At 44.0% G+C, this 130,000-nt stretch overlaps 2 protein-coding genes across 4 annotated transcripts in view; one reads left to right on the plus strand and one right to left on the minus strand.

Moving 5' to 3' along the window:
* Positions 1-6,901: 6,901 nt before the first annotated feature.
* LOC127009397 (cytochrome P450 2L1-like) lies at positions 6,902-59,715 on the minus strand. 2 transcript variants are annotated; one of them, XM_050882465.1, is made up of 11 exons: positions 59,558-59,715; positions 58,115-58,236; positions 26,446-26,536; positions 26,161-26,294; positions 25,834-26,052; positions 24,364-24,563; positions 24,131-24,242; positions 23,433-23,613; positions 14,484-14,601; positions 14,005-14,149; positions 6,902-7,947 (listed from the first exon to the last, which is right to left on the minus strand). In XM_050882465.1, exons 2-11 carry the CDS (start codon positions 58,194-58,196, stop codon positions 7,763-7,765), a joined length of 1,467 nt encoding a protein of 488 aa, XP_050738422.1. In that variant the 5' UTR covers positions 58,197-58,236; positions 59,558-59,715; the 3' UTR covers positions 6,902-7,762. The 2 variants fall into 2 exon arrangements, with proteins under 2 accessions (XP_050738422.1, XP_050738423.1); XM_050882466.1 differs by having other exon boundaries at positions 58,115-58,264; positions 59,558-59,635.
* A 22,637-nt stretch (positions 59,716-82,352) lies between these two features.
* LOC127009399 (tetratricopeptide repeat protein 7B-like) overlaps positions 82,353-130,000 on the plus strand; it is a 60,080-nt gene continuing 12,432 nt past the window's right edge. Inside the window, exons 1-5 of one of the 2 annotated variants that reach the window (XM_050882468.1) lie at positions 82,353-82,636; positions 92,043-92,194; positions 108,591-108,759; positions 109,198-109,227; positions 124,731-124,919. In XM_050882468.1, the coding sequence (XP_050738425.1) occupies positions 82,510-82,636; positions 92,043-92,194; positions 108,591-108,759; positions 109,198-109,227; positions 124,731-124,919 (667 nt within the window). In that variant the 5' untranslated portion in view covers positions 82,353-82,509. The remainder of the gene's footprint in view (positions 82,637-92,042; positions 92,195-108,590; positions 108,760-109,197; positions 109,228-124,730; positions 124,920-130,000) is intronic. The other variant, XM_050882469.1, reaches the window with a different exon arrangement.

The raw sequence follows: 130,000 nt of genomic DNA on the forward strand, positions 1-130,000 counted from the left end.
CCTGGTGGGGCCTGATGGTCGGCCCAAGGCTTCTTCCAGGTGGGGCCTGATGGTCGGCCCAGCCCGTTCTGGCGCAGGCGAGTGTTTATAGTGGCGCTATCTTGCATTGGCTCATGCTGCCCCCCGGAACTCGTTCTTGATTCGCTTGGACGGCTTCCTCTAGAGTCCGGGTTGATGGGTGGTCTTCAGGACAGCATGTGGGTAATTTTAAGCCACTCGGCGGTGACTGAAAAATCCGAGTGGTGGCGTGGGGATTCGAACCCGCGTCGTCCATCACGCGGTGAATGTGAGCCCAATACGCTACCAGTAAAAGTATATGTATATATATATATATATATATATATATATATATATATATATATATATATATATATATATATATATATATATATATATATACCAGTGAAGGGGATGAAAGAATGGAGATGCTGGTTAACTCTTGCATAATGGGTTTGGACAGTATAGGGATGACCTAGAGTAGAGAGTCGAGTGCAGTGGGGCAGCGGGAGGGCGGGAGGTATGCAGTTAGCAAGTTCAGAAGAGCAGTCAGCATGAAAATATCGATAGAAGATAGAAAGAGATGCAACATGGCGGCGGAATTTCAGAGGTAGAAGACTGTCAGTAAACGGAGGTGAGCTGATGAGACGAAGAGCCTTAGACTCCAGTCTGTCCAAGAGAAATGTGTGAGTGGAGCCCCCAATAAGTGAGATGCATACTCCATATGAGGGTGGACAAGGCTGCGGATGCTTCGCTGGATGCTGACGGTGCTGCTACTTTGGTTCACTGAGCTGATGAAGAGACGTATGGTGCCAAAGGTGTGGCTACCTCAACTGGAGCAATACAGAAGACTAGTGCTACTGGTGCCTTACTGAAGACAGTGAAGGGATGACAGGGGCCAAACCAGCCACTGAAAAGGGAAGAGCATCGTCTGGTAGCACGGGAGGATTGCTGGTGGCCAGAGGACAGCCCGCCGGGAAGAGGACAATGCGATCAACAAAGAGGTAAACGTTGTCCAGGGTAATTGTAGTGACCTTACTTAGTTCAATTAATGAGTATTAATAATGCATCACCATTTATTAACTCAAATAACGCTCCGATTGTAGAAAACTCTGAACATAAATTTCCATTACATTTTATAAATAACCTAACACTTAACTTAAACACATTAAAAAGTGACAGACACGCAGTCAAAAATAATCTAGATATGATTATACATGATCCTACTTGTGAATATTATTTTCTTAATGACCGTAACTTTAATGACTCTTTATCTTCCACTAACCTTAAACTCCAACGATTTAACATAGGCAGTGTTCCGCTCCACCTGGATACGTTTACTACACAAATACTAGACGCACTTAACTTTCAATTTGATATAATTGGTATGTGTGAAACCACTTAATGATAATATAAGTTCCTTACACTGCTCACTTCAAAAATAAAGCTACAGCTGGAGGAGGATTAGTTATCTATACTCTTAAAAATTTTCAGTGTATAAAATTACAAAACTTATCTCACCAATCACCAAATATTGAATCACTTTTTCTTAATATAACCCAACCGTACCGACTCACGGTTGTAACGGGCTTGTCGGGGGGCGTTTAAAGGGTGTTGATTAAGACTTCAGCTTCCTTAAGGCGAATTATATTCGTAGCCTTTATGTACAAGAAGCGACGGAGCGAGAGCGACTGTCGTTGTGTGTCAGTCGGACTCTCGTGAAGGAGTGGCGAGTTACAGGTTGGAAAATAATGGTTACAATTGGTCACGTATGTCAAGGTGACCTCCACGCACCATCGGAGTGCTAAGTATACAAAACTGAGACGGTAAACACTGACGGACGACATTCCTATAAGGTGGCGTGATCTATCTGTCGTGGGGTTTTTCCATTGACAATTGTATGCCTAATTCGTGGTGATATTAAATAATAATAATACATTGATATCCTACTATAACACGGTGGGTATGATATATAGACCACCCAATGCCAGCATTACAGACTTTTTATCATCACTTGAAAACATTTTACAAACAACTACTCAAAATTCAAAACTACCATCTTTGGAGATTTTAGTATTAATTTATTAGAAATAAGTACTGACAACCATGTTAAAGAATTAGTCAATCTATTTTACTCCCATTATATGTTTCCTGTCATTACAGAGCCCACATGAGTAACAAATACAACAGCTTCCCTAATAGACCACATATGGACAAACGACATTTCGCCTTACAATGTCAGTGATATTCTACACACTTCCATCAGTGATCATTTTCCTGTATTTGCAATATTCCCGGTGTCCCACTACAATAATGACGATACACACAAAACTATTACAAAGAATATTATTACTAACGAGAGTATAACTATGTTCAGAGATGAACTTTCTAGCTTTCAGAGGGAAAATCTAATGAACTATACGGATTGTCATGATTTCATTATGGAGTGGCCTGTAGAAAAATACCGCGGGAGTCCCCGCCATTTTGATTGAGAGAGCGGAAGTAGTCACAAGTCAGGCGGGAAAAACTAGAAGGCGGGAACGTGCGCTATTTCAAATCAGATTCGTTATTACTGCCAACGCTGAGCTATGTGTGGGATGCATGACCCACTATGACCAATTGCATGTGTTAGGTTATTAATAAATAACAATCCATAGCCGTTAGGGCGTTTTAGCGTAAGTGTTGCACAGAAAACGAGATGCCGTATGGCGAGAGCTGGCATCTTGACCGCGGAACCCGGCCTGAGCATTGTGGGACCGCCGCCATCTTTCCATCCATCTTCCGCCCATACTCGGCCGCGAGTAGACGTCCCTCCCCAGCCTCCCGCGCCACGCTGTCCATCGTGGGGTTTTCCTGCCTGTAGTATCCACAATTCCAGAGTGATTATGTACTCAGGCGAGGGGAGCCGTTGGGAGGTAAGGAGGGCACGGCGCGTTGCAGTGAGGAACGAGAAGAGGACAGAAGGACTCCAGGCCTAACGGACCACGAGGCAAATCAGGGTGTGGCTTCCCTCTTCTCCCCCTACAGCTAAGTAACCATTTGCTAGGATGTGTTAACGTAGATAGCTAGGTTGCTGTGTGCTTGGTTTAATTAATTATTCTTAATTTCCAGCGAGTTTCTTTGTTGTTTTCAATAAACTTAAGAGCAGGTTTATCTGGCTTTTGCTTACCCTATGAGAGATGTGATTGGTCAGATATTTAAATAAATAAGGACTAGAGGGGCTGTGAGTCTGATAACTCAATTTTCAGTTATTTTATTTTATACTTTTTTATTGCTGAGAATTTACGGGATTTTCGGAAATCCAGACCTTTCAAGAACCCCACACGGATGTAGACACAGATTATAGTGCGTACACAAATAAATTTGCTGAAATATATAAAAAAACATTTCGTCACAAAACATTACCAAATAAAAAAGAGATACGCTGAAAAGCCGTATATTACTCCAGCCATCAAAAGTTCAATTAAACATCGCCATAAGTTACAAAAGTTGTATGCTAAATGGCCACAAACTTACGGTGCTGAGTTCAAAAGCTATAGGAATTAGACAAGCTAAAGAAAATTATTATACATCCAAATTAATAGAGTCATCAGGTAATGCTAATAAAATATGGGAATTAATAAATAGTATTTTAGACTGGAGAACGAACCAATTATCAACATACTTTACTTATAAAAATATATGTATTACTAACGATCATGAAATTTCTGACTGCTTTATTGAATATTTTAGTAGTGTTAGAAATGACCTTGCTGAAACCACAGAAGATACTCACGTGTCACTTAGACATTTTCTCCCACCACTTGTTCCCTATTCCTTTTACCTAAGACCAACAACCGAAACAGAAATAAAATCATTAATAAGTAATCTTATAGGTACATCTTCTGGCCACGACAACATAAATGTTAAGGTAATCAAAGAGTGTGTAGACATAATTTCTCCTTTTCTAAAATATATCATAAATTTATCTTCTCAACACGGATCCGTCCCTAAACAACTTCAAATAACAAAAGTAACACTAGTTTATAAAAGAGGGAACAACACTGACCCAGAAAACTACCGACCAACATCCTTGTTATCTACATTTAGTAAAATATTCGAAGAGTTAATGGCGAGCCGTTTGCTGGATTATCTAACCAAATACTCATGGTTAACTAATTGCCAATTTGGGTTCAGGCCAGTCCATCTATCACTCCCTTGATAACAAACTCTATCAAATTACACCATTTTGTGACCTAACTAAAGTGTCATGATTTCCTTATTCCAAAAATAGCCCGTAGAAAATACCGTGAAAGTCCCCGCCATTTTATTTAGAGAGCGGGAAATAAGTCCCTAGAAGGCGGGAAACTTCTACCTACACAGGCCCAGACCCAGGCCAGGCGGGAGCAGGAGCTTATTCAAATACTTATCGTTTATTGCTGCCAATGCTGATTATTCGTGGGATGCATAACCCACTATTACTTAGTGCATGGTGTTAAGGTATTAATAAATAATAACCCATGGCCGTTAGGGCGATAGTTTAAGTGTTATGCAGATCAAGAGATGTCAGTTGTGGCGAGTGCTGGCATCTTGACTGCGGACCGGGGCGGCAGGAGTGACCTTGGGTCAGGGCGCACCCTTCTCTTCCTCCAAGTGACCCAACCGTGACCAGACGTCGCTTCGGTGCTTCCCGCGCCATGTGTATCGTGGTGGTTTTCCTGTCCTGAAGTATCCACAAGTCAGGTGACTGTGTACTGCAGGCGAGGGAAGCCCTTGGGAGGTACGAGAAGGCGGCGTGTTGCTGAGAGGTTACACGAGGACTGAAGGAGGACCAACTTGGGCGAGTACCACGTGGCAAATCGAGGCGGCTACAGGAGCGCCCATCTACAGCTAAGTACACTTCTTGACTACGATAGTTTAACCCAGTTAGCTAGGTTGCTGTGTGCCTGGAATTAATTAATTATTCCTTATTTTCAGCGTGTTTTCTTTGTTGTTTTAAATAAACTCAAAAGGAGGTTCATCTGGCCTCTGCTTATCCTATGAGGGTGTGACTGGTCATAATAAGAGACGAGAAAGGGACTGTGAGTCTGAGAACTCAATTTTCAGATACTTTATTTTATATTTTTTATTCCTGAGAATTTTACGAGATGTTCAGAAGTCCAGACTTTTTCAAGAACCCCACATAAAGCGTTTGATACAATTTCACACTATCCTACTGGATAAAATACGTACATTTGGAATTCGTGGACCACCACACCAGTGGTTAGAGAGTTAAACACAGAAAACAGTTTACTAATTCTAATAACAGTTCATCACATAAAAGTATAAATTGTGGAATCCCCCAAGGCTCAGTCTAAGGCCCGATACTGTTCCTAATATATATTATAGATATAGTGCGTTCTAGTAAAAAGTTACATTTCCTTTTATTTGCAGATGGCACGACTATTTACCTTCAAGGTCTTGACCTCAAACAAGTAGAGAACACACTAAACAGCGAACTATAAATGTTTCAAACTGGATAAGTAGCAATAAGTTAACTCTCAATCTAACAAAAAACAAATTACATTGTAACCCACACATTGCTAAGTCATCCACCTGTTTTTAACGTAAGAATAAGTAACTGTTTGATATATAGGGTAAATGAAGTTAAATCTTCAGGTATTTTAATCGATAATGATCTTAAATGCAAAGCTCATAAAGACGAAGTAAAAACGAGAGTATCTAAATTAGTAGGGGTAATTTATAGGATAAAGGGTTGCTCAAATCAGGATAATATCAAGCAAATATATTTGTTTAATATATCCATATTTCATTTACTGTGCAGCAATATGGGGGGAACTTACCAAACTCAACTACAAAGTTTATTTATTACAAAAAAAAAAATATTACGGATCATGTTCAACCTGAACTACCTTGATCACACAAATCAACACTTTTTACACCATAATCTTGTAAATTAACTGATATTATAACACTACAAACTGGTTTATTTGTATACAACAGTTGAGGCCTCCCTACGACGGACTATAGAATCATTTCTCACACTCCGGCTGCCGTTGTGCCGCACCTTGCACGGCCAGCAGTGTGTGGCGGTGCGGGGCTCTGGAACTACCTGCCAGATAATATTAAACTCGCCGCCTCTAAACACGTTTAAATTTAAACTAAAGGAACATTTATTAGCAAGCTATCATGATGATATTTAATGTACGATTGTCAATGTAAGAAGCTGTGTGTGTGCGTGTGTGTGTGTGTGTGAGAGAGAGAGAGAGAGAGAGAGAGAGAGAGAGAGAGAGAGAGAGAGAGAGAGAGACCAATACTTCTAGAATCAGGGTTGTCCCACAGTGCCCCATGTCCCATGTCCCCTACATATTACTAAATATCTATTGACCAATGACATTCCTAAATTTTCTAAGAAATATTAATACAATACTACAATATTTTGTGTATTTACATTTTATATTTACACTTATTTGGTGAAAAAAGAGAAAGATTCTCTCTCTCTCTCTCTCTCTCTCTCTCTCTCTCTCTCTCTATAACTATATATATATATATAGATATATATATATATATATATATATATATATATATATATATATATATATATATATATATATATATATATATATCATCTAAGTAGAACAAGTAACTTTGCATCATGAGATGTTTCTCTTCCCAAGTGCGTTCCTGGTTGTGAATGTAACTGACTTTATTTTGGATAATATCAAATGGGGCACTGCGGGACACTTAAATCTGGGCACAGCGGGACACTGTCCCACTGGTTGAATTTGATGCTGCAATCAAGAAGTATTATAACAAATGCCTCATAGCAAAGGAAAAAGGTGATGAAGGCGACTACGAAGTGTCATATCTTCGGAGAAAATAGAAATCATTGGTATTTTTCTTTCCACAAGGGCAGGATATAGCGTCCATCAAGCTGACGTCAAGGTCATCCTCCCCAAGCCTAGCACATGCGGCACAACAAAGAGACAAAATTCGTACCTTAAATTTGATTTGAAATTTGGTTTCAGAAATGTGTACTATTCATGTTCTAGTGTGGCCCACTTCTTGTCCCACTGTGCCCCCCCCCACCCACCTTGGGGCACAGTAGGACAAATTTGAAAATGTTCTTTTGTGAGGATCACAGCTTTTCCAAAGAAGGTGATTGTTTCTTATGCACATGTCTATTATTGCTAAATGGTGCTATTTGCTTTCCATTATTTTAGTTTTGTAATAGCTGTTCAAAAAAAGGAGATATTTTGTTTCAAAGATCTTATTGTCCCGCTGTGCCCCACCTTCCCCTAACCTTGGAGATAACCCAACCATCCTGTGATAGAATTCTAAAATCATATGTTTTCTTTAGGCTCGTATTAGAGCATAAGCTCAACGAGCCAATATAACTTTGTAAAGAAAAATGTATATATTATAATACCTATCGAGTTAAATAAAGAATCAATCATTCAGTCTTATATATGGAAAGCATATGTGCTGGGAAGAAAAACTGGCGGAGACGATACAGAACGCCCAACTTCGAGGAAGCTTATTTAGTAAGAGAGATGTGAAGAACCCAGTTAAAATTCTGAGCTAAGGATAGACCGAGGATGTTTTTTCTTGTAGAAGAAGGTGACAGATGAGTGTTGTCGAAGAATAAGGGATAGTGGAAAAGTTTGGGAAAAAAAAGCCATTGTCCTGCAGTGGACTACATAATAATGTCTCAAGACGATGATTTCAAGTTTGATACGTTTCTAGGAAATTAACTGGATAGTAATGAAGTGAAGTATGCAGCAGACTATTTCCTCGTAGTGATGAGAATATTTTGGTCCTTGGTCATTTGACCGGATGGCTGCTTCGAGCTGGGTTCCAAGTCCACCTCACAGCCTTCAGGAGGTGAGAAGGTGAAGTTCTGCAGCAACGCAGCCATGAAGATGTACAGCTCCATTCTCGCGAGTGCCTCTCCCAGACAATTTCTGCGTCCTTGATAAATTAATTACATTAGTTTTATTTCCCTAATTTTAAAGCCTGAAATATCAAATTTCACAAACAGTAGATGTCATCAAGCTAGCCCTAATACCTGCCCCTTTAGAACTTGTGACACCTTCTCCCCCTTTGCAGAGAGCCCCGAGGTGACGGGCGAGTACGCTAGAGAGAGAGAGAGAGAGAGAGAGAGAGAGAGAGAGAGAGAGAGAGAGAGAGAGAGAGAGAGAGAGAGAGTGACTATGGCTCACCCCTTGTGGGGCCTCCGAGGCGAGAGCCGGGCAGTGAGGAGAGAGACGGCGCACTCTCTACGCGCCTGGCAGTGCGCACGCCCACTGTGTCCTACAGCTTTCAATGTTCAATTTTCGTCGTGGTCTAAACACTTTCGATGCCTTGAGAACTTATTCAGAAGAAATCTATAACACTTTAGATAATAAACAGTCATTATTAAGCATCTTTGTTGACTTCACCAAAGCTTTTGATAGTCAGACATGATATATTATTACGTAAGTTGTATTACTATGGAATTAGAGGTATTATTCATGACTGGTTTCAGGATTACTTATCCCACAGAACTCAATCAACCAAATTCCACACTTGTCTATCTGCATCTCTACCTATCCAATACGGTGTTCCACAGGGCAATGTCTTAGGTCCAATCCTGTTTCTTTTATATATAAATGATATTATTTACATATTTACAAACCTTAAAACAATCTTTTTCACAGATGACTCAACCTTAAATATTACTGGTGAAAATCCTACTGACATGATACATACAGGAAACACTGACCTACAAATCTTTCATAAATGGTGTCTGAGTAATAGATTAACAGTAAACTTAAACAAAGCATTTTATATGCTATTTGCTAATAAGTCACCATCAATGCTTCCGTCCCTATTTTTTTCTTCCCATGACATTATAAGCAGAACTAATAAACATACATTATTAGGAATAACGTATGATGATACCATGACCTTTAAGCATCACGTAACAAACCAAATCCTTAAATTATCCGGGCTAGTATCTCTGTTATATCAAATTAAAGAATTAATGCCATTGATGTTTTGAAAATGTTATATAACGCACATGTCTTACCACACCTGTATTACTGTACACCTATCTGGTGCAACACCTACCCCACACACCTGTTACCTCTGTTTAGACTTCAAAAGAAAATAATAAGAATTATTACAAACAGTGACTACTTTGTCCACACACAACCTCTCTTTTAAAGAAACAAATTCCTTAAAACTTTTTGACATGAATAAGCTACAAATTGGTATTTACATGTATAAAAAGGCACCCGGTACCGGTACCTGGTGCCGAGAAGAATCTATTCAGCCGGCACCCGGTACCGGTACCTGGTGCCGCGAAGCCTCATGATCACTCGGCACTGAGCATTGCCGCTAGTACCGGTACCGTTTGGATCTTAGTGACGCTCGGCGGAGCGCGGCCTCGCCAGTCGCCATGCGGTATGGGCCCTGTGGAGACGATAAGCCTTGAATGTTGTGCTCGGTGCTGAGTCACTGCCTCGCTGACCTCCCAAGTTCCCACCATTTTGTCCTGCTTTTCGTTTCCATCACAGCTCCCGTTTCCATTATTTTATTATTTTATTTATTTATTGGATTTATTGGATAATTCTTGATGTCCGATTCTTTTTCTTTTTTAGGTTGCTAATAAATATTGTTATTGTTATTAGACTATGATCGAGTACCCATATCACCGAGATATCCACTCACTGAGTGGTGATCTCTCTCTCTCTCTCTCTCTCTCTCTCTCTCTCTCTCTCTCTCTGAATGAAGTGAATATTTATTTTTTCGATAAAAAATAGCATGTATAGCTATTATGGATGTACTCGATCATAGTCTAATAACAATAACTATTTATTAGCAACCTAAAAAAAAAAAAAAAAACCGGACATGAAGAATTATCAATAAATCCAATAAATAAATCCGAGCAATCTGGTACCGGTACCGTACCGTTTAGCTGGTACCGTTAGTACCGGTACTGGTACCGGTACCTGCCCACCCCTAATGACTGAGTGTCTCAAGAGCGGCGTAGGGAGGACGTTATTAGACTCCAAATATCGTGAAGAACGAGTGCGATTGTAAGTCCCACTCGTGACCAGAGGAACTGCTAATGGCTTTGTCAGCTTTACGATGGGAGGAGAATGGACCCTCTCAGAGAGCCTGGACATAGGCGTTTGGCACCACCGGTACTGTGGTGGTGTCTGTTGCGGGGTTGGAGTCGGCAGACAGAGAATGTAGCTGTTTCTGTGCTGGTTCCATCTCACATTTTGTAACAAAATCACAACTATGTTTTATACAGGTACAGCGGGCAACATTTGGATGATTCCTCAAATAGGCCACAATGTTGGCCACCCCTTAAGTGCCCCGTATAGCCATTTCATCTTATCACAGTGGTAGGCCTCTGCTGAGTTTTCCTCCATCATTAATGTAGATTATGGCAACCCAAAGTTGAAAATGGCGTAGAGGAGATAGATTACTATCTGTGTTAGCCTCTTTTGGTAACACTGCTGCTTCATAAGTGCAAGTTACCCTCCCTAAGTAGTGCCACCAATGAGAAAGGATCCACCTTAATAAAGGCCTCTTTTACTTACCATGGTCCATTTTACATCATTGGTCTGGCTGTAAAGCTTGTGTTTTATTTACCATTAAGATCTGGATTATCGTGATCTGGGTGATCTAGAATCTAGATCATGATCTGCCTGATCCAGCTCCGGAGGTGGAATGTAGCAGACGACACGCACAGTCTAGCTCCTGCTCGGTTAAAACACAGCAGATTACCATATTTATAAGAAGTATACATCCCAAGACCACCTCCCGTAATGAGGAGCAGATAAGTTAGGATAATGCTGCAGCAATGCGTTTGTAAGCACTAAAGATGCAGAATAGAGGAAATGAACAACAGAAATGATGGAGAAACACGATTAGTCGCGGTATCCAAGAGTCCAGTCCTGCCATTGTCATTGTTTTGATCTGCTGATCTGCCTCGAGGCAATCTATTTCCGCAGAGCGAGTTTCGGTCAGATTCAGATCCCGATCAATAATCTAGAGCTGATCAGTGTTCTAAAAAGAAGAGGTCTTAACGTAGTCGATGATCACAGTCAAAGTTAGGTAGGCTACTTCTATAATGCGCTCTATCTCCTCCAACAGATGAGATCGCCTGCTTTATCATGTCAGAGTTTAAAGTGTATGTGCAGTACCTCCGCATTGCATTTTGCGCCGAGTCGCGGCGTACTTAAATAACAGGATGAGATATTGATAAAAAAAAAAAAACATTTTTTGAGCGTACCGAAGATTTAGAAGTCAATAGGTCCACCTTTCCTCTTGATGCACTCCTGTATGCGTGAGGGTACTGACTCTGCAAGTTTGTGGATCATTTCCAGGCCTAAATTGTTCCATTCCTCCCGACAGGCTGCCTCCAGCTCGGCGATGGTGCTTGTGTCCCTCCCTTGCAGACGCCGTTTAATAATGCTCCACAAATTTTTAACTGGGTGAAAATCCGGTGAATTGCTCGGCCAATCACCTATGAAATCTACCCGACAGTCTTCAAGCCACTCAATAACAGATTTTGCACGGTGACATGAAGCACCACCATGCAAACATGAACACGTCTGTGCGGCATTTTTCAACACACGGCTGGACAATCGCAGAGAAGCTCCATATAATTAAACTGGTTCATCATTTCATTTCTGGGTAGCACAACAAGGTCACCAGTGCCGATATACGAGAAGCAGCTCCACACCTTTAATATTTCAGGGTGCCTAACAGCGATGCAAGTGTACTTAGGATTGAGGGGATCACTTCCGGGGCGCCTTCACACACTAAATCCACGCTCACGCTGTCCACTGATAGATAAGCAGGCCTCATCAGTCCACAGCACATGCTGCCACTTCGTCATATCCCACTGAACGTGAGTCCTGACAAAGTCAACTCTGCTTCATATGGGTAAGGGTGAGCAGCGGCTTCTTCCTTGCGCGGCAACTGCAGAATTTTAAATCGTCATGGATGCGTCGATGCACAGTACTAACTGATACATTGCTAAAAATTATAGGGTTTTGTTCTTTTAATTCCCGTGCTGTTAGACGAGGATTGACCTCAAATTGTTTCTTGATAATAGTTAATGTCCGATGAATGTCCGATGGGATGTCTTCCGAACCTTCCCTGGCCGGCCTCTGTGCTGACGTGTTGCTAGCCCGCCGTCATCCCTAAACCGCTTGATCCAAAGTTGAACTGTTCGTTCACTCACACCAACAAAACTTGATATTTCTTCTACGGAGGCTTGGTCTTATGGAGGTCAAAAATTGTCGCTATTTGCTCTTTTATCAAATCTCTTCTCTTGCCCATTGTGACAAAAAAGCAAAGAAACACCAGGCGTCGGGGCCAAACCTGCAGCGATGTCAGGAGAGCGCTTTTTTTTTTTTTTTTTAATCCTCGCTCACTGATTATGCAGAGGCTACTGGTGACAGTTTTGACAATTGACACATTCATCGTGAGTCACTCTTCACTGTCCGATGTAAGATGACTTCCTTAGGGTCAGATGACTGGCGTGGAGGAACGATAATTCATTATCGACAAATTTCACGCCGTTGCCCCCGTCGTGCATAATGCAAGGCAGAGCAGTAAAGTTGAGAGTGTCAGATTCACCTCAAGTTTAAGAGCACACGAGCCGCTCTCAGGAGTCACTCCCAGTCCAACATATAGCATTAAGACGCGTCACTCGACAATGACTTCTTCTCCTCACAGGTATTCATTTTCTTTTTCTTCGTCGGAGTTATTCATTTTCTTTATCTTCTTCAACAGTGAGTCTTCTCACCTTTACCTTTCGTACCATCCATCTCGGAGTAGATGTAAATTACCTGTCATTGTTACAGAAGCCATAGATTTGTAGCAGAATGTAAAATACTTCATTGATACTATATACTTCAGCTTTTAGCTACATTCAAAAGTAGAAGAAGGGAATATTGCATTGGATGAGTATTACAATGAGCCAGAGGCACACCAGAACGATCCAGAATTCTTGTGACTGTACTTACACTTTCCTCCTGTGACCCGCCAGACCCCTCTGTCTTACTCTTACTCAAACAAAGGAGGCACTGACACGAACCGACACTTTCTCATTATGTTATTCATCAAGGGCAACACGCGTTAATTTGATCTGAATTACGAGGTCTGCGTTTCATAGGGAACATTTCCCTAGATATTTAGCGTCATGCTTAGGGAGAAATTCTTAATTAGAACATCCTTGTCTCTACAAAATATTTACATATGGCATCGTTTCACTTTCTTGTTTAATGATGACGAAGGTGTGAGTTTTCCTACCGGAAAGACCTTACTTACCTGACAAGGATGCTGTAGACTGATCTATCGTGCCGCACTAACACAACAGGAACCTCGTGAACTCATTATCGGCCCAACCTTCCAGTGCTACCCACTGGAAGCTCAAGAAATGGTCATCCTCATCAGCCTAAGGAGCTGGAGTGTCAGCCATGCTTCTATGTTTTTCACTGTAACATCACTGCTAAGACTTCTAAGCCATATCTTGCGCAGAAGCATGAATTCTTGGCAAGAATTAGAGGGACGTCTTGGAAATCGGACGCGCCAGAACAAAGACGGCATGATTTGCAAGAACTTTGCAAAATCATGCAAAATCTGGGTCATTCTTGCTCACTAAACAAATCATTCAAATAGTCCGTTGAGGCGTTGCCTTCCGCGGGTCCTTTCCTCCCCTCTGCTCTGCCACACAGTTCCAACACTTTTTTTTTTCTCTCTTATGTTACCTAAAGGTAACCTATGAGAGGAAGAGATAGGTGTTGGGACGGTGTCGCAGAGCAGAGGAGGAAAGGACCAGCCGAAGTCAAAGCCTCAACGGATTATTTGAAATGGTTTGACTTATAGATGACGGCACAAGTGACCATCAGAAGGTGCTCACATTAGCGTTCCACAACCCAGCGATGCTGATAAAAATTTCTTGCTCCGGCTACATGACATGTTGGAATAAAGTAATGGAAGTCGTTATATCACATTTACCTGTATTGAACGGCAAGAAACCCTCCTTCTGGGATACAAAGTTACCCTCCTCGTCAAGGAAGTGCTCCAGTCTGAACTGGTCTGGCTGCTCCCAGTACTGTGGGTCCTCATGACAGCAGATGATAGCCCCCGTCACCATGGCACCCTGCAGGGTAGAGAAACTCGGTTCATACTTGGTTTTGCACAAACAGACAGGCACAGATATATACGATCATGAGTGGAAATCCCCAAATAGAGAAATGGGTGAGCATTTAGGATGAAAACTGTATGGCATTCATAACATGTCTGCAATATAGTAGCTTTTGTTACTGGCAAGTGCCTAATATTACCTCCTGGCAAAAATAGTAATATACATCTTTCACATAATGCCTTTCACACATGCAACCTAACCAGATGGTCTGAATGTATAGGCTACGTGACTTGCTAGATGAGGTTGCGATAACAGGTGATGGTGGTGGCAGTGGGGTCCAGCACGTTACCTTGGGGATCAGGTAGCCGCCAAGGTGGACGTCGTTCTGGGTCGCATGGTGGACGCCCAAGGATATGAGGGAGGACTTTCGCAGCACCTCATGTACCGTCGCCTCCACCAGCGGGAGCCTGTGAACCCGGCCACAAGTTATCATTGTCCTGATCCAGTGTGTGTGGGAGGAGGGGAGGTAGTAGTAGGGTAGAAGTAGTAATAATGTAAAAGTAATAGTAGTAGTAGTTGTAGTAGTAATAGTGCGTAGTAATGATGGTACTTAGTATACTTCATATTCTGGAATAATACTGATGGGGTTCGCCCCCCTCGACCCCCCTGGACTCCCTTCTATTCTTCGGAAGTAACTTGTTGCTGCACTGCATTCAGGGACTAAAAAGAAATCCATGTTGTAAATATTAACTTCGCCAGAGGAGGCTACCTTTTCGTGAATATTATCCGTAGTGGTAGTAGTAGTAGTAGCAGTAGTAGTAGTAGTAGTAGTAGTAGTAGTAGTAGTAAAGAACAACTTCTCAATTTTTTCATAAATCGACATACACCTAAGGTGGGCTAAAATGAATCAGATTAGGTCACTGACCTCAGCGTCCAATCAACATGCACCTGGGGTGAACTGCCACTACTACTACTTCCTTTTTTTTTACGGCAGAGAAAACAGCTCAAGGGAAAAAAAAAAAAAAAAAGGAAACAGTAATGAAAAAAAAAGCCCACTACTCGCTGCTCCCATAAAAGATTTCAGAGGAGTGGCCGAAAGATAAGTCAATATTATTTCGGGAGGAGAGGTGTCCTGATGCCCTCCTCTTGAAAGACTTCAAGTCGTAGGCAGGAGGAAATACAGATGAAGAAAGATTGTTCCAGAGTTTACCAGCGTGAGGGATGAAAGAGTGAAGATGCTGGTTAACTAGTGCGTAAGGGATTTGGACAGTATTCACACAGGCGGTTTTTGACGCTCCGGCGAGCGGCAGCCGCATGGCACTTGGACATCTACGGTCAAGTGCGGTGTCTGCCGCATCCGCTTGTCAGTCATATTTTAGTGCACCTCTGTCTGTCAAGGATGGAGGACATAAAATAGAGAGTGGTGTCTGTTCACTTGATGAACAAAGTCCCCCCCCAAAAAAAGAAGAAAGAGAAAATTCTGGAGTCACCCCTTGAATAGCAGTCGCCTCCTCCAGGGTGCATTTTTTTGTTAGTGATGTTTCTTTTTTTACATCAGAGGAGGGAGTCAAGGCAAGCAAAAAAAAAAAAAAAAAAAAAAAAAAAATGGAGAAACGCGAAAAAAGTCCGTCAAACCAACTGCTCAAAGAAATAAGATAACATTGATCGGATGACTGTAAATAGTCTACTTAGATTAGTTAAACGTAGACACTCGCAATCAAAGGCAAACAATCAAAGAAAACAAGCAAATAAATAAAAATGAATAACACGAAAAACATTGAACACTGAACGGATGACTGTATATAGCCCCCTTTGATTAGTTAAATATTGAAAGTCGTTATTAAATACATAAATGAGTTTTTCTAAATACGCCTGTGCTCCTTCCTTCCTTCTTCCGCGTCACCTGGCAATTCCTTAGGCCGTAACTTTGAATCTCACTCGTCTATTTCAATTTCCAAAGCAACCTTGTGTATGCTTTTTGTTTTGGTTTCTTCTGGTGTGTCACTTTTTCCTTGTGTTTAAGCCTCTTTTTAATAGTTTACAGTACTTTTTTTTTAACCGAAATATCACCACTCAGCTTGATTACACTTCCTCGAACAGCTCATTCCTTTCTCTTTTCTCCTTCTCTCATTCCTCTTCGTTCTAGTTTTCTTCTTCCTCCTCTAACTCCTCTCTCCCGGCCTCCATTTATTCTTCCTCTTCCTCCTCTCATTTATCTTTACCTCATCCTCTTCCTCCTATTACTTCTCTACTTCCTCGTTTCCTCTTCATTCCTTTTTTGTCCCTTTCCCTCTTATTCCTCTTGCTCTTCGTTTCTCTTTTACTTCCTCCTCTTTCTCCTCTTCTCCTCTCATTTCCCTTTTCTTCTCCCTCTTCCTCCTTTCATTTATTTTCCTCTTATTATTCCTTTTATCCTTCCTCCTCCTCCTCTCATTCCTTCATTCTTCTTCTTAATTCCTGTTCTATTCCTTTTTCTTCTCCATTTTTTTCCTGGTCATTTTAAACTAACTTTCCATCTCCGAGATCAGCAGCTTCGTGTCGTAGTAATCTAAATTAGCCATAACCCTGAAATTTAAATGCAGATGTTTGTTGTACAGAGGTATACAGAATTAATATGTAAGACACCTACATTTCAATGTACATTAATTGAAAGTTCATAAGATGGAAATATAGTGCATACCAGCTTTTCCAATGATGCAAAGTGGTCGCGTGCCTTTCCTCCCAGTGTTAACAGAAAAACTATCCCTCGCCGCACCGCATGTGTGAATGCGCCCATAGCAACACATGACCACCGAAACCGCTGTGAGGCATTTTTTGCCGCTGCGGTCTTGCTGGCAGTACGGCAGGATGCGGCTGCCGGCTGGTCAGCATGTTGCGGCGGCGCCGCGCGGCAGCTCTGCCTCGCGGCGCCGGATATGATGACAAAACACACAAGAGTTCTATGCACGTGGTCACACCGTCCGGCCATGCCGCGCGGCGCTCCCCCCGCTCCCCCTTGAAACCATGTTTGACGTGGATTAATTTATTCATTGTGTATTATCTTTTTACTAACCTTAGTGTAATGGTTAATCTTTCTTCTGGAGTTATTGCCCTCCTCAACTCTGTGTTTTGTTTGGAGATGTGAGGCTTTAGAACTTGCAACAGTTCATCAAAAGAGGCCTTGGACATTCGGTAATAGTCAAAGAACTTTTCATCATATTTCCTTATATTCTCATAGAACTTATGAAACCTTTTACAAGTTTCCCTTTCAGCATGAAAAGGATGAACCCAATGTCTCCGACGTGTGGGTTCTTTGAGTAATCCTTCTGCCTCAAGAGCACAAACAATCTTAAGCTTGGACAACATTACTATCCACAGTGACTGATGGGGGTAAACTGCTCGCCGTGTGCAGCTTTGCCGGACAGTGTGACATGGTACTGGTCATGCGGCGGCGTCGCCCCACAGTGTGACACCGGCCTAAGAGTCAATGTAAAGCTAAACCGTCCGGCACGTGCCGGAGCGGCAGAAACCGTTCGTGTGAAATGGGCCCAAAGGGATGAGCTTGAGTAGAAAGTTGTGTGCGGCGAGGCCGCGGGAGGGGGGAAGGCATGCAGTTAGCAAGTTCAGAGGAGCAGTCAGCGTGAGAATATCGATAGAAGATAGAGAGAGAGGCAACATGGCGGCGGAATTTAATTAAGAGTAAGAAGACTATCGGTAAGAGAAGGAGAGCTGATGAGACGAAGAACCTTAGACTCCACTCTGTCCAGAAGAGCTGTGTGAGAGGAGCCCCCCCACACGTGAGATGCATACTCCATACGAGGGCGGAGAAGGCCCCAGTATATGGATACCAACTGTGCGGGAGAGAAGAACTGACGGACACGATACAGAACGCCCAACCTCGAGGAAGCTGATTTGATGAAAGATGTAAAGTTTCCAGTTAAGATTATGAGTTAAGGATAGACCGAGGATGTCTAATGTTGAAGAAGATGACGACTGAGTGTTGATGAAGAATAGGGGATAGGTGATTGATAGATTGTGTCGAGTTGATAGGTGGAGAAATTGAGTTTTTGAGGCATTGAAGGACACAAGGTTCCTTTTACCCGTCGGAAATAACAGTAAGGTCTGAGGTTAAGTGTTCTGTAGCCTCCAGTCTGGAGTCTTGTAATTCCTGTTGAGAGGGTCTTCTGTTGAAAAAAGTTGAATTATGCAGAGTGGAGTCGTCAGCATATGAGTGGATAGGACAGTTTGTTATGGAAAGAAGATCATTGAAGAATAACAGGAAGAGAGTGGGTGATAGGACAGAGCCCTATAGAACACCACTGTTAATAGATTTAGGGGAAGAACCGTGACCGTCTACCACAGCAGAGATAGAACGGCCGGAAAGGAAACTGGAAATAAAGGAGCAGAGACTAGCGCAACTGAGAAAGTTTCACCGAAACGGCTAAGAGAGGATGACCAAGAGTCAGTTAAGAGAGCTAGAGGATCGCCAGTAGAACACCCCTTGCGGAACCCATTCTGGCAATCAGGTAGAAGATCAGAAATGGAAAGGTGCTTTTGAATTTTCCGGTTAAGGATTGATTCAAAAGCTTTAGATAGACATGAACGTAAAGCTATAGGGCGGTAGTTTGAAGGATTGGAACGGTCAACCATCTTAGGCACAGGCTGTATGTAGGCGTACTTCCAGCAGGAAGGAAAGGTAGATGTTGACAGGCAGAGGCGAAAGAGTCTGACCAGGTAGGGCGTCAGCACGGAAGCACATTTTTTTTAAGGACAATAGGAGGCACTGCATCAGGTCCGTAAGCCTTCTGAGAGTCGAGGCTACATAGGGCATAGAAAACATCATTCTTAACAATCTTAATAACAGGCATAAAGGAGTCAGAGGGGTGATGTGTAGAAGAAATATGCCCAGAATCGTCCAGAGTGGAGTTTTTCCTTTTTTCCTTTTTTTTTTCCTTACAACAAAGGAAACAGCTCAAGGGCACAAAAAAAAGGAAACAATAATAAAAAAAAACCCACTACTTGCTGCTCCTAAAAAAAAGACTCAAAAGAGGTGGCCGAAAGAGAGATCAATTTCGGGAGGAGAGGTGTCCTGATACCCTCCTCTTGAAAGAGTTCAAGTCGTAGGCAGGAGGAAATACAAATGAAGGAAGATTGTTCCAGAGTTTACCAGCGTGAGGGATGAAAGAGTGAAGATGCTGGTTAACTCTTGCATAAGGGGTTTGGACAGTATAGGGATGAGCATTAGTAGAAAGTCGTGTGCAGCGGGGCCGCGGGAGAGGGGGAGGCATGCAGTTAGCAAGTTCAGAAGAGCAGTCAGCGTGAAAATAGCGATAGAAGATAGAAAGAGAGGCAACATCGCGACGGAATTTAAGAGGTAGAAGACTATCAGTAGGAGGAGGAGAGCTGATGAGACGAAAAGCCGAAGACTCCACTCTGTCCAGAAGAGCTGTGTGAATGGAGCCCCCCCACACGTGAGATGCATGCTCCATACAAGGGCGGACAAAGGCCCCTGTATATGGATAGCAACTGTGCGGGGGAGAAGAACTGGCGGAGACGATACAGAACGCCCAACCTTGAGGAAGCTGATTTAGCGAGAGAGGAGATATGAAGTTTCCAGTTGAGATTTTGAGTTAAGGATAGACCGAGGATATCTAGTGTTGAAAAAGGGGACAGCTGAGTGCTGTCGATGAATAGGGGATAGGGGTTTGGAAGATTGTGTCGAGTTGCTAGGTGGAGAAATTGAGTTTTTTAAGGCATTGAAGGACGCAAGGTTCCTTCTACCCCAATCGGAAATGATAGCAAGGTCTGAGGTTAAGAGTTCTGCAGCTTCCAGTCTGGAGTCGTGTACTTCCTATTGGGATGGTCTTCTATTGAAAGAAGTTGAATAATGCAAAGTGGAGTTGTCGGCGTATGAGTGGACAGGACAGTTTGTTACGGAAAGAAGATCATTGATGAATAACAGAGAGTGGGTGATAGGACAGAGCCCTGTGGAACACCACTGTTGATAGGTTTAGGGGAAGAACAGTGACCGTCTACCACCGCAGAGACAGAACGGCCGGAAAGGAAACTGGAGATAAAGGAACAGAATGAGGGATAGCATCCGAAAGAGGGCAGTTTGGAAAGCAAAGACTTGTGCAAGACTCAATCGAAGGCTTTCAATATGTCTAGCGCAACTGAGAAACGGCTAAGAGAGGATCACCAAGAGTCAGTTAAAAGAGCAAGAAGATCGCCAGTAGAACGCCCCTTGCGGAACCCATACTGGCGAATAGATAAAAGGTTAGAAGTGGAAAGGTGCTTTTAAATCTTCCGGTTAAGGATTGATTCAAAAGCTTTAAATAGACAGGAAAGTAAAGCTATCGGGCGGTAGTTTGAGGGATTGGAACGGACACCTTTCTTAGGCACAGGCTGTGCAAAGGCATACTTCCAGCATGAAGGAAAAGTAGATGTTGATAGGCAGAGACGAAAGAGTTTGACCAGGCAGGGTGTCAGCACGGAAGCACAGTTTTTAAGGATAATAGGAGGCACTCCATCAGGTCCATAAGCCTTCTGAGAGTTGAGGCCAGAGAGGGCATATAAAACATCATTATGAAGAATCTTAATAACAGGCATGAAGGAGTCAGAGGGGGTATGAGTAGGAGGAATATGCCCAGAATCGTCCAGGGTGGAGTTCTTACAGCAAGTTTGAGAGAAGAGTTCAGCCTTTGTGATAGATGAGACGGCGGTGCTTCCGTCAGGCTTAAGGAGAGGAGGGAAAGATGAAGAAGTGAAATTGGAGGAAATATGTTTGGCTAGGTGCCAGAAGTCTCTGGAAGAATGAGAAAAAAGCAAGGTTTTGACATTTAATATAGATGAAAGCGATTTTGGTAAGTCGAAGAATAGATTTGGCACGATTCCGGGCAGAAATGTGAAGATCATGGGCCGGTCTCCAAGACGGTCGGGAATAGGTGTAGGGTGCTGAACCAACTGCTCTAGGTCAATGAGAAGAGCAAAGCTGTAGGTTTGTTCACCAGGCTGGTCAGTGAAAGAGGATGAAAGCCAAAGCTGGTGGTGAACATTGAAATCTAGAATGGAGATTTCAGCGAAGGGAGAGTGGGTCAAGATGTGCTCCACTTTAGAGTTGAAATAGTGAAAGAATTTTACAAAGTTAGTAAAGTTAGGTGAGAGATAAACAGCACAGATGTATTTAGTAATAGAATGACAATGAAGTCTTAGACAGATGGTGGAAAATTCTGAAGAGTCAAGGTCGTGGGCAGGAGAACAAGTGATGTCGTTGTGCACGTAGGCGCAACATCCAGCTTTGGATTGAAATTTAGGATAGAGATAGTAGGAGGGAACAGAGTAGAGATTGTTGTCAGTAGCCTCAGAAACCTGTGTTTCGGTGAGGAAGAGGAGGTGAGGTTTAGAGGAAGAGAGATGGTGTTCTACAGAATAAAAAATAGAACGAAGACCGCGAATGTTGCAGAAATTGAAAAGAAAGAGGTTCGAAGAGTTATCAAGACACCTCTCAGGTCGGTAGCCAGAAGGGGAGTCCTCCCTGGGGGAATATGTGGTCCCCCCCCCAGGCGGGGACTCCGTGGTAGAGTGAAGGTGCGCCATTTTGAATTTTGGGAAAAGGTGTGTATGTTGAGTGAATGTATTTTTTATATTTTTTTATAGCGTGGTGTGGATAGAGAAAGGATATTTCTTTACAGAGCATGCTGAACTACCCTCCGGTTTTAATGAGACAATAGGGAAACGGTTAGTGAGGACATGGGAAGGGTCTTTAGAGGGCTTCAGCACCCTCCTCACGTCCTATATATACCTCACCGAGAGTAGCTTGCGCACGTTTCGGTAGGTGTCAATTTCGGGTGGAGAGGTGTCTTGATACACTCCTCTTCCTTACACCCAAACCCCAAAATAATCACTTCCCCGACCATCTAACCCAGCACCATCAACACGTTGAGCACCCACCCTCACACACATTCCCAATCACCACTCCTTGGATCACCCCCACCATTACCACCAGAACCATCAACACGGCCAGCAACTCCTCCCTCGACACATTCCTAACCAATACCTCTGGGACCACCCTGACCACCACGCCTAGCACCGTCAACACTGCCAGTAACCCCGCCCCTCCGACACATACCCAACCCCAACCCTTGGGACCAACCTGACCACCTCCCCTAGCATTTACTTCAGCATTGATAAGTTTCTATTTAGAGGTGGTGGCCGCTGTTGGGGCCACCCGGTTACCCGGGGTGTCCCGCACACCCTCGCATCCCCCTTACGACGACACTGGCGGGATTGTCAGGAGGGCTTGGAAGATACGGATGGGCGCTGGGCTCGGTGTAGCCCTAAGTGCATATGAAATGTGTGCCTAACTTCTTGCTGGCTATCAACGCATGCGCACAACCGCGTCTCCAGGCATTCTAGCGTCTCCAATATTCTAATACGCCTCCACTCCTCCTGCGGCCTGGATGCCGTATTCTTTCTCAGCCATATAGAGGTCAAATTCCTTATGCAAGAGTTAACCAGTATTGTCGACATCTATACAGGCGGACAAAGATTCGAATCTTGAGTCGCTTGTGCTCCCTGTCTTATTGTATGGCGTGAGACATGAACACAGAATAGTGACTTGGAGAGGTGGGTTGATGCCTTTGGTACCAAGTGCTTTCATGGGGTATCGCAGGAATGACTTCGTGTCGAATCGGCGACTGCTCTGTAAAACTGAATCCAGGCCTGTTACCAGCTAGTCCGTGAACGCCAACTCTGGCTATATGGACACGTGCCACGCCTCCCTGACGTCGATCCTTCTCACAGGGTTGTTTCTGAAAGAGACAACCCTGAGTGGAGGAGACCAAGGGGCCGCCCACGTAACTCATGACTGGGGCAAGTCAATCGATCCTGCCGGGATGGACTTAGGATGGATTGGGCAGCTGCGAGGGAGCTTGCGAGGTGGAACCGCCGCGGGAGTATGGACGACGAGTGAATGAACCGACGCGACCTCGGGCGTATGCTCTCCATTAGTTAGTTGGTTACGATTCAAACACCTTCAGAATGGAGTCATCAGGACAACTCTCCAACCCTAATTGTATTTAGAATTTAGATATCCTTATAATTTTCGTTTTAGGAGAGCAAAGTTATGGCATTTTTTTCAGTATTCCTTTTTCTTTCCCTTGAGCTGATTCCTTAGCTGTAAGAATAGGAGATTTTTTGCTTAGAGAATATTAGTGGGTACGTTTACCTATGGCTTCCTGAGTTGAGAGTATGACGAGAGCCTGAATTCTTACCTCGGCTACAACAGTCCAATATATAATTATTCAAAAAGCCAACATACTTGTGTTTATGTTCATAGGAAGGCAGCGTGTCGCGCGGGACTACCTCGTCGATCTGCTGCTGTACGCGACGCTGCTCATCGGGGTATTTGGCCATGTAGAGAATAAACCACCGAAGGGTGCTTGAGACTGTGTCAAACCCAGCGTTAAACAGGTCAAAAACAATTCTTGTTAGATCCAATTCTGGAAAAAAATTTGGCAATGTAAGCCGCGGTGGACTGTCTTGGCGGTGGTTTTCAAACTCAATTAGCCGACGTACCTCTGGGATATTTCAGCGCTGTCCACGTACCGTGTTGACCCAGAATATTTGTTAAAGAAGGATAAAACAATGATATGATTCATTAAATAGGTTTAATTTGTCTTCTTCAATGTCATCCCAGAGACTTCAGATGATCAACTTAAAGAATTTACTTGATAACACTTCCTCCTCGTTCCATAGCACCATTATGTTTCTAAGGTACCCTCCTGCATCAAACAGGCGTTCAGGGACACACATTGCTTCCCTGAATATTCAAGTCATGTAACCCTTGAGGGTACGTGTACATCCATTTGAGAGCCCGTGGTAGCCCGTGGTAACCAACATTCCTCTCTTCATTACGTTGTTTTTTTTTTTCACGGTGTTATTACAATCTCTCTGATGAATTCCTCAAAGACTTCAATCATTGACGTAAGTAAAATAGGAAGATTTGGAAATACATACCGCTGAAGTAGGTCGCGATATCACTCTTTCTATCCATCGCCAAGAGGTATTCATCAATGATGTCGCGAGGATGGTCCGGGTCTAGGGAGACTCGGTGGGATTCCATCAACTCCTGTAAAAGAAGTTCTGGTCTGGTACTTAGTTCAATTTATTCATTGCCATGTATTATGCCACTGTTATTGTTTTATTTCTGTCTGAAGCCATGGTGCTATGGAATGAAGTAAATAACCCACCTTGCACAGCTTGTAGTTTTCGTTCTTCATCCCTTCCAAGGCATCCTCTAACATCCACTTACTCCTTATGTACTTGGGAAATAACTTAGATAGTTTCGGGAATAAAAACCTAAACATAACAGCGACAGCATTGCCCTCCACCCCCTTGATGATCTTGACTATCCGAAGAATGTCCTCATCATCTAACTCGTAGCGTTTGCCTGGAAAATTTCATGTCACGTTGTATATTATGAATTAGCATGACTAACACAAGATTTCCATAATACCTATAATGTTTAGAAATTACTAGATGAAAGTTCATATATCTTTTTTAGAAAAATTCGAGCACTCTATAGACACGGAAAGACTAAACAAATTCAGATTTCACATTTTGCACCGCTTAAATTAAGTCCCTTTAACTGCTATTAGAACACAATCAAGGTTGCATGAATGTCAATATTCAAAACTAATAAAGCTATAACAGAACAGGAGAATGATAGGTTCATTAGAAAATTGAGAAATGCCTGCGAATCTTTTTCAGGGAATACTAACAAAATTTTATGAAATCAATTCCATACTTAAGTTCTTGTCTTTCATCACATATCAAATTTTGCTACTCGTTTCTATTTTATTTTTTTATAGATCAACAGAGGTTGGGGTCAAGTCCCTCGTTAATGCAAAAAGATAAGCTAAAAGTGAGTGCATACGTTATAGCTGCTCGTGGCTTCGGTGCTCATCTCCGATCCTTTGAGCCTGTGGTAGGTAAGAACCAATTTTCCCAGGACGGGCCAATGTGAAATCCGGGCTTGCCACAGTTTACATTCTCCAGGTTTCCCCAGGTACCCATATATCGACCAGCCCGAAAGGGAGGATGAACTGCTGGGTAAGCTGCAGCCGACTGCCCGGCCACATTATTCGGAACTCTATACTGGCTCTATACTGCGGTGACTAATTATATACAGCAGTAGAGAGCAAGAATGATAATTGTATCGTCTTTGGTAGAGTAGCGGCACGCATTGCATACCTCACAGCAAAAGCGGTACATGGCAACTTTGCAGCCTTCATCATCATTTTAATTAACAAAGATGTCTATGGCTTCAAGCTTAAGAAAATTATTTAAAAAGTATTTTTCAACTATTCCTCTTTGGACTATTGCTACTCACACTGTTGTTAATAATAAGGCAGCAATATATTGATTTCATATATTTGTTACATAGAAACTGCTTATGACGTCATTCTCCATGCCCTTCCTTGCGTCGTGACTGGCTTGGTCTGGCTGACACATCTGACTGTTGATTGGCTGGTTGTGGGTATGGGACCGCGCAAATATACAGTTCCGAATAATGCGCCCGGGAGGAGATTCGAACTTGGGCCCCCGGAATCGTAGCCAGGCGCTTTAACCACTACTCCACGGATATGCATGAAGTTTAATCTATATTTGTGACTTGGAGCTGAAGTAATAGCTTGCAGTATCAACAAAGCATGACTCACTAGCGACCATCTGCCACACCACGTTTAGCACGGCGACGTTAATCGACTTTGGGAAGAGCGTGGGACTCCCTGAGACGCTCCTGAAGTTATCAACCAAGCACGTCGCTTCTTTCTGTATCGCCCTCTCCAGGTAGGTCTTGCCCATGCCTAAGTCACGCAAATTACGCAACAGGAACCTTCGTGCATTCTGCCAGTGTTTGCCGTTACTCATAATCACACCTGAAATATATAATTTACTGATAAAAGTGGAGGCAATATGCAGTTATCTATATAATGTGATACCACAATACAATGATGGCTAATAGCCTATTTTTTGTCTGGACTTACCTGCTTCAACGCCATCTGTTATGAAGTGCATTCCTTCACCACTAGGTCGGTCGGTTATGTCCGAACGGGAAAACGCTTCTTTGATTAGCTTGTAGTTGCACAAATATACAGTCTTCACGCCAAGCATATCCGTTCTGAAGGCAAAATATATAATTTGGATCATTCAGAATGCTCAGCATAATAGGGGTCAAGGACACTCTTTCGGTATTATTGTGAGGGTTCCTGTAACCGGTTAAAAAAAAAATAATAGACCAAATGTACAAATAACATCACAGTAAAACTTACATGAAGATGTCTCCGTATTTCTTCCTGCATTCTTTTACTTGTTGCACCGTGACCACTGGAATACCGCCCAGGTAAGGGACTGCAAATGGACCTGTGAAGAAATAGCAGTGAAAGCCAACTTCATATACATAACTGTTGGGGAAAGAGAATAAATACAGCACTTTGCAGAGGGAAAATCAGAAGAAAACAATATTCCAACTTGCAATGGTGCACTAACTAAAAGAGTCTCTCTCTCTCTCTCTCTCTCTCTCTCTCTCTCTCTCTCTCTCTCTCTCTCTCTCTCTCTCTTTATTCAAACACATGTTTAGTACATTAGAACATGGAAATATTTTTTTCTTAAGTTAAAGTTCCCCCGTCCGGTGGGGAGCTAATCGAAAGCCTCTGCCGAGATTACATTTGTATTCAATACATTTATTTACAAGTGCTTACAATTATTTACAAGCGTTTACATTTACGCTTTTACGGTGGGCGTAGGTGTAGCCACCTGTGGGAAGCAAGCTTCCTCTGCTGAGTGGACAGTTGTGTCACGTCGACATCAGCAGTGAGGTTGTTCCACCACACCACCGCTGCAATGGAGAAGGCACGTTGGTGGGTGCTGGAGCGGGCCCTTGGCACTTCCAGGATGGAGGCGTTGCTCGTGCTGCGCTCAGGCCTCCTTCAGGTAGCCCTCAGGTCCGTCAGGTGGTGCAACTGGCCCACTTGTGCCTTGTGTAGCAACGTCAGGGCAGCGACTCTGCGGCGGTGCTCCAGGTTATCCAGCTGGTTTATGGCTGCTCCTGCCCGTCGCTCGTGTGGTTGTTGTTGTTGTTGTTGTTGTTGTTGTCTCTCCCACTAGCTCGGTCGGTGTTGCTGGATGCCGCTGATGAGGGTTCTGCCCTCCTCTGCACCTTGTCCAGCAGGTTGAGGTGGCAGCGGGCACTGGACGGATTTGTGCCTTGTAGAGGGTGTTCAGGCCTTCAGCGTCAAGGAGATTCTTTATGCGGTTTAGGAGGGTCACCTTCTGGGAGGCTTTATGCGCCACCCTTTCAAGGTGACGGTCGAAACGCAGCTGAGAGTCCACCTCCACGCCTATGATGTCGACGCTGGACTGCAGAGGGATGGTGTCGTTTCCGAATCTCAGTCTGCCGTGGAGTTGCCTCGCGTCCTCCCGAGAGCGTGATATTACCATGGCCTGGGTTTTGTCAGGGGCAAACCTGACTTGCCACCTCTTTCCCCAGGCCATTATGTCTGCCAACTTTCTATTGACGGACTATCACGTCCTGGGCTTCCCCCCCTCTTGTATGTTTTGGAGAGGGTGCAGTCGTCGGCGTAGGCGTTTGCTGCCAGAATGGTTTGCAGGAGGTCGTTAAAGTATATGTTCCACATGATAGGTCCAAGGACGGACCCTGTGGAACGGAGGCCTCCACCGGGAAGCTGGTCTAGGTGCTTCCGTTGACTGCTACGCGGAGGCAAGGTAAAGAGAATGGAAGGTTGGTTCACCAGGGAGGGACGAGGTAACCTAAATATGTCTCTTCTGCGCATGACGTCACGTGTAAGAAGGACTGAGGGGTCCGGGCATAGAAGAGAGGTCAGTCTCGCGGCTTGCGCGCACCAGCCTCCTGACCTGAGCTCTTCACTCACTCAATGGGAAACTTAGCTGAAATGTATTTTCTTTCAATATGCCAACGTTTTGCATTGTGCGCGGTTGTCGATCAGTTTCGGTGAAAGGAAACGGTAATATACAGTTTCATCGGCTGCCAAAAGATCAAGGACTTAGAAAGAAATGAATAGAAATGTGTAGCATACCTAAATTCTTCCCCCGGGGTCTATGGGCCTCTGGAAGGCTCCGGGAGGAGCGAGTAGAGGGGCAGGGAGAAAGGCCCCGCCCGCGCCCAGCGGGGCTCGCGGCCAGGCGCCAGGCGGGAAGTGTTGCCAACTCGCACATATTTTTGCTACATGTTCTTGTATAATTTAACATATACTGTAACATTCTAGACTATACTGTTCGGTATATATAGGAGAAGAGGGCGAGAGGAGTTAATCCCAGTCATAGTAAGTACTACTAAGGAAGAATATTAAACTACAGAAGCTGTGCAAGGTGTTTACATATCTCCCTCCCACAGAGTCTCCTAGGCTGACGGCGACACAGAACCCAAGTAACACGTCCGGCATAACATTAGCGTCAGGAGTGCAGGCATTTGTTTTTTCGCCATGGAGACTCGTTCCCAAGCTCCCCAGAGGGACGACATGTTGACTGAACTCTTGGAAGCTTTGAGACTACAGGGGGAGAAACAAGAAAGAGCACAGCAACAACAAGAAATAACACTCCAAGAACTCAAAGAACAACAAGAAAGAGCACAGCAACAACAAGAAGGAACACTCCAAGAACTCAAAGAACAACAAGAAAGAGCACAGCAACAACAAGAAGGAACACTCCAAGATCTCAGAGCAACAAAAAAGAGCACAGCAACAACAAGAAGGAACACTCCAAGAACTCAAAGAACAACAAGAAAGAGCACAGCAGCAACAAGAAGGAACACTCCAAGAACTCAAAGAAGAGCTAGAAGATCGCTTCACGGGATTACAGCAACAGCTACAAGCAGTACAAGATGGAAGTGAGTCAGTGCGAAGAGAAATGACTGATGTGACCACGAAGTTAGGACAACGCCTGATAGAAGTGGAGAAAGAACACACAAATCTTCAACAAGAGATGGAGGTGGTACGGAAGACGACACACAAAGAAATATTAGAAGTGCAAGGAAAGGTGAACCGTACTGAACAGGCAGTTTGTGACGTAAGTGACAGAGTGAAGGCTCTTGAAGACTGTTTGGCTGGAAACGGACAGCCAGTGCCTGCAAGGGCTCCTAGTATCCAAGATGCTTCTCCTACGCAAGTCCGGGGTAGTTTGAGCCCTGTTTCGCCTGAGTTTATCCCCGCAAGAAGTTCCGCCAGCCCCATGAGTCTGCTGGGGTCGCCTGTTAGAAAGAAGCCTCAGGAGTTTGATGGCAAGGTCTCCTGGGAGGCTTACCGCGATCAGTTTGAGTTGTTGGCAGCTCGGAATGGATGGGATGACCAAGAGTGCTGGCCACTAGCCTGAAAGGGGCGGCGCTGGAGGTCCTTGCTCAGCTCGACAATGCGACAAAGGGCAGCTACAGCGGGCTGGCACAGCCGCTGGAGCAACGATATGGGACCAAGCACCAGAACGAGCTCTTAAGGGTTAGGTTCAGAACCCGCAACAGGAGGCGCGGCGAGTCTCTTCAGGAACTCGCTCAGGACCTTGAGAGCATGGCGCACAAGGCATACCCAGGTGCCACCCCTGACCTGCTGACGGTTTTGCTGCGTGATCAATTCATCGATGCCCTGGACAGCCCTCACCTAAAGATACAAGTGAAGCAAGCTAAGCCAACATCAATGCAGGAAGCTCTGGCACGTGCCATGGAGTTTGAGTTCCTTGTTAGGTCTAGCTTGTCAAGCTTCAAGGACGACTCGACTTCTGGCTTTAGGGCACGAAAGGGCGCTGTCAGCGACACAGACAGGTTTCAAGGAACGTGCTGATACTGCGAGAAGGTTGGGCACAAGGAGAACGAATGCTATAAGAGGAAGAAGGAATATGAAGGTGGCGCTAGGAAGAAGCCCAGGGAAGGACCCAAGTGCTGGACCTGTGGAGAAAAGGGGCACTGGAGGAATGAGTGTCGGAAAAATGTGCCCCCAACGAGGGACCACCACTTGGGAAACTAAGGAGGACTGGTTCACGGGGGCAACGACCAGTCTGTCCTGTACATGCGCCGAAGATATCAGTGTGCAGGAGAACCACCATGACAAGCTGCCAAGTGGAGGGCAAGGTTGACGGAGTGCTGTGGCCTGTGGTCGTCGACACAGGCTCGGAACGCACACTGGTTCGGCCTGACGTGGTGAGTCATCGTCGGCTTCCTACGACGCCGCATCGACTGTGCGGAGTCACAGGACACTACGCAGAGCTCAGAGGCCCAGTGGACGTGAAGTTTGAGCTCGGAGGAAAGGAAGAGTTCCTCTCTGTCTACGTGGCTGAAATGGACGACCCCTGCATCCTAGGTATGGATTATCTTGTCTCCCACAGGTGCGAGCTGGCCTTCCGCGCTAAGCAGCTGACTGTAGGAGGAAGGAGGGTACCAATGACGACTGTGAACAAGGAGGGCCTGCCAGTGACGGTCAAGCGCACCACCATTATTCCTCCGAGGTCAGAGATGCTGTTACCCTGTCAAATTACGGGTGCCCCCCCGGCTAGCCTGTGTGTGGTAGAGAGTGGAAGTCGATGCCCGGTAGAAAACGGGGTGATTGTAGGCAGTACTTTGGTAGACCCTACTGCAGCGGAAGTGCCTGTCGTCGTGGCCAATGTCTCCTTCAGCCCAAAGAAAAGAAAACAAAGGACCATAGTGGGGTTGTGCCAAGAGATCGACCAGGAACCGAGAACCTGTGTCTACAAGAGAACCCTGGCGAAGCCCCAGGAGCTGCCCGACTACCTGCGCGACCTGTTTGACAGGAGCTCCAAGTGTCTAGAGGAGCCCCAAGTAAAACAGACAGGAGAGGTGCCATGGGAAGACTTGGGAAAACTGCAACGGGAGGACCGAGATCTGAGACCAGTTATAGAGTGGCTGAGTCAGTCGTCAACACGACCTGGGTGGAAAGTAATCTCAAGAGAAAGCCCTACCACCAAGAATTACTGGACTCAGTGGGACACTCTTTGGATGGACAACGGGGTGTTGCAGCGACGCTGGGTCTTTCATGATGGTCTTGACCACTACTGGTCCACGGTGCTACCTATAAAGTCCCGGGAAGGCGTCTTGAAAGAAATGCACGACAGCATCACCAGCGGACACCCTGGCGTAAAGAAGACACTGAGTCGCCTGCGCCAAAGGTTCTACTGGGTTGGCATGAGGAAGGACGTGTAAGAATGGTGTCACGCGTGTGAGGTGTGCTGTGCAAAGAAGGGCCCCAAGAAGCGTCACCGTGCCCCATTGCAACTATACCAGGTTGGAGCCCCCATGGAACGGGTGGCAGTGGATATAGCAGGACCCTTGCCTCTGACGACGAACGGAAATAGGTACATCTGCGTCACAATGGATTACTTCACCAAGTGGCCGGAAGCCTACGCCATCCCTGACCAGGAAGCCACTTCCATCGCCAAGGTTTTGGTGGAGGAGTTTTTCTGTCGCTTCGGTGTGCCTAACGAGCTCCATTCCGACCAGGGAAGGAATTTTGAGTCAACAGTCCTTGCTGAGTGCTGCAAGCTTCTGGGTATCAAGAAGACCCGGACCACCTCTCTGCACCCAGAGTCAGATGGAATGGTGGAGAGGTTTAATTGGACGTTGGGCCAGGAGTTGGCGAAGCAGTGCAACAATGATCAGTCTTCATGGCATCAGAAGCTGCCTGCGCTTCTCATGGCCTACAGGTCTGCCGCCCACGAGACTACGGGGTATTCACCACCAAAGCTGATGTTTGGACGTGAGCTGCGATTGCCGGTGGACCTACTGACAGGAAGGCCTCCTGGGGAAAGCCTTCCAAGGGACGCCTCCAATTTTGCCCGTCAACTAGAGGAACGGCTGGAAGAGGTGCACCATCAAGTCCGTGGTGCCTTGAAGTTCTCCGGGGAGGCCATGAAGCGCGGTTACAATATGAGGGCAAGCCACGTTGACTTCAAGGAAGGAGACCAAGTCTGGCTTTACAACCCGCAGAGGAAGAAAGGACAGTCTCCGAAGTTACAGAGCCCCTGGGAAGGCCCTTATACTGTGCTAGAACGCCTCTCCGACGTGACTTAACGAATCCGGAGAACGGAAAGGACCAAGCCGAAAGATGTCCACGTCAACCGGCTATGGAGGTACCACGGTCCGGGAAACTACACCTGGAACAACTACAGACACCCAGCAGCCGACGAAAACGCAAGGGACGTCCAGGACCGAGAGGAGGTCGACGACGACATAGGCCTTCTGGACCTTTCAGCCGAGGGAGATAACCTTCCGGCTTCGGCAGATGTTCCAGGGACAGCCCAAGAAGCGGACGACGACGAGGCGCACCAGGAGACAGACGAGCAGGAGGCAGCGAACAGAAGACAAGAGACAATGCAGGCGTCCACGGCGATACGACGATTATTATGTTTTTGATTAATTCTCTTATGTTTGTATATGGTTAGGTGTGTGATCGGGACGATCACAATTAAGAGGGGGGGGGGTAGTGTTGTGCTGGAAGCTTCCCCCGGGGTCTATGGGCCTCTGGAAGGCTCCGGGAGGAGCGAGTAGAGGGGCGGGGAGAAAGGCCCCGCCCGCGCCCAGCGGGGCTCGCGGCTAGGCGCCAGGCGGGAAGTGTTACCAACTCGCACATATTTTTGCTACATGTTCTTGTATAATCTAATATATACTGTAGCATTCTAGACTGTACTGTTCGGTATATATAGGAGAAGAGGGCGAGAGGAGTTAATCCCAGTCATAGTAAGCTAGTGGTCAGTGAAGAGTCAGAGTGAATTGTACTACTAAGGAAGAATATTAAACTACAGAAGCTGTGCAAGGTGCTTACACATCTCCCTTCCACGGAGTCTCCTAGGCTGACGGCGACACGGAACCCAAGTAACACGTCCGGCATAACAGTATGTTGAACTAGAAAGATCGGTGAATAAGAACACCCGGCTAGCAAAAAGAAACTGAGATTAGGGTAGCCAACGAGGCCAAAAGCGATCCCAAGGGCTTCTTTAAATTGTACAGAACAAGCTCGTCGAGAATGGAGAAGATATGAGGAAATTATTGAATGACTACTTCCTCTCAGTTTTCGCACAGGAAAATCTAACAACCATCCTGGAGAGAGTTCAGGTATATGAGGGCTAAGACAACGACAAGTTGAAGGATGTGATCATCACTAGGCAGGTAGTCCAGGATGAGATTGGTAAGTTGAAGTAAAACAAATCGTCGGGCCCAGACGAAGTATTCCCACGGGTTCTGAAAGAGTGCAAGGAGGTCCTCAGTTGCTCACTTACCGATATATTTAAGATGTCGGTAAATTCTGGGTAAGTGCCCAACCAATGGAAAGTAGCTAAAAAGCTAATGTGGCGCTAATTTTCAAAAAGGGAGACAAGTCAGCCACCTCAAATTATCGCCCAATTAGCTTAACATCAGTTGTCGGCAAGATGTTGGAGTCAATTATAGCCAGGAGCATTCGGGACCATCTAGAGAAACAGTTTAATTCATGACTCATAGCATGGGTTCACAACTGGTAGGTCTTGCCTTACTGTTGTCCTTCTACAATAAAGTCATCGAGGCGGTTGATGGAGATGAAAATTATGACATACTATATCTAGATTTCAGTAAAGGCCCAATCACACTGATTTTACGACCAACTGACGACCTCCCGCGACCTGCACTCATTTGGTCGTGCGTGCGATCGTCATGTGTCTCCGTCCGCCGTGCGACCGAAAAGGTCGGCTGGAGGTTTTGGGTGCTGCACCAAAACCTCCAGCCGACCTCTCAGGTCGCTGCCGGTCGTAAAAAGGTTGCCGTCCGGTGGCCGAATGGACTGCGTCTGGACGGCAAGCGGACTGCAACCGGTGGCCGACAGATGACAGTTAACTGGTGAACAGCGACCGGATGGCGGACCGGTGGTAGGTCAAACCACCTCTGACCGGAAATGAAGTACATTCTTGAGGAGTGACGTCCCACGCCCTTCAACCCGTCCAAGCTCCGTCCCGACTCAACCTGCTCCACAGGCCAAGCACACGGCCAAATGTGTGTGGATCACCTCTGCCTAACGAAAATAAAATACTGCAGGACAGGATGTATACAGCAAAACAATGAGAGTCTGTGGAGCTAATGGCTTTTATTCACTGAATGAAGGATTGTTAATTTCATCTTTTGCTCTGCCCAAGTTGATGGAAATGCTTAAGAACGAATATAATGCACATACAGGTTGAACTAAGATTGCGTGGAGGCTTTTTTTTAAACTCTGTGGCACATGAGGGTTGTCACAAACATCCGTCTATTGCTGCAGTGAAGCACAGAATATTTTCATTACCTTTCACAAATAATTTACAGAAATAAGAATGAGAAATGTGTAATATAGCTGGATGATAATATTACTGTAACAACTGAATATAACGTAAGAACGGAAAATTCTCCTAGTGTATGACAGTGCAGAGCACGTCAGCAGCAGGTCGTTAAGGGAGATCGCCGTCCTCATTGCGACAGGACGCGTCCAGCGTGTTGGCCTGTCGGTCACCGGTCGGGGTATGGGGGGCGTCTTGGCCTGACTTCAGGTGTGAGGTCAAGGTGTGAATCTTAGTATGGTCGCCGTCCACCCACCCACTGGAAGGACACTGGACGGACACTAAACGACCCCCGGTAGCCGTTCGGTCGCACGACTACTCTGCCACCTATGTGGTTGGAAAGCGGTGAGTGTGAATCGCAGCATTTAGGGATCGTGGGTGATCATTAGCAGATCGTAAAGTCAGTGTGACTTTATCTTAAAGCGTTCGACAAAGTCCCTCATCACCGGCTATTACTAAAATTACAGGCTCACGGCGTAGATGGGAGAGTTTTGAACTGAATCAGGGCGTGGCTCAGTGGTAAAAACCAGAGAGTGCAAATCAATGGTAAAAAATCTGAATGGAGCAGTGTTACGAGTGGAGTCCCTCAGGGGTCGGTGCTGGGTCCACTGCTTTTAATCATTTACATCAATTATTTGGACACTGGAATTAGCGGTGATGTCAGTAAGTTCGCAGATGATACCAAGATCGGTAGAGTAATCCAATCAGACCAGGACGCTAGCTCTCTCCAGGATGAGCTTGACAGACTATATGATTGGGCGGGGAAGTGGAAGATGGAATTTAATATTGGGAAGTGTAGTATTCTGAGTGTAGGTAGGAATAACCCCTCACACAATTACTCCTTAAATGACACTCCTCTAAGCAGGTTTGGGTGTGAAAGAGACTTTGGAGTCTGAGTGAGCACTGACCTCCGTCCTAGAGCTCAATGCATTCAGGCTAAAAATCGAGCGAACGATTACTGCGTTTCATCTCAAGAAGCGTAAGCAATAGGAGCGCTGAAGTCATCCTCAAACTTTACTTAGCACTAGTTAGACCTTATCTCCATTAAGCGGTTCAGTTCTGGTCACCCAACTATAGAATGGATATCAAGATGTTGGAATCTGTACAGAGAAGGATGACAAAAATATTCAAGGGGTGAGAAACTTGCCTTATGAGGTAGACTGAAGCATTTAAATCTACACTTTCTAGAAAGGCGAAGGTTGCGAGGAGACCTGATCGAAGTTTATAAGTGGATGAAGGGCTTTAATAAGGGGGATGTCAATAGGTGTGAGGGCTAAACTAACACACACACACACACACACACACACACACACACACACACACACACACACACACACTGGTATTTACACTCGGGAATAATTATATGGTTCGTGCTTTTATTGATTGTTCGCTGCTCAGCCGCCAGTGTGGCGTTGCTGCTTCGTTAATTAACCCTGCCTTGCTTCACTCGCCGTTCCGAGGCTTCCTCCGATGGCGATACCGTCTCGTTCGGGCTTCACTCCCTGGCGTCACTAATTCCACGTGACGTCGAGGCTGGTCCATGTCGGCTGGTTACCAGGCAGGAGAACCAGAGCGGAGCTGACCCCTGAGCTGTCCAGGACCTCTGAGCGTCCGACGCCTGCCTCTCAACTAGTGGGAGCCTTGCAGCCAAGTGGACTCTGTCTGCATGAGCCTCCGTCCATCCTACCCGGTCCAGTCTTCACGCCGAGCTGACACAGCTTGTCCGTCTCGCTGGCTGACCCGTCTACCCTCACGTCACCATCTTCGGGTTCATGCAGCTGCCATTCTGCTGAGCCCGTCCCCCTCCATTGAGTGACGTCTACAAGATAGCGAGAGGGCACGCGAGCAGGCTCAGAGGACAGAAGAGAGGGCACGCGAGCAGGCTCAGAGGGCAGAAGAGAGGGCACGCGAGCAGGCTCAGAGGGCAGAAGAGAGGACACACGAGCAGGCACGCCATCTTGCCGAGGTCCTCCAGAGCAGTCTCTCGTCCCTGAAGGCATCACTTGCTCTCGTGCCCACGACCTTGACTCTTCTGAATTTTCCACCATCTGGTTAAGACTTCACTGTCATTCTATTACTAAATACATCTGTGCTGCTTATCTCTCACCTAACTCTACCAGCTATGTAAAATTCTTTGACTATTTGAATTCTAAAGTGGAGCACATCTTGACCCACTCTCCCTTCGCTGAAATCTCCATCCTAGGAGATTTCAATGTTCACCACCAGCTTTGGCTTTCATCCTCTTTCACTGACCATCCTGGTGAACAAGCCTACAACTTTGCTATCCTCAACGACCTAGAGCAGTTGGTCCAGCACCCTACACGTATTCCCGACCGTCTTGGAGATCGGCCCAACATTCTAGACCTCTTCCTTACCTCAAACCCTTCTGCTTATTCTGTCAAACTGTTCTCTCCGTTGGGCTCCTCCGATCACAATCTTATTTCTACATCCTGTCCTATCGCTCCTGTACACCCTCTGGACCCACCGAAGAGGCGATGCTTCTGGCATTTTGCTTCAGCTCGGTGGGACGACCTGAGGATGTACTTTTCCGATTTCCAGTGGAATGATTATTGCTTCCAGGATAGAGACCCCTCTGTGTGCTCAGCGCATCACAGAGGTGATTGTCTCTGGAATGGAGGCATACATTCCTCGTTCTTTCTCTACTCCTCACGCTAAAAAGCCTTGGTTTAATCACGCTTGTTCTCGTGCTGTCAATGATAGAGAGGTAGCTCACAAAAGGTACCAGAGCCTGCAAACTAATGCTAATTATGAACTTTACATTTCTGCCCGAAATCGTGCCAAATCTATTCTCCGACTAACCAAAAATTCTTTCATTAATAGAAAATGTCAAAACCTTGCTTTCTCTAACTCTTCCCGTGACTTCTGGCATCTAGCCAAAAACATCTCCTCCAACTTCACTTCTTCATCTTTCCTTCCACTCCTCAGTCCTTACGGCAACACTGCCGTCTCATCTATCTCTAAGTCTGAACTCTTCTCTCAAACTTTTTCTAAAAACTCCACTCTGGACGATTCTGGGCATATTCCTCCTACTCATCCCCCTTCTGACTCCTTTATGCCTGTTATAAAGATTCTTCAAAATGATGTTTTCTATGCCCTCTCTGGCCTCAATCCTCAGAAGGCTTATGGACCTGATGGAGTGCCTCCTATTGTCCTTAAAAACTGTGCCTCCGTGCTGTCACCCTGCCTGGTCAAACTCTTTCGCCTCTGCCTGTCAACATCTACCTTTCCTTCTTGCTGGAAGTATGCCTTCATACAGCCTGTACCTAAGAAGGGTGACCGCTCCAATCCCTCAAGCTACCGTCCTATTGCGTTACTTTCTTGTCTATCTAAAGCTTTTGAATCAATCCTTAACCGGAAGATTCAAAAGCACCTTTCCACTTCTGACCTTCTATCTGATCGCCAGTATGGGTTCCGCAAGGCGTTCTACTGGTGATCTCCTACCCTTCTTAACTGACTCTTGGTCATCCTCTCTTAGCCGTTTCGGTGAAACTTTTGCTATTGCGCTGGACATATCAAAAGCTTTTGATAGGGTCTGGCACAAATCTTTGCTTTCTAAACTACCCTCCTACGGTTTCTATCCTTCTCTCTGTACCTTTATCTCCAGTTTCCTTTCTGACCGTTCTATTTCTGCCGTGGTAGACGGTCACTGTTCTTCCCCTAAATCTATTAACAGTGGTGTCCCACAGGGTTCTGTCCTATCTCCCACTCTTTTTCTGTTGTTCATTGATGATCTTCTTTCCAAAACGAACTGTCCTATCCATTCCTACGCCGATGATTCCACTCTGCATTATTCAACTTCTTTTAATAGAAGACCCACCCTTCAGGAACTTAACGACTCAAGGCTGGAGGCTGCAGAACGCTTAGCCTCAGACCTTACTATTATTTCCGATTGGGGCAAGAAGAACCTGGTGTCCTTCAACGCCTCAAAAACAGTTTCTCCACCTATCCACTCGACACAATCTTCCAAACAACTATCCCCTATTCTTTGACAACACCCAGCTATCACCTTCCTCAACACTAAACATCCTCGGTCTATCCTTAACTCAAAATCTCAACTGGAAACTTCATATCTCTTACTAAATCAGCTTCCTCGAGGCTGGGCGTTCTGTCTCCGCCAGTTCTTCTCCCCTGCACAGTTGCTGTCCATATACAGGCCTTGTCCGCCCTCGTATGGAGTATGCATCTCATGTGTGGGGGGGCTCCACTCACACAGCTCTTCTGGACAGAGTGGAGGCTAAGGCTCTTCGTCTCATCAGCTCTCCTCCTCATACTGATAGTCTTCTACCTCTTAAATTCCGCCGCAATGTTGCCTCTCTTTCTATCTTCTATCGATATTTCCACGCTGACTGCTCTTCTGAACTTGCTAACTGCATGCCTCCCCCCCTCCCGCGGCCCCGCTGCACTCGACTTTCTACTCATGCTCATCCCTATACTGTCCAAACCCCTTATGCAAGAGTTAACCAGCATCTTCACTCTTTCATCCCTCACGCTGGTAAACTCTGGAACAATCTTCCTTCATCTGTATTTCCTCCTGCCTACGACTTGAACTCTTTCAAGAGGAGGGTATCAGGACACCTCTCCTCCCGAAACTGACCTATCTTTCGGCCACCTCTTTGGATTCTTTTTAGGAGCAGCAAGTAGCGGGCTTTTTTTTTTTATTAATGTTTACTTTTTTTGTGCCCTTGAACTGTCTCCTTTGCTGTAAAAAAAAAAAAAAAAAAAAAAAAAAAAAAAAGTACACCGACAAGGCCTGCGACAGCGTTAAGAGTGAACTGCTGGAGGTGCGGACCCAGGAAGGCGAGGTCCAAGGCCTGAGGGAGGCGGAGAGGCAGCTGCGAGAGGTGGCACCGTCGCACGCGGAGGAAGAAGGCTCAGTTCTGGCAGGAAGCGCCGGGGCGGCGGTCCTGCAGGGGCGTATCTGGGGCCCCTGGCATGGACTCCTGGAGCCTGGTAGCGTCGTGGCGGAACCAGTAGCTGCCGCAGGAGGTTGGGGAGCCCCCGCCTCGTTGCCTCCCTCACCCCCTCCCTCTCCTCCATGCCAGCCGGCTCGCAGGTCACGTAGTCCACTCTCTCTCCCATGGCAGCAGCGAGAGGTGGCAACGTGGTGCGGGGAGGAACAAGAAGCGTCACGTGTGCTGGCGGCGGGTGCACGGGTGGCGGACTGGCTGGGCTCCGCGTGGGGCCCCTGGCAAGGGCCCCTGAAGCCTGGTGGCGTTGTGGCGGAGCCGGTGGAGGCTGCAGGAGGCTGGGGAGCAGTCGGAGCCGCTCCCTTGGGTCCAGCTGGTGCTGGAGTCGGACCCATTAACCCTGCCTCGTTGCCTCTCTCACTGCCTCCCTCTCCGCCATGCCGGCCGGCTTGCAGCCCACGTGGTCCGCCCGCTCTTCTCTGCGGCCCCCCAGCCTCCCGGCGCTCAGGGAGGCTTAAACCAGCGGGGCACGACGGGAAGTTGGCATGGGAGGCCCATTTCAAGATCCCAGCTGCTGCCCAGGGCTGGGGCGAGGATGAGAAGGCGCTGCAGCTGACAACAGCGCTACGGGGCTCAGTGGACGGGCCCGGCCGCTTGGTGGGGAGCACCGAGAGGACCTTGGGGCGGTCTGACATGCTGGCCGCTACGCGACTCCAGCAGGATGCGCCACAGAGGCTGTGTGGCGTCACGGGGCACTGAGTGCAGTCCAAGGGCCCAGTGGAGGCTCGTATCGGCATAGGCAGCGCTGTGGAGCGCCGGCCGATGGACGTCGCCGATCGAGACGAGCCGTGCGTGCTGGGCCTCGACTACCTGCCGCAGGGCGAGGCCTGTGCCGACCTTGGACGGGAGCTGGAGGCTGCGCGGACAGGCGCCTTTGCTCCCGAAGGTCGGCTGTGCAGAGGTAGTCGCGGTGGAGCGACTGCACCTTGCCCCGGGGACGGAGGCCAGGGTCCTGTGTTGCCGGTCGGACGCGATGCCAGCGGAAGGCACGGAGGGCCTGCAGCTGCCTGGTGGTGTGGCAGCCGGACGGAGTCTCGAAGGAGCGGGGGAGGAGTCCGTCACGGTGCTGGTGGCTAACTCCTCCGACGAGGCTCGGAAAGTACCCGCTGGTGCCAAGCTGGGCACCTGTGAAGAGGTGGAACAACAAGAGGAGGCGTCGGGGAGCGAGGAGTCGGCCGCTGTGAGGCCGCTGCCCGACTTCCTGGAGGATTCGGCGCACCGGAGCGCCGCTCACCTGACGGAGGCGCAGACGAAGGTGCGCCACACCCTGGCTCGGTGCGCGGATGTGTTCAGCGGGGGTGGATTGGACCTACTGGGCTGCATGGGGTTGGTGAAGCATAGCATCAACACGGGAAATAGTGTGCCCATCAAGAGCCTGCCCCGACGTGTCGTGCCGGCCAGACGGGAGGAATTGCAGCGCGCCGTTAACGAGCTGGCGGCGCAGGGGGTGATGGAGCGGACAGGCAGTCCGTGGCCCTCAGCAGTCGTCCTGGATATGAAGAAGGACGGCACGCAGCGCTTCTGTTCGGACTGCCGGGCGCTGAGGGACGAGACTGACGAGGACTCTCACCCCCTGCCGTGGACCGACGACGCGCTGACGAAGGCCTTGGAGTTGGGGGCACTGACGACGACCAGCGGCCTAGCGGCGGCCGCCCCGCCCTGCCATGACTTCCGGGGCCGGATGGCGAAGGTGAAGATGAAGGCAGCGTCGATGAAGGCGAGCCAGGAGGGTCTCCGTGGCTCGTGCGGGGGCTGTGGCAAGAGGGGGCATAGGTGCAGTCGGTGCCTGGGGGAGCGAAGGACGCGTTCCCTCGACCGGCTGAGCCCCGACGGCCTCCAGCCGCGCTGTAAGGACTGTGGCCAGTCAGGCCACCGCTTGAGTGCCTATCCCAAGCCCAAGGACGCGGCGCGGGAGGGAAGCGCGGACGGGCTGGAGAAGGGAGCCGACTTCCAGCCGTCTCCCGCCCTCGGGCCCCGCCTTGTGTAAGCTGCCGCCCCCCGACCAGCGTGTTGCCGGTGGGTGGCTTAGCGGTTGTAGCCACGACGCGTGACAGTGGACACCGGGGGCTGAGGAGTGCTCGGCATGGCCTGACCCGAGGTAGTGTGTGCTGCTGGAGGGGCCAGTGGAGGCTCGTATCGGCGTAGGCAGCGCTGTGGAGCGCCGGCCGATGGACGTCGCCGATCGAAACGAGCCGTGCTTGCTGGGCCTCGACTACCTGACGCAGGCCAGTAAGACTCGTGGTGGCCTCGGACGGGAGCTGGAGAGGGTGACCGGAGAGGTGCCCTTTGCTCCTAGGAGGTTTTCGAGCAGGGCTGCGTGGGGAGGTAGTCACAGCCGGGCGAGGGCACCTTGCCCCGAGGGTGGAGGCCAGGAGCTGGTGTCGACTGTCCCGAGCGTCACGTGGAGCGGATGGCGTGGTAGAGCCCACTGAGGACTGGCGGCTGGTCAACGGCATGGTTGACAGGCGGAGCCCCTTGGGGGCGCGAGAAGAGACTGTGGAGGACGTGGTGGAAGACAGACTGATTTATGTGATTTGCATGTATTTTTCTGTGTTCAATGTTCGGCCGAGAGCTCAGGCTTCCGGTGGATTTGGCCACGGGGCGGCCTCCCGACGTGAGCTTGCCCACCGTCACCTCTGGCTTCGCAGCGGCATTGCAGGAAAGCCTGGCTGAGGTGCACCGACGCGTACGGGGCAAGCTCAAGGTGGCAGGCCAGGCCATGAAATGAAGGAGACATACGACCGGCGCAAGAGGGACGTGAGCCCCAGCTGCAGCGAAGGGGACGTGTCAGAGGTCGACCAAGGGGCGAACGAGAACATGGGCGGTGCGAGCGAAGCGGCAGACGTAAGTGAAGACCCTGGGCAAGGACTTGGGGCCGACGACGCCGCTCTGGGTGCCACCGCCTGCCTGCCGCCGCCCGCATCTCCCCAGCGGCGCCCTCGGCGAGAGAGGATTGGCCGGGATGGTTAAGAGACTTTAGTGATGTCCCAGGGGACTGATTAGTTTGATTTATTTCATGTGTTTTGTTTGTTGAATGTTGGGGCAGCCGGGTCGACTGCCTTTGAAGGAGGGGATAGTGTTACGAATGTGCTGTATGTGAATGATTGTATGTGTAATGTGATGAAATTGTAGCATGATGCAATGTTAGCTCAGCGTGGTGCAATTCTACTTGTTGGGACAAGAAAGACAGAGGGGAGCCCGGGGCCACCGGCCGCCGGGCAGGAAGTGCTGAGTCGGCTGTTGCGAGCAAGAGTGGCTGAGGGGCAGTTGAGAAGACGCGTGTCTGGGCTTGGAGAGTGTTGAGCTGTGTGCTTCCGGTGTGCGTGTCTGCCATGCCCCTGTACTGTGCCTGATTAACTAACTGTTCTGTGCCCTTGAAAGTTGCTGTACTGTGTGAGGAACCTGTCATTAAACTAGAACTTAGTGTTGAACGTGTATCCTTTGTGCCTGCCTCGTTCCCTCCTCCCCTCGGTGTTCTGTGTGGGCCGCTCTGAGTGACTGGTGCCCATGTGGTTGTTCTGGGGATCACGCCACCTGCCTGCCCGTGGATGGTGGGTGTGGGGGGGTGGCGTAATAATACTATAACTGAGACGGGGATTCTCACGAGCGACATCGCCCTTTCAGGTTCGCCAAAGGCAAGCCTGACTGATGGGAAGCTGGGCGTCGCCCAGACCAAGGCCAACATGCAGCAGTAAACACTTTTGAAGCTGCGTTGTGGGGAATTGCCTGTGGCAGGGTGTGTGAAGAGAGGAAGGAAGGAGGGGCCGATAACGGGCAGCCATCTTGGAACAAGGTCCCTTGTTCCCAGTCTGCCGCTTTACCACTCTCACCTCGGGCCCCGGCCCACAGTGCTTCCCCAAACAACCCTTAGCTCTGCGCGACACCCCTGACTACCCCTGGATGTCGTCAGATCCGGGAGGAGACCGCGAGGCCGCCTCCGCCCACCAACCTCCCCTGCTTGAGGCCTCCCACGACGTCTCCAGGCCACCACCTCCGCCCGCCGCGGAACAGATGGACTCCGCCACCTCCTCCTTCAAACGGCCTCGCTCTCCACTTGGTGATGTACCCTCCAGCGAACCCAAACACCATCATGGTTCTCCTCCCTCTCCTGACCCCATTCTCACGCTCACCACCCCGCCCGCCACCCTGCCCTCCACACTGGGCCCCGCGGACCCCCTCACTCATCCACCCCCCGGGGAACCCCTAGAGTACCCTGGCCACACTCCTACCCTTCCCTTCCCAACAAGCGTGACCCCACCGGCAAGGCACCATTAGTGGTATGCCTCTCTTCCTACAACCACACCCGCTGCTTCATCCACCCGTCCAAGGTGGCCAGTGCTCTGCACGGCTCCATCTTAAAGAATAAAGTGATCGAGGAGACCCTGCAGATCACACACGGGGGGTACGGGTTACGCTTCGAGGTTGCGAACCTTGACAACTTAACCCAGTCCCCAGAGTCTGTGACCTCCCTGGGGGACTGGCCCGTCCGCTGCCGGGTGATTGACCCTGACCCAGCCAACAAACATACATACGGCCGAATCTACCCGGTCGACACTGCCCTGCCTGACAGTGCCATCCTAGAAAAACTGACTGTTCTGGGGGGCTCCCGATCCCTCCCAAGTGCCATATGCCGACTTCCTGGCAAGTTCCTTGACGGTGCCAGAGCCCGGGGCCTGGCAATCCGCATTAAATTCCAAGGCCCTCTTCCAACACATGTGGCCATCGACAGTATGGCCTATACAGTGCGGCCCCATACCATTCCAGTCCTCTGTGTTACCACTGCCTGGCATACGGGCATGGGACAGGGACCTGCAGGGGCCAGGTCAGGTGCCGCACCTGCAGCGGTTTCCACGCTGCAAAGGACTGCACAAAGGACCCTCGCTGCCTCTACTGCCAGGGCGCACACACGTCCACCTCCAAACTCTGCCCAGCTCATGCAGCGGCAGAAGACATACAAAGCAGCCTTAATAAAGGAGACCTGACGGTGCTTGAGTCCCGGCAGCGGATGCGGGAGATCAAACCTGGATCCTTTCGCCCGGGACAACCACCCCAGCGCCCCCCCTCAGCCCCATTGCTACCTGCCTCCGGAGCGTTGGAGCCAACCCCTTCCACCCACCATCCTGGCGCCATTGTCCGTCCCACCCCCGTCTCCTCACCCTCGCGCCCACTCCACAACGCTCCGCCACCCCGCCCCCACAGCCCCTCGGCAACACTGATTCCCTCCCGCGCTTCCCCTTGCAAACATCTCACCCTGCCCACCCCCACCCAACTCCAGGTCCACAACCCACCCCCCGCAGCCACAGATTACTCCCCGCCGTCGCCCGGCCAGCAATGTCCTCACCCTCCTCCCCAACGCCATCTACGCCCCTGCTCCCGATCCCCCTGCTGATAGCTCCCCCGGTCCCGCTCCCCTTGAAGGGCACACCCATACCGCCAACCCCTTACCCCTCCACCCCCTCGACCCTCCCCAGGCCCTCCCTGACAGCCCATCACCACTCCTCCTCTTACCGGCACACCACGCCCAACCTCCATTCCAGCCCATCTCCCACCTACCAGCTGCCCCACTCCCCGCCTCCTCCCCAACCCCTCACTCAGCCGACACTGCTGCCCAGCACACCGCGCCCCTTTCACTCACCTCCATCATCTGTAACCTCGCCCCGGTCATCCTGACCTTCTGCTCTCTCCTTTCCGCCGGCCACTCCCTCTCAGATTGCTTCTCAAAAACCCTTCCTTCCCTCATCTCCTTCTTTGGTTCCCTTTCACCGTGAATCCTCCACCAACATCTCCCTTTCTTTTCTGGAATGCCAGGTCCCTTTACTACAAGCTCCCACAATTCAAAACTTACCTTTCCTCCATCTCTCCTTTCCTCATTGGCGTCTGTGAGACCTGGCTCACTGAACCCTACTCCCCGTCATTCTCTGGCTACTTTCCCTATCGGCAGGACCGCCGAACTGGAGCGGTGGGCGGAGGCCTCCTGCTGCTGGTCCGGCGGCCCCTTCCTTCCTGTCAGCTGTCCCTCACCCCTTACCCGGGAGGCCACTTAGAGTTCATGGGAGTTCGTGTCACCTTCAGCTCGGGTCCCCTTGACGTCCTTATCCTTTACAACCCGTGTCAGGACATCTCAACACTAGAATACCGCCACCTCTTCAATCAGCTCTCCTCCCCTGCACTTATCATGGGTGACTTTAATGTCAACCACACTCATTGGGAGCCGTCCCTCTTCACGGCTCAGCAGAACCGTCCCGGACACTTCCTAGTGGATTTCTTCGCCGGCAGTGCCTCCTTCTCTCTCCTCACCCCCCCAGATCTTCCCACCCGAATTGACCCCGCCACAGCCAGGGCCTCCACCCTTGACCTGTGTCTTGGTAGTGGTCCATTGCACCTCACCACCGTCACCACCGGGCCGTACATCGGCAGCGACCATCTTCCTGTCATCCTTACCTTCCCGTCACTAATCCCGCCCCCCCCGGCCCCAGGCCGCCCTAGTTGGTCCCTTAGGGCTGACAACAGGCACTCCTTCCTAGACCACCTCTCTTCCACACCTCTCCCCCCCAGCCCTCCTCCTGACACAGCCATAGGGGCCCTAGCTGACACCTTGGTGGAAGAGGGGTCCCATTGCTTCACCTTTCGTTCCTCCCCACAGGCCTTCCGCGCTCACCCGCCATTCATCACTGGAGCCCTCTCTATCTACACCGCTCTCTCTGTCACCCCTCCACCATTCTCCCCCCTTGCACACCTCTCTCCCCTAGGTCCATGGTTCCCCCTTCCTTCATTCATCTCCCTGGACCTTCAGACACCTGGGACCAAAGCAGATTGTCCACACCAGGGGAAGGCCCTCTTCCTGTCTCTCCTCTCCACTAAATACAGGGACACCTTTTTCATATTCACAGACGGCTCCCATATTCCCTCCCCTCCCTCCACTAGTGCGGCCATATACCTCCCAACCCTACACACCTCCACCAACTGGAAACTCCAACCCCATACCACCATCCTTGAGGCAGAGCTTTTCGCCATCAGGGAAGGCCTCACAGCAGCGACAACGCTTCCCCCACACCAATCTGTCTCCCTCTTTACTGACTCCCTCACTTCCTTCCAACTCCTCTCAACTCACAGACCTCACACACACCACACACTATGCTTTGCCATCCACTCCCTCCTGGCACGGGTAACCTCCGGGGGCAGACGGGTCCACCTTCAGTGGGTCCCCTCCCACATAGGCATCGTGGGCAACACAGACTAACGACTGACCTCAGACAGCTCACCCTCGGACACTACAGACACTCCCCCGCCCGGCACTGGCGCCCCTTCTCCCCCAGTCGCCCCCTGGACACAGCCATCACCCGTCTGAGGATTGGACACACCCGCCTCAACGCCCACCTGCACAGACTGAACATAGTCCAAGACCCACACTGCCCATGGTGCCCCACACAACCTGACACACCAGAACACCTCCTCCTCCACTGCCCAAGATTCCACTCCTTTCGCACCACCCTCACAACATCCTTAACCAGTCTCCGTATTCACAGGCCAACCCTAGAGGACCTGCTGGGCAGCGACGCCCTCAGCCCCAACACTGCCTTCCACGCCCTCAAGTGCACGCAAACCTTCCTGCAGAAGTCTGGGCAACTCGACAGGATCTAACTCCCACCCTGGTGACAGGACGGCCAACACAATAAACAACTCCTGATAACAACTACCACTGACGGGGCTCTTGAGGCTGTGGGCCCACAGCCTAACAAGCCCCATAAAACACCCACGAAGAAGAAGAAGAAGGAAGGAGAGGCCAAAAGGGTGGTATGTGTGTCGTTCTCAGGGGTAACAATGGATAAGCGCAAACACTCACTAGTTTTAGTTAGGAATTAATTAAGGTGTGGAATGGTGGAGTCTGTGTTTCCCCGTGTGGGTGGAAACAATTATTATGTCGGTGCTACTTATTGCCATGTGCGCATGTTAGTTTACGGTGTTAATGTTAACCCGTATTCAGTGGTATTATAACGTCTTTTTTTCAAGGCAACGCTACATTCCTTCTGACGGCCACTGGTTAGATGGTAATGTGGTAGCGGGGTCGTCTGGCTATTTCCGAGCGGTTGTCAATGATGTTGAGACAAGCCTCAGGACAAGTGAACACTCGTTCTGGGTTGTGATGGTTACCTTTAGTGCGGTAATTATGGAAGGTGAGTGGATTCCCGTGTGAACCACTCTGAGACAATGTTTAGTTAAGGGGGGAGTGGTGATAATTCACTAACGTGTGTGTGTGTGTGTGTGTGGGTGTGTGTTCAGTAATGCCCAAATGGTAGGTTGACAGGCTTTAAATTATAGCACTTACAGTAACTTAATAACTTTTCTTGTGTATGAATAAATTTACAGACCTTGGGAGGTTAGTGGAGTGACATTTAAATGGCTACATACATAAATGAATATTATTTAACCTAACTAACTAGGTATCTATTAGGGAGATTGGGGAACATTTGAATGCTTATGTGTTGAAGACCCTTGAAGTGATGACTGGTGCAGGAAGGAGGAAGAGTAAGGCCGGAGACGACGAGTGTAGACTGCGCGGCTGGTGAGTGTAGCAGCGTTGTTGACGAGGCCGGGGTTGTGTTGGTTAAGAGGCTGGGGCGTGGTTGAAGAGGCCGTGGAGGTGGTTATGAGCTGAGGCGTGATTGAAGAGGCCGTGGAGGTGGTTGTGAGCTGAGGCGTGATTGAAGAGGCCGTGGAGGTGGTTGTGAGCTGAGGCGTGATTGAAGAGGCCGTGGAGGTGGTTGTGAGCTGAGGCGTGTGGTGGTGCTGCTCCTGTCCTTCTTGTTTCGCCAAATCGTGCTTTGTTTCGCCTCGCCTTGCTGTGTTTTGCTCCGCCTCGCCTTGCTGTGCTCTGCTGTGCCTTGCCTCGCCTTTGCCGTGCTTGTGGTGGTTGGTGGTGTTCACAGGGCTGTGATGGACGGTCAAGCCACCCCTCAGAAAAACGTGCGTCCTATTCACGGCTCTTCGGCTCACTCTCTGCCTGTTCGCCCTGCCTTGCCGTCTTGTCTTCTCCCAGCTAAGCTCCTCCCCCTTCCTCACGTGACTTCCTTATATGGTTCTCCACTTCCCCGTTGTACTCCCTGACCTCTGCATTACAACTAGATAATCTATCGCTAGCTAACTACTAATCACTCTAGGGTTCGAGACTGGGGATGAGGATTTCAGAAAAGTCTTTCATCCATTCACACCCTCATTCACGCCAATAATCTCTGCTTATCACACACACTCGTTCACCCGTTCACACGTCCGCTCACTTGCTTGTTTGTTGTAATATATAGTCATTCACTCACTTGCATTCCATACTCACTTACTCATTACACATTTGGACCGTTACAATATGAGGAAATGATGGTGATGAAGATAAAAGAAAACAATGGTGATGATGGTGATGATATGAGAAGAATACACATTTGGACCGTTACAGTATTTACAAGTGTAATTAGTGATGTAAGATACGTAAGCTAACCTCTAATAAGTGGACCCTGTCCTATGACCCTTAGTTCACCAGAGCGATGCCTTGCTGAGCGACGCGGCCATTGGTTTACCAGGCACTGTATTGACCCCTGAAACCCCTGCCACTCCTTCCTCGTGACCTGCGGGCGGGGACACATACTGCTGGTGACTGTGTGTCCTTGGACCGCCCATGAGACTGTTCATGCCGCTTCCCTTGTGCGCGTTGTGGTGCCCCGCGGGACGCGACATCACACAATACGATTGCTGCAGTATCACCATCATCCACCTCAACATCCACCGAGGGCGACAGCGGTATAGAACGCTAAATATCTCCCTCCCACAAGAACATTCAAGAACACTCAAGAACAACTGAACACAGCCAGGCCTCCGGAGGATAAACAAACGAGACGCCAGAGCGTCCCCAGACCAGCCTCTTATCTACCAGCTGTCAACACGCGACCGACGAGTCACTAAAAGGTTCACGTAAGCCGAGCCGCTCGGTGATTCACTCCTCGCGTGGAAGCTACCCTCCTCACTATAAGGATTAGAATCCCTTAATTGTAAGCTACATACCCTAAGGATGTCCCTAGCATACTCACCCCTACGTCCCTTATACATAAAATCAATCGGTGCTCCTCCTAGCTCATTAACTTGTAAATTCAGTGAGCGAGGAATTTATAGTCAAATGTGTAAATATGGACAAAAGACAGGAATTGCTTAAGAAAGCCAGTTTGCTGAGGACCAACGAACAGTGTCAGCATATCTATTTCAACAGAGATTTAACATATATGCAAAGGCAAGAGCTATATGCTAGGCGCCAGCGTTCTGTGGTTGCTGCCAGCGGCCAGCTGGGGGCTGGGGCTGGCTCTGCTGGCTCTGCCTCTCGTGACGCTGGTGGCGGTGCCCAGCATGGCCAGCCGTCCGGTGGTGTTGTGTCCCGTTCTGTCCCTTTACCACAGTAAATTTATCTCAGATCAATGTAAATAGTATTAGTAATAAGTTAACTTTAGTTTCATACTTTCTGTCTCAAAACAAGATTGATATCTTAGCTGTTACTGAAACGTGGCTTCTTCCTTCTGTTCCTGATTCTTTCGTTGCCATTCCCAACTATAACATAGTGCGTAAAGATACATCAGCATCCACTGCCAAACATGGTACCTGCCTTTATATACGCAACACTTTTGCATATTTAGCGCTGGACCTACCAGTCAGAAACTTAGTAGGAGTTCACCTGCCTTCCTATGGTGTATATATTCTAGCAGCTTATCGCCCTCCCTCAAACTCTCAACTACATGATGTTGAACTTAAATCATTCCTGGAGGACTTTGCTCCTGGTAAGGAATTAATCCTTGAGGGAGATTTCAATCTACCAGGTATTAACTGGTGTGACGTGCCCACTGCCTCTACTGCCCATGACACCTCCTTCCTTGACTGCTTTATGTCTCTTGGTCTTCATCAGTGGGTGACAGAGCCTACTAACACAAGAGCGGACAACACTCTTGACTTGGTATTTACCACGGAACATGACAGGGTCGCTCAGGTGCAGCTCCATCCTCCCTTGCCCAACTGTGATCACCTCCCTATATCCTTTATCTATACTTTTCATGGTCTCACTCCAGCCCAGACTCCAAAGTCAACTATACTATGGCACATGGGTAATTATCGAGCCATGAATAATGCTCTCTTGGAATTCGACTTTGCTGACGAGTTCTCAAACATGTCTGTGGAAGCTGCTTACAATCGACGTCTAGAAATACTGCAAGCAATGATTTCACTGTATGTTCCTAGCAGAGTGGCCCGTGACCGCCCCTTAGTCCCTTGGAAATCCAAGCCACCGGCTGAACTGGTCAGGAGGCGTCACAATGCATGGGTTCATTATAAAGCAGTGTACAACAGTCATGGGGTAGGAATTCAGATGTCGCCCAGATACCCTTGTATTCCTTTCTAGATGCTAATTATGAGTATAGGAGCTACTCCTATCAGTCACAGAAAGACTATGAGTCCCACCTGATCTCTAACCTAAAGACTAAGCCTAAGCTGTTTCATGCTTACATCCGTAACAAGAAAGTGGGACGACCCACTATAGGACCCCTTAAACAACCCTCTGGTGAAATTAGTTATTTTGCCCCAGAAATGGCAGATTTGTTTACTAAGGCCTTCTCTTCTGTATATTCTACCAGTGCCCCTGACAATCCAGTAGAGCACCAGCACTTTGAAGGTAACTTGAATAACTTGGTTATAAATCTGTCTGATGTCGCCAATACTCTGCGTGATCTAAATCCTTCCAGCAGTATGGGGCCTGATGGTATCCACCCTTGTTTGCTCAAACACTGCTTCTCATCCCTTTCATACCCCCTTCTCTGGCTCTTCCATCAGTCAGTCCAGACTGGTGAACTTCCATCAGTCTGGAAGTCTTCCCAAGTACTCCCCATCTTTAAGAAAGGCATGCGTTCTTCCCCTCTTAATTACAGACCAATAAGTCTCACTTCAGTATTCTGCAAGTGTCTCGAGCGTATTATCGTGAGCAATCTGACATCTTTTCTCGTGAATAATAACTTATTAGATTCTAATCAGTTTGGCTTCCGTAAGGCTCACTCAGTTGATGATCAGCTCCTTCTAACATATGATGACGCCACCTGCTGGCTTGATCAGGGGCATATGGTCGACTTTATACTATTTGACTTTAGTAAAGCGTTTGACCTTGTTAATCATAACATTATGATCAGTAAGCTCTCCCACATCGTTATAGGCCCTATAGGGGATCCCTTACTCTCTTGGATACACGGATTTCTGAACGGTAGAGTAATGAGGGTTGTGGTTGGGGGTTCTGAGAGTGATTCTACGCATGTAACTAGTGGAGTTCCCCAATGGTCTGCCCTTGGACCAACCCTTTTTCTCATTTATATTAACTTTGTGGCTCACGTTCTAACCTGTAAATACAAAACTTTCGCTGATGATCTGAAAATATACCAAAAGATAAATAAGACTACGCCTTCTCTTACATTGTTAGATATTGCTTCTGTGCAGAGAGATGTAGACCTACTGGTGTCACGTGGGGGCTCAGGCTCAACTCGGACAAGACCCGTGTTCTTAGGTTCTGCCGAGGATCTGCTCCAAATCTTGGCCCGTACTCTGACTGATTAGAGGAAATCCTTTACAGTTTGTGCAGTCTGCATCAGATCTAGGGGTTCAAGTTGATACTTCATTGAAGTTTCATCTCCACATACGCTCTCTTGCAAATAAAGCTGCAGGAATTTCGTCGAATTTACTTAAGAGCACAGTTAACCGTGAGCCTGAGTTTATGAAATCTCTTCTCACCTCTCATATCCATCCTATGCTGGAATTTTGTTCAGTTGTATGGCACAAAGGGTATGTAGATGATGCCGACATGCGTGAGAGAGTCCAACGACTATGGACCAAGGAGATTGTTGGACTTTCGCATCTTGACTATGCCTCCCGACTGGATGCCTTGGGTCTCTTTCCTGTGATGGCAGACTGCTTAGAGCTGACATAGTCAAGGTCTGGAAGATTCTCAATGGCCTCTCTCCTGTGCAACCCTCTGAGTTATTTTCCCTCCAGACATCATCTAGAACCCGTGGAAATTCACACAGAATAATTCTGCCCCACAGCAACACAGAAATACGTAGGCGATACTTCTCAGTCCGAATGATTGCTTTGTGGAATAGCCTGCCAGACACAGTTATCCTGTCAACATCCTTAACTGTATTTAAGAGAAAACTAGCAGAGTACCTTGGTCAAAGGCTATACGAATTTTAACCCCTACATACTAATACCAATGTATTCTCATATATAATTTCATATGATCTCATTTTAACTATAGTTCCTAAACACTCTGGTCAAAGAACATATTAACTCTAAATTACTTTATTCTACTTACAGCAATATAAATATAAATACTTATTTCACTTATATACATATAAGTCATTATATTTTATAACTAGTCTCTACTTAGTGCAATCAACACACATTCCAGCAGCGGCTTAATAGTTTTAGTGTTAAGAGTAATTACACAAATATGTATTCTGCTGGCGTGCTGACACTTGTGGGGTTCCCTTCTCGTGGAACCCGTCTAGGTAAGATGTCTAGGTAAGATCAGAATCTCTAAACAATAATTACCTCAAGTAACATTCTTAAAGTCGCTTTACCTATATTACTTGGGCAGGTGATGATCCTGTGTGCGATAATGGTGCCTTATAAGACTGGGTGAATAAACTACTAATTTTACTCTGTGGTTTAAATGATCAACAATTAATTCTACTTTGAGGTTTAATGAACCTACATAATTAATTAAAAGAGTGACCATGAACGGCACGACAAAATGGTGGCAGCGGTGGGATGATTTACTTTGATAGTGTGAACAGCAGGCTCGGGACTGGCTTCACTTGTTGAGAGTTAGTGTCAGTAGAAGTGAAATTAAATTGTCAACATGCCTGGAGACAACGTAAAACTTTAGTCCCCAGGGGCAACAGGAGGACCCCAAGAGCCAGAAGTGAGGATTGTAGAATTTGAGAACAAATTGAAAGAGCTGGGGGATATTATTATTGCACAGGGGGAAATTCTTAGCCAACTAGGTAATGAGACCCTTCTCAAGACAGAAGTAGGAAGCTCACCCCCCACCCAAAACTATTTCTACTAAGCCCAGGGACATACCCATCCTGCAGTTACATGAACTGGATGATTTAGAGGCTGCAGGGAAACTCAGACTCTTCTTTGACCTTGTCGAACAATGTACCACCGAAGATGGGGATAGAATGAAGGTTGCTAAAACAAGAGTTAGTTCAGAGCTTGCCATGCTCATTCATAATCAGCAGGGGAAAAGTAGTTGCCAGTCTTGGGAGGATCTGAAACAGTTCCTAAAAACCCAGTTTGCTGCTGAGGTGACTCTAGATAGGGCCTGGCAGCATTTTGAGAGCCATCAGTATGACTGGGCTCTCAACCCACAAAGGTTTGTGAATACTCTAATGTACAAATATGCTGTTATCGAAAGTAAGTTCCCCAGTGACACCCTCCCTAACAAAGAAAAGGCCATAAAAAGGAAATTGTGAAGTGGATTGCCAGCAGAGGCAAAAGGAAGGGTAGAAGGCTTTTTGGATGAGAGTTACCCTCTCAATAAGTTTGCTGACGCATGTGTCTTGATTATAGAGAAGTGAACAGCCACCTCACCACTGACATTTATCCTCTCCCCAGACTGGAAGAGTTGGTGGAAACTGCATCAGGAAACAAGTACTTTGCCACATTAGACCTGAAAGATGCTTACTTCCAGGTGATGCTGGACGAGGAGAGCAGAGACGTTACCACCTTCAGTTACGGTGTGTCTTTGTACAGGTTCAAAAGGTTGCCTTTCGGCTTAAATTGCAGTCCAGCTATATTTTCCCGTCAGATGGCCACAATATTGTCTCCCCTTATTAAACAAGGCTGGATAAGGAACTATTTGGATGATGTTATTCTATGGGCTTCTGATTTTGACACTCTAGGTAAGAGGCTGGACACCCTTTTCAAGTGTTTCACCCAGAGTGGAGTCAAACTGAATCTTAGTAAATGTGCCTCTGGTCTGAGGCAAGTGAAATTCTTAGGTCACATTGGAGCTATCGCGAGTCACCACGAGTGGTGCATCTTATCATGCATAAGATCTTTGGTGTGACTGTCTCCGTCGCCCTACACACTAGCTTAGATTCAGGAAATATTCACTTTTCTTTACAAAGCTCATTTGTTGCACAAAACAGGTAAATTTTGTTGACATCACTGGATTAAGCAATAATTGTACAAATATAAAACGATAAGGGAAAAAAAAATATTTACGGTGAGTAGAAGTCAGAGAAAATCATTTAATGTTTATACTAGTTTTAATTTTATATCGAAATTTGCAGCAATTATCAATTATGGAATCGATTTTTGAATAAAACATTTATCTTACATAAAATCCTCCTGAATACGACGGTACTTTCAGATATCATATAAAGTGCGATATAAGAGGAGACAATATTGTAGAGTGGTATAAACAAATGTTATTCTCTGATTTCTACTCACCATATCTACTTAATTTGTTTACCTTATCGAGTTTTGAAAGTTGCGTTAAAGTTTTACAATCATTGCTTGTCAAATATTGTCAGCAAAATTAATCTATCTTATGTAGCAGATGTGCCAAGTAAAGAAATATGTTTCCCGAAACAACCCACACTATCCATTTCCTTGCCTGCTGCTCATGGGGGTGAGGTGCGTTCAACACAAAACTTCATACAGATCTGCATGAAGCATAATGTAGACGAGGCTTAACACACGACATCTAGCAAAATCTCAGTGTCACGAAACAAATGAGAAATAGATCTATTCGAGAAAAAAAAATTCCTAACATTCCTCCCGGGATTTGAATCCGGCCCTCGACATGGGAGGCAGACACGTCACCGTCGTGTGATCACTGAGCCCTGCCTCACAGCCTTGAAAGTCTTTGTTTTTTCACGGGTCAACACAATTATATATTTATTCTTATCATTCTTATCACCAAGAGATATGCTAACTCACCACAGCACTCTTATCTTCATCTTTGCCCAGATTTCTTTGAATATTTCCTTCGAACATTTCCATGAAAATTTTAAAGAATGGACAAAATATCTTCAAATAAAGAAATTTCCAGGTTTGCCAATGATTGGGATAGGGAAACACCCAAGATTACGACCAAGACCAATGTAACCAGCCCGATACACTAGAGCAGGGGTTCTTAACTGGGAGCATTCATACCCCTTGGGGGTATGGGAACCAAATAATGGGGGTATTGAACTCTATCTCTGAATGATACTATATATTTGATCTATTAATTTATGGTTAGATAGAATGATACATTATAACTAGAACTCCTATTCAGTATTTATAATCAGTGTTATTTCATGAATCTAAGAGTGATTAGCACTCAGTTGTATTACTTTTTCTTCTTTAAAATAGATATTATAATATTTGGAAAACATTTATGTGTGGTTGTAAATATGAGGAAAAACATCAAACCATCCAAAATATTTGGCTTGGCAACCCAGTGAAGATCTTGCTATTTTTCACTGTGTTTTGAACTGAATGACAGTTGAGCTCAGTGAGTTGTAGTTAGCCCAATACCTCCGTCCATCCCTTCTTCACATTGTCATTGTGATCGTCTTCATAATTATTTCCTCTGTATGCATTTTCTCTTCTCTGCCCAAGATTGAATAATAGATGTTTAAATATTATAAGGATAAAAACATTGTAATCTACATTTGCATCATCAAATGCATAGGATAGTCCTTTAGCCTTTATTTTTTTGTTCAAATACTTAATTTTATAAGTTACTTTTACAGTATTTAATCTACTATTCATGTATTTATTTTTTAATACATAATTATTGCAGTTTACAGCACGTGTTTGGATGCATATTTAGCCGTTTTAAGTATGAGCCATATCTATCATAATCCTAATTATTACAAGATGTGATAGGTATAATATAGCTTTGGGTTGGTAGGCTTAATTAATGATGGCAAGGGGATGTAAAGCTTAGTTTTCGTTGGGGTCATAATACCACTTCGTATTTTTCTCATGGAAGCTCATTTTATTTATGGATGCCGTTAGCACAGGTTTTCCTAAGGTAGCATGGACCGGTTCTGGTACCAATTAAGTGATTTAGGAATGACACAAATGTATTTGTCATTATTATTATTATTATTATTATTATTATTATTATCATTATTATTATTCAGATACTGTTCCATAAAAATCATGTATATGCGTACCAGTATGGGTTTTTTTATAGTTTTTGTATTTTTCTTTCACAGGCTGTTGCAAAATGTCTGTCGAAAAAACAGTGGAATGATTCATATTGTTGTGCTGGAAGCTTCCCCCGGCGTCCATGGGCTTCTAGAAGGCTCCGGGAGGAGCGAGCAGGAGGGCGGGGAGCAAGGCCCCGTTCGCGCCCGCGGGGCTAGCTGTTGTTGTTGTTTTATTTTCTCATGCACGCTGGCATGATGGGCTATGGGGGAGCCATGCAGAGTGGCTGGGCGACAGCCCATGAGGCCCTGCCCAGCAGTCGGGGGGCACGGGTGCATCTTGCACCCGTAGCCGGAGCCGAGCGAGCAACTCCACAGTCTATAAGCTGGCTCAGAGGCCAGGAGAGTTTCTCGCTCGACGAGTGCTGGCGCTCCACTGGCGGGGCTAGCGGCCGCCAGGCGGGAAGTGTTGCCAACTCGCACATATTTTTGCTACATGTTCTTGTATGATCTAAAATATACTGTAACATTCTAGACTGTACTGTTCTGGATATATATAAGAGAAGAGGGCGAGAGGGGACAGTCCGAGTCATAGTAAGCTAGTGGCCAGTGAAGAGTCAAGAGTTAAGTGTACTACTAAGGAAGAATATTAAACTACAGAAGTTGTGCAAAGTGTTTACATATCTCCCTCCCACGGAGTCTTGTGACGGCGACACGGAACCCAAGTAATACGTCCGGCATAACAATATGTTGCTTTTGGCTTCACCTGTACAACATGATGGAACTGAAAGACGCAAACGCATGATTTGAAAAATGGTAATGAGCAATGGAAATTTGAGGCCATCATATTCATATTGTTAACTATTAGGAGTAAATAGGACTGGTGATGATGATTTCGGGAGTCGAGTGAAGTCATCATACTGAGCTATATAGTTGGGGTCTACGATCATTAATCATTAAAGGTCAAGTCGCTCCAACCCGGCGAGCAAACATAATATCACGGGATTGAATTATTGTGAAGTACCAGTAAGTAACTAGGCGTTTACCAGGTGCACGCGCTATACCCACCCTCTCCTCGGATTTATGGCGATGTTTTAGAATGATGAAAGTGAAACCTTGGAAGGGCACAAGCATGACAAATAAGCACATAAGAAGAACAATGATGAGGAAAGAAATATCTCCGTAATTACAGGAAAGGATGTTGTAGTGGTAAGGACATGTTACGAGGTGGAGCGACGTATTCATGAAAAGAAGGTAATAAAAAAAAATTGAGAGGCAAAAGGAAGAAGAGGATGACCGAAAAGAAAATGAGGATGCACCGACTGTTGAGGGAAAGGAGAAAACTTAGATCGCAATGGATACCTTACATACGTGAGGGAGAAGTCAAAGGCAAAGAGGAAGAAATCTCGGACGAGAACACTTACCAGGCGGCAAGTCCTTGGGTGTGGTGAGGTAGTGCCTCAGCAGTAGCACCACCAGGCCAAACAACAACACCGCCAGCCACATACCGCACGTTCCTCCTACCGGGGATGCACTGATACTGGTGCTGTAACAGTTAATTCAGCTGCAATAATCTGAAATGCAATTTACTGATAATCTGCTCTTCTACTTCTCTGACTATATAACTGGCCAATATACAGAGAAGTTGTTAGATACAAGCGATATTTGAAAAACCTCAACGGCTCCGTTGTCTATAAGGGGTTCACAATAGTCTGAGTGTGAAAGGGATTTGGGAGTATTTGTGAACTCTGACCTAAAACTAAGGAAGCAATGTATTAGTGCGAGGAATAGGGCTAACAGGGTATTAGGCTTTATTAACAGGACGGTAACCAACAGGAGTGCAGAGGTCATCCTCAGACTCTATTTAGCGTTAGTTAGGCCACACTTAGATTATGCTGTCCAGTTTTGGTGCCCACACTACAGAATGGACATCAACTTGCTAGAATCAGTTCAGAGGAGGATGACCAAGATGATTCAGGGGCTGAGGAACCTCCCATATCAAAATAGGCTGAAACATCTAAACTTACATTCACTAGAGAGACGAAGAGTGCGGGGAGATCTGATAGAAGTATTCAAATGGGTCAAGGGTTACAACAAAGGCGATATAAGTAAAGTACTGAGAATTAGCCAACAGGATAGGACTCGCAGTAATGGATTTAAATTAGAAAAGTATAGATTTAGGAGAGATAGAGGCAAGCATTGGTTTAGTAATAGGGTGGTGGGGGAATGGAATAGACTCAGCAATCACATAGTTAGTGCAGGGACGATAGCTTGTTTTAAGAGTAGACTGGATAGCTACATGGACGAGGACGACAGGTGGCAGTGAGGTGTGGGTGCAGTAAGGTGACGGGGTACTGGATGCATGCCTAGTACCGCCGGTATAACGAGGATCAAGCCTCTACCTGTAACTCCTGTAACTACACCTCACCCACCGTGAGTAGTGGGGGGGATTCTGGAGCTGCCCTGTGTAGGCCACCCGGCCTCTTGCAGTTTCCCTATGTTCTTATGTTCTTATGTTCTTATTTATGCCTCTTTCAAATTATGAATTTCTTGATGTTTCCAGATAATCATTATGCAAATTAAGGAGGTAGTATATTACTTGCCCCCAAAACAATCCCACTTAGGGCCCTATGTATCTTAATATATATATATATATATATATATATATATATATATATATATATATATATATATATATATATATATATATATATATATATATATATATATATATATATATATATTAACCTGCTGATGCTCATCCCATGCACGTAGTAGTTTCAGTAAAACCTCAACAACTCTAAAACTAAACCTGTCACGATAAGTCTTACTGATATGTATAAAACTTGCTGCATATTTGGACTCACCCAACGTAATATCCTCACTCCTCACTCAAGACTGGTAGATCTTCCCTGCTGGTATGTTGTGGGACGACTATACGGCTCATATTCTAAAACATTTCGGAGCTTTTGATATGATAAGGCTTTCGTTGAGGTTGCAGGTACTTCCACATGCTAAAGTTTCACCACCTATATAGTGATAGTTTGACAAGGCTTCTGCACTATGAATGTGAAAAACACTCATGAGAACCAGTCTAATCTACTTTGTGGCCACTGGAAATATTTGTTTAGACAGTCCAAAGGGTCGAAGAATACGGATCTGCATGTACAGCAACAGTCTCTCACGGTAACCTTGAGGGTGACGTCACCAAAGTCCTATGAGAGAGAGAGAGAGTACCAACATTCTAAGATTTGGACGCCATTTTTGGCCCATATATTTCTGATTCACAGCCATACGAGGCGTCCACTGAAACTGAATATACTTATGTCAGGCAGGCACACCTTCTCCTATCAACCAGTTGGGAGCCAGCAACCAGTGAGCGCTGGGAAGACACAAACAAGTGTCGCCAACACAAGAGTTATATGCCTAGAGCGCGCGCTCCCGTGTTGTGGGGTTGGCGGCGGGTGAGACCTTGAAGGAAGGATGGAAGGAAAGGGCATATGACGTCACAGAAGTGAAGCAGTCTTGCGCTCCGGCGCCAATCTCAAGTCCACCCATAACATTGCTCGGCTGGTCGGACGCGCGACACCCACACACCTCAACATTTTGCCTTCATGACGGCTTGCTCTTCCTTTGGTTGCGCCCACAGAGGCGGGGATGGCAGCATAAGGTTTTATCGGTAAGACAAAATTATATTTGTGGTGAAACATTATGTAGAAGGCGAGAAAAATAAGCTTGAAAAAGAGCGTCACAAAAGAATGCTAATGATTCCTTGGGGGAAATTTCAAGGAAATCATCTGTAATTCATCTCCCATGGCTTTTACACACAATTAGGTCACATTACTGGAATGTAGAGGTCCTTAGGTATTATCAGAAGTACGATGAACACATAGTTATTTTGCAAAACATGTAAAATAAGAGTGTAAACCTGGGCAAGTTACCGAGCCGATTCAACTCACAGGCACTCATTTGCCTGACACCGTTAATTCTCATTCCCTCTCATTATTATTCTCTAATTCTCACTCTCATTCTCTCTCATTCTCATTCCCTTTTTCATTATCGTTCTCATTACCTCTCTCATTCTCATTATCATTCCCCCTCATTTTCAATCTCTCTCTCTCTCTCTCTCTCTCTCTCTCTCTCTCTCTCTCTCTCTCTCTCTCTCTCTCTCTCTCTCTCTCTCTCTCTCTCTCTCTCTCTCTCTCTCTCTCTCTCTCACACACACACACACACACGTTCTTTCTCATGCACATTCTCTCATTCTCATTAACTCTCTCATAACGAGTCCCCTCAATCTCATTTTATTCTCTAATTCTCATTCTCGTTGTCATTCTCATTATCTCTCTCTCATTCTCATTTTCAATCTCTCTCTCTCTCTCTCTCTCTCTCTCTCTCTCTCTCTCTCTCTCTCTCTCTCTCTCTCTCTCTCTCTCTCTCTCTCTCTCTCACATCAATGCATCGATGCAGCAAATAAAGCGAACAGAAAGTTGGGCTTCATTAAAAGAAACTTTTTATTCAAGAATAAAGATGTAATACTTCCGCTCTACAATAGTTTAGTCAGACCCCACTTGGAATATGCGGTACAGTTTTGGTCTCCCCACCATGCAAAAGACATTGCTAAACTAGAAGGTGTTCAGCGTCGAGCAACAAAAATGATCCCTTCCTTGCGCAACAAATCCTACGAAGAAAGGCTTTCCACCCTTAATAACATGTTCTCTCTTGAGAAACGTCGCCTCCGAGGAAAACTGATCGAATGTTTTAAAATACTTAATGGTTTCACGAATGTAGACAGAACAAAATTGTTTATGATCGATGACACTTTGCGAACGAGGAACAATGGCACAAAACTCAAATGTAGACAAGTAAATTCAGACTGCACCAAATTTTTCTTCACCAACGTTGTAGTGCGAGAATGGAATAAGCTCCCACCATCAGTCCAGTGTAACACGATTGACTCCTTTTAAAAACAAGCTCGACCGTCACTTCCTTGAACTTAATATTAACTAGCGTAGAAAAGCAACGTTTTGGAGCCATCTGATTAATGTAAAATCACTTAGGTTTAAGGACAGACCACCTAGTCTGGACCATGGGGTCTGTGTGGTCTGACCTGACTGCACCTGACCCTCTCTCGAGCCGCCGGGCCGGGAACGGCAGGGGACACTTTTCTGTTTTACTTATAAATAATTGAAGCTGGTCATTATGGCAAGTGTCGCCGCTAACGCCGACCTTCGCTCAGACAGTGAACGTGAAGGAAATTAACCTAATAAGGAAAACATTAGTAAAAGTACTGTCGACATGCCACCTCCGTCTGAACCCAGTGCTAAGCCTAAACATGTGTCGGGTTCAGAGGCCACTATCTCACCACCACTGTCAAAGGAAAATCATACTCCCCTGAATCAGTGCAACATGGCACAAATGAGCAACAACATCACCGGCGCTGTCAGCGTAGTGAACAGTTCAGGTGAAAAAGAAAATAGTGGTAAAATGCAGGAAGTGGCGGCAAGCAGTGACCCCAGTGCAGCAAAGCGCGGAGGGCAAACAGTGACCTTAACGAAGGAGTACCTTAACGAAAGGTTCACGAAACTAAATCTCCAAAAACAATGTCGTGATATTGGAATAAGTAAAGTGTGGGTGACAAAAGATGAGCTAATTAAAAAAACTTTAAAATTCACAGAAAACTCACAATACTGTAACTCTCGCAGTGAGGCCAACATGCACGAGCACACTAACCGCCATATTCTCAGTGAAGATCTTCCCTCTTCGTCGAAACGTCGCTTAGAGAGTGTGTTTCCGTTGAAGGGTATGCCCATTCCCTAGATCTTTTCCCCCTTCGACACAATGTTTCCGTGTAGTGTTAATTTGTACTACTGCAAATCAAACAAACGTTGAAAACCGAAACCTTAATGCAATTTATAGGTACATTTTTATAATGGATTATATAGTGTGACTAATATTTATGTAAACAGTGCTTGATGCAGTGACATACATTATATATAGCAGAAATTGTACATTGATGCATTTAATTGGTTGGTACCCGTGGCTATGTTTGCTTCGCTTTCATCTCGTCCCGTTACCTGTGGGCGGAGCTTAGGAGGCCTCGTTAGAATAAACTGCTTTTATTTTCTTTATTTTCCTCCTGTTCCATGAGACATCTCTTTCTCCTTTCGTTATTTCTCCTTTGTAAATATATTTTAACTAGCCTTCGAGCTCCTATCAGTGGGTGGAAAATGGTATCTATATTGCTGAGCTTAGCTAAGCTCCGTCCACAGGTGACGTCACGAGTTTGGAGATTGGCTGTGGGAAACCAGCACGGAGTACCACATAAAACCACATATTCATACACACTTGTGAAACAAGCGCCCGGAGGCCAAAGCCTGTTAGTCCGTCACTTTAAAATTCATCCCAGCAATCTTAATTCATGCTGATGGTTCGAAGTGCCCGCCCTACCAACGCTCAAAAAAGAGAACTGTTGTGTATAGTTGAGACGAAAGGGCGGGGCGTCCTGGTTGAGAGGAGTGTGCCAGTGTTGGCTAAAATTATCATAGGAACCGTGAAGTCTTGAATAAACAGAAAAATATTGCTTCTTGCATTGTATGACTTTTTACATAAGGCCTAGAAAACTTAAATTGTTCTTATACACAATTAATAATACAGCAACATGGAAAAATGTTGTAATAAAGCATTGAATGTGCGAAGATATTAGCGAAGAGCGGGCCTTCACCTCCTCTTCGTCAAGAGAGAAAATTAGTTCATTTTTTTCCCGCTCGCCGCTTCGCGCGCTGCATCAAAGACACTCCTCGTCACTGAGAATACCGTTTGGTCCACGAAGCCTTGTTTCCTCGCGTGAAGGGGGAAAAGATTGTTTGAGAAATCCACCGTAACCCTCTTCCAAAGCCACCAGTCGATGTGACACCAACCGAAGGAGTAGCAAATAAACTGGTAAATGCTCAAGAAAACCTGGAGGAGAAAGACACGGAAATATCACGCTTAAATAATGAAATCATAAAATCAATTCAGTGTTGGTAAAAGTAGCTCATCGTCTGGCACCCCTGGAAACAAGAACAGAACGATTGGCAGAGCTGGAGACAAGCCCCTCAAATCCTCCCCCGCCACCGCTGACACACGCTGACTCAGCAACAATATGCAGCCTTACCAACCGCATCGAAAAAATGGAGGAGGCTATAGAAAACATTTTAACGATATGATGAAGTATGATGAAAAGTATGATGATGATTAGTCCATTACCAAGGTAAGATGCACAAATAATACACCTCTAAAAATTGTCCTAGTGTAGAGAGCAGAGTCCAAACTTTAGAACATAGGGAAACTGCAAGAGGCCGGGTGGCCTACACAGGGCAGCTTCAGAATCCCCCCCACTACTCACGATGGGTGAGGTGTAGTTATAGGGGTTACAGGTAGAGGCTTGATCCTCGTTATACCGGCGGTACTAGGCACGCACCTGTACCCTGCCACCTTACTGCACCCACACCTCACTGCCACCTGTCGTCCTCGTCCATGTAGCTATCCAGTCTACTCTTGAAACAAGCTATCGTCCCTGCACTAACTATGTGAGTGCTGAGTCTATTCCATTCCCCCACCACCCTATTACTAAACCAATGCTTGCCTATATCTCTCCTAAATCTATACTTTTCTAATTTAAATCCATTACTGCGAGTTCTATCCTGCCGGCTAATTCTCAGTACTTTACTTATATCGCCTTTGTTGTAACCCTTGACCCATTTGAATACTTCTATCAGATCTCCCCGCACTCTTCGTCTCTCTAGTGAATGTAAGTTTAGATGTTTCAGCCTATTTTGATATAGGAGGTTCCTCAGCCCCTGAATCATCTTTGTCATCCTCCTCTGAACTGATTCTAGCAAGTTGATGTCCATTCTGTAGTGAGGGCACCAAAACTGGACAGCATAATCTAAGTGTGGCCTAACTAACGCTAAATAGAGTCTGAGGATGACCTCTGCACTCCTGTTGGTTACCGTCCTGTTAATAAAGCCTAATACCCTGTTAGCCCTATTCCTCGCACTAATACATTGCTTCCTTAGTTTTAGGTCAGAGTTCACAAATACTCCCAAATCCCTTTCACACTCTGATCTGCCAATCGCTGTGGAGTCTAAACTATACCCGTGTAATGGGTTGCGTGTTCCTACACTAAGTACGCTACACTTGATGTTAAAATTCATCTGCCATTTCTCAGACCAAGCTGACAGTTTGTTGAGATCCTCCTGCAGTGCTCTAGCATCCTCCCTTGTCCTAATAGTGCGTCCTATTTTGGTATCATCTGCAAATTTACCTATGTCACTAGTTATCCCATTGTCTATGTCATTGATGTAGATAATGAATAAAAGCGGGCCTAAAACTGAACCTTGAGGAACCCCACTGGTAACATTACCCCATTCGGATTTTTTACCGTTAATGGTAACCCTCTGTTTGCTGTCGCTAATCCACGCTTTAATCCAATCAAATACCTTCCCTCTTATCCCATGAGCCCTGACTTTATATAACGGTCTCTGGTGAGGTACCTTATCGAAGGCCTTACTAAAATCAAGATAAACCACATCATAGCTCTCATCATTGTCAGCTGCCTCGTATACTCTATTGTAAAAGGATATAAGATTAGTGAGGCATGACTTTCCTTTAGTTAACCCATGCTGGAGTCGTGAATTAAATTATGTCTGTCTATATGGTCCCTAATACTATCAGCTATTATTGACTCAATCATTTTACCTATAACTGACGTCAAACTAATCGGTCAATAGTTCTCCATAGAAGATTTGTCTCCCTTCTTAAATATTGGAATAACGTGTGCCTGTCTCCATGAAACAGGCACCACCCCTGTGTCGAGTGACTTCCTAAATACTTCTGTTAACTGCCCACTTATTTCAGTTTCACATTCCTTTATTACCCTGGGGAAAAGTTTATCTGGCCCTGGCGCCTTAGTGACTTTAAGTCTATCTATCTGTCTAATCACGAGCTCCCTACATATGTTGATATCGGTTAATTCTTCTACCTCTTCTCCCCTGTAGATATGTTCTCCCTGAGGTATATCATCTGATCTTTCTTTGGTAAATACAGTTAAGAAATATCTATTTAACGCCTCGCTCATTTCCTCATCACTATCAATCAGTGATTCTCCTGACTTAAGCGGCCCTATCTTATCCCTAACCTTGGTCTTATAAAGCTGAAAGAAGCCCTTTAGATTGGTCTTTGCTTCCCTGGCAATTCTAATCTCAGAATAACGTTTTGCCATACGTGTTTTTTTTTTACTGCTCTAGCTAAATCGTTGTAACTATCCCTTAGGTGAGTTTCCCCCCTTTTAATTCTAACATATAGTCCTCTTTTCCTTCCTATTTGTTTTTAGCCTTTCGGTCATCCATCGCGGATAATTACCTGTTGACCTGATTTCCCTGTGAGGTATAAACTGTTTCTGTCCTAATTTAATATCCCTGACCAGACTATTGTACTCACCCTCCAAGCTACTGACCTGACTAGTGACCTCACCAGAGATTAACGCCCCTCCCTGCTCTGGGTCCTGACCTACTTCTGATCTCACTCCCCTAAGCTTCTGCAGCTGCTTTCTTAAGGGGAAGGACTGGGGGTGTCGCTCCTGAGCATATGGTACGTCCTATGACTTTGAAATTTTAGTATGTTGTTTGTTGTTGTTTATAAACATGATTTAGCGATTTTGATACGATATGGGTGAAATGGAAGGGGATACTAAAGCAACTTGACTTTTTTTATTTTTATTTCACAGCTTTTATTTTTTTGTCGATCAACTTGAAAAAAATTGTAGAGAAACCTTGCTTATATATCTTTATTTTGATGGGAGGAAATTTTAAATTTCTTTTTAGTTTTTCATAAAAAAAAATAATAATAATTTTGGATGCACCCCTTTTTCATGCTTTTTTTCATCTTTTCAAAATTTCCTCGCATCAAAAAATTACTCTTTAGTAGTTATTTTAAGTGGTATGTCACAAAAAACTCTCAGTGTTTTTGCTGATTTTTTGAAATTATTTTTAGTGAAAATTTTATGTTTTCGAGAAAACGGCTTTTGAATTTTTTTTCTCATTTTCTTAGTGTCATGCCTATTGCAATGCTTAGATTGGCATGAAATTTTCACAGAATGTAGCTTATTCTGTCTTCTTCCTGGATTAGATATGGTATCTGGTCCCCCCTTTTATAAAAAAGGTATTAGTCACTCTAAGGTGAGGGTATCAGAAGGCACCACCTTCCTCTTTGTCGCCAGATTTTATCTAGTACTCTCCAGGTTGATATGATTCATCTTTTTTCTCTATTTTTCTCTTTTTCTGCTTTGGTGTTGCGTTTGAGGCTCTACGACTGTCCATCCACTTCATTGTGTCTTGTATTGATGACTGAGTTCCAAGGATATGAGTTATTATATTGGAGTCTTCGTATCCAAAGTTGTGCTCCAAGGCTGTGAGTCTTGAGATGAATTGAAGTCTCATTCTTCCACAAAATTTTGCTTTACTGCACTTATTCCAAACTTTAGCATGTATAGACTCATTAGGGTTTTGCGTAGCACCCTTCAGGCATCTCTGGAGAAGAGCAGGATCAGCAAGATCTTTATAAACTCCCTTTATGTACTGTAGTTTTTCCTTTGGGATTTTAGCCAGGTAGAGTTTCTTCTTCTTGTGGTCTTTTTCACTTTCAGGTAGTTTTAGAGCATCTGCTCTGTTAAAAAAGCACCAGGAATCTTCACCTTTTGGGCAACATTGGTGGTAGTGCTCCTGTGGCTGACAGATGATAATATGTTGCCCATATTGCTCGTTGCATATCGTGCACATTCCCCTGTGAGTTGTCTCTGATTGCTTTCCCGTAATAGGATGACAGTTTATCTATTATGGGTGTTGACTCACTAACGGGGGTTGACGTCGAGGGATAATTTTCAGCTTCCTCCGCTCGTCGTTGTCTCCACCGCTTCGATTGAGCCTTCCCTAAATTACCAGTCCTCTTCTGGACGTCTCTTCTTTTATAAGTCATACTTGAGTAAGTATGAGTAAGTGTTCTTGGAAAGTAAAGCTCGCTCGCAGACAGCTCGCTCGCAGACGCGTACCTCCTCTAAGGATAGCTGAGGTACACTGATTGTCCCTGAGGGCTGAGGGCGACAAGGCGAGCCTGGCGAGGAGTGACTGCCCGCTCATATGTCACCAGAGTGTTAAATGACGAAATTTACTTCAAAAATGTTTTTATAATGGCGATTCTACACATATAAATGCAATTATACATAGCACATGTGGTGGCGCGCAAGGCGCCCCTTAAATCGACACGGCCAGCTGTTTAAATGCCCGCCTCGCGGGCTAGGGATTTAAATTATAAAAAAAAAATATTGCCACATGATATTTTAAGATGTCTCCGTCATGTTGAGCGAAAAAACAAATTTCTCAGATTTCTTTTTTATTCACTCAAAAATACCCCCAGTCCTTCCCCTTAACCCCTCGTAGTCTGCCTTCCTGAAGTCAGGTATTAATGTGATGTTACTGCTGACTCTATCCTCCCATTTAATATTAAATCTAATTTCCTTATGATCACTGTTACCTTATGAATCCCCAACCTCAATGTTGCTTATTATGTCCTCTCTATTAGTTAACAACAAATCCAAAATATTTTCTTCCCTCGTTGGTGTTCTAATTAACTGCTTAAGGAAACTATCCTGTATCACATCTAACAAATCCTGTGCCTCTTGGTCTCAGGATAAAGTTTCCCACTCTATGTTCCTATAATTGAAATCCCCAATTACACACACATTCCTATATCTTGACGCCCTACTAATTTCTTGAAAAAGGGGTTGGCTACTGTCCCTGAAAAGGTTGGGCGGTCTGTAAAGTACTCCGATGACAAGCTTCTCCTTCCTACCTGTTGTTTCTACCCAGAGGGATTCTGTATTGCTATCTTCCTTGATTGAGCACAACCCGAGGAAGCTCCGCAGCTCCTTCACGTTGGTGGGTGTCGGCCAGTCCCTTACCGCAGCCACCTTCTCAGGATCAGTGCGTACTCCAACCTCGCTCACGATGTGTCCCAAGTATTGGACCTCCTTTTGGAATAGGCAGCATTTCTTCGGGCTGAGTTTAAGGTGTGCAGCTCTAAACCGGGCGAAAACCTCTGATAGCCTTTCCATCTGCTCGAAGGTCTGGCCAAAGACAATCACGTCCTCGAGGTAGATGAGTGCCGTCTTCCAGTGAAGTCCCTCCAGCACCCTCTCCATCAGCCGCTCGAACGTGGCCGGCGCGTTGCAGAGGCCAAAGGGCATGACCTTAAACTGCCACAGGCCTTGACCGTAGGAGAAGGCTGTTTTCTCTTTGCCCTGCTCCGCCATTTTGACTTGGTGATACCCAGACATCATATCTAGTGTTGAAAACCACTTGGGCCCCACCAAAGCGTCGAGCGTGTCGTCGATCCGTGGGAGTGGGTATGAATCCTTGATGGTGAGATCGTTGAGGGCTTGTTAGTCCACGCAGCACCTGAGGGAACCGTCCTTTTTCCTGACGAGCACTACAGCAGATGCCCACGGGCTGCTGGACCGCTCGATTAACCCCTGTTGCCGGAGATCATCCATCACCTCATCCATCTCCTTGCGACGGGCTGGTGCCATCCTTCGAGGAGCTTGCTTCACTGGGCGGTGGCTACCTGTGTCGATGTGGTGCTCTACCAGGTCCGTACACCCCAAGTCCAGGTCTCCTGTGGAAAACACATCTGCATTCCTCACGAGAAGCTCCCTGAGCTGTTCCACTTGGGGCTCCTCCAGACACTGGGAGCTCCTGTCAAAGAGGTCGCGCAGGTAGTCGGGCAGCTCCTCCTGGGGCTTCGTCAGGGTTCTCCTGCAGACACAGGTTCTCGGTTTCTGGTCGATCTCTTGGCACAACCCCACCATGGTCCCTTGTTTTCTTTTCTTTGGGCTGAAGGAGACATTTGGCCACGACGACAGGCACTTCCGCTGCAGTAGGGTCTGCCAAAGTACTGCCTACAATCATCCCGTTTTCTACGGGCATCGACATCCACTCTCTACCACACACAGACTAGCCGGGGGGACACCCGTAATTTGACAGGGCAATAGCATCTCTGACCTCGGAGGAGTAATGGTGGTGCGCTTGACCGTCACTGACAGGCCCTCCACTTGGCAGCCCGTCATGGTGGTTCTCCTGCACATTGATATCTTCGGGGCATGTACAGGACAGACTGGTCGTTACCCCCGTGAACCAGTTCTCCTTCTTCCCTCGCCCGAGTGGTAGTCCCTCGCCGGGGGCACATTTTTCCGACACTCATTCTTCCAGTCCCCCTTTTCTCCACAGGTCCAGCACTTGGGTCCTTCCCTGGGCCTCTTCCTAGCGCCACCTTCATATTCCTTCCTCCTCTTATGGCATTCGTTCTCCTTGTGCCCAACCTTCTCGCAGTACCAGCACGTTCCTTGGAACCTGTCTGTGTCGCTGACAGCGCCCTTTCGTGCCCTAAAGCCAGAAGTCGAGTCGTCCCTGAAGCTTGACCAACTAGACCTAACAAAGGACTCAAACTCCATGGCACGTGAAAGAGCTTCCTGCATTGATGTTGGCTTAGTTTGGTTCACTTGTATCTTCAGCTGAGGGCTGCCCAGGGCATCGATGAATTGATCACGCAGCAAAACCGTCAGCAGGTCAGGGCTGGCACCTGGGTATGCCTTGTGTGCCATACTCTCAAGGTCCTGAGCGAGTTCCTGCAGAGACTCGCCGCGCCTCCTGTTGCGGGTTCTGAACTTATCCCTGAAGAGCTCGTTCTGATGCTTGGTCCCATATCGTTGCTCCAGCGCCTGTGCCAGCCCGCTGTAGCTGCCCTTTGTCGCATTGTCGAGCTGAGCAAGGACCTCCAGCGCCGCCCCTTTCAGGCTAGTGGCCAGCTGAACCGCGCACTCTTGGTCATCCCATCCATTCCGAGCTGCCAACAGCTCAAACTGAGCGCGGTAAGCCTCCCAGGAGACCTTGCCATCAAACTCCTCAGGCTTCTTTCTAACAGGCGACCCCAGCACTCATGGGGCTGGCGGAACTTCTCGCGGGGGTAAACTCAGGCGTAACAGGGCTCAAACTACCCCGGACTTGCGTAGGAGAAGCATCTTGGGTACAACTAGCCCCTCCAGGCACTGGCTGTCCGTTTCCAGCCAAACAGTCTTCAAGGGCCTTCACTCTGCCACTTCTAATATTTCTTTGTGTGTCGTCTCCCGTACTACCTCCATCTCTTGTTGGAGATTTGTGTGTTCTTTCTCTACTTTTATCAGGCGTTGTTCGTGGTCACATCAGTCATTTCTCTTCGCACTGTCTCACTTTCATCTTGTACTGCTTTTAGCTGTAGCTGTAATCCTGTGAAGCGATCTTCTAGATGTTCTTTGAGTTCCTGGAATGTTCCTTGTTGTTGTTGCTGTGCTCTTTCTAGTTGTAGCAATGCTCTCTCTTGTTGTTCTTTGAGTTCTTGAAGTGCTCTTTCTTGTTTCTCCCCCTGTAGTCTCAAGGCTTCCAAAAGTTCAGTCAACATGTCGTCCCTCTGGGCAGCTTGGGAACGAGTATCCATGGCGAAAAAACAAATGGCTACACTCCTGACACCAATGTTATGCCGGACGTATTATTTGGGTTCCGTGTCGCCGTCACAAGACTCCGTGGGAGGGAGATATGTGAACACTTTGCACAACTTCTGCAGTTTAATATTCTTCCTTAGTAGTACACTTCACTCTTGATTCTTCACTGGCCACTAGCTTACTATGACTGGGACTCCCTCCTCTCGCCCTCTTCTCCTATATATATATATATATATATATATATATATATATATATATATATATATATATATATATATATATATATATATATATATATATATATATCCAGAACAGTACAGTCTAGAACGTTACAGTATATTTTAGATCATAAAAGAACATGTAGCAAAAATATGTGCGAGTTGGCATCACTTCCCGCCTGGCGCCTGGTCGCTGGCCCCGCGGGGCGGGCGGGCTTTGTTCCCCTGCTCGCCTTCTAGAGGCCCATAGACGCCAGGAAGCTTCCAGTACAACACTATGTATGTATATATATATATATATATATATATATATATATATATATATATATATATATATATATATCTATATATATATATCTATATATTACCCCCACCCCTGTGAACTACACAGCACGAACAGACGGTGGCACCTCAACCCCAGACCACCACACGCGGGTCGTGAACACCCATAACAGGGAGACACACCACACCGTCACTCGCCGGGGCAGCCAACACACCACGAGGCAAGCAAGGCAGGGCAAAGAGGCTCAAAGTGCAGGTTTTCTTCTTCACTGAGCAGCTCCAACACCGTACAAACACTGGTTCACAAGGCACAGTAACTCCCAGTACACAGAGGGGGGCAGACACAGCACAAGGCACGCTACTACGGTCTACGAGCAGGGGCACACACTTACTCGCAGCACGTCTCTTGTCTCTTGCCGCTCAACTCTCTCTTTGCTCCGCGACTCCGCCGGCCGCTCCCCGGCTGGGCTGCCGCAATGCACCCAACGCCCGCCGGCCACAACAGCCCTCCGCGCCACAAACTAGCACCTCCCCCCCCCCCCAACACACACACACACACACACAAATAACCACAGAGTTATTTACTAGAGGATTCAACTTCACTCTCTCGCCACGCTGAGAGGTGGAGCCACTGCTCCTGCCTGTAACTCTATGGTCGGCCGCCATAGGGTGACGAATTGGCGACCTTTCCATGATTCCACATGTTTACACCTAACCACTATTAGCTAGCCACCATTATGATATTTTGGAAAACTGAGCCGATCATCGTGTTGATGAGACATTGCTGCATATCATGATCATAAATGTATTGCACTTTGGTATACCTTCAATAAAATAATGAGAAAAAATTATGGAAGTGTATAAACATTTTTGTTCACTTTTTTTGCTTCAAGTCGTTGTCATTCATGTACTTTTTATTGCATTATTTTTTTGTTTACAATTTCAAATTCAGCACATTTTTCCGATTCAGATGGTATATGACCAATGTAAAAATAATCAGGGTGTAAAAAATGGACAAAAAAATAACATATCTATCTGACTGCTATGCCGGACGTGTTACTTGGGTTCCGTGTCGCCGTCAGGAGACTCCGTGGGAGGGAGATATGTAAACACTTTGCACAGCTTCTGTAGTTTAATATTCTTCCTTAGTAGTACACTTCACTTTGACTCTTCACTTACCACTAGCTTACTATGACTGGGACTAGGACTCTCTCGCCCTGTAGCAAAAAAATATATGCGAGTAGGCAACACTTCCCGCCTGGCGTCTGGCCGCGCCCCGCTGGGCGCGGACGGCTCGCCTTGCTCCCCGCCCCCCTGCTCGCTCCTCCCGGAGCCTTCTAGAGCCCCATGGACGCCGGGGGAAGCTTCCAGCACAACACTATCCCCCCCTCTTAATTGTGATCGTCCCGATCACACACTTAACTATATACAAACATAAGAGAATTAATCAAAAACATAATAATCGTCGTATCGCCGTGGACGCCTGCGTTGTCTCTGCCTTCTGCTCGGTACCTCCTGTGCGTCTGTCTCTTGGTGCGCCTCGTCGTCGTCCGCTTCTTGGGGTGTCCCTGGAACATCTGCCGAAGCTGGGAGGTTATCTCCCTCGGCTGAAAGGTCCATAAGGCCTATGTCGTCGTCGACTTCCTCTCGGTCCTGGACGTCCCTTGCGTTTTCGTCGGCTGCTGGGTGTCTGTAGTTGTTCCAAGTGTAGTTTCCCGGACCGTGGTACCTCCATAGGCGGTTGACGTGGACAACTTTCGGTTTCTCCGGATTCTCCTTCTACCGTTCTCCGGATTCGGTAAGTCACGTCGGAGAGGCGTTCAGCACAGTATAAGGGCCTTCCCAGGGGCTCTGTAACTTCGGAGACTGTCCTTTCTTCCTCTGCGGGTTGTAAAGCCAGACTTGGTTTCCTTCCTTGAAGTCAACGTGGCTTGCCCTCATATTGTAACCGCGCTTCATGGCCTCCCCGGAGAACTTCAAGGCACCACGGACTTGATGGTGCGCTTCTTCCAGCCGTTCCTCTAGTTGACGGGCAAAACTGGAGGCGTCCCTTGGAAGGCATTCCCCAGGAGGCCTTCCTGTCAGTAGGTCCACCGGCAATCACAGCTCACGTCCAAACATCAGCTTTGGTGGTGAATACCCCGTAGTCTCGTGGGCGGCAGACCTGTAGGCCATGAGAAGCGCAGGCAGCTTCTGATCCCATGCATGACTGATCATTGTTGCACTGCTTGGCCAACTCCTGGTCCAACGTCCAATTAAATCTCTCCACCATTCCATCTGATTGTGGGTGCAGAGGGGTGGTCCGGGTCTTCTTGATACCCAGAAGCTTGCAGCACTCAGCAAGGACTGTTGACTCAAAATTCCTTCCCTGGTCGGAATGGAGCTCGTTAGGCACACCGAAGCGACAGAAAAACTCCTCCACCAAAACCTTGGCGATGGAAGTGGCTTCCTGGTCAGGGATGGCGTAGGCTTCCGGCCACTTGGTGAAGTAATCCATTGTGACGCAGATGTACCTATTTCCGTTCGTCGTCAGAGGCAAGGGTCCTGCTATATCCACTGCCACCCGTTCCATGGGGGCTCCAACCTGGTATAGTTGCAATGGGGCACGTGACGCTTCTTGGGGCCCTTCTTTGCACAGCACACCTCACACGCGTGACACCATTCTTACACGTCCTTCCTCATGCCAACCCAGTAGAACCTTTGGCGCAGGCGACTCAGTGTCTTCTTTACCCCAAGGTGTCCGCTGGTGATGCTGTCGTTCATTTCTTTCAAGACGCCTTCCCGGGACTTCACAGGTAGTACCGTGGACCAGTAGTGGTCAAGACCATCATGAGAGACCCAGCGTCGCTGCAACACCCCGTCGTCCATCCGAAGAGTGTCCCACTGAGTCCAGTAATTCTTGGTGGTAAGGCTTTCTCTCGAGACTACTTCCCACCCAGGTCGCGTTGACGACTGACTCAGCCACTCCATAATTGGTCTCAGATCTCGGTCCTCCCGCTGCAGTTTTCCCAAGTCTTCCCATGGCACCTCCGCTGTCTGTTCCACTGTAGTGCGGCGGCACATATTCTGGACGCTTTCCCTCTGGAGGCAATGTTAACACTCAGGTAGGCAGGGGCGCCGGCTCAAGCTGTCCGCGTTACCGTGTGTTAGCCCAGATCAGTGCACAATAGTGTAGTGATGCTGCTCTAGTTTACCTATCCAGCGAGCAAGCTGGCCCTCAGGGTTTTTCAGTGACTTCAACCACCGCAATGCAGCGTGATCCGTGCGGATGGTGAAAGTTGCACCGTACAGGTAAGCATGGAAAAAATCAAGGCTCTTGACTACTGCCAGGAGTTCTTTCCGGGTCACGCAATAGTTTTTCTCGGCTGAGGTGAGCTTCTTGCTGAAGTAGGCCACAACCCGTTCCATGTCGGCACATGCCTGGGACAGCACTCCACCAATCCCCTCATCACTGGCATCACAATCCAGTATAAAAGGCTTCGAGGGGTCTGGGTAGGTGAGTACGGGCGAGCTGATGAGGGCATCCTTGAGCTTCTCAAAGGCAACCTGAGTTTCCGCTGTCCACTCAAACTTGCGCCCCTTCTTCGTCAGGAGGTGCAGTGGTGCAGCAATCGTAGCGAAGCCTTTCACAAACCTGCGGTAGTATGAGCACAACCCGAGGAAGCTCCGCAGCTCCTTCACGTTGGTGGGTGTCGGCCAGTCCCTTACCGCAGCCACCTTCTCAGGATCAGTGCGTACTCCAGCCTCGCTCACGATGTGTCCCAAGTATTGGACCTTCTTTTGGAACAGACAGCATTTCTTCGGGCTGAGCTTAAGGTGTGCAGCTCTAAACCGGGCGAAAACCTCTGATAACCTTTCCATCTCCTGCTCGAAGGTCTGGCCAAAGACAATCACGTCGTCGAGGTAGATGAGTGACGTCTTCCAGTGAAGTCCCTCCAGCATCCTCTCCATCCGCCGCTCGAATGTGGCCGGCGCGTTGCAGAGGCCAAAGGGCATAACCTTAAACTGCCACAGGCCTTGACCGTAGGAGAAGGCTGTTTTCTCTTTGTCCTGCTCCGCCATTTTGACTTGGTAATACCCAGACTTCATATCCAGTGTTGAAAACCACTTGGAGCCCACCAAAGCGTCGAGCGTGTCGTCGATCCGTGGGAGTGGGTATGAATCCTTGATGGTGAGATCGTTGAGGGTTCGGTAGTCCACGCAGCACCTGAGGGAACTGTCCTTTTTCCTGACGAGCACTACAGCAGACGCTCACGGGCTGCTGGACCGCTCGATTAACCCCTGTTGCCGGAGATCATCCATCACCTCATCCATCTCCTTGCGACGGGCTGGTGCCATCCTTTGAGGAGCTTGCTTCACTGGGCGGTGGCTACCTGTGTCGATATGGTGATCTACCAGGTCCGTACACCCCAAGTCCAGGTCTCCTGTGGAAAACACATCTGCATTCCTCACGAGAAGCTCCCTGAGCTGTTCCACTTGGGGCTCCTCTAGACACTTGGAGCTCCTGTCAAACAGGTCGCGCAGGTAGTCGGGCAGCTCCTCCTGGGGCTTCGTCAGGGTTCTCCTGCAGACACAGGTTCTCGGTTCCTGGTCGATCTCTTGGCACAACCCCACCATGGTCCCTTGTTCTATTTTCTTTGGGCTGAAGGAGATATTGGCCACGACGACAGGCACTTCCGCTGCAGCAGGGTCTACCAAAGTACTGCCTACAATCACCCCGTTTTCTACCGGGCATCGACTTCACTCTCTACTACACACAGGCTAGCCGGGGAGGTACCCGTAATTTGACAGGGTAACAGCTTCTCCGACCTCGGAGGAATAATGGTGGTGCGCTTGACCGTCACTGGCAGGTCTTTCTTGTTCACAGTCGTCAGTGGCACCCTCCTTCCTCCTACAGTCAGCTGCTTAGCGCGGAAGTCCAGCTCGCACCTGTGGGAGACAAGATAATCCATACCTAGGATGCAGAGGTCGTCCATGTCAGCCACGCAGACAGAGAGGAGCTCTTCCTTTCCTCCGAGCTCAAACTTCACGTCCACTGGGACTCTGAGCTCTGCGTAGTGTCCTGTGACTCCGCACAGTCGATGCGGCGTCTTAGGAAGCCGACGATGACTCACCACGTCAGGCCGCACCAATGTGCGTTCCGAGCCTGTGTCGACGACCACAGGCCACAGCACTCCGTCAACCTTGCCCTCCACTTGGCAGCTTGTCATGGTGGTTCTCCTGCACACTGATATCTTCGGCGCATGTACAGGACAGACTGGTCGTTGCCCCCGTGAACCAGTCCTCCTTAGTTTCCCAAGTGGTGGTCCCTCGTTGGGGGCACATTTTTCCGACACTCATTCCTCCAGTGCCCCTTTTCTCCACAGGTCCAGCACTTGGGTCCTTCCCTGGGCTTCTTCTTAGCGCCACCTTCATATTCCTTCTTCCTCTTATAGCATTCGTTCTCCTTGTGCCCAACCTTCTCGCAGTACCAGCACGTTCCTTGGGACCTGTCTGTGTCGCTGACAGCGCCCTTTCGTGCCCTAAAGATAGAAGTCGAGTCGTCCCTGAAGCTTGACAAGCTAGACCTAACAAAGAACTCAAACTCCATGGCACGTGCCAGAGCTTCCTGCATTGATGTTGGCTAAGCTTGGTTCACTTGTATCTTCAGCTGAGGGCTGTCCAGGGCATCGATGAATTGATCACGCAGCAAAACCGTCAGCAGGTCAGGGCTGGCACCTGGGTATGCCTTGTGCGCCATGCTCTCAAGGTCCTGAGCGAGTTCCTGAAGAGACTCGCCGCGCCTCCTGTTACGGGTTCTGAACCTAACCCTGAAGAGCTCGTTCTGGTGCTTGGTCCCATATCGTTGCTCCAGCGCCTGCGCCTGCTGCCCTTTGTCGCATTGTCGAGCTGAGCAAGGACCTCCAGCGCCGCCCCTTTCAGGCTAGTGGCCAGCTGTACCGCGCATTTTTGGTCATCCCATCCGTTCCGGACTGCCAACAGCTCAAACTGAGCGCGGTAAGCCTCCCAGGAGACCTTGCCATCAAACTCCTGAGGCTTCTTTCTAACAGGCGAACCATGCAGACTCATGGGGCTGGCGAAACTTCTTGCGGGGATAAACTCAGGCAAAACAGGGCTCAAACTACCCCGGACTTGCGTAGGAGAAGTATCTTGGGTACAACTAGCCCCTGCAGGCACTGGCTGTCCGTTTCCAGCCAAGCAGTCTTCAAGGGCCTTCACTCTGTCACTTACGTCACAAACTGCCTGTTCAGTACGGTTCACCTTTCCCTGCACTTCTAATATTTCTTTGTGTGTCGTCTCCCGTACCACCTCCATCTCTTGTTGAAGATTTGTGTGTTCTTTCTCCACTTCTATCAGGCGTTGTCCTAACTTCGTGGTCATATCCGTCATTTCTCTTCGCACTGACTCACTTCCATCTTGTACTGCTTGTAGCTGTTGCTGTAATCCCGTGAAGCGATCTTCTAGCTGTTCTTTGAGTTCTTGGAGTGTTCCTTCTTGTTGTTGCTGTGCTCTTTCTTGTTGTTCTTTGAGTTCTTGGAGTGTTCTTTCTTGTTGTTGCTGTGCTCTTTCTTGTTTTTGCTGTGCTTCCTCCCTTCCCTAATTGTAGTCACAGCCCAACACTTTGCAGTTACATTTTTCAGGATATTTCGGGATCCCAAATGTCATGTAGTCATAGACTCTGGCATAAGGGTAAATACCAACAGATAAGTAGCCACTTGTCTGTTGTTGATTGGGACTTGGAATTTCTACACCTTAATGTCGAACAGATGTTTTCACGTTTCCTTAATATTTTGATGCCTTTAATTGATAGATACATTCCCTCCTCCACCATCAAGGCAGGTGCTCATTCCCTTAAATTTCATGTTCACCTGCCTCAAGCTTTGAAGAGGAGACGCCATATGCTGTGGATACAATACAAGACAATACGTTCTCGTTTAGGAAGGAATTCTAGAAAGGCCACTGATGCATTAAGTCTTTTTCAGGCGGCTATCCTCCAGTATCGGAATTTTACCTTAGCAAAGCAGGCGGCGTATGAAGCATCAATTGAAGACAAATCTTTACATGTTATTGAAGGATATCAATGTATTATTATTATTATTATTTAATATCACCACGAATTAGGCATACAATTGTCAATGGAAAAAACCCACGACAGATAGATCACGCCACCTTATAGGAATGTCGTCCGTCAGTGTTTACCATCTCAGTTTGTATGCATCGCATTTCATAATGCATGGAGGTCACCTTGACGTACGTGACCAATTGTAATAATTATTTTCCAACCTGTAACTCGTCACTCCTTCACGAGAGTCCGACTGACACACAACGGCAGTCGCTCTCGCTGCGACGCTCCTTGCAAGATCTACAGTACCAGGTCTCCTCATTTCCGACGTATTTTCGCAGATGCTGGCGCACTCACGTCACCAGGCTGTTCGAGGGTAGGTTCAGCGGGGCCGATGGGGTCAGTCGCTCTTCCAACCTCCGTGTAGTAACAGCTAGCTGGCAGTCGCTCCCAGTCTCTCTCTCTCTCTCTCTCTCTCTCTCTCTCTCTCTCTCTCTCTCTCTCTCTCTCTCTCTCTCTCTCTCTCTCTCTCTCTCACACACACACACACACACACACACACACACACACACACACATGTAAGCTAGTAATAAGAATGGAGTAGAGGGTATCTACTCATAGCCATTGACAAGGCACATTATAAGAATTACATGTAGAAAAAATATGAAGTAGGGAGATATACAAAATATTATAGTTGTTATGCGTACATTTGCGTTTGTGAGTAAACACACACCACACACACAATACTACTACTACTAATAATAATGACAGCATCAACATCTGGGGGCAAATATGGGGTATTCTTGAGAGAGAGAGAGAGAGAGAGAGAGAGAGAGAGAGAGAGAGAGAGAGAGAGAGAGAGAGAGAGAGAGAGAGAGAGAAAGGGGAATATAGAATAGTTCCCCGTCTTCCTCACTGTCTCACAGCCAGCTGACGTCACAGGCTGCGCAGTGGAGGTAAAGTGAGGAGACCTGTTACTATAGATCTTGGCTCCTTGTACATATAGGCTACGAATATATTCGCCTTAAGGAAGCTGAAGTCTTAATCAACGCCCTTTAAACGCCCCCCGATAACCCGTTACATACACAACTCAAAGGTTTTTCATTCATATATACGCCAGAAGAAGGTGAGCAAACCTCGAGTTGGTCCACTAATGTCAGACAATGGTAATGTCATCAACCAGGCTGAGGGCATGGCTAATATTTTCGCTGCGGCATTTTCCTCAGTTTATATGCAGGAAATTCCTGATCACCCTGAGCCTCACCAGGTCTTTGATGGGAGCATTGGACACATTGATATCTCATTGGATTCTGTCATTGCTGTACTTTCAGATCTCGATGTGTCGTCATCAATGGGACCCAACGAGCTCCATCCTTGTTTGCTTAAATCTTGTAAAGATGAACTTTCTTACCCTTTATGGCTCATTTTCAGATCTTCTCTGGACACATGCACTCTACTATCCATATGGAAGAGGTCCTTGATTGTGCCACTCTTTAAGAAGGGGATTAGACATGATCCTTTAAATTATAGACCAGTATCGCTGACATCAGTCTGTGTGAAATCTCTTGAGCGTATATTATGTAAATTTATTTTTGATTATGCCACAAGTAATAACATTTTGTGTAATGAGCAGTTTGGTTTTCGTCCAGGCAGATCCACAGAGGACCAGCTGCTGCGGACATACACTAATGTCATTTGTGCCATGGACCAGGGTAAAAATGTTGGTCTCATTCTTTTTTACTTTTTTAAGACCTTCGACACTGTATGTCATGACATTTTGTTGGATAAGCTTAGGAAATTGGGTATTACAGGCAAGCTTTTGGGCTGGATAAGGGAGTTTTTAAAATCTCGGGTTATGAATATTGTAGTCGATCGTCAGTTGAGTCGTCCTTGCGATGTGGTCAGTGGAGTGCCCCAGGGTTCAGTTCTTGGTCCACTTCTATTTCTTCTATATATTAACTTTCTTACTCATGACATTAGTTCCTATACAAAAAATTTTGCTGATGACCTTAAACTGTATATTTCAATTGAAACTAACTGTGTGCATACTGCTCACCAAAACATGGCTTCTTGTCAAAGAGATATTGGTAATCTTTACAAAGTTGAATTGTCCTGGGGTTTATCCATGAACATTAATAAATGTGTAGTTGTCAAATTCCAAAGGCGGACCGTGGACTTGTCGGGTTTACCGGCCTCTGGTTTGTATTATCTAAATGTCATTCCTATTCCAGTTAAAGATTCTGCAATGGACCTTGGGGTTAATGTCGATTCTTCCTTGAAATTTCACCAGCACATACAGAACCTCGTCCAGAGAGCAGGTGGCATGGCTCAAAATCTACTTAAATCTACAGTTAACCGCGATGCTTCCTTTCTTGTCCCTATTTATGTGACGCACATTCGGCCTTTACTTGAATATTGTTCAGCTGTGTGGAATCTGGGATATATTACTGATCTCAACTTACTTGAGTCAGTGCAGAGACGTTGGACCAGGAACATATTAGAGGCATGGAGACTGAAGGCTTTGGACTTGTACTCTGTCCATGGTCGGCTGCTACGACATGACATGGTAAAGTATTGGCAAATATTTCACGGTTTTTCTGCTTGCCCCCGAGGATATGTTTGTCAGTCCACCACAAGGCACCACAAGAGGCCATCAGTATAAGGTTGCACACATAAGAACTGAATTAGAGTTCCGCAAGAGGGTCTTCAACGTCAGAGGTATTTCGCTGTGGAACTCTCTTCCCCAGCATGCTGTTTCAGCTAATTCACTCTCGGCATTTAATACCAGGTGAGAGAACCAGGTGAGAGAGAACCTGTTCCGTGGCACTCTGGAGCCTGTGGAGAAATCCCTCCGTAGCCAATTAAGATGGACAAGGCCCAGATACATGACATCGTGCTCGTGGGCGGCTCCACCCGCATCCCACCGCTGCCACCGGTGAAATGCCAGAATTTTTCTATTTTACATAGATGTACATAGAAAATCAGACCACACAGACCCCATGGTCCAGACTTGGTGGTCTGTCCTTAAACATAATTAAGTGATTTTACATTAATCAGAAGACTCCACTCCACTCCCACACTACCATCTGCGTGTAACGAAACACACGAGAAATCAATTCAGACAAGGAAAGGTTTGCCGGCGCCGGGGATCGAACCCGCGACCAGTGTAACGTGAGAGCCACTCCTTTACCAGAAGAGGTACCCCCCTGGTAGAGGGAGTTATGGGAGGCTCACCCATCAGGCAAGTCAGCATTACAACAGGATGCTCACTTAATATACGTGAAAGAACATTATTATCACCGTGATTTATCTAACAATTCCATTATAACAAAAAAAAAAAAAAAAAAACAGAAAAGAAGAAAAATGTGACAAGTTTATGTGATCGAGTTGAAGGTAGCTACACATACAAAAAAAAAAAAAAAAAGTACGAATTTCATAAAACAAATTCATTTGCAAATCCAGTCACACTAAGGTGCTAGAGTTATCACGGAAAAGAAATAATAATACAAGAAACCGTACCGGTACGAAGACCGCCCCGTGGAGACGGCAACAGTGTGAGGGAGAAGGGTCGTCTGCAGGTGTCAGTGTGTGTCACGGGAAGGGCTACTAGTCGCACGAGGAAGAAGGGGGCGGGACACTAATGTATTAATTTGTGTGTATGTGTATGTGTGTACGTGTGTGTCTGTAAATATGTCGGGGAAAGTGATCCGAGGCCAGCGCCTGGAGACGGAGATAGAGCGGAGCAGGGAGGAGTCCAACTGGAAGAAGGTGATAGAGCTGGCGGAGCACCTCAAGTCCAGGAACCAGCCAGGACTAGGTAAGCAAGCACCTCACTTGGTAATATTTCGGCTGGGGTCATTCCCAAGCGGGACATTTCTTAACTGTCCCATACTGCAGAGCTTGGCACTCTTAATTTTTTGTTCACCATATATATTTTGCAAATTGACAGTAACAAAGTTCTATATTTCTATATCGTATTTTGGCAGCAGGACAAGTCAGGTTAGGTTAGGTTAGAGCTGTATAGTTAGGTCATGTCAGATTATGTTAGGTTATATTTAGTTTGGTTAGATTAGATAATTTTAATGGTTATTGATGATTACGTGTCATTCACTTCACTCTGTGACTTTATGTTGTCATGTGAGAGAAGTGGCAGTGAATTCTGCCCTCCTCATTGTAGGGTGTTGGCTCAAATGCTCATTTTTTTTCATTTCCATGTGTTTAAATATATGAGTTTTGAGCTATTTGTTTCCTCTCTTAATCTTGATGTTGATAAGTAATGCATAGGGTACCTATACAGGTGCATAACACGCATATGTGGGTTGGCTGTTGGGGGAGAAGGATGAACCGAGTGTGCAGGGGAGGGAAGTGAACCGTGTAGTTGTTAGTGTCGGTGAGTTGTGTTGACGGTAAATCTTAAGAATCACCACTCCACCCCCTCCACCACCCCAGCCCCCCCAATCCCCCAAGACAAGCCTGGGGAACTGTGGGGAACCGGGGTATTGGGGGGGGGAGCCCATATCACTGAAAAATGGCCTTCCAAAATTTCCCTAGAAAAATCCCTAAATCAGGAAAAATTCCCTAGTCTCGAAAGTAGGGAAAATCCCTACCGTATACTCACATGCGTGGGCTAATCGCTAACCAAGCATACCATGGCTAACCACCCCAAAACAGCCCTGAGCCATGACTCAAGGTCATCCGGGACTCGGGCTGAACAGGCCCGGGCTATACCCGGCCCTCAGCACGGCAGTGTTGGGCTACGTGTTTTAAAAAAAAAAATAACCACGCGTGGTGGACCTGGTCTCACATGCGTGGGCTAGTCGCTAACCAAACATACCATCGCTAACCAAGCGTACCATCGCTAACCAAGCGTACCATCGCTAACCAAGCGTACCGTTGCTAACCAAGCGTACCGTCGCTAACCAAACGTTTGTAGAAAAAAAATATATGAAGACCTAGTGATGCTTCATACGGTAGGTAATGAATGCGAGCTATTTTGCGTTTTTTTTTTTTTTTTTTTTTTTTTACATTGCAGCCTATTGCGCCGGTAGGCTTCTTCCAGGTGGATCCTGATGGTCGGTCCAAGGCTTCTTTCCGGTAGGTCCTGATGGTCGGCCCAGCCCGTTCTGGCGCAGGCGAGTGTTTATAGTGGCGCCATCTTGCATTGGCTCATGCTGCCCTCCCAGAGCTCATCTTTGATCCTAGAATCTAGAGTCCGGGTTGATAGGTGGTCTTCTGGACAGCATGTGGGTAGTTTTAAGCCACTCGGCGGCGGCTGAAAAATCCCAGCTTGGTGGCACCGGGCGGGGATTGAACTCGCGTCCTCCTGAACACGAGGCCGTTACTTTGACGACTCAGCCACCGCCTCCCCGTTAGCTCGATTAATCCCTTTAGGGAGCTGTGGTTTTGGTGGTCGTTAGCTCGATTAATCCCTGTAGGGAACAGTGGTTTTGGTGGTGGACGGCCAAATCACTGAAAAATGGGCTTTCAAAATGTCCCTACAAAAATCCCCAAAATCGGGAAAAATCCCTAGTCTCTAAACTAAGGAAATTCCCTGACGTATACTCTTGTAATCTATTCCTATATAACGTAGTAGCCGCTGCAGCGGGTCTGTTGACGAGTGTAAGGCGTGTAATTGGATGGTCAGCGTAGTTGAACCCCCACCCCACCACCCCAATCGTAGTCGAGCAACTCTTGGGAAATGTCATGTTTCATAATTACATATGGTACAATAGTGACGGTTAACCCGTCCACTTCTTGTATGTTGATGCTAGATAATTTTTACCGAGTAGTTTAAGATACAAAATAAAACAGATTTGTGACAGCTGTCATCCAGATCGAACTGACGCTCCTGATGTTAACTGACGCGGGAGTGACCTACAGACTGCTACGTATGACCCTGGACTCCATTTTACTCAAATTCCACTATAAGTATCGCGCATTGAACAATATCCGTTTGTTTTCTGACACGTGCTTGTCACACCATATGTTACACTTGACACGCCCGTGTCTTTGTTGGACCCGGTACTGGGATAGTAATCGGTCCTTTTGTCAACCTACATGCACACCAATAAAGAGGTTAAATACTCAGTTAACACTTACTGAAAGGTAAAGTAGACGGATATTTTGAGGGAGTGAGTGTCGGGGCTTCCATCCATTATGGCGGCTTGAAAACAACTGACTTCAGGAACCCACCGTTAGGTGCCGCCGCTGATACCCTCACGTAGTAACATTTTACGAATGCATTAGAAAATACAAATAGCTGCGGCATTAGTTGCTTTAATATAGAGAAAAAAATAACTTAAAACTCTTAAAAGACCGTTTTTTTGTCCGAAATCGTTATAATCCATGCGCATTTTGGATATTACTGACTTAGGAACTAGTTTGTAGGGTGCACTGCAAGGCAGGTATGAGGCTCAGTCTGTGTATAGAGGCGGTTGTGAAACAATAACAATGGACTTAGAAAATCCAAGCCACCTAACTCTATAATTAAAGAGGCTTGCCCCCCTGGCCCCTCCCCAAGGTAAAGCGTATACGAAAATGCATTATAATACTAAGTCTTTCACGTGCTAAATTACTACGAATATTGGTTTGGAGTGGTTATTCTTAAGTTTTGCCGTGTTGACAAGTGTGTGTATATTTGGGTTAAGTTTCGTTTTAGTACCGTGCCAGTATCTCATTACCTACCTTATGAAACATCAATAGCTCTTCAATATCTTTTCTACAAACCTTCAACAGTCATGGAAACGCTCTCAAAATCCAATTCAAGGACTTTTTTTTTTACTCTTGAAAATAGGGGATAATGTTTACGAAAGCGCGTCGCCTCCTATGGTGCTGGCCGCGGCGATGGTGGTGCTGCCGCCGCTGCAAAATAGTTTGCAGAGGGTTTTGTTAGGTTAGGTTATATTCATGCTCCATGATAAAATTTGCGGTATTTGCATAAAAATAACAGGTTTGCTCTGGCGATGGCCGCGGCTGCCGGTGCAGCCGGTGTTGCGAGATATACCTCCTCGCAGAAATAAGTCGCATATACATGTGGGGGGGGAGCAGCCCCCCTGATTAGAAGGGGGGGGGGGGGGTTGTGGGGGGCGCAGCCCCCCGTTAGCAGGTCGTAAAGTTGGGGTGGAGTATTTTAGATATGCTCCCCCACTCTAAATTCTCTGCGAGCTATCTTGCTGACTGTGGCGGCGTTACGTTGCATGACGCCGCCAGAGGAGGCAACACGCTTTCGTAAACATTATCCCCTCTTTTCAAGAGTAAAAAAAAGTCCTTGAATTGGATTTTGAAAGCATTTCCATGACTGTTGAAGGTTTGCAGAAAAGATATATGAAGAGCTACTGATGTTCCATAAAGTAGATAATGAGATACTGGCACGGTACTAAAACAAATCTTTACCTATATTTGTTTTCTGAATGAGTCTATTGTTTAAGTAGGCCTCCTATACCATATATGAATAAATGTATTGCCACCTCCTAGTTTTGTTGTTTTTTCTTCCATTCGATTTTTTTTTTTTTAGTTCATTCGCGTGTTTTGAAGCATCATTTGTTGTGCAAATGAATAATTAGCTTAATTTGACCAGTAAAATTTGTTGGATATAGGCTAATATTGAATTTATGGTTGAGCAGAGGTTAGGTTAGATGTAGTTTGGTTAGGTTTGCTCAGTTAATTTTTTTATTCTTTCCATTCAGTCAGAGTTTTGGTAGCTTCCTCAAAAGTTAATAAGTTTGAGATATTCACTTATAAAGTGTTATGTGCATATGTTGACAGTATGTCAGTATATGTTAGATATTTTTGTATTGGACAGACAAAGAAACGAATAAACAAATAGACATTGACAAAAACATTATTGCCCTCCTCTGTTAGATGAGGAATAATATATATATATATATATATATATATATATATATATATATATATATATATATATATATATATATATATATATATATATATATATATATATATATATATATATATATAAATGTGTGTGTGTGTGAGGGAAAACGGGAGGCCACGATCTCTTGCCCTCAATATTAAGATGTAATAACCAGGAATGCCCTAATAGCCCTTTGGAGAGGAAAACAGCACAAAATAAGGGTGAGTGTATTAACACAAACAAAGACAACAAAACGACCACAAAGTAATCAAACCACTGTAGTGTGCAAAAGGGGTTGGCCTGCTGAGTCACCAGGGTTGGGTGCACCGGTTGTAATCCTCTCAGCTAAAGGCCAGGGAAGTGAAGTCCATAGGCTGGAGTGCAGTGAGGGACAGCAGTGGTGACTTGGTCGGGCGGTACAGCCAGGGGAGAAGCAGCAAGGAGCCCAGACACGCAGCTTTCCCAGTGAGACGAAAGACCAGCGTGAGGTTGAGAAGGCGAGGTGTGCACTCTGTGGTGGTGAGCTGGTGTCTGCCTTAGCCCACTAGCGGGCTCTGACGTCGGCTCGGAAGTAGGAGGAGCCAGGGCGGAACGAGGCCGGCAGACTTAACAAGGCCGGCAGGGCGTAGTTACCCCTCACACTATGTAATTTTCAACAATTGTTTTCATAACTATGTGTTTATGCATATTTTTGGGGTGCTGGTTCCAAATATCATAACAGTTTTTTTCCCATCATGTAAGGTTTCCCCACAAAATGGTATCAACTAAATACAAAATGTAGGCAAGATCTCATATGATAGAACACAATTAAATCTTTAAAATGTGTCTGGTACATTAATTTAGCAAATAAAGAAGAAGAAAGTGCAACTTAAAATTAGTACAAATATATCTTTGACCATTTTCTAAGTTTCAGTATTTTAAAATCTCTTCTTTTCACTTGAAAACTGTGCCTGCCGCTTCTCCGTTTGTGAGCATTTGATGGAGTCTCCCGATGCAGCATCCAGCAGTAGTTGGCCATCATATTGACATTCCATCTTCCTTAGTATCTTCTCTCCATCTCCTTTAGATCTTGATGGAACCTTTCCCACTGCTCTTCACTCACATCTAAATTTTCGAGGTAGTAATCTAGATGTGCATGCTAAAAATGAACTTTAAGTCTTATATTGCATCCTAAGGCTTTAAACTTCTCTAGCATATTCCCTTCAATGTCTCGATAATTTGGAGCCTTGTAATTACCCAGAAAGTTTTTCATCACATCCTTCAAGCCAGTCCATGTATCTTTTTCTGCATCACTAATCTTTTTCTCGGTGATGGCACCAAGAGGATACTACACCAGGAGCTAAAGGATTCTTGGCCTTGAGTCTGGAACCTAAAAGCTCTGCTGCTTCCTTGCTAAGACCTAGGTCCCTCAGTAGATCATTTAATTCATACTGAGTGAATACCAGAGGTTCCTGACTTTCACCGTCATAGCTGAAGTCTGCATCATGATCGCTACTGTGCAAATCAGAACTCAGATGAATGTCCTCAAAGTTGTCTAGAGGTGATGGAACTGGTACATCTGGTCCATGGGGAACAGGCCGCAATGCAGATGGAAGATCGGGGTAGATGATACTCTTTCTGGTCTTAGAATTGTGTCCTTGCACCTTACATGAGCAAAACTATAATAGCAGCCATCACCGTGATTTTTCGGTTCCCTCCATATCATTGGAACACCAAAAGAAAAAGACTGCTTTGTACCCTTTGTCCACTGCCTTAGACCTTCAACATAAACTGAGCACACTTTATGTGGAGCCCATGTCTTATCTTGGTCTCCCAGCTTCATTCCAAAGTATGCATAGTATGTTTTTTTACAAAGTCTGTAATGTTTCTCTGTTGTTTATTAAGACTAAATTCACCACATATGTAACAAAAGCTGTCTGGGCTGGTTGAACATCCTCTGGAAGCCATCCTCGTTTTTATTCAATTTCGTAACTGTAAAGAACAACAAATGGCTTTAATTTTGTGATACGGTATTAGACTAAAAAAAAAAAAATCTATTTTGTGTAAAAACTGTACGTGATGCAGAAAATTCGTTGTGATTTTCGAAATCAGCAGGTCCAAATTGGTATAAGTCGCCTACCTACTAAAGAGGAAACAATTTTTGGGTCGCAGACCTTATATATAATTATTGCAAATAAATGATAAAAATTAACTAAAAAAAGCCTGTGCTCTGAAGGCTGATCATGAATACTTCCAAAAGGTGCCAAAAGTGGTTTCTGATGCATTTCCACCCAGACAAATGTAAATTGTTAAGATTCACCAGAGCTCACAACCCCATTCATCACGCTTACACTCTTCATAATCCAGACATTGAATCTGTGCACACACACACAAGTATCCTGGTGTCCACCTCTCCATTAACTTCAGATTCAACTAGGGCCGGCTCAAGGTTCTATTGGCAACTCGGGCAGCCGCCTGGGGCACCATCAATAGGGCGCCATGTCATGTGTTTGGGATCTTACAAACAAAATGTTAAATTTCTTAAGTGCAGTAAAATTTTTGAGAATCTGATTATTAACACTTTCGCGCACACCCTCCCATCTGATTTTCGCGTCCAAAATGCACACCTAACTGGCTGTTGGGAGGCCTGAATTTGGTACCTTGAGGTATAAATTTTTTTCAAAACTCGCTTATCGAATCTGTTGCTCGGTTCACTTTTATGAAACTACATCAACACACCAACACGAACAATTACACTTGATTCACTTCTCTCCCCTGCAAACTCTGCTCCCCCGTCTCCCCAACAGCCAATCCAAACATGCATGTTATGCACCTGCACAGGTGCCCTGCACATTACAATCAAGATCAAGATAGGTTGTTCAGTTCTGACCAGAGCTGGGCATCGCTAACGAATTTGAACTTCTGCTATCACAAATCCGCTAACTTATTCCATAACTTTTGCAATTGCAATTCCGCAAATTTCGAGATTTAGTTTAAATCGCAATCGCAAATCCGCTATTGCAAATTGCTACATAATATTTGTAGTCTTCCGCCACAAAACTTGACACCGCAAACGCAGACCGCAAACAAAAATTATATTGTCAATAGTTCTCAAATATCTTTTGTTTTTAGAAGAATTTGATTGACATGATCTCACTTCACCAGCTGAGCAGCAAATGTCCTGAGATCTTCAAAACCTGTCACCATTACTCGCCTGTTATGCCATCTTGGTCAAAGTCTTGCAATATTCTAGACAGCCTATATAGTATGCATAGGGCATACAAACTCTGAAATAAGTGTGAAGAATATACGTATATAATGAATAAATGTGAAGAGAGTCTCGCTGAAATACATTGCTCAGATCTGCCAGTTTCTGTACCCCGGAAAAAATACTTTATTCTGCAGACAGAGTAATTTTTCCAGGGTGCAGAATTGGCACAGCTTATCCCAATGTACCCCAATGAACTTCAGATCTCTTTTTACCCCAGTTAACCCCGATGAAACATTCAACAACTATTTAACCCAGTGATCCCGAATTGCGAACTGTGTGTCTCAATGTTCATTGGCACAAATAGACGTCGTTTTAACACAATATAATCCATTACATTCCAGTGTACCTCCAAATTATCATAGTGATACACCAGTGTATCCCAGTATTACCTTAATGATACCCCAATGTAACTAATTTTACCCCAGTGTACCTCAATTGGGTTACATTGGGGTAATATTGGGTACATTGGGATATTATCAAGGTAGCAATGGGGTATACATTAAAATATACTGGGGTATACATTGGGGTAAAAGAATCCCCTAATATACATATGGGGTATCGTTCAAAATCTGTGATCATTGGGGTCAAAAGATGTTGAATTTTTCATTGGGATAAAAAGACACCTATTGTTCATTAGGGTAAACAGACATTTTGGGCACACCGGGGTATTACTGGGATAAAAAGAGGCGCTCCTGCAGAAACTAGGAAATTTTTAGGCTACTAGCAGAATACTAGAATACTTTAATTGAATGTTGGCAGCCATTTCCTTAATAAGATTTTGGCCATTATGATGGACAATTATTATTCCCTCTGTGGAATAAATAATAAGAGAATGATTGTGACTATCTTAAAAAAAAGGCCAATGTGGTGGGAAATCTGCATTTTCTGGAGTACAATAAAATCTCTATAAATCAGACCTATATTTTTTGGATGTTATTTAAATTGGACTCTTTCAAGGCTTCGGACACATCTGTAAATCAGACCAAAATCCAAGATATACAGCACCTGTCCGAACAGCGTCTGGTTGGTTATTGTAAATCAGCTGAAGACCTGGTTTATAGCTACGAATTTGGTGTGAGTCTGGACCACATCATCTTCAAACAAAAGCTGCCAATCTCTCATGTCCCTCCTGAACCCTCATTGGTGTTGGGCAAGAGAATGCAGCTGCTTGATTTTATTATTTGATTGCATAAACACACACAGGGAATAGTTAAATTAATTTTCAAATTCAACATTATTTTAGATGTGTGTACTAGATGAAACTCGTAACTTCTGCACTGAAAACTAGCTTTCCTGACACACATGGTGTGCCTCATGTATTTCTGTTCCGTGATTTGTTTACAATTGTCACCCTCATCGCTGCCACCTCGCCTTCGCTGCCCTGTTTCACAACACAGTACTCCAGAGACATACAAATTCATATTTAGACATCCCTTCTCTGCTTCAAGAATTAATCAGAATTCTGGTCAACTCTGGAACAGCCTTGTTTGGGTATAAAGGTAAAGGTGGGTGCATACGCTATAGCTGTGCATGGAGTGCTCATTTCTGAACTGTGACCCTTTGGGCTTGTGGTAGATTAGAACCACTTGCCCTGAGACGTGGGCCAATGTGAAATGTGGGATTGCCACAGTTTATTTTCCCAGGTTTCCCCACAAACCCATTTATTGATCAGCCTGAAAGGGAGGATGAACAGCTGGGTGAGCTGTGTGCCAACTACCCTGTCTGGGATTCAAACCTGGGCCAGTGGAGTTGTAGCTTGGCACGCTGACCACTGCTCCATTATATTCCGAATTTTTGGCAATTTCAAATAATATAATTATGATCTCACCCACAAGTAGTCTGATTTATGGAAGGTTTACTGTATTCTGTCTAATATTATGTTGATCTCCCTTTTATAAGGTTGAGTAAGGCTGTCAGGTAAGTTCAGGTCAAGTCATAACAGGTAAGGTCAGGGCAAGTGGGGTGGAGTCTCGGTTGACCACTCTATATGGTACAACAGACAGCAGATATTAAGATAAACCACACACTATAGTAGTACCCAATATTCTTTATCATTGGTTATTGCTGGTATAAGTAATTTAACTGAAAAAATTATTACAGAAACTCTTGCCAACTTCCTTATTGGAGAGGGGAAGCTCGAGTCATACCTTGAGGAAAATCCTCCAACAGAAGCCAACATATCCAAGGCGAAGACTGGTCTGGCAGAAGCTCGAAAGTACCTACTTATGTGTATTGGGGAGCCAGCCAAGAAGGTGAGGAGTTTGTCTCTTGTTGGGAGCATAAATTCATAGGGGAAGTTGCATTAATGGAATAAAACAGGGTTTCAGCATGCTGTAGTTCTTTTATTCATAATCCATTAGGGACAATATTTCCCGGCTATCTACTTTAACCCCTCTGGTGCCAGAAATGACAAAAATCGATTTTTCAGGATTACACTTGACCCTTGATTTCCCAGATATTAGATTTCTTTGACAAAATTTGGGGTCTGGCAATTGTCAGACATATGCCTGGTCAAGTCTGAAAATTGAAAAAGAATCGCTAAAGCTCTAAAACAGGCATAAAACTTTTTACTTCTGTAAGAGTAAAAAAATGCCCATGATTTGCAGTCGTGAAGGAATCTGTCAAAACATTGTGTACCTGATGGGTTAAAGAAAACTGTTTGGAATGAGCCTGAATTGTTTTTAAAGTATTTTCATGTAAAAAATTCTTGAGGTTCTATCCTCCACAGTGCAATTGGCAGGTAATTATATGTTTGATCATGTTACTAACTCTTTGAACCCCTGTTACTAACCACTAACACCCATCTTTTAATATTGATGTTCCTTTTTTTTCTAATTGATCCACTAATAGCCTCTTAAAAAAATATACTGTCATCCTATCCATAAAACCAATCCCTATCATTAAAAAATATGCATGTTGAAAAAAATAAGGACTCTTGCTGCAAGTTTTGAAGGACTTGCAGGGGTTGACAGGAGGGGAGGGATGGTCGGTGGAAGGGACAAAGGAGGTAAGGAGAGTGTGAGGGAGGAAGCTTGGGCAGAAGGGTGGTAGGAGCAATAGAGGATGAAACAGGAGTGGTGGGTTGTAGATGATAAAATATAAAGCATGGCACAATACATTGTCTTCAAAACAACAACAAAAAAATGAATTCACATTTAGGAATGCCTGATGGAATGTCCTGAAGATGTATGGTGTGAGAGGACATTTACTTGAAGGGATCAGGTCGTTTTAAAAGGATGTGAGTGCCTCTATACACAAAAATGGGGAGCTGAGTGAGAGTTAATGTTAGTGTGGGTGTAAGACAGGGGTGTGTGATGTCATAATGACTTTAATGTTTATATGAATGGTTGTATGAGAGAAAGGAAAGCCAGCCTAGGGCAAATAGACTTGGCTGAAAGTGACGAGCACAGAGCAGTCTTTGATGGTAGGCCCTTTTGCAGATGATGCAGTATTGTTGGCAGAAAGGGAGATGATGTTGCAGAGGATTGTGGATGAATCTGATAGAGTGTTAGAGGGTAAAGTCGAAGGTGAATATTGACAAGAGTAAGGCTGTGGTATTTAAGAGGGCAAACTGTCGAGGTTGCAGAGCCATACAGAGTTAGAGAGAATGATAGAGTGTAAGATTTGGTTGGGAGAAGAGATGACAGAGGAAATAAATGAGTTTAAGCACTTATAGTCATTTCTATGTATGCATAAAGAGAGAGCAATGATGGGCAAGCAGGTGATAGGTGCCTTAGAGAGAGTCATGAAAGGAAGAAGTGTGAGCATGGGGGTAAATGAGGGTACAAAAAATAGTATTATCCTCCCAACACTGTCACATATATCAGAAATGTGGGGCATGGAATGTATTACAGTAATCATGACTACACACCGTGGAACTGAGGTACACGTGGTATGTCAGGATAAGATTGAGAAAATAGTGAAAGCATGTTTGAGATATGGTATGGGTGTAACAGACCTTTTTTTCTTAGCAATAAAAAAGACAGGCTAAAGATGTACTTTATTGTGATACATATGATTAGATTATATGGTTAGTATATAAACAAAATTGAAATTATAGAGCAAAACTTATTTTAAATGTTATTGATTTTTTTTTTTGTGTATGGGGGGGTTGGATTTTTCCCTCAAAAAATATTGGTTCTATCTGAATTAAATTTTTTCAGTGAAGTCCTTTATGATATTCTGTTACTCATAAAATTTTCAGCACAGTCAACCTGTGAATTCTGTGGCCTTGAGTTAATAATTAAGAAAGGGTGGAAAATAGGAAGGCATGCAGCTCAGTAATTCATAACACAGTACAGTATATCTTTGTCTGAGGTGGAGCAGATGACACACACACACACACACACACACACACGACCAAAATTTGAATATGCTGCAGTTGTGTGGTCGCCTCACAAAAAGAAGGGTATCAGAAAGTTGGAAAGGATACAGAGAATTGTAACTAAAATGGTCCCTGAACTCTCGAATATGACGTATGTAGACTGATTGAAGGAGATGAAATTAACAACACTGGAACAAAGAAGGGAGAGAGGAGATCTGATCACGCTGTATAAGTTGGTAAATAAGTTTGATGAGGTGGATAGAGATGATCTCTTCTCAACTGCAAGAATGCAGGGGCTGAGAGGACATGGAAAGAAACTTAATAAAGGAATCTGTTTGAGTGAAAGTATAGTTTTCCACATAGAAGTGTTAACACATGGAACAGCTTGCAGGGAGAGGTGGTGGAGGCGAGCAGTGTCCAACAAAGGAAGGAAAGGCTGGATGAATGTAGATATGGAGATGGGACTATTAGAGCTTAGCTCGGGCCCGGTAGACTACAAAAAGGTAAATACAAATAGGTAAAATATTTCCAGTTCATTTATTTGTAGTGAAGAATAGATCATGATTGCTTAGTGTAGTCAAATTGATTGGTAGGAAAATTGAGTTTTTGAGGCATGAAAGGCCTCCGAGTCTCTGCCCAGTTTAATAATGGAAATATCAGAAGTTGTTTTATGCAGCATCTCTTTCAGAGTTGTGTGACTCCTTTTCTCAGGTCTGATTTGGATTATATATATATATATATATATATATATATATATATATATATATATATATATATATATATATATATATATATATATATATATATATATATATATATATATATATATATATATATATATACAGTCATCCCCATGGTATTTAGATTCGGACTTGAGCGATCTGAAAACATGACAATGGGACTATAACCCTATGGGAAAATATGCATTTGGGGAAGTCACCTCTGACACGTCATATAAAACATGTTTTTTTCGTTCCCAAAAGTAGCCCAATTTGCGATAAGTAGCCCAATCTGGCAACACTGCAGTGTGGCGGCGCGTGAACCGTGACGTCACTCAGGAGCAACCTAAAGGCGGTGTCACACTAGCACTTTTTCCGTTAACTTTTTCCGTCGTTTTTCTGAAAATCGTCGATATCTTGGCTGCGGCCTGTCACACACAAACGGTGTTTCGTCTGAAACTTTCCGTCGGCACAGACCATGGGAATGTAAACAAACATGGAGTCCACGCTGCGGCAAAGATACGCTGCTCTGAACCTAATACTGTGTATTGTGAGACTTAGACGAGCTAAACAAGCCAAAAAGCATGCATGGATGCGCTCATGGTTGGCTCGTCGGGAAAGAGAAAGTGTGTACCACAGGCTGTTAAAAGAGCTGAGTTTAGAGGATCATGAGACTCTGAAGAATTGGATCAGGTTGGACAAGAGCCAGTACCACAGACTTCTGGAGTTAGTGACACCTCTCATTGCCAGAAGTGACACCAGGATGAGGAAGGCTGTCACTGCAGGAGAGCATTTGAGACAGGTTGAAGCCACGCGGAAAGTCTCGGTCTTGGTCTTGGACCTGTACACACAGGCGGAAATTTGCAGGCGGACACGATCCTGATCGTCTGACAAATTCATGCGATAAGTTCCTGCGTAACGATGAAAACTCAACGGAAAGGGCATTAATCGACGGAAAAAGTGCTAGTGTGACACCGCCTTAACGTCCATTGCCCCGCCTCCCTCCTCTCTGCCTCCCTCCCTCCTTCCTCTCTGCCTTCCTCCCTCCTCTCTCCCTTCCCCCCTCCTCTCTGCCTTCCTATTTAGCGTCAATGCATCCGCGTATACGCGGGGGGTCACAATTAGTTGACCGAATCTGTGAAACCATGATGGGTGAGACCCATGACGGAGGTGACTGTATATATATATATATATATATATATATATATATATATATATATATATATATATATATATATATATATATATATATATATATATATATATATATATAACAGTATAAATGTGGACTGGACAGTGAATTTGAGAAAGAACATTGGAAAAATTGAGAGAGGAAGTTGGTATTGAAATAGTACTCAGAGGAAATGCACTTTCTAAGGCTCTGAAAAGATATAACCATATACTTCTGCAGAAATAGGTCACCCAGAAAGACAACTTGAGGAAACTGTAAAATTAACATAGGGGCTCTCGCAAAAGCAGAGATTTAAGCTCGACTCAAAGAATTCTTCAGCGCAAACAAAACTTATGCTGGATTTATTATGTATAATTACACAGTAGAAGAAAGCACTCATGTAATGCAGAGAATATTTGACAATGATATAAGATGTTGCTAACTGACCATAGTCAACTCGGGGGGCTTCATGGTGCAGTGGTTAGCACACTCGGCTCACTACCAAGAGAGCCCGGGTTCGATTCCTGGGCGGCTTTTCCGATACCCTACGCCCCTCTCCACCCAGCAGTGAATGGGTACCAGGTATTAATCGGGGGTTGTGTCCCGTGTCCTGGGATCTGTTCCCTTCAATAATTCCTTCCCCTCCTGTCTCACTCCGGCATATGACCACATGTTGCGCCGACTAAACAAAACTTTCCAACTTTCCAACCATAGTCAACTGATTGTTGTGCAGTGGAAGCAGTTTATTTTTGCTTGGAAGAAAAATGATGATCGGGCAGTGAAGGCACATTTTACTGCCTGGAAGAAAACCTAACTAAGGTTATCATCTCTCTTGATTTCAAATCAGTTAGTAGATTGAAATTAGATAAGATATGAGGCCACCCTGAACCAGAGGGAGCTTAGGGACCAAATGAAGTAAATGAGTTCCCTGCACTAACATGTTCTACAGGCTTTCAGTCATGTGATGAAACACTACAGATCTCTCTGGCTTAGTCCAAAGCATGTTTAAATTTATCCTTATAGCTGAAAACAAACTGTGAATCTCTTTAAGGATTGTGTGCAGATGACACCAAGCCAGAGAGAGCTATGGCATCATGCTTTGCATCCATCCAATGGTGCACTTTGTTTTTCATTCAACCAATCACTCACCGCGCCTTCCCAGGCTTTGAGGGATGAGGCAGACTCAATGCTCAGTATGTTTTTGTCTCTCACTTCTGCCACGCACAAATAAATGGAAATTTTGGGGCTTATTAAATATTTAAATATAGATAATGAATTTTACAGGTTTTTATTCATATCAGATCTGTTTTTTGGTGAAATTAGAACTAAATGACCCAATTCTAATTATAGTATCATTATGAAGTCACTATGGATAAGCGTCCGTTACTAAAAAGAAAAATATATAATAGTGGTTGACAATTCTGTAACATTTATTTTTCATGTGAAACATATTCTTTTATCTCTTATAGGTAGAGAGATGTCGTTCCTGGAGAACTTTAATTACGTTTTTTGGCGTTAAGCAATTACAGAATATCCCTTACCTCCTTCTGGCTTGTGGTGCCTCGTATTATGATGTTCTTTCTGCTACAGTAAGGCAGCTTACATATCAGTGCAACCAGTTGCATGAAACCAGTTGCACTGCAACAGACACGTAGGTTTCATTAGAGTTCCTCACATTGAGGTGACTAAAACTGTCTTTGGGTGCTGGTCGCATAATGATCATTTGCATTGTGGACACTCATTTATTAGAGAGAAAGGATGAATATACTGTGGGAAGTATCTTATTTTCATAAGGTATGATGAGCTAATGAACTCTTTTACTTACCTGTGTGCTATCATAACCTTTCTTCATTGCTAATAGGTTTTCTGTATTTTGCATCCTATTAAAAAATCTTTGGGCCCACCAAACAAACTACAGCACTGAAGATTTCTTTAGACATTCTGGAAATTTATTAAAATTTCACAGGGTCCAAATCCAGGTCTTGAGCAGCAACAAAACTCCTTCATTTAACATATTTTATGTACTGTATTATGGATGAACCCATGATTTTCTTTTTTTCCTTCTGCTGATAATCAAAGCAAAACTACATTATCTGCATCCAATGACATTGTTGAATCCATAAAATTCCAATGTGAGGACCTCAAGGCAACCAATTGTATGCAACTACTTGTGCGTGATCAATTTCATGCGGTTGGTTACGCCGATATGCGAGATGCCTAACTCTTAAATTACTTTATCTATCCCTCTTGCCTGATTGAGATATCATTCAGTGTCAGTGACTATTGAAATCAAAGAAAGTATCAGGAACAAGGCAACAGAACACAGATATATGCAATGTGACATATTTCACAGGGCAGTCTTGCCTTCTCTGATTTAGTAGCCTTTGGGGGGAAGGGGGCCTGTCCTGCTTCCTTTTACCTTATTTTTAAGTAATTTAAAACATTTCATTCCACTTCTGTTGAAAACTCAAACTCATGATAAAGATATTGAGGATCTACATACATATAATAGTTTTGGAATTTAACTTAGATAAGGATTTATCTTCATGTAATACAAAATTCATTGACTTGTCATACATTGCATAGATCATTATTTGATGAATTCACTAAAATGTTTGATCATGTAAAAACTAACTTTGCATCTTTCTTTACCTTACATGTAATTTTTTTTATGCTTTTATCCACAGGGAGAGGTAAGACAAAATGGCTCCTCCAACTCATGATTTTATGTAATTCAGTAAATCAGTGCCGTCAAACACACATGTCAACTTTTCAGGAAAGTAAGGTGTCGTAGATGTAGTTGAACTCACATCTGTAACTGAGATAAAACATAGCTCTGTGTTGATATAACAAGTGCTTGAATGTTTTACCTGTTTCATTGACAGGGATGTATATACATAACATTGTATTGGTATTGGCACTATCAGCTTTATTTTAAATTACTAACATCAGCATTAATGAAGCTCTCTCAGATACTTCTTAAACCTTTTTGCAACTTTCTCAGTACATCTAAAAAAAATTTCTTTAATGTGTTACTTATTATTTAATTATTAAAGCATTAATGTTACTGTTTATTTCCTAGATTTTTATTTATATACTCAGTCATATCATGGCCCACAAACACATAAGCTGCATTTAATATGATATCCTCCCTGGGCTTCTTCCTTTACTGAAAAAAAATAAAGCCTCCCCTGAGTGTTCTATGAAGACCCGGCATTTTTTTTTTGTATGGGTGGTCAGGATATGCAAGTATATGCACCATAGGGACCCAGTTGTTGAAACTATTTCCTCAAATACAAAAGTAATGATTTTTTAATGCACTGGTGTCCTGCAGGCTTTTTCACTTGGTGTTTGATGGCATGTACATGCTCACAGTATCACATTCATGCTCTCTGGGCAAAACAGTCAAGGCATTTGGAGACCCATTGAATTTGGGTTTTGTGCATATTATGTCTTCCCATGACAATTTCTTAATACAGCACATGCATTTCTAGCAAGGATGTATTGCTTTCATGAAAAAAAATGCTTTGGGTAGTTAGGACTGTTGATTTTTACAAGGAACACTGTAGTGTGCAAATCCCATGAAAGTAAGGCTGAGGCTCATGCTGTTGAAAGCACTCCATTTACTTGTTTGATGGATTAATTATCACATATGTTTTATTACCCTGGGACACAGGACAAATGTGGCATCTGAGTTACAATTCACCTTTCCCAGGTTTCTCCAGGTACCTATTTATCAACCAGCCTGAATGGGAGGCTATATGCTGGGTGGGCTGCATTCTGACTACCCAGGCCAGGATCGAACCTGGTCTGACAGAGTGGCTGCTAAGTGTGCCAACTATACTATACAACAAGGGCATAGGATATGGCCATCTAACACTAAACTCCTATACTGGTCACTTTATGCCCTATTCCATTCTTATTCAATACAGATTCGAAATGGCTCCTCCATACCTCCTTAATCTATCTGTTTATTTATATCCAATCCCCTGCTCCCTCACAGGAACATTTCAAGGGCTTAGCCAATTTTTCCTGTTCCAGCACTCCCTCTCTGCACACTCAATCCCTTGCCTGTTAACTCTTTCCCTCTCTTCAATACTCGTATACTGTATTAATCCATTTCATTGGTGGTCTTGTGAAACCTCCCTCAATCTTGCCCACATAGATATACTCTTTTCACAAAGTTGTCCTCATTGATTCTTGTCATGTTTGAATTACCTCAGCACCACGCTTCACCTATTCAACCAATTTTGCCACTGCACAAGCCACACCCCTTGTTGTTATCTCCTTAATCTCATTCCTTTTCAGAAGCTCCCCATAACCCCTCTTTATGCTGCAAGTGTCACTCTTTCTTTTCCCTTTTTTATTTTAACTTTTCCAAAAGAGAATTTTATTGTCGAGATATTTTGCTGATATATTTCTACCAAATTCATCATATATTTGCTCTTTACATTTTTTCTACCAATGCTATATTCTCATTTTAACCTCTTCAAGCACATCTCTTTGTAGGCAGAAGAGTCTCTACCTTCCTATTTTCTGATATGGGTGCCTTGCCCATTACAATATATACACATTTCTATGAAGAGTTTTCATTATAGAAACTCTGTCATCTGTCTATTCTCTCGCCCTCCACATCTTACAGTTACTCCTTCAAAATCAACATATATAGGCTACACATTTTTTATGCACTTATTTTCAGCTTATGACCTCAGTTTTTTTTTTTTATATCAATCACTGCATTAAATTTTACACACACACTTTACTTGCCATCACATTACCTCTGCTCACATAATATAACATGCAATAATTTTCATCTTGTTTCATGTGCTCTACCCTGATAACTTATTTCTACAGACAGTTAATTCCACCATAGTCACTCACACTCTGTAAACATAGACAACATGAGCATAAAAGTTTCACCTAAGTGTAGGCAATACATGAACTTTCAGCAAGTGATTACAAATTGTTTGATAGGACAACAGTTATATGGGAGAGGTTCATAATAGAACTTCAGTAAAACCTCACCATTTGCGCATTCACCATTTGCGCCCTCGCCATTTGTGCGGCCTTAATTTGCGGCCATCATTGCTTAATATAGGTTGATTTATATAGTGAAAGGATTATATAAAAATAGTAACTTTTTATATAGATATCTTAACCCTCTCGTGCACCATAAGTTTCCAATAAGTTTCTGTTCCACTCATCATACATTTCTCTGGCCCGACCGGCCTTTTTTTGCCGCCTCGATACTCTACATTCCTGGACGTATTTTACCCTCACAGATGTATCGTACCCCAATAAATTTGGTATCAGTGGCTTCATAAAGACTACTAGAACATGCCTAAATAAAAGCAGAGGAAAATATAATATATAAGCAATACAAACTCGTTTCAAGTCTCCGTATAGAGTATTGTAGACAATAAATCCGAAGTACCAACTCTTCCCCACTCGCTAGCTCGAAATTTTGTGGGCCAACTTTTTTAGCCGAATATATATTTCTAAGCGGAATTTAGTGAGGATTATATGGTATCCTCAAAATTCTCACATGCCTATTAGTTCCAGAGTTACACCGAGAAAACTGTATTATTTTCCTTTCCTGTCAGAGTAGGCTAACAAATAATACTCGCTCAAAGCTCCTCATCTACGCTCCTTAGAAAGGTTGTCATATGTTACCATTAAGAAACTTATCCCAACAAATGACGCTCCCAAATTTAACGCAGTTTCACCGAAAACTTAATTTTTAATCAATTTTTAAAACTTTTATGACGCATTTCGCGTCATCGTGTGCCAGGACCTTTTATCCTTTGATGACGCGAAACGCGTCATCGTGCGCGAGAGGGTTAAAATGGTTCTAGTACAAGATAGTCAACATATTGAAGCATTCATGTATGAATTTTTATGCAGATATATTAATTTTTGTGGTGTCAGGAAAGTTTTTCGTCGCGGCGCGTGAAATGAGTCAGATTCGACGAATGTTTGTAGCGAATTCTGGTCGAGCTCGAGCGAAAACTACTGAAGCTAGGAAGGCGTGCTTGGTGGCAAATGAAAGCTCTTTTATTACAGATTAATAATCAGAAAAAAATTGGAAAGCATTAAATAAATTTAAAAAATTATTGGCAAAAAACTAGGACGTGTCCAAATGGCGGCAAAAGGGCCGAAAAACAGGCTATTTTGTGACGGCTTGACGACGAATTTGGAATCGAGCTATCAAAAAATCCTTTGAGTTGGTCAAACTACATTGCCAGGAGGGGCTACATGCCAAATTACAGCCTTCTAGAGGCAATAGCAAGACCACACTAGACAAAAACGACAGTGTTTGAGTTTGTCAAAATCGCCCTCGACAAGGTTTACGTTCCGAACTTTAGTGACGAAACTACTGGGAGTAGGGAAATGTTATGCACCATATTGGATAGCACATTGGCAGGGCTAAATCATTTGTTACATAAGTCTTTTGAAATTCTCCAAAAAATGAGCGGGTTTCAAGGTTGGTAACTCAAAAATAGTTTTTTTCCAGCCTTTTTTTGTGAATTTATTAAATTTTTGACCCTTTCAAGACAGTTTTCGAGCATGTTCACTAATTAAAAAATGTTGCCCTTTCATTTTGCCGTCGATTGATACTTAAAACTTTTCTGTAGCCCAGTAATAAGGGAGTTATGGCGATTCGCACCAAAGTGGTTGATTTTCCAAAATTCGCGGCTTAATGACAAGAGCGCCGCAAAATCAAAAGAGTAAGCCATCCATTACTTGAGATGTCACTGGAAGGAGGCATGCATGGAGACTTGCTTTTTAGGAACTTATGGGCTTTGCATCATGGGGTGAGTGAGGTGACACCCCCCCTGGCGTATGCCCCTACAGATTGATTGACACCCACCAACTCTTCTTTCCTTAATTTGGTGGTCTGCCTCCTTTAAAGCAATGTTTTTTTTTTTTTTTTTTTTTATTTTTTTTTATTTTTTTTTTACGTGTACGCCTGTAGCGCCGGTAGGCTCTTGAGGGGCCTGGATGGTAGTCGGCCCCAGCCCGTCATGGCGCAGGCAAGTGTTTATAGTGGCGCCATCTTCTCTTGGCTCATGCTGCGCCCAGGAACTCCTTCTTGATTCACTTGGATGGTTTCCTCTAGAGTCTGGGTTGATGGGTGGTCTTCAGAACAGTATGTGGGTAATTTTAAGCCACTCGGCGGTGACTGAAGAATCCGAGGTGGTAGCGTGGGGATTCGAACTCGCGTCGTCCATCATGCGGTGAATGTGGGCCCAGCACGCTACCACTCAGCCACCTCTGCTAAGTTCCTTAGTAGGTGCCATAATAACAATATACGTAATACCACAATCACCACTAATACATAAAGTGGGTATTTCATGGGAACAATTTTGGTTGAGCAGGCCCTGTCCGTAAGCAAATGCTGACAGATGGGACTCTGCTCCTTAACCATAGGGGGTATTGGAGTGGACCAGGCTGGAGCTATTTTCTGGTTCTCAGGCAGCCCGCTCATGCTAGCCCGGGCGCCTCACTTCACCCTGATACGCCCGGCTGGTCCTTATGCTCCTCCCACCTCAATGACGTCATCAGCTTCAAACTCGCTCTTTCCTCTCTCTCTCTCTCTCTCTCTCTCTCTCTCTCTCTCTCTCTCTCTCTCTCTCTCTCTCTCTCTCTCTCTCTCTCTCTCTCTCTCTCTCTCTCTCTCTCTCTCTCTCTCTCTCTCCTTTTTTTATACTACTTTGAATATTGATAGGGACTTTGCATTCATCTTATTTATTCCTAGTTGGGTTCTGATTAAGTCTTTTGCCATCCAATGTTTTTGCTCTACTACTTGTGAGCACTTGTTATTCATTCACCTTCTGCCTTCCCTGTCTTTAAAACTGTTTAACATTACATGTAAACCTCCAATCGTACTTGTAACAACTGAGCAACTCTTACATTCATCTCATTCATCCAGGTGAGGTGAGGAAAGGAGGGAGGAAGGGTGAGGTGTGTATTTTTTGTAAATGCATTTTTGTTTTTCTGTGTAAAAATAACTATATTAAAACATAATATGACTGACAGAAATTAATCAACATCTTTTTCTACATGAAAGTAGGTGTACGGTCCTTGAAAGTCAAGACCAAGACCAAGATTGCCCAATGCCCATCAAACGTAGCATCCCCATGTGATTAGTGCATGTCATGTTCCCTCAGCAGCTCAGTGAAAGTTACCGCCCGGAGGTCTGGGTCCCGAGCAAAATCGTTCCCGTGAAATACCAGCTTAAGTGTGAAAAACAAGGCACGCTCATGGAGCAAGAAATGGCATATCACTGATCACTATGACAGCCAGGAGGTGAATGGCACCTACCCTTGAGCTGGCTGCTGACATCTAATGAATGTAATAACATCATGTAGCCACTGCACACGTCTGTCTAAAATCTTTCACCCACAAGACCATCATTGTATTTTTGCCATAAATATGTGGCACCTTGAAAAAGGTGCTGCTTATATTTGGTGAGTGCTGTATACCATAATAATTACCAAGAATTACCTGTCTGTTATCTTGTGACTACCATACCAAACTATTACCTGTCCATTACCACCCCATTTTGATTTTTGATGATGTAAAACATTCAAATAATGGTAAATTCATGCTTTGGACTTCATTTATTTTTTGATAATAACATTAATGGATTAATGAATTTTCTAATTTATTACTTTGATCATATGCACTTTGATGCAAGCATCAATATAAAGCCTCTTGATCTAACAATTACAAAAATATTGGTGTTTAAAGTTTCAAAAACTTCAAATGCATTTTGTAGGGTATCTAAAAAATATTGCTTACCCCATTCATATGGTGCCTCAACTTTATGGTAAAAAGGTCTCTTTATACCATATTTCATCAGTTAATAAGAGCACTGTTTCAAATAACTTACCAGTGGTGGTAAATGGGGACTAACTTTAAGCACAACAGCAGAACACAGTTGGTGGGCTTATTATACAACTGTAGCTCATTTGACACCCTAGCTAAACCCCTCACACCATATGTGCTCAGTCTCTGATCTGCAATACATGTTCTGAAGATGCAGAGCAATTTTCTTATTCTTTTATTGGGGGGAAAAAAGGTCTTACTCACTGGCAAGTATGGTGGTAATTAGTTTTGAATAATAGGGTGGGATACTGGGAATAATAATTTAATTGAATCAAATATAAATTTTTGCATTATATTTCTCTTTCCTGGCCTTCCTGCTTCCTGTCTCACATGTATGTACTACATTTTTCTATGCTCTTGCAAACTTTCATAATCTTAGAGCCTTCAAATAATAAATAGAATAATAATAAATAGAATAATAATAAATAGAATAATAATATGTATTTCTTTTATGAACTTAGTTACTTCAATAACTATGCACACTATTATGATTTTTATAGTTAATCTAGTTTGTAGTGCTCATTCCTTCACACATTTTAAATTAAGTATAATGTCCCATTTTAGTTACTTTGAAACTTTGCTTGAATAAAATTTTACTCTGCCAGAAAGTATATTGTGATTACACAGCATAGTGCTATAGGTTTAGCCTGTTGTCTCAGGTATATTAATCTCCTAATAATTAAGAACATAACAATTATAAATTGTCATTATTTCAACTTTTTAACAAACTGAACAAAAAAATTGTTTTTTTTCATGTGGACACGTTGGAAGAATGCATGGAAGAGTTATTTCCAACTGAAAAGGCTTTGTGAATAGCATGATGTATTACATTTATTGTGCAACAAGTGGGCTTAATTTGTCTATGTAGTGTACTATAGTGCAGTATAGCGAGTAATATATATATATATATATATATATATATATATATATATATATATATATATATATATATATATATATATATATATATATATATATATATATATACACACATACAGTCAAACCTCGGTTTACGAGTGCCTTAGTTTACGAGTGTTTTAATTTATGAATAAAATTATCCCACAAAAAATGGCTTGGTTTATGAGCGGTGACTTGGTATACAAGCATCCTGTTCCATTTTTTTTTTTTCCATTTGTTGCCACCCCCCGGGTGCGGACACATGCTATATGGAGGCCATCAAGGTCAGACATTTACATCCCTTCGAGTAGGGACCACAAACCCTTGCCGGGTGATGGCTTGTGAAGGGGAGGGGAGGATGTCGATTGACTGATTTTATCAGCTTACGACAGCCTAGCCGACCAAGTTGGTCTTTCGACAAGGACTGGTGTGTCTCTTTGTACAAGTCGAAGACGTGAGTGTGGGTTACCTTTGTTCGCCGCAAGACGAGAGTGCTCAGAGCAGAAAACAATGGGAATAGAGTCTCAGTTAGGGCTGCCACCTTGATCTAAAAAAAATAATCCCACTTTCCAATATAACAAATCCATATTTTAAGGAACAGATGACAACCCTAAAATTTCTCTGGCCTGCCATGACTGACAGCTGTTGCCTGCTGTTGGTGAAGGGAAGAGGAAGGGGGGAGAGACGTTACAATGCGTATTTTACACGTATTTCAGGACAACCCTTGACAAACAATTTCATGGAGTGGTTTTTTGGTTCACCAAAAAATGCGCTCACTACAGTTTTAAAATACTGAGTTTTATCTGCTTAACCATTCAGACAGGCAAATACAGAACATATGGCATTCTGTATTTTAAGGAAAGGGTGCCAAGTTTGCAACTCTATGTCGTTTTCTGGCAATACTTATATGGCCTTCTTGAACGACCCCGCCATTCATGAGACTGTTTTTCACCTCCCTCCCGTAATCTGCCGGAGTGCTCTATCTTGTCCATATGATTGGATGAACCAACACTATTACTCATTTTGTCACTCATCAAGGACAACAGGTGTTAATTTAGTCATAGTTACGGGATCTACAGTTCATTAGGAGTATTTCAGTAGTTGCGTCATTGCATGTGACGGAGTTTCTTAAAATGGCCCTTTTCTCTACAAAATATTTACAAATGGCATTGTTTCACTTTCTTGTTTCTAACGATGACAATGATGTTTTCATACCGGGAAGTTCTTACTTATCCTAGAGTGATGCTCTGAAATGGTCTGTGGTGTAACAGTAACACAACAGTAACCTTATGAACTCTATATCCATCCCCACCTGCCTGGTTTACCCACAGGAAGCTCAGGAAATTGTCATCGCCATAGGCCTATGGAGGTGCGGTCAGCAAGACAGTGGCCGTACCCAGCCCCGCCGCAGCTTGCGCAGGACCCCCAATTCTTGGCAAGAATTGGGGGGAATTCTTGAAAAATCTGATGTGCCAGAACAAGAAACGCAAGAATTTTGTAAGAATTTGGGATAATTCTTGCTTGGGCTGGGGTAATTCTTGACCGCCAGTTGACGGCTCTGTAAAGTCTCAGTTCGCGTTGTAAACTCGTAGAAATAGTATCCGTGTGCTCGTGTCATGTTTTCAGCACTACAGTGTGAGTTCTTTGTGCTTTAACAATGTCCCTCAGAAAGATGGTTAAAAGGGATGGTGGTGCAAAGAGGAAAACAGGAACTGTGGATACTATGCTCTCAACAGGAATGTGGGGGCGAGCCTTGGCGGCTTATATGCCCTCTTGGATGTGACTGACTCCCGTTCACCCTCCATCTTGGATGATACGTCGGGTTAACTTCACATTGGTGGTCGAACGTAGTAGGGAAACTGCGGCTGCTAAACCCTGGTGCGAACTCTACACCTCGAGCGTAGTTAGCGGTTGCGGGAGTCTCCGTAACAACCGTAACACACAGATTTGTGTTTCATATTATATATCATTGCTATTTGTTAATAGAATTAGAGTAATTCTGTAAAAAAATAACATGAAAAATGAATTTCATATAAAAAAAAAATTGAGATATGGGACGCATTAATGGGATTTGCATTAATTTCATTGGGGAAGTTCTTTTTGGTTTACGAGTGTTTTGGTGTGCAAGCAAAATTCTGGAATGAATTAAACTCGTAAACTGAGGCTTGACTGTGTATATATATATATATATATATATATATATATATATATATATATATATATATATATATATATATATATATATATATATATATATATATATATATATATATATATATATATATATATATATATATATATATATATATATATATATATATATATATATATATATATATATATATATATATATATATATATATATATATATATATATATATATATATATATATATATATAGATATATATATATATATATATATATATATATATATATATATATATATATATATATCCATAAAAAGTAGTGGCAATAAAGATATAAATAAAACAAAATATTAATTGCAGTTGAGCATTGCTGAATTAATATTATGTACCTTACCTTAACTATAAAATAAATATGGCATCATTTTATCACTGACCATCTGTTTTGTTGATCATAAAAAGGAATAAACATTCTTGTGATATATTACTTATTGTTGCAGCTGGAGGTGTCCCTGGATGCTCTGCTGCTGCTGTCTAAACTGGAGTATGCCATGGGGGACTATGAAGGGGCTCTGGGCCGCCTTTCAGCTGCTGGCCTTGACCAACTTACTGAGAAGAGTCTGCCGACCCGCTCCCTTAGAATTGTTGCCGAGTCTTATGCCATAAAGGGTAAGAGGATATTGTCCAACATTCATGAATCTCTACTTATATATAAATATATTATTAAAGTATCAATTTATGTTATTGTGTATATAGTTTCATTTAAGTGTGTTTTGAATATCACTTCTACTAATATTGGTTAATGCTGCTTTCTGTGAAGATGTAGTTTGTCTGCCTTTTCCTTTCTATTTAAAGTATATTGGCAGTATATAGCTTAAGACTTGATACCTCTTTAGTGTACAATACTGTAAGACTGAGAGCCTTTACTTAAACTTATAAGAATACGCAGCACCATATGTTATTAAGATTGTATTTTTGTAAGTATTAGTTTTAAGGATTTAGAGTTTGTATTTTACAAGTACTATAAGTTGTGTTATAAGTGTAAGGATGTTTAGAGACAAGTTTTAAGTATAGTAACTCTTCATTTCTGATATGTAATCTCTTCAGGACTATGCTCAGCGCTTCAACCCAGAAACAGCAAGTATTATTTTGCTGGAAATAAACCTATACTAGCTCACAGTCAAGGCTGTTCTCCCTTACATGATGTTTTTGATAGTTTGTGTGGGGCATAGGAGAACATGCTTTATAGAAAACTCACTCTTAGGATCCCCTTGCTTAATTGTCTGTTACTTGCACACCAACACCAGCCCTGTAGGTGTCTGGGTAGATGAAAGTTTGGTGTTGACATCATACCTGCTTTTTGATGAGTACACAAATCAAAATTTATGATGCAGAGAGAACATGCATAAAAGTGGGAAATTTTAGCAAAGTAAATACATAATATAAACTGCATGTCGTCCACTTAAAGTAGAAGACAACAAATGGAGTTTCTTGTTTTCTGTGTCAGTAATTGTTTAAATGATACCCTCCAAAAAAAACAAATGAGTTATATAAATTGCCTTTTTTAATTCAGAATGTGCATATATATTTTCTGGGTATGAATACACAGTGCAAATTTTGTCTTACAAATTTCACAGTTTGAAGAGAATGTGAAAATACTCCTGCATTTTTTTAATATGAAGATCAAGATTTTGAAACCTGTGATGGCAGGCTTGGTGTGCATGAATAGTGTTGTTGACTAACCACAAGGGGGTCAGAGCATGAGGTGTTTCAGATTGCTATTGAGAACTGAGAGAACTCTGTAGTGAATTACTGTTGTGTCAAGCAGTGGTAGCATGTTTTTACAGGGTTTTACGTATTCATGTATGTCTGTGTGTGTGTGTGTGTGTGTATTTACCATGTATTTACCTAGTTGTGATATACAGGAAACAAGCTACATTTGTGGGGTCTCATATCTAATTCTCAGATGGTCAAATTTAGCATTAAACTCACTTAAGTTTTGAGATTGGACAACCTCTTTGTCTAGACTGTCCCACTGCTCATTGCATTATTATCTCATTATCCATTCAAAGTCAGATCTTCACGTAATATCTTATGAGGTTAGATGGTTAATGATATGCTTCCAACTATTTATGTCAATTGCCCCAACCTTTCCAATGCCCAGTACTGCCAAATCCTCTTCAGTACACTGTCTCCATGTCTTCCTTGGCCTTTCTGGTGGGCAGTGACGTGACAACTCCACCCCAACAGATTTCCCCAATGCCTCACCCGACTCTCTCCTCTTCATGTGCCCAAACCACCTCACTCTCCTTTCTCTCAGCACTGTACTCCACATCTTACCACCTCTTTACTGGACACCTCATCTCCATGTGATCCCAGCTATATACCTCAACATACCTTCAGAATACATACCTTCATTACTTTCTCTATCTCATTCTGACACACCACATGCACCTCTCATATAGTTCATCACTGTGCTACATTGCAGATCCATATCTTTGATGCATATGACAGAATTGGGAGAATAATGCCATTTCATATACATATACTCTTCTTTACCCCTAAGCTCACATTTTTCACAATTCTCAGCTGTGCCTGTTATCTGTCAGACTTTCACTTCTTTCTCCCTCACCTCTCCCTTGGAGCTGTTTCTATCTACTTAAATTTAATCACTTCCTCCATCCTCTCTTCTTACAACCAGACCTTACACTCTTGCCTGCTCTCTTACCAAACTTTGTATGGATTTGTAAAATCAATAATCTGCTCTCTTTCCTTCCTTAATACCATAACCTTTGCCAAAATTCATGTTCAACTTTCTCCTCATACACACCCTGTCAAATTCATCCACAATCTTCTGCAGCATCAAGTTACTTTCTGCTAACAACATTATACATCTGCAAATAGGCCTGTCACCACTGACTGCTGTGTAGCCTTCAGTTTAACTTTCCTACTTTGGCTCTCATTTATCTCTCCCCTCACTCCTGAAATAAAAAAGAGGAAAAGGTGAATATTACATGAAACATGATATTATCCTTTCCTCGTTTTCTTGCCTTAACTCTTGGAAAAGTGCATTTTTGACTCCATTATCCCCTACCCCTAATTGGTCTGGTCTGAGTTGGCTAGTCTTGTAAAATCAGAGCCCACCTACCAGAGCTGGCATTCTTCCATTCCATGCTGCAGAAGGTTGTGGTCATTATATACCAAAATTCATTTTTTAATGTTTAGGTACACTTGAGACTTTATGAGGTGTAGGGACACTGCTAGGGCCTCCTTCTTTACAACTCTGTATTTTGTCTGAAATGGAGAAGTTTCTGAGGCATGCATGCCACTAAAGGTAGTGTCCCCTCTAATTCTTGACACAGCACTCCTCCAATTCCCACATTTATGGCACTGAAACACATGACAAATGACTGGAGCTGAAGTTTAGGCTGCCCTCAGCCCCATGAAAATCTAACACTTCTGACTATTCAACTGGCCATCCATGCTCAAGAGAACAGTGAGAGGAGCAGCCATCTGTGCAAAGTTTTTGATGAGTCATTGGTCATGAAACTCAGTTATTTTGAGCACCTTTGCCTCAATATGCCTTATGCCTCCCATTCCCACACTGTTAATAATGCATGTGAGTGTAGGCTGGGTGAAGTCACATTTTTTAGATTTATGGTAAAAATTAGCTTGAACAAGCTTTTTGAAAATAGCACACAAACTACTCAGGTGCCCTTCCCATGTCTCTTAAGTACTGTACAATGAGATCATCAATTCAGGCCCTTACCATTGCTGTCTCGATATAGAGAAGGCCTGACAGCTTGCCGGATTCTTTGCCAATGAGTCATCCAAGTAAAGCCGAGTATGTCCCGCGCTCTCCAACTAAAATGTTATTTTTTTGTGTTTTAATGCATATTTTTGTGTTAAATATAGTTTTTTCTTTGATAAATAAATGTTTCCCAACATCAATATCTTATTAACATCATCAAATTAGACCTATAATAGAGGAAAATAAATAAGATATTGTATAAGGAGACGGAGAAATAGTTACAATTTTTTTTTTATATAAATACATTGATAGCCGTAACTGAGTAGACTCCTATTATTTTGATTTGTCATCGTTTCTAAATATCTCTCTTTGACATTCATAACGCTGTCGTTACAATTACTATATTCAACAAGCCGATCCTCCATCCCTATGCTATTATAGGCAACTCAGTCACCTGCTATCTGGCAACTACAAATTACATAGAGGTACTATAGAGTGCACCACCGCTGCATGGTGAAGCCATCACTCCAGCCACTCCATCATCATCATCATTTCATCGACACCTGCTCCTAGGAGCTCCCACCAGGGGATGGCCACGGCAGAAGAGCTTCCAACTTTCTCTATCCAGACACTCCCTCCTTGCCTGCTCAAAGATTCTCAAAGATCTTTCCCCCCTCTCCCTAATGTACTCTTGCACCCTATCCCTCCATTTCACTGGAGGTTGTCCTCTAGCATTCCCTCCCTCTGTCTCACTCACATACACCCTTCATTCGCTCCATGTGGCCAAACCACTTTAAAGTCTGTCGCTTCACTTCTTCCACCACTCCACACTTCTTTCCTTCACCCCTTTGACACATTCCAAAACGCTCGTACACACTTTCATTACTCATTCCATCCATTCTACTCACACCACAAGCACTCCTCAAATAACTCATTTCCACTGCCTGCACTCTAGACCTCTGACTTTTATTCCAGGCCCACATTTCACTTGCATATGTGAGGGTTGGTACTATTATTGTATTTCTCAAATCTCTCTTTACCTACATGCTCACACTTCTGCCATTCATGATTCGTCCCAAAGACCCTACCACCCTTCTTCCTTGCAATGCCCTTTCTGTTATATCTTCCTCCATACCACCATGCTTACACATAACTGATCCAAGATACTTAAACTCATTGACCTCCTCCATTTCTTCACCATTCAAAATTATTTTGCATTCTTTTTCACATTCAATTCCCACTCTATATGGGTATACAAAATCTACAACCTCACTTCTACTTCGCTCACAAACCATCACTTTACTTTTGTTGACATTTATTTTCAGCTTTCTCCTATTACATACACTATCAAAAACACTGACCAAATTTTGTAGGTCACTTTCATTTTCTGCAATGAGCACCGTGTCATCGGCAAACAGTATCGAATTCAGTACCCACTTCCTTCCCTCAGCGAACATTTTTACTCCAACTTCCCCAACTTTGCCCTTCATTTCTCTAATAACACCATCCATATAAATATTGAATAACCATGGTGACATGACACACCCTTGTCTTAAGCCCACTTTTATCTCAAAATGTTCACTTGTTTCTCCAGTAATTTTGACACATGCAGATGCATCCTCATGGAAAGACTTTATTGCACTAAGCAGTTTTCCTCCCACACCATAAATCTTTAAAACATCCCACAATGCAATCCAATCGACTCTGTCATAAGCTTTTTCCAAATCCATGAAGGCAGCGTATAGTTTCTTTCCTTTTGCTAATATTTTTTCTACTACCATCCTGAAGGCAAATATCTGATCCACACATCCCCTTCCCATCCTGAAGCCTTCTTGTTCTTCACTGATTTTCTCTTCTGTAAGTCTTTGCACCCTCTCTATTATGACTTTTCCATATACCTTTCCGGGTATACTCAGGAGACTTATACCTCTATAGCTCCTACATTCCCCTCTCCTGCCCTTCCCCTTGTTAACTGGGACAATGATGGCTTTTGTCCAGTTTGGTGGCACCCCCCCCCCCCCCCCCCTCCCATGCTACCTCACATATCTTGACCATTCATTTAACAACTACATCTCCTCCACACTTCAACATTTCTGCTGTGATTCCATCATTTCCCGCTGCCTTTCCATTTTTTAATCTTTTTATTGCCTGATTTACTTCTTCATATGTTATACTTCTTTCTTTATATACTCCTCCTCTACCTCTACTCAAAACTGCTGCTGTTACAGCTGCTGGACGTCCATCCTCAAAATTCATTAAGTTTTTGAAATATTCTCTCCATCTCTCTTTCACAGCTTCCCCGTCTTTCAACATCTTTCCATTCTCATCCATAACTTCATTTATTTTACATTCCACTATGTTAGAAAGACAGATCGGGACCGTGAGGGATATGACATGGTTAAACTTACCCAGGAAAACTGAGCGAGTGAGAGAGAGAGAGAGAGAGAGAGAGAGAGAGAGAGAGAGAGAGAGATTAAAGGTCAGTTTATACCACCTGCTTATCTTTGCACTGGCATCATCCAAATCTGTCCACACATCCCCTCAATCCATAGCTGACCTTTTCACATACGCACTCCTGCATGTCTATTGCATATTGGTTAGAAGAGAGGATTTAATAAACACAGCTACATACAAAGACAAATTTACTCTTTCATTAAGTTGTTCAGTTAATAAAATACTTGGAATAACCTTTCTTAACAATGCTTACGCATGGCAGTGGTTTACATGTTTAGCCTGAAATCATAGACATAAATACACATAAGCATGTTTCTTTATGATGCTAAAATACAAAGGAGGATAAAAAGAGTACCTATATCATACATAAATATGTTAATACAGTAAAAACTGACAGATGGATTCCAAGCTGAAGAGGGCAGAAGGGCTGGTGAACTGCAACACTACGCCGTGGCTATGATGTCATCATTAATATGCGACAATCTCAGTCTCACATCTCCAAGCCATATATTATAAATGTAAACTATTTCATTGCTATTATACGATTATATCTCTTTAAGAAATATAACGATAAAATATATCAAGTTAACACTGAAATCCATGTGGTCATTATATGAGTAAATAATTTGTCCCAGGAACGGAGATGGTAGAAAAAGGATTGTAGCAGCCCCCTCACTCCTCACTCGTAGTTGCCAGATAGCAGGTGACTGAGTTGCCTAGTATCGGGATGGAGGATCAGCTTGTTGAATACAGTAATTGTAACTTCAGCGTTATGAATGTCAAAAAGAGATATTTAGAAACGGTGACAAATCAAAATAATAGGAGTACCCAGTTACAACTGTCAATGTATTTATATATTTTTTGTGTGAATATTTCTCCCTCCTTATACTATATCTTATTTATTCTCCTCTATTTAATGTCTTATTTGATGATGTATATAATATATTAATGTTGGAAAACCTTTATTTATCACAGAAAAATATATTTTCCACAAAGACATGCATTAAAACACACACAAAAAATAACATTTTATTTGGAGAGCATGGGACACACTCAGCCTTACTTGGATGACTAATACTTTGAGCTGTCAGGCCTTCCCTATATCGAGATGGCAATGCCCTTACCTACTTCATTCCACTCACCACCCAGTTTGCCAACCACTGGAATGGACTAGCGGCATTGTGTGTCTCAAACTGCATAATCGCATATTTAAAAAGGCCATCCGAAGTGATGAAAGCAGATGCTTCTCTCAGTTGCATTCTGAGTGGCACTTGGTAAAATCCCTTCAGCAGGTCTACTTTTGAGAAAACTTTGCTTCTTCCACAGCATTCAAGGTGTCATATATTCTTGGGATAGAGTTTGGATCTGGCAGTGTAACATGGTTCCGTGGGTAGTCTGTATGCATTCACAGCCTCATGGTCCTACTGCCTTTTGAAACTAGGAAGCAGGAAGACGGTCACATACTATAGTCTGTTTCACTAAGATATTATAGGCGGCCACACCCCCTCATGCTCTTCAAATTTGACTGGCCAAGTGGCAGCCGATCACCGCACTGGAAAAGTTTAGTCTGCTTGGCCCAGGAAGCTTGCTCTGTGCTCACACTGCCTTGCAGTGCTATGGGATGTATAAAAAATATGTTAACACCTCAATATCACCATGATATATTAACTTAATGCAATTTCACCATTGAACATGTACTTGTACATGTCAAAGATTATGATGAGACAAAAAACATAGCCATAAGTACACTATTAACTTGAATATAGATAGAAATATAAACTTTTTTATCGTATAAAAAACTCTTCATTCATCACAATATCTACGAGTAAAAATAATTTGTCATTTTGTGTAAAAGAATGAATGCTATAGATAATGACTCAAGAATGGCAATGCTACTAAGAAAATACAGGTAGGCCTTGTAGTATTCCAGATGATATTTGAAAACTAAGAATATAGCACAGAGTCATGATGCTAGGGGCCAAGGCAGAAGCAAACTGATGGGTTCTGCCCAGTGATTGGCTGCCATAGAGCTGATCAAAATCAAGAGAGAAAAAGAGGTGTGGCTGCCTGTAATATCCTAGTGAAACAGACTATAGTGATTAGAACTGCCAGGCCAGGATGAAGCCAGTAGTCAGTCTCAGCCTTCATTTTAGCCCTTTTCAGTAAGGGTTCTCGTATACTGGCTGTACTTTTACTTCCAAGAAAAGATCATGCTGCAGTAGCATCAATGAGGTATGTTCATCCTTATCAGGTGTCACCACCGACTGCGTCTTTGGGTCTACGATGCTTGACCTATTCTTTCAATTATCATAAATTACCTGTGTTTCTCTGGGACTTATAACAATTACACTTCAATACAATAAGTGATATTATTGTTGATAAAAATGTCGTTAATCATTCTCGTTATTTTATTTATTGGTAAACGAGAAAAAATAAGTGACTTGCAAGGTTCTCTCATTAAAATTCTTTCTCGCATGAAAGCCCTGGAAAATAAAGAAGAATTGGACTTTTCTAAAATTTCTGTTTATTTTACAATATTTGCTGAGTACCTGCTCTGGGTGTATCAGTCTTGTCTTCGACGAAATTTAGGGTGTCAAGCATCTCAACAGAAAGCGTAGCATCCAGTGTTTGATCTCCGTGGGGTTCAATCGTGGTAGCAGCAGGCGTCCACCCGAAGTCTTGGTTCACCCCACACAACAACCAGCAGTCAGTTGAGGGCGGAGTGTAACATTCTGGGAGCGGAAACCAAAGACCTCACGGAGACACAAACACCTGACCGTCATTGTGTTGGTAGGGGGGTAGTCGAGTTGCTTGATGCCCTAATCTGTTTTTAGAAATTTCTTAGAAGGCGAGACTGATACACACTAAGCAGATACTCAGCAAATATTGTAATATAAATAGAATTTTTTTTAAAAGTCCAAATTTGCTTGATTTTGCAGGGCTCCCATGCAAAAAAGATTTTTAATGAGAGAACCTTGCAACAGTCATTTATTTTCTCTCGTTTACCAATAAGTAAAACAACGAGAATGATCAACTACATTTTTATCTACAATACAATTGTATCACTTATTGTATTGAAGTGTAATTGTTACAAGTCCCAGAGACACACAGGTAATTTACAATAATTGAAAGAATAGTTCAAGCTTCATGGGCCCAAAGACGTAGTCAGTAGTGACACCCACTGGCTGGCAACTCTGAATATGCCCCATTTGTATGGGTTGCCACACATTCACTTTTAGGAATGCTTGCAAGATTGCCCCCAAGTTTGACCTCTGTGATTCAGCAAGGTGGCTTAGCTTCCCTTCCAAGACTTGGGAGAAGTGTTGAGTTGCCAAGTCAGCTATTCACCCACACAGTGGTGAAGTCGTCATTACTTTGGGCTGCTTCCAGCATTTTCTCAACATTGACTCAAGTCATTCCTACTGTCATCACCTCTCCTTAACCCTTTCCTTGCGTGCGGTGTGGACGTGACTATCCCCTCAGGCGCAGTCGGGCAGCCCAATGGGGGTCTCTTTTAACATCTGTATCTCAAAAACTATTCATCACAGCTAAAAACCAAAAACACCACTGGAAAGAGGAGGTCCAGATCTATAGGAGTCGGTTATGTATGCCTCTCTTGTGAACGTACATGCACGTTCAGGGAGTGTTGAATGTTAACACTTACGTTGGTGAGTGCGGGATGATCAGCCATATTGAGGGAACTGCGAACATCTCTCCTTCAGATTCTGGCAAGGGAGTATTGCCAACTGCAATATTTACAACTATTTGGTCAAAGAATCAGTCAGGTGATAGGTGAAGCTATGCAAAAATGCCGCTATATTGGGCAAGAACATCCACCAGTCATTCGTCCGTAGATTTGCCGCGCTGGGCTGATATGATTTTCCACCAAATTTAGTGAAGAATCCACTCAATTGGCAATCCTGTGTTGTGAGAATTGGTGTTGGAACACTCATACTCGGGAGATTTGAGTGCGGGTGGAGCTCATGGCGGCTGCTTAGCAACACCAGCAAATATGCCTAACGCTCGCTGCGAGCATTTAGCAATGAAAGTGTTAAATGTGCAGGAAGTTTACATGCACCAGCTGGGTTTCCTTTCTCTTGCTGGGGGTTGACAATACAAGATTATAGGCTCCAACTTTTTATAATAACCTAAAGCCCCTTATGTCTGGGTTGTAGTTGGTACTACCTACTTGTTTGAAAAACCAACACGATCTCTTGGCTTCAATTTCTTTTCCATTGCCCATCTATCATTCAGTCTTGAGTTTCTTCTAAGTTCACCCTTCACACTTATGCTCTCTGCCCTACTAACTTGACCATGAGCGGCGCTACCACCATGGCTCCACCCAAAACCCCAGCTTCTACTCCAAGCAAGGTATAAAATTCAGAAAATATTCATATTTTCTTCATTATGTTGAATATATCTTTAGTCTATTATAGAATTCATCTTGGGTCAAGGAAGTGGTAAAGAACCTAACCCCCATATTTACATGTATTTGTATGGGAAAAATTGGTTCGTTATCCAACAATTTAGGTATTCGACCACTTTCTTTGGAACACAATCCTGTGGAATAGCAGGTTTCTTGTACTGTGCTTTATTTTTATCATCACTCCTTCCAGTTTATCCTTTTGTCATCTGTACCATCTCCCACCTGGATAATGATATCCTCACTTAACTTGGTCTCCACTAAACACATGATGAGCTCCTTTTCCCTTAATAAATACAGTAGTTTATTTCCAGCCTCTTTAACCATCTATATAAGTGTGTGTCACTTTCAAACCATTTTCATTGTTGTCTATAACACCCTTCTCACTCTTTCTCTTCATAGATACCATTTTCTCAGCCACAGATCCAACACTCCAATAAAGCCTTGTGTTCCCTTCCTCTGTTTTCTGGTAATTTTTTTTTTATAAATCTTGGCATCCGTTGATACCTTCCTTTCTTATGTTCCCTTTTCCACATTTACATCTTTCCTTATCCAAACATTAATGAAAATCTCCTTGATTGATAATTTTGAAGTTCTGTTAATGATATCATTTACCTTGGTTTGTGACTGAAACTTTTAGTGGCCATGTGCCTTCCAAACTTAGAGATCTCAATCTCCTCTTGAACTTTGTGATTGCCTTTCAAGACTGGAAACACTATCTCTAGCCAGTCTTATTTCTCCTCTTTCTCCGATTCTGTTTTTGTCAGCATTTGTTTTACTTTCAGTCCTGTAATTATCACATACTTCTCTGCTGTATCTTTCACCAGTGACTAATTTTCAATACCTTCATCACTTCCTGTTCCACTTTTTACTGATTTTTCTTCCTTTGCTCTTTTAACCCGTACAGCGTCAGATACGTATGACGTACGTATTACTTTTTAACCCCTTCAGCACGAGGACGCCAGATATCAAGCGCCCTTATGTGTCTCAGACCATATCCGAGGACGCGCATACTGCGTCCTTTAGGCAATATACAAGTTATTTTATCTCTATATTTATGCTTACATTTCAGAATTATCAATTAATTTAAGTTTCTTTATGTGCACCATTTCATTTTGCATGTTTTCATATATAATACATGATGATTATGTTGAGTTTATGGCTGAAAACTTGTTATATTCAGTAGCGACATTTGAAATTTGGCACGCGCGGTGATCCCGTATATGGCGCGGGGCGCTGTTTTGGCCCAGCCGTAGTGAGTTTTTTTTATGTGCACCATTTAATTTTGCATGTTTTCATATATAATACATGATGATTATGTTGAGTTTATGGCTGTAGACTTGTTATATTCAATAGTGACATTTGAAATTTGGCGCGTGGTGATCTTGGATACGGCGCGGGGCACTGTTTTGGCCCGGCCGTAGTGAAGGGGTTAATACCATTTAACGTCAGATACATACGTCGTACTCATTTAATGTATTATTTTTTCCCATCACTGGAGTGTGTCGAGGGTGATTTCTGTGGTGGTGTCCTAGTAGACTGATCCTTTGGGAATACTGACCACCCAATATATTTCATTTATTGCCATAACTGGCAAGCCTGGCAGCCATTATTCTGCCTACACTTTTTTTATATTTGTGTGAATGTTGGAGGTGGTTTTGGAGATTGTGATGTGGAGATTGAAGTGGTTGGTGGTTGGAAAGTGGTTTGACAGTGTTGTGGGAGAGGTATAGTGGGTATACTGACGTCCAGAACCGGCAATTTTGGTAAGGAGGGGGACACGTATAAACTGTAATTTCGTGAGCGAACACTCTTGTGGGCGACTGTACATTGAGATGAACTATCAAAAAGCTCAAAATAAGTTACTCTCTAACAATATATATATATATATATATATATATATATATATATATATATATATATATATATATATATATATATATATATAATATATATAAGTGTGCTAAATATGTCGAGAGAAAACGATTTACTCAAACACGCGCCCTCAAATCCAAGAAAGTCTATGGAAATCAACAGGACCATTTTGTTTCTCGACTCGATAAAAAGGCCCAAACACCGACTTCTAGGCGACGGTAAGCTAAAAGACGTTACATTTCTTAATTTTTCATGGTTTTAAGATGTTTTATGCAAAAAAACAGAAAATCGATTTTTCCTCCGATGCTGGGGTGGGGAGGAAATCACAAAATACCAAAACACTGTACAGGTTAAATTAATAGTTTCTTCTTCCTGTATTTTTCCTTATCAACCCTGGAACTTTTCCTCAATTTTTTTAACATTTTCCTTCTGTCTTTTTGTACCAATGAGACACTTAAGTTCAGGGTGATATTTTATGAATATTTGAGAGAAATTAACTTTAAGAAACAAAATCCCTTGGTTTGTGCAAGTGTCACCTCTGCTGCATCTTCTTACCTTCTGTAAATGTTTTGTTCAACTATGATTGCTCTTTTCTGTAAATGGTCGCTTATAGGAGCTACTGTAAGAGTATTCTGAGGTGGCTGTTGTTACGGGGTGTCATTTTGGCAGTCAACTGGCATGTGCTAGATTTAATTATATGCTTGGTTGGAAAGGGGAGGGGAACTGTGTAAACAAAAAAACGCTCTAAACACAGTGAATTGTTTGAAATGTCTACTCATTACTTAACCAAACTGCAGGAATATTGTGAGGTGACTGTTGTGGGGTGTCATTTTGCTAGCCAGCTGGCATCTGCTAGATCTAGCGGTAAGCTAAGTTGGAAGCTCAGGACCTGTGTGAGTAAACAGCTGCTACCCACAGCACATTATTTGAAATGTTAACTCATTACTTAACCAAGTATTACTAATATTATTGTCCTGGTTATAGGTAGGCCTAAAAGCTAAATAGTGACTAGTTACTGTAGTGTGAGGAGTACTGAGAGCTGAGTTCCACAGGAAACTAAGGGGGAAGGCTTGGTGGGCTGGCCCAGCCCACCCAGCCTTCCCCCCCTCCTGCCTTACACCAGCCCAGCTGGACCAGCACATGAGGACAGCGACAGGGAAGGGGGGGCTAGGAAGCACGGGAACTCTGTGTAAACAAACTGCTGCTTTACCGATGGCGGGATATTTGAAATTTCAACTCATACCTTAACCAGGTTGTAAATCACAATTTTTGTAACACAAGGACTACCTGTGCTGCTCTCTTTGATTGATTCTATCCACATTTTAATTCTGAATGAGCTGACTACTCATGCACTCACTTCACTTCATCACAAATAAGCAGGTTTCCTCATCACTGCCGCTCCATCAAAATCTCCACCGATCATTGTGCAGTTGTTGTCGGTGTCGCTCTACGTGTATGTGTGTAATTCACCTCTTGGTCCACTGCGGGTCTCTCAAGATAGCCAGCCGTTCCCCTACGGAAGGAGCTCAGATCACAGTGTCTGTGTGTGTGTGTGTGTGTACCATATTTATGCATATATGTGTATCATATATGGATGCATCCTCTTTGAGCTTCAATACTGTGTGTGTATGTGTGTGTGTAATTTACCATGGTCTGATTACACTTTGAACTCGCAATTGCCTGCTAGTACCCTCCCTGAAGAAACTTTTTTTTCTTAATTGCATAGATATTCAAAGTATGTTCATGTCCAATGTTTTCACAACACCCAGCATACTGTTTGCAATTTTACTTTAGAAAATATAATTCTGAGACTTTTGGTTTATCATCTTTAGATTTTTTTTCTTTCTGTAATTTGTGATGTCTGATAAAAATATCATATTGACAGTTCTGTCCTTAATTATATCAAACACTTGTTTTTGTATTTTCTGGGCATTTTGGGAAAGTGCCTCATGTGTCTACATTTCAGGAATTGATTTTGGAATTAATCGTGAAGCAATAGGCTGCATGTAAGTGGACTGAGATTACGCCTGTTTTGATAGTCGGACAACTATCTCTGGAAGTACTGTCTTTTTTCACAGCACCACCAATATATTTACATATACATGTTTTTTCCCACAAAAGGTAGATGTCATGGTCCTGCTATTGCCTCTGTCAAGTGCAGCAGTCACATGGGTAAAGTTGAGGGTACTGATTGTTGTGCTTGACAGTGCATTACCTTGTGGGAAATGACAATTAGCTCAAATTAGCTAAAAGAAAGTTGGTCTCAAGAGCAGCAACTAAATGTCATTGAATGTGAAATATTAACAGAACGGACTATGAAATATCACAGTAGAAACCTAAATACAATAGTGAAGCAGCCATGTGAAACCAGTAAGTTTAAATCAAAGAGGAACAGTTTGCTTTGTTATACTGATGAAAACTGCACCATGATAAATTTAGTTGAAGTACAATAACACTGCATGATTGTTTGATTCAAATTTTGTTGGCACCTTGCATGGTTTGGATTAAGTTCAGAGATTTTATTTAGATAATATTTCAGGATTGCATTTAGCCTTTTTTCAACTCAATTACAATATCAGTTTTAAATGTCAGTCAGTCAAGCATCCATTCTATCTCAAAGTTGGTCTGAATATTTTTTTGCATTATTTATAAAAAAAATAAATGCTTCTTTAAATGAACCACTATTGTAGAGCCATCAAATCATGCTCCAAGAGCTGAGAGTAACAACTATATATCTTCAGTCCTAATTAGTTATCCTCAGTAACCAGTGTGTATCATGACGAGCCAGTCAGACCTGACATATTGCAAAATAGTGGCTATACAATGTAAAGAAGCATATGATTGTTTTTAGATTTCTTTGAAAATATTAAATATACATGAAATAATGAAAAAAAATCCTAGAAACAATTTTATGTAGTCAGAATTATATCTGTTTGATTGAAAAAATAATAAATCAAATTTCTAAACAGTAATGAAGGAAAGTTTATTTTGTACAAGAGCATGTTGCTTTTTTATTGATGAAATGCAACTTTTTTTTCCCAATTTTGTTGTAACACTATTTTATGTGCATCAAGCCATTGAAACACAAAAGCCAGTTAGATAATTGGCATGGATGGAACACAAAAGCCAGTTAGATAATTGGCATGGATGGAACACAAAAGCCAGTTAGATAATTGGCATGGATGGAACACAAAAGCCAGTTAGATAATTGGCATGGATTTGTTTTATGTTAATTATATTATTAAATTTATTGAGAAATTTCTGAATTCAATAAACATTTGATTAACAAATACAGAGTGGTGCTAGTAATTGGAAAATATCTCTAACTGATCAAGTATTTACTTACATGTGTATGTGTACGTGTGTGTGTGTGTGTGTGTATTTACCTAGTTGTAGTTTTACAGGGCCTGGGCTTGCGCTCGTGTGGTCCCGTCTCCCTATCTGTATTTGTCCAGCTTTTCCTTAAAGTTGTGCACACTCTTCGCCAATACTACATTCTCAATTAGTCTGTTCCAAACCTCTAAGTTTCTTTGCAGGAAGTTGTATTTCTTTATGTCTCTCAAGCATCTTCCTTTTCTCAATTTTTAACTGTCATCATGTGTTGCTGGTGTTTCTTCCTTCTCTTATTAGTAACTCCTCATTGTCTACTTCTTCCATTTTATTCCATAATTTATGAATTTGTATTAGGTCTCTCCTCTCTCTTCTTTGTTTCTATGTTGGTAGGTCCATTTCCTTTAACCTTTCTTCATATGACAATCCCTCCAGTTCTGGAACTATTTTCGTTGCCATCCGTTGTGTTATTTCTAATTTTTTGTGTGTTTCATCTTACGGGGAGACCACACAGTTTCCGCATATTCCAATTTTGGTCTAATCATAGTGGTTATTATCTTTTCATCATAGCCTTATCCATGTAGTTGAATGCTATTCCTGTATTTCTTACCATTCCAAACGTATCACTGAATATAATATTTACATGACTCTCAGACTGTATGTGTGTGTGTGTGTGTGTGTGTGTGTTTGTGCATCTGTGGGTGCGTGTGTGTGTTGCATGCGTGCATCTGTGCTTGCATGGAAGTGTGTGTGTGTGTGTACTTGCATACACCCCCCAAAAGAATTTATTATCATTGTTACCTTCAGGTTTGTGCTCTGAACGGATTCCTCTGCCTAACAACAGCAAATATCAGAGGGCTGAGAAGAATGAAAAGATGATTCGATGTTTTGAATTGGCTGGTGACCTGACGCTGCTGTACCTACAAGAACAAGATAAATTAACCTCTACACCCTCTACTCACTCTCTCCAGTCTCTCCCCACTACCACTACCACAGGTATGCAATGATTTATCATGTGTGTACCAGTTACTAGTAGGAATACTTTTTCATAAGCCTCATACTATAGATGCTCTTGAGTTATCAATGATAATCATACATCAGAACATATTTCTGCCACCTCCTTTGAATGTTGTGAATCAAAAAAAGTCAATAGAATAGATTTTGACTTTTCAGAGATCTAGTGACTTGCCATGCTAACAAGGAGTAATGATAATATTATTATTATTATTATTATTATTATTATTATTATTATTATTATTATTATTATTATTATTATTATTATTATTATTATTATTATTATTATTATTCATTCATCATTTCATCGACGCCTGCTTCTAGGAGCTCCCACCAGGGGATGGCCACGGCAGAAGAGTTTCCAACTTTCTCTATCCAGACACTTCCTCCTTGCCTGCTCAAAGTTTCTCAAAGATCTTTCCCCCCTCTCCCTAACGTACTCTTGCACCCTATCCCTCCATTTCACTGGAGGTTGTCCTCTAGCTTTCCCTCCCTCTATCTCACTCACATACACCCTTCTGGTCATCTTACTCTCCTCCATTCGCTCCATGTGGCCAAACCACTTTAAAGTCTGTCGCTTCACTTCTTCCACCACTCCACACTTCTTCCCTTCACCCCAGTGACACATTCCAAAATGCTCGTACACACTTTCATTACTCATTCCATCCATTCTACTCACACCACAAGCACTCCTCAAATAACTCATTTCCACTGCCTGCACTCTAGACCTCTGACTTTCATTCCAGGCCCACATTTCACTTGCATATGTGAGGGTTGGTACTATTATTGTATTTCTCAAACCTCTTTACCTCCATGCTCACACTTCTGCCATCCATGATTCGTCCCAAAGACCCTACCACCCTTCTTCCTTGCAATGCCCTTTCTCTTATCTCTCCCTCCGTACCACCATGCTTACACATAACTGATCCAAGGTACTTAAAGTCATTGACCTCCTCCATTTCTTAACCATTCAAAATTATTTTTCATTCTTTTTCACATTCAATTCCCACTCTACATGGGCATACAAAATCTGCAACCTCACTTCTACTTCGCTCACAAACCATCACTTTACTTTTGTTGACATTTACTTTCAGCTTTCTCCTTTTACAGACAGTATCAAAAACACTGACCAAATTTTGTAGGTCACTTTCATTTTCTGCAATGAGCACCGTGTCATCAGCAAACAGTATCGAATTCAGTACCCACTTCCTTCCCTCAGCGAACATTTTTACTCCAACTTCCCCAACTTTGCCCTTCATTTCTCTAATGACACCATCCATATAAATATTGAACAACCATGGTGACATGACACACCCTTGTCTTAAGCCCACTTTTATCTCAAAATGTTCACTTGTTTCTCCAGTAATTTTGACACATGCAGATGCATCCTCATAGAAAGACTTTATTGCACTAAGCAGTTTTCCTCCCACACCATAAATCTTTAAAACATCCCACAATGCAATCCAATCGACTCTGTCATAAGCTTTTTCCAAATCCATGAAGGCAGCGTATAGTTTCTTTCCTTTTGCTAATATTTTTTCTACTACCATCCTGAAGGCAAATATCTGATCCACACATCCCCTTCCCTTCCTGAAGCCTCCTTGTTCTTCACTGATTTTCTCTTCTGTAAGTCTTTGCACCCTCTCTATTATGACTTTTCCATATACCTTTCCAGGTATACTCAGGAGACTTATACCTCCATAGCTCCCACATACCCCTCTCCTGCCCTTCCCCTTATAAACTGGGAAAATGATGGCTTTTGTCCAGTCTGCTGGCACCCCCACCCTCTCCCATGTTACTTCGAATATCTTGACCATCCATTTAACAACTACATCTCCTCCACAGTTCAACATTTCTGCTGTGATTCCATCAATTCCTGCTGCCTTTCCATTTCATATTCTTTTTATTGCCTGATTTACTTCTTCATATGTTATACTTCTTTCTTTATATACTCCTCCTCTACCTCTACTCAAAACTGCTGCTGTTACAGCTGCTGGACGTCCATCCTCAAACTTCATTAAGGTTTTGAAATATTCTCTCCATCTCTCTTTCACAGCTTCCCTGTCTTTCAACATCTTTCCATTCTCATCCATAACTTCATTTATTTTACTTGGGGAGATATTTTCTGCATTTCTTTCGTTTTTTACTTCTTTCCAATACGATTTCCTGTTCCCTTTATATTTTTCACTTAGTCTTTTTCCAAAGTCTTCATCAACTCTCTTACTTTCTTTTATTGCTTGTTTTAATTTCATTTTGCATTCTCTATATTTCTTTTTCCTTTCCCTTTTTACTTGCTCAGCCACATTTCTTTCTTGAGTTTTCTTAAAAAGTTCCCTTTTCTCTTTTACTATCCTCCTTATCTCTTCTGTCCACCATGAATTTCCTTTTCTTTTTCTATCTCGTATCACTTTCATCCCCATGATGTTCTGAGATGCTCATTGGTCTATTCTCAATATGCAAGATTGTAAAGACAGGAGGTATCATTTGTTGGTGTGAACATAAGGTGGACACTGTAATATATCATAGACTCCATATCCTTGACGGGTTTCGGCGGAACTGCCTAAATAATAGCCGGGCAAACTCTCATAACAAATTAAAAAAAGGCGTCCTGACAATTTTTTTTTACCTAGCCTCACCAAATTTTGCACGTAGCCCCCCACTGGTAATGCGCATGGACCCATGAAGTCACATTTTCATTTCAGTTAGTTTTAGTATAAAAAAGATAAACAAAAAACTTAAGCACCGCTAAAACACAACACTAACATCTCTTCTGCCCACTCAGCTTCTGCTTTTTAAATCCACTCATGCTTGAGAGAGAGAGAGAGAGAGAGAGAGAGAGAGAGAGAGAGAGAGAGAGAGAGAGAGAGAGAGAGAGAGAGAGAGAGAGAGAGAGTAGTCATAAAAAAATATTAGCCTAATGCATCTCCCGACTGATCTATTTTGCGGTGAGTGCATTTATATATATACTTTTTATTTTTCACTTATTATCATCACCTCTTATCCCATTTCATGCTCCCTGTTACTTATATTAGAGACCAGTTCTGAACAGCTATCTGTAATACATTATTCACTCATAAGTCCACAAAGAATTTATAAAAGAGTTGGTGGTACTTTTTAAGGATGTGAGGAAACAAGTGTTGTAGATGGAATTCCTGAAGTAGAGAGAGAGAGAGAGAGAGAGAGAGAGAGAGAGAGAGAGAGAGAGAGAGAGAGAGAGAGAGATTAATTTCTCTTAAGGAAAAAAGTTACTGCAAAATAATAGCCTAGTTTTCTTAAATGCATAATAATAACTTAGTATTCGTAAATGCAAAATAATAGCCTAGTGTCAGAAATGCAAAAGAATCGCTTAATATTCTTAAATGCAAAATAATAGCTTAGTATTTTTAAATGCAAAATAATAGCTTAGTATTCTTAAATGCAAAATAATAGCTTAGTATTTTTAAATGCAAAATAATAGCTTAGTATTTTTAAATGCAAAATAATAGCTCTGTATTCTTAACCCCTTGCATCCGATGACGCAGTATACGCGTCATTTCGTCTCTCGTAGCATATCCGAGTGACGCGTATACTGCGTCATGGTCATTTCAGCCAGTGTGTGTTTTATTTCTTCTCGGGTATAGTACTCGGATATGGGAAGGGCGCGCGATTTGACAGCTCGTAGTGAAGAGGTTAAATGCAAAATAATAGCCTAGTGTTCTTAAATGAATATAATAGCTTAGTATTCCTAAATGCAAAATAACAGCCTAGATTCCTAATTGCAAAATAATAGCTTAGTATTCCTACATGCAAAATAATAGCTTAGTATTCCTAAATGCATAATAGCCTACTATAGTCTGTTTCATTCCGTCTGTCCACCAACAAAGCGGGAATTTTGAGGGATGTGGCACCTGCACATTTCTAGTTTGTGTATGCATGAAAATCAACTGTTGTGATAGACATTCAAGCTTATTTTTCAATAATATGCTTGAATATTTATGTATACAAAAAACAACTCTGTCATTTTTATCGATAATCTTATATACAAGCACGCGAAAAGACAGAATTGTATCAAATCACATGGGCACATCATGCTTGAACGATCTGTGTTTTTCGAATTCTTTGATTGATAGCTCATTTCAGGTATATTAAGACATCTGGCTCTGCAAATGCAAATAAAGGGTATCTTAATAATTTACTGCATGTAAATAACAATTAATAACATAAATAACATGAAAAAGTATAACTGTTGAATGCAATGCTAGGCTATTTCGAATATTAGGCTACCCATGGTATTTACATGCAACACCTCAAAATTCCTTATGTATAGACACTTGCAGAGTCATATGTCACTTAATTTATGTAGCCTATACCTGAATGAGATGATATATGAGTATCTGAAAGGCTATAGATCACTCGAGTATGATCAGACTATACTGTTTGATAAACAAGTTGTTCCTTCATGTGCTTGTATGGTAATTATCGATGAAAATCTTCTGCGTGTGGTTTATATACGATGGCTTGAGGGTTTTTTGTATACACAAACATTTGAATATACCACTGAAAATATAAAGTTGATCTTCACGCAATCACGAACTCTCAATGCACAGGTACCGCATCTACGTTCGCTAGTGCACAGATGGAATGAAACGGACTATAGTTTCCTAAATGCAAAATAATAGCCTGGTATCCTAAATGCAAAATAATAGTTTTGTATTTGTAAATGCAAAATGATAGCTTGGTACTCCTAAATGCAAAATAATAGCCTAGTATTCATGAATTCAAAATAATTGCATATTATTCCTAACTGGTAAATAATCGCCTAATGTTCATGAATGGAAAATAATAGGATAGTATTCCTAAATGCAAAATAATAGCCTGGTTCAACAAAATGCAAAATTATAAGCTAGTGTACGCAGTAATTATTAGCCAGTGTACACAGTAGAATTATAATGTATTTCTCTTGACTACTTCATTGGCTTATTAGAAAGTTATTACAGATTGTAAAACTTTTTCCATTTACAATTTATTACAGAAGTTGTAGATATGGTATAACAGGCAGAAAACCTTACACCATATGAATAAAA

This window comes from Eriocheir sinensis, chromosome 40, assembly GCF_024679095.1.
Source record: "Eriocheir sinensis breed Jianghai 21 chromosome 40, ASM2467909v1, whole genome shotgun sequence".
In the NCBI taxonomy this organism is placed as follows: Eukaryota; Metazoa; Arthropoda; class Malacostraca; order Decapoda; family Varunidae; genus Eriocheir; species Eriocheir sinensis.

Bases quoted from the DNA above. Each gene is read 5' to 3' on its own strand.
- LOC127009397 (XM_050882465.1), bottom strand. From the start codon at position 58,196: ATGTGGCTGGCGGTGTTGTTGTTTGGCCTGGTGGTGCTACTGCTGAGG. The intron at 24,243-24,363 runs GTGGGTTATTTA...CTTCTTTTACAG, and splicing joins AAAACTACAAGCTGTGCAAG to GAGTTGATGGAATCCCACCG. The intron at 23,614-24,130 runs GTATGTATTTCC...ATTTTTTTCCAG, and splicing joins TATCGCGACCTACTTCAGCG to AATTGGATCTAACAAGAATT.